We start from the raw sequence: 110338 nt of genomic DNA, 5'->3' as shown, positions 1-110338 counted from the left end.
CCCAGGCCGCACGCATGCCAGGTGAGCGCGCTACCGCTTGAGCCACATCCCCAGCCCAATAGGTAGTAGTTTAAGCAAATATTTCACCACTGCATAATATATGCCATTGTTTTTCCAGTTTGCTATAGTAGTTTCCTTGTTGCTCAAAAAATACTAAAAGTTTAGATTCTTGTTTGGATTAAAACATGAAGCTTATTGGTAAAGCTAAACTGCACTATTCCTAGCACTACCAAAACCCAAATCAAATAACAGCAACAACAAAACAGATTCTTCACTATTTACAAGGTTATTTCTGAGTGGCAAAGTTGTCTCTCCATGTTTTCCCCTTTGTTATATATTTCTCCTGTATTTCCCCCATTCAATCTTCATTACCATAATCAGACCAACAGAAAATGTGAGGACATGTTTTTCTTGCATCTGTAGTGGAACCCTTGGCAATAGGTGGTAACTGCATAAAGCCGTCAAGTAGATACATTCTCACTGTTTTTCAGTCTTTGCCCACCACCTGGTCCCAAAGCCAGTGCTATATATTTTAAACTTCTATTAAAGCAGCAGCCACTTCTAGATGCCAATTTCTATATTGGTTAGGTATTGCTGTGTAACATATCTTTATTAGACTTTGAATACATATATTCCTATACATTGATATCTATATGTATAAATATGTCACTATATCAGATTTGACTGTGTCTCCTAAGAATTCATGTGTTAGACACTTAACCCTTAAATTCATATGTTGATGATATTTGGAGGTAGAGCTTTTGAGAAGTAATCAGAGTTAGATGAGTTCATGAGGGGAAACATGATGGGATTATTGGTTAATTTTGATGCAGCAAGAACACTCTCAGCAGATATCATACCGTGACCTTCCCAGTCACCAGATGTGAGCTGAATAAACTAATGTTTTGTTTTGTTTTGTTTTTAGAAATTATTCAGTCTGAAGTATTCTGTCATAGAAAAAGAAAACAGACTAAGCACTCTAAAACTCAGAGGTTTAAAACAGTAAGCATTTATTATTGCTCACCTTTTGTTTTTTTAAGTCAGGTGGGTGGTTCTGCTGACCTTGGACTTGCTCAAGAATCTGCAGTCAGCTGGTGGAAAGGCCTGCAGCTGCTTGATCTAGAGTGCCCTCATATGCCTTAGAATTGGTAGGTTTTTGCCAGGGGCAAAATAGTGAGCTATTTTTCAGCTAGTTATTTTGGGGATGTTCTTATGGGGCTAGGTAGAGTACCAAGATACAGAAGTTGAGTTATGCAAGGACATTTAGGCTTAGGCTTGGAATTGGCACCCTGTTATTTCTGTCACACTTTGCAGCCAACCTTGTCACAAAGTTGGCTTGAGTTTTCTTCTCTGACCCATGTATTATATAGAAGAGTGCTGTTTAATCTCCACATATTTGGGGTTCTTCCAGTTATTGATTTCTTGTTTAATTCCATTATTGTCTGAAAGTTTGCTTTATGTGATATCTATTACTTTAAATTTGTTAAGGTATATTTTATTGCCTAGTGTCTTTATACATGTCTTTTGATTCATATACATGTATTAGGCATATTTTATGGGAATTTCTGGGTCATAAAGCATGTGTACATTTAGGTCTAGTAGATATCAATAGGCAGTTTTCCAAAGTGGCTGTCACAATTATTCCTCCACCAATAATTCTTGAGTTTCTTAGTTTCTTGCTCCATGTGCTCCACAGCTTTTCCTTCACTTGGTATTGTCAATTTTAAAATTTGTAACCATTTTGGTGGGTGTTAGTAGTACTTTATTGTGTTCACTTGCATTTCCTTGATGAATAAAGAAGTTAAGCATCTTTTCACATACTTACTGGCTATTTAGATTCCTTCTTGGTGAAGTGCTGTATTTTTTTGATTGCTTTTCTTTTTCTCTTTCTCTCTCTCTTTCTTTCTTTCTTTCTTTCTTTCTCCACCCCCCTCCTCCTTGACTGCTTGTCTTTCTTATTGCGTTGTAGAAATTCTTGACATGTTCTGAGTATTAACTCTTTGTTAGATACTATCTATTGAAAATGTTATGAATCTGGAATGTCTCCCAAAGGCTCATGAGTTGAAGACCTGGTACCCACTGCAGCAATAATATCCAGGGTTAGGATTTTGAGGATGTGATAGAATCCTCAGAGACTATCCTTATCAGTGGATTAATCCTGTGATAGCTGAATGGACTACTGGGAGGTGGTAGAAACTGTTGGCAGGTGGGGCATGACTAGAGGAAGTGGGTCATCCAGGATGTGCTCTTAGGGATTATGTCTTGTGTACGCCCCCCCCCCCCCGCCCTTCCTGGCTGCCATGAGCTGAGCAGCTTTCTTCTACCACTCTTCTGCCATGATGTTCTGTCTCACCTCAGGCTCAGAGCTATAGAACTGGCTCACCATGGGGTGAAACTTCTGAAACTAAGCCAAAACAAATATTTCCTCCTTTAAGTTGTTCATATCAGATAGTTTGGTAATAGTGATGAAAAACTAATACAGAAGTATCTCTTATCTATCATTTTCCCACTTTCTAATGGTGTCTTTCATGAAAAGAATTTCTTACTTTTTTTCATTTTGTTTCTGGGGATTGAATCCAGGGTCTTGCATATTCTATGCACATGCCCTACCACCTCCAACCCCTAGAACTCATTACTTTTAATATACTCAATTTTCAATCTTTTGTGCTTGATTTTTCTAGAAGTGGACAGTATTATTAGCTAACCATTTTTGCAGAGAAGTTAATTGAGGTGCTTGGCATGGGAGCTCTGCAGGGTCAGGACTAGGATAAGGCAGACCTAGGACAGTATATCTGGGTCCTGCAGCTGCACCCAAGATTTGCAGTGACTGCCCTCCTAAACAGAAGCAATAACTTCATGGGAACTGAATTACCCCTTTCCATGATCACAAGTCTGGTTGATAAACATTGGGAACTGCAAGTGGAAATTGCCTCTTACACCCACAAGCAATAAGGACTTCTCCAGAGCTACTCCCAGAACCAGAACTGAAATATCAATCAGATCACAGTTGGATCAAGTCGGCTTAATTATGTGTACCCTTTCACCTATTCCAATTCTTCCTGTATTTGAATCTAAAGCTCATTTATCCAAACAAAGGGCTGAAATGCTGGATCTTACTTTGCCTTTCAAATATGGCCATGTTGATTAAAGTTATTTTCCTGCTTTTCACCATCAACCTTTTCTTTATTTCTTTTTTTGGGGGGGGCTGGGGGTGGGGAGGGGGGTTGATTCATTGGAATCCCCCATGTCAGGCTTCTAGCCTAGAGCTCTATTAACAGCTCCAGCCCTCCCCAAAGTCTTAAATAATGTCCTTAGGTTGATCACCACCTGAACTAAGGCAAAATATTTTTAATTGGTTTATCTGGATTGAATTCTCAGTATCAGTTTTCCTTTAGCAGTATTGTAGTCCATGTGGCTGCTATAACAAAATACCTTAGACTGGGTGCCTTATGAGCAACTGAAGTGACGACTTGGAGACTGGGCAGTCCAAGATGGAAGCTCAGGTAGATTTCCTCAGGTGATGGTAGGACCCCCCTGCCATCTCTGTCAGACTCTGCCCTCCTGACCAAATCACATCCCTGATGGTTCCCCTCCCAACACCACTGCACTGGGACACAAACATTTAGTCTACACCAACCAGTAATACCAAACTAAATGATCCTACTAAAGTTCACTCTACCAAACACCAAGGAAACTGATTAAAGGATCTCAGAATTGGATTAGCAAAAAAAAAAAAAAAAAAAAGACTCACAATTTTCCTAAATAGCTAACTTTGAACTTTAGTACTTGTATAGTTTGAGAAGAAGAGTTTCCTGTGACTTAAGAGGGCCTCAGGAGCCTTCCTTTCTAGAAGGCTTTCATGAAGAACTTTCTAAAACTTTCAAGAAGAACTGAGTCCTAGGGCGGATTGCGCTTGGACGCCCCCCGCCCCCCACTCCCCGCTACTCCCCGCCATAAGGCATTAGTGAAAACCTGGATCCAGGATCTCTCATCCTCAACGCAGCCCATTCCGGCAACCTTTCCCGGTCTTCCCCCAGGCCAAGAGGGGGCGCAAACTGAAAGTGAAAAGCCGCCTGCTGTGATCCGTTTAGCTGTCCTCCTACGCTGCGGCGAGGTGAGTGTGGAACTGTGGGTCTTCTCTAGTTTGGGTAATAGCCTGGTGGGGGCAGGGGCTTGATGTAGAGAACAGAAAAGAGACTTTTGTTGCCCTTGGAAACTGGGACGCGCTTGCTGGAGCCACAGTTGAAGAAAATCTCTCTATGCCAAGAAGGGTATGAGTGTTAGGAGACCGAGTTGTGCACTAAAACAGTCTCCGTCTGTTTGAGAACAGAAACCTTGGGCAGATCTTTCCAGAGCCACGGCCTGAGATTTAAGCTGATCCGGCTACTGAGATGGCACAAGTGGGAGGCTGATGACAGGCGGTGGGTATAACCGGGAGCCCAGAGGAGGAGCGCGCGGTTCTGCCGCGCGCTCGCTGCGCCTCTGGCGCCGGGGACCTCGCGTTCCTCCCCTGCCTGCCACCATCTGCTTCCCCTAACTTTGCTTGTGTATTGTGCATTGCTTCAGTGCACTTGGGTCTTCACTGAGAATCACTTGTTGCTAGAATTTCGTGCGGAACTAGCAGCAATCCTGACTTTCCAGCTGTGGAGATTCTTGTGTATATATTACAGAAAATACCTTGGGAGACCCCCCAGACTGCAGGCTTTGGTTTTCCACGTGCAAGCCATTTTGAAAGGTGTTTTTGTACCCAGTTAGCTCCCTTAGAGCTATTTTCTATATTTTATGTAAGACATAGAATACTGCTGTGATTTTAAGACATTTCCTTGAGATCCTTCCACCACCCATACTGGGATTTGAATCCAGGGTTGCTTTACTACTGAGCTACATCCCCTGCCCTTTTTATTTTTATTTTTTATTTTGAGACAGAGTCATGCTAAATTGCCCAAGCAGTCCTCAAACTTGAGATCCTCCTGCCTCAGCCTCCCAAATGGCTGGGATTACAAGCATGCACCACCACACCAGTCTTGGGATCTTTTAATAATTCTTTAATACTTAGGAAATGCTGTGGCAAACTACTGTATTTCTTAACATTGAAGCTCCAACAGGTTACTCCCACTTACTGCCACAGTACCAAGAAATGTTGGGTAGAATATTTTATGCTTGAGGTGACTTGGATTGTTCATTTTATTTGTAGAATACATGCAACTCTGGTTGGGTACAATTTTGAATAAGGATAATCGATCGTCAGGACCTCAATGCCTTCATACATCCTCCCTTCTCTCAAATGAGATCCTCACTTCTGCAGAAGCTTATGACCAGTTGTGGGCTTGTTGGTGATTTCACTCTGCAAACTAGGGCCTTGTTTTCCCACAGTCCACCATGGTCTCCAACAGAGGTCTTTCAGGTGGGGCCTGGCCATCTGCATTGAATAAGCAGTCCAGATATTAGCACACTAAAGTTTCCAAGCCACCAATATAGACAGCATCCTAGCCTCAGTCTTAGAACTTTCTCCTCCTGCCTCTAAGCCAGAGGCAAAATTGTAGCATTAGGTGATCATTAAGGTTTGTGCATATTTTGAAATGGCTACAATAACTCTTCATTTGCTAGCTTTCTGCTAGGTGGCAGTGTGCAACAGTGAATTAAACATCCAGCATCAACTGTTACTGTGTTGCTTATCTTTTATTCTTCAAGGAGGAAAAAAGTAGTGTGTTTTCAAGTTATATCTTACCAACAGATCATTTTTTGAAAAAGAAATTCAACCTGGTTAAATTTAGGAAATAAAAAAAAAGAAAACAGTTTGCATAAACAATGATGTTATTCATGTGTGTATAAATATTGCTCAATATGCAGACATTTCCAACCTATATTTAAATACTTTTTATTTGGAATGTAAAGAGTTGATTTCAGCAAGAAATGCAGTATCTTACTCAACTATCAGCATTCTACAATAAAAATGTTATCATGTTCCTGGACAAGGGTTTTTGAAAAATTAAGCTAGATGTAGTGGTAGTACATGCCTGTAATTTTAGTGATTCAGGAGGCTGAGGCAGGAGGGTTACAAGTTCAAGGCCAGCTTAGCAATTTAGTGAGATCATCAGCAACTTAAAAAAACTCTCTCAATTAAAAAAAAGTTTCTCTTTATTTATAATGTGTTTCAGATACTTTTTTTTTTTTTGAGGATACAATTTTAGTTTTCAAAAGGTAATGTTGAATTACTAAAAAGGAAAATGGGGCTGGGGATGTGTCTCAGTAGTAGAGTGCTTGCTAAGCATGCTTAAGGCCCTGGATTTGATCCTCAGTGCAGGAGAGAGGAAAATTAACAATCCTAAACTTGTTATATACAAATATTTTTTGTTTTATATTTCTTGAAATTCTAGTTTGTGATTATTCAAATTGTCTTGATGATTATCATTTTATTAACTTAAACTTTCTTTTCTGGAGAATTTTTGCACCTGGACACTATTCATGGGAATAGAGAACTTGTTTTTGGCAAGAAACTTCAGAAGATTGCCTGGTACAGCTATTGTTTATAGACATGTGAAATGTTAGCCATATTCTGTGTTATTTAACCAGCTCCTCATTCATGATTATGTAAATTGCTAAAAGTAGATGAGATATTTTTCTTCATATCTGCCAAGTAGGAAAATTGTCACACACACAAAAATCTATAAGTTCTTTTTGAAGAATGAATAGTTACTAAGAAGACCTTATAGGAAAAACAAAGATGAAGAATTCTTGCCTTGGGGGATTGCAAGTTCAAGGCCAGTCTGGTTCACTTTGTGAGACCCTGTCTCAGATAAAATTAAAAAAGGTCTGGGGGTGTAGCTCAGAGGTATGGCTCTGGGGTTCAATCCCTAGAACTGCAAACAAATAAACAGATCAAAGATGATGCCCCCTTGCTTCTTGAGGGGTCACCTTAGTTCTTATTGTGACATAAAAGCTTCAGTCTTGTGCCCCAATCACCCCTTTTAACTGTGATTTTTTTTTTAAACTGGGGCTTTATATCAGTGGAGGCTGTATTATTAACACTGAAGTATGTATCTGGAATCTAAGGGCATGCCCTGACACCTCCCCACCCCTTTAATAGTCCATCTTGATTCACAAGGCTGCCTTTCTAACCCTTCCTAGTCTCTGTTAGTCTTGTCTGAAATGTGTGCTTGGTTGCATAAGATAACCTTCCCAAGTAGAAATCTTTAATCCCCAGCCTTCTTTATATAAAAATAATTGCCTAGCAAGATCAGAAGTCCATTAACAACCATGGAAATAAATGTTGATAAAATTGGGTAAAAGTCAAAATTGGAATCATTACATTGTGGTCATTAGATGCTCTAGGGACAGTGACAAGTATTAAAGAAGTCTTCAAATTAAACAATAGACCATCTGTTTCATGTCACAATTGTTTTTTATGCATCCAGTGAAGCAGCTTTAGAAAGTTTCCTAAAATCCTCCAGCTTCCTGCTTTCTCTCCATTGTTGTGATAGAAATAATGCATAGGATGATATGGATCTATAACCTGACTTGGTCTTGGGAGGGGTATATCCCATTTTAGGTAACCTTGAGAGTCTTGAGGAATGGCTGGAAAAGTGAAGGAAGTTCAGGCACTCTAGAGAGAGCACAGAAGAGGAAGCTCTGCATTCTAGGAATAGCTGGGGCAGAATGTGGGAGGAGGACATCAGGAAAAGAAGCAAGAGGTATAGGGCGGGATGCACATCCTCTAGCTTTTAAGCTTACAGAGTTTGATATTTACCTTGAGATCTTTGGGAAGCCACTGAAGGATGTCAATCAGAGGTGATATACCTAATCTCTTTATAGCTGAATGGAGAATGCATGAAGGTCAGACTAGGAAGAACATTGGTTATTGGGTCTTGGGAGTAACCAGGTAGTAATGAGTGAGGAATGTTAATGAGAGATAGTTGAAAGGAGGTATTGCATGTGCCTGAAGAGTGGTCTAAAGTCCTGTTATGGTTTATATTTAGAACGTACCTCAAAGGCTCATATGTTGAAGGATTGATCTATAGTGTAGCAATGTTCAGACTTGGGGTTTTTGGGAAGTGAATTAGGGCTCTGATCTTATCGATGTAGTAATCCATTAATGCATTCATAATTGAATGGACTATTGAGAGATGATGGAAACTGTAGGAGGTGGGGGCCTAATTGGAGGAAGTAGGTCACTGGAGGCATGTTCTAGAAGGGTATATCTTGCTCCTGCTCCTATCTTTCTATCTCTTACTGCTTCTTGGCTATTATGGGGTGAGCAGCTTTGCTTTACCACACCCTTCTGCCATGGTATTCTGCTTTGCACAGGCCCACAGGAATGGAGCCAATTGACCATGGACCGAAGTCTCTAAAACCATGAGCCAAAATAAATATTTCCTCTTTTAAGATTGTTTTTCTCAGGTATTTTGTCACAGCAATGGAAATCAGACTAATACGGGTCCTTAGACGTTTTCCCATCAGTCTACAGTCTCATCTCTTTCTAAGCCACCATTTAAGGGATGTCCTGGAGATTTATGTTATAGAGTGACAACACCTCCTGGGAGAGTCAAACTTACTGGAGTAATGATACCTTATTAGGAATAATTTAAGTTTGATAATTAGTTGCATAACCTCTGAAAGCCCTTCCTGGTATTATATTTATCTCAGATAAGAGGGTTGTTTATTAAAACAATTGACTTCCAGTTGCTAGATGAGAAAGAACTGAGCAGAGGAGGCTTCCCAGAGCTCCCTGCCTTCTGCCTCACCTCTTTCCTGCCAATAGGGAGAGGGAGCAGAGAGAGACACAGGCTGTCAGGGCTGGAAATCTCATGTATCAAGTGCATCACTAGGCTTGGCTTCTCATTTTTCAGTCTCAGGCACAGGGTAGAATCATTTCTTTGTTCCAATTCTGGCCCTGCACAGCCAGAATTTGGAGCTGGCACTCTCAGACTGCTAATTTTCTTTGTGATACTCAGTCTTTCTTCTGTCTCTCTTAATTCAAAACAAAGTGGGAAATTTGGATCTATTTTAGGATGACAGTGCTGCTGGTTTTGGTGGAATAGCTCTTGTAGGAGCATGAGGCAGTTGCACTTAGCTCCAAACCCCACTCTGGGCAGCAGATGGCCAGCCCCGGGGCAGTACATTACAGAAGCTCAGCTTCTAGGGTCAAGAGAGTTGGTTAGTGAGAGTCCATTTCAGATGTGATGTTCTGTGATTGAACAAACACATTGCTCTGTACCAGAAAAAAAAAATATTTTGGGGCATTCTCTTAGAAGACTCTGAGATTCATTTTTTGGGCAATGCTAGGCAGAAGGGCACTTTGCTCTTGGAGTGCCATGGAGTTGGAGATTGGTGGTCTTCATCATGCTCTCTGCAAAGCCCATCTGTCACATAAGCTGGGAGACTGCTGACTTGATGATGGGCCTTGGGTAATTAATACGATATATTAGATTGATTGTTACTGCTGCAAATGTATCCTGAGACTTGGTTGATGGCTGCATACTATAAATCACAGTACTGGGATCTGTTCTTTAGTGGTGGGTATTTAACCACTGCTTGGTCCCTGAGATCTCACTACTCTAGCTTCAGGAATATAACCTAAGTTGAGATTTTCCAGATGCAAGGGAATTTGTAGCCTTAAATTCTTCCATTGCAGAATTTTCTTTATACAGCCTTATAAAGACCCCACAATTGACCTGAGCTATCTGGTAGCTGTAAAAACATTCCCAAATCTGTCCTCAAGTTCTCTCTCCATTCTTTGTTTTCCTTTGTCCCTGACTTGTTTTGTATTCATGACAAACTTTCATTGTTTTTCCCGTATCTTTCCTTTCCATTGATCTTGGAGTCAAGTGACCTGATTTCTAGACCCACTTCTGCCTTAAAAACAAAAAAACAAAACAAAACAAAACAAAAAAAACAAAAAAAAAAAACCCTATGATCCGGGAAATCACTTAAACTTGCTGAAGATCAGTTTACTTATTTGTTGGAACTGGGAATACAATACCTCCTTGTCTAGCTTAAAAAGTGGTTATAAGATTGAGTGGACTGACAGACCAAAAACTTTTGAGAGTGATATAATTTTATTCCCTTTTAAGCTTATAATATTGTTTTACTTTCTAATCTGGGTGCATTAATTATAATAAATTGCTTTTGCACCTAAGTAGAATTTTTTTTAAGAGAGAGAGAGAGAGAGAAAGAGAGAGAATTTTAATATTTATTTTTTAGTTTTCAGCAGACACAACATCTTTCTTTGTATGTGGTGCTGAGGATCGAACCCGGGCTGCACGCATGCCAGGCGAGCGCGCTACCGCTTGAGCCACATCCCCAGCCCCTAAGTAGAAAATTTGATAATTTTTCTGTTATGCAAAGGAAAGAAACAATGATAATTAACTTTTATTGTTTATTATTAAAAAAACTGGGGCTTAGTAACTTGTCCAAATTATATTATGTATAAGTGATAGAACCAGAATTAGAACCCAAATAGCCAGCTTCACATTTGATGTAGCTAATATCTACTATCATCTACTGAGTAGAAGGTAAGGAGCTTTACAGGTTCCTGGTAGATTTTGTTTTGTTTTCTCTAACATACTAGCCAACAACTATTCTACGTAGTTTTTTTTTTTTTTTGTTTGTTTGTTTATTTGTTTTTTCCCTCCTGTGATTCAGGTAGATAGCTGTAATGTTAGCATTATCTGGTAGGAATTTTATAGTATTAATGGTTAAAAAAAATAGAAAAGAGTCATGTACAGTGGCAAAGGCCTGTAATCCCAGTGACTCAGGAGGCTGAGACAGGAGGATCTCAAGTTTGAGACCAGCCTCAGCAACTTAGGAAGGCCCCATGTGGCTTAGTGAAACACTATCTCAAAATTAAAAAATAAAAAGGGTTGTGGTAAAGTGCCTCTGGGTTGAATCCCCAGTACAAAAAAAAAAAAACAAAAAAAAAAAAACAAAAACAAAAACAAAAACAAAAACAAAACAATACAAAGAAAGAAAAAACAAACAAACAAAAAAACCCCCAAACCACATGAACTCAAAAGCCAGACTCTTCTCTGGTTGTAGTATTTATCAAAGTTATGAAGTTATTGTCTTGAGCAATTTACCTTGCTGCCTTCAAATTTAATATTCTCACCTTCAAAACTAAGGATAGTAGTTGCTACTTCATGAAGTTGTTTTTGGCTTATAAATGCTACATACTTAGGAAAGGCCTTGCCCATAATAGGTTGTTCAATAAACATGAGCAGTCTCCTTTTCATGTTCATATCTCCTTAAGAAGTTCTAGCTGATGAGACAGTGACATTGAGAATTCAGCTTCACTTCCATCTAATAAAAATCATAATAATATTTAAATTTATGGTGCACCTGCATTATGCCAGCTGGGGAGTTGAGATTTGAATCCTTGCAGGCTGACTCTAGAGTCTGTTTTCGTAGTTACTCTATTTTGAGAATTCCCATGGATGAAAGAAGAAAAATGTACTTTCAGTGAGTCTTTGTGTTATTGAGGAAGAAAAGTATCCTGGGCTTAAAAGTAAATCAAGATGAGAGAAGAGCTCACTTTTTTAGACCCAGGTCTTTAACCAGAGTTTCGTATCATTTTTACAGTTCTAGTTATATCTTTAACTCTCTCCTAGAGACCTGTGGCTCTGAGTTAGGGTCAGGCCTTTGGAGCACTGTGAAGCAATACTGCCCATCTTCTGGAAGCTGATCCCTGCACAAGGCCATTTGCTAAGACGTGGAACTCATGGAATCTTGGGAATAAGAGACAATCTTTTGGAACCATGTAGTTCCTTCTTAAAACTTTTCGAAAAGATCATCCATTGAGATAGATGAAACCAGAGTCATGTTGCTCAAACAGCACACTGCTTTATTACACTTGCCATACAAGAATTAACAAAATAAACTGATAATCAGGTTTCTTTATGTTTTCACTGAAGTTGGTTTTCTTGGGGTATACTGGGGCAGTTGATGATTAACCATTATAAATTTTCTTTGTCCAGTGTTGGGGATTAAACCCAGGACCTCTTGCATGCCAGGCAAGCACTTTACCACTGACCAACACCCTAGTCAATTATTATTCATTTTTGATTGAAGCTGACCAATATTTTTTTTTTCTAATTTTTAACCAGAGTGGGTACATAGTCCTGGTACTTTCTTTCCTTTTTTCCCTACTCTGTAGTGGTAGAGAGTGATTGAACTCAGGGCCTCATGTATGCTAGTCAAGTGCTCTACCACTGAGCTATACTCCTAACCTCTTGTCCTGGTACTTTCTGTTCTACTTCTTTATTCCTTTGAAACCTCAATATAAGGAAGTAACTTCACATAAATGGCTTCTGGAATTCGGTCCTCTTATGCCATAGAAAATTAAGTGAAAGAGAATTTTAGATTTGGGATCTGATTGTAGATTTGACATGCTCTTCTAATGGGCTAGGTGACCTTAGGTGAGCCACTTCACTACTCTGGTCTCCATTTCCCTGTCTGTGAATGAGGTATTAGGACTACATGATCTCCAAGATTCCTTTTAGTTTGAAACATTAGTGCTTGTACATGATAAACCTATAAGACTACATTTATTAAATCTTGGGCACTGTGGCTAAAAGATTATCCATTTGTCTGTTACAGAATTGTTTGATGTCTTCTTGTCTGAAGAATCTCCAGCTGCTCTGATGATAGCTTAAGAAGACTGCATGCTGTTTGCTCTCGATGTCAAGCCAGGCTCTCTCAAAACCTCAGATCTCAGTCCTTCATGGAGACCAGGTCCCAGCAGGAATGGCAGTGCAAGAAATTGGCACCCAGATGGTTCCTCCATGTGAAGTTGTCTCGGGCTATGGGCTGCCGCGAGAACACCTGTTAACTGGGCTAGCCCTCTGTCAGTCACCCAGGGCAGGGCAGCATGGTGCGGATTCAGAGGAGGAAGGTTTTGGCATCTTGCCTGTGCATGACAGCTACTGTCTTTCTGCTCGTTACACTCCAGGTACCAGGAATTTGAGCTGTGTAATGTGGATTCATTACTGAGCCTTTGCCATCTCCTCTATATCCCCAGCTCTGTTCTCACAGGATTCCAAGTATGTTACTTTTTGCTTAATCTTTCAGGATCAGGTGATTGCTACTGTCTAAGGCAGGAAAAACACTTTTTTAAAAAAAATTTAATCATGTGGAGTTGAGGTTGAGTGATATGTCAGGCAGAAACAAAATCATGGAGATTGAGATCAGAGTGTGATCTCTTGTATGGTCCTGGTTTTAGGCCAAGTTCAGACTGTCTCATTGGGTCAAAGTTGAATAACTTTCTCAAAGTTTTCTATCTGCTTCTTTTTTTTTTTGTGGTACTAGGGGTTGAACCTAGAGGCTCCCCCATGCTAGAAGTGCTCTACCACTGAGCTATATCCCAGCTCTTTTTATTTTACTTTGAGACAGGCCCTCACTAAATTGCCCAGTTTGGCCTCAAGCTTGTGATCCTCCTGCCCCACATTTTTTGGTAGCTGGGATGATAGGTCCTAATCACTTCTGAAAGATGGCATTCTTGAAGAAGCAAGGACTATTCTATAAAGAGTATATGAAAGATATTCTGTGTCTTAAAGTAAGTGCAGAATACAAACAACTGCATTAATAAATTTCTTGACATATTTGATTTATTTCCTACAGTTATTCTAAACTCTGTTCACTGATTTAAAATTGAAATAAAAAATTGTACAGTGATGGTAAAAATATGGCTATCAGTGTAGATATATTCTGTCCATTTGAGCCTTCAAGAGACTTTTACAGATTATCTGTGGATGTCAGTCTTTCAGGTATGGGACCAATGGAAATAGGTGTTCCTTGGGCTTTTTGACTCTGCGAGATCCTACTTCTCCTAATCAGCATAGAATGAGATAAAGATTTTGAAAGCACTTTGGCAGATACTCTACAGCCAGACTCGGATTCTGGAAAGAGGAAACACTTGCTTGTCTTCTTTGCTTGTCTCTAGGAACTGCTCTGTAGGAGGGGCTGGGTTTTTCTGCTCCTTTCTACAGAAAGTTATAAGAGAGCTTTGATCTTATTGTGGCTCTTTTCTCAGTTATGAGGAGTACCTAAGGTAAGAGTTTTCCTTTTGGTGTCAGAATAAATTGCCACCATATTTTTGATGTTCATGTCTTCTCTCAGTTCCAGAGCATCAGAAATGGTATGAATACTGGAGCTAAACCTTAGTGTGGATCAGTTTGGGTTTTGCCACTAATAGCATGGTTTGGGTTATTCCTCAGTCTTTCCTGACACATGGGATACTTTTATAAAATGCCTCTGTATTCAGAACCATTCCTGTTTTTATTGGTTTGGAGAGTAGGCAGATGAAATAATTTGCTACATGAATAGGGTAAAGGAAGGATAAACAAACACAGTCATGTCATGGACGTCATAATAAAGTACCTTACGATGGTTAGCTTCAACAAGAGAAATTAATTTTCTCACAATTCTGGAGGTTGGGGAATTCAAGTCTAAAGTATTGGTGAGTTGTTTCTTCTTAGTCTGCCACATTGACTTAAAGGAGGGGGTCTTCATTTGTCCTTCCTCTGTGCTTGTCTGTATCCAAATATACTTCTCTATATACAAATATTAGTCATATTCTACGGTACTGAGGCTTAGGACTTCAACATATGAATTGTTGGGTACACAATTCAGCCCATTACAGATATATAAACTATATTATTTAACTAATAATAATCTAAACTCTAAAATGTTAGGTTTACCTATAGTTAAACTAAAACATTGTCATTCTCTGGAGGAAATCATTCATCTTAGACATTGTTATCTATTTTTGTTTAACTATATTTTGTAAATTTTTGAATATTACTTTTTGATGCAACTAAATGAATGCATTTAAAATATTTTAAAGCAAATCTCAGACATAATAGTATTTCACCTAGATATATGTTGGTTTTAATCACTGAAAGATAGGGACTTTTAAAATTTTCACATAACTGCTGGGGATGGTGGCACATGCTTGTAATCACAGCTCAGGAGGCTAAGATAGGAGGATTGCGAGTTCAGAGCCAGCATCAGCAATGGCAAAGTGCTAAGTAACTCAGTGAGATCTTGTCTCTAAATAAAATGCAAAATAGGGCTGGAGACGTGGCTCAGTGGTTGAGTGCCCTTGAGTTCAATCCCTGGAAATAGGTGTTCCTTGGGCTTTTTGACTCTGCGAGATCCTACTTCTCCTAATCAGCATAGAATGAGATAAAGATTTTGAAAGCACTTTGGCAGACACTCTACAGCCAGACTCGGATTCTGGACAGAGGAAACGCTTGACTGCTTCCTTGCTTGTCTTTGAGGAAACACTTGCTTGTCTTCCTTCTTGTCTCCCCCCAAAAAATTCATGTATCCATATTACTGTTCTCTCATTGAATAAAATTAATAATAATTACTTAATATCCTCTGTATCCTAGGCATGTTAAAATTCCCTCCCCCAATTTTTTAAAATTTGTTTAAAAATAATAGATTGTTTTGAATATGGAGTAAATAAATTTCACATATTACATTTGGTTGGTGTATCTCAGGTTTTGTGCTTTGTATTTTTTCTTTTGCAAATTTCTTTTATCCCACATTTTATGCCATGTCACAGGTTTGTTGAAGAAACTGGGTTATCTTTCCTTTTGAGTTCTAGATTATGGATCTGGCTGATTTTTATCCTTATAGCTTTTTAAAATATGTTTTTCTGTCCCCCCATATTTCCTATCACCTGATAATGATATCTGGGCCTGACTATAAACAAATATATATATGTGTGTGTATGTGTGTACATATGTATACATAAATAATAATACAAATAATAATATATAAATATATGTATATATATTTATACACATATACTGGGGATTGAACCCATGTTCTTGCACATGCTAAGTAAGTGCACTAATGCTGAACTACATTTCTAGCCCTATCCCATGGCTTTTTTTTTTTTTTTTTTTAAAGGCTTTTTTTTTTTTAAGAGAGAGTGAGAGAGGAGAGAGAGAGAGAGAGAGAGAGAGAGAGAGAGAGAGAGAGAGAGAGAGAATTTTTTTTTAATATTTATTTTTTTTTAGTTTTTTTCGGCGGACACAACATCTTTGTTGGTATGTGGTGCTGAGGATCGAACCCGGGCCGCACGCATGCGAGGCGAGCGCGCTACCGCTTGAGCCACATCCCCAGCCCTCCCATGGCTTTTTAAAAGCCATGTTTTTTTCTTTTAGGTTACTGGTTGTACATTTGCAAAAGAAAGTTAAATGAAAAGATAGTGTGGAGTTATAAGTCAATTCTGTTCCATCAAGCTGCTGGGGAAGAGCTACATTATTCGATTACAAAATTGCTGAGAAAGCTATTGGCAAGGGTTAGGCTTCAGTTTTCAGGGATCGTTTTGCTGTTTTAATGTGGACTTTGGTATCATATGATTTTTTAAAATAGTTTTAGTTGTATATAGACACAATACCTTTATTTTATTTATTCATTTTTATGTGGTGCTGAGGATTGAACCCAGATCCTCACACCTGCTAGGCAAGCGCTCTACCACTGAGCTACAATTCCATCCCCTCATATGATTTTTTAAAAGCTAATAGAATTCCTTACTCCTTTTGGAGTGCTCGTTGGTTGACTTTCAATTTGTGATTCTTACTTTTAGTTGGCCTTAGATACCTTTGAGAATCTAATGAAATTTATAGGCCCTTTCCAGAGACTTGCGGACTCCATGTCATGCATTAGTGACCAGTGATAGGAGTAACAAGGAAATAAAAAAGAAACCATCCTTGGCTGGTGGGGCCTGATGGCCACACAGGAAATGCCTCTGTGGCTGGCTGTGGAGGAATTAACGTAGTCATCCAATGGTTTCCACAGAAGATTGGTTCCAGGACCCTCTGTGGATACCAAAATTGGCAGATCCCCATATCCCTTATTTAAAATGGTGTGCTATTTGTATATAACTCATACATTTTCTTCTGTATACTTTAGTCACCTCAGATTGTTTATAATACCCAACACAGTGTAAAAATTATGTGAATGGTTGTTATGCTTTATTGTTTATGGAATAATTCAAGGGAAAAAAAGTCTATACATGTTCAGTACAGATGCAAATTTTTCTTTGAATATTTTTGATCCACAGTTGGTTGACTCTATAGATGTGGAACTTGCATATACAGAGGGCTGACTGCAGGAAAAATGTAAATGTGCCTTCTTTTAACTGCTTTATGTGCTTGATAGCCTGATCATTGATGTTTAAATTACTGTAAAATAACCCTTTTGATAATATTTTTGTAGGGCCATATTAGCATTAAATCTTAAAATGTGAAAAAGTTTGGAGAACAATTGGTCCTCAGTTTCAATCTCACCACCTCCAGATTACTGTTTCTGATGGCCTGGCTGTCCAGTGACTCTGACTTAGACTATCTTGATGTAGGTAAAAATGCGGTTTTATGTGGAAGGGAGTGGAGATCCAGTCCTTAATGGTTTACTGTGTTGATAACGCAGATTCCAGGAAGTTTTGTTGTTATACTTCATGGTGTCAGTGCAATAGTAGGTATTATTAAAAATATAACTCTCATGTTATGACTTCTTTAATTGCAATAAAGGTAATCCGCTGGTAGTTTACAACTCTTTTTCCCTGGAATGTCATCGTTAGTGTAGATAGGTAAAAACCCTATTATAGTTTTCAAGGTACTAAATGTGCTAGATGCTATATATGCTGATGAAATAGCAGGGAAATGGGTCTAAGTGTTTAGTAGACTTATTATTTTAGAGGCTCTTTTCATGCCCCATATGCTTGGAACCTGTGAATACGTTACTCACCTGGCAAAAAAGACTTTGCATATGGGATTAATGTGATATACCTTGAGGTATGGAAATGCTTTGGTGTGAATATCTCTCAGAGTTCACACGTTGGGAACTTGGTCCTCAATGCAACAGGATTGAGAGGTGGGAACTTTAAGAGGTGATTAGGTCATGAGGGCAGATGAGTGCCTTATGGTGGAAGTCAGTTGTCCCTGGTGTGGGTTCCCGATCAAAGCATAAGTGTGTCTTCCTTTCCTGCTCAGGGACCCCTTGACTTTGTACTTTCTAGCCTCCAGAACTGTAAGAAATACATCTCAATTCTTTGTAAATTACTCAATCTCAGGTGTTCTGGTAAGGCAGCATGATATCGACTAAAACAGGAGATTATCCTGAATCATCCATGGAGGCCCAGTGTAATCACATGAATCATTAAGAGTACAGTCTTTCCTGGCTCTTGTTAGACGGAGAAATATTGTCAAAAGAGCCACAGTCTTCAGTGCTGCTGGCTTTGAAGAAGCAGGAAGGCGGCCTTGAGTCCAGAACTGTGGGCTGCCTCCAAGAGAGAGAAAAGGCTAGAAACTTATTCTCCCAATCTCCAAAAAAGAATAAAGGCCTACTGGCTCCTTGATTTTAGCCCAGTGAGTCTCATTTCAAATTTCTGACCTTCAGAACTGTGTAATAATAAGTGTGTACTGTTTTGAATTATTAAGTTCATGCAAATTTGTTACAGCAATAATAGAAAACTAGTAGGAGGCTAAATCATCAAGATGAATGAGATATGCTGTTGAAAGTTAAATAATGTGACTCTGGTAATAATTGCCTTCATTCTTAGGTCGTGGTTGAGCTAGGAAAATTTGAAAGGAAGACATTTAAAAATTCCAATTTGCAAGATGGACATAAAAAATTGGAGGAAGAGCCTGAACATCTCAATCCATTCCTTCAGAAAGATGCACTGTCCTTGATTAGGAAGAGAAAACTGGAAATTGACAGCTACCCCATCATGCTCTGGTGGTCCCCACTGACCGGGGAAACTGGACGGCTGGGCCAGTGTGGAGCAGATGCCTGTTTCTTCACCATCAACCGGACTTACTGGCACCATCCCATGACCAAAGCGTTCCTCTTCTATGGTAAGTGGGGCTTCTGTCTTTCTTCCTTTGCCTGCTGCCGCCTCACTCCAAAACTGAGTTACTGCATGTTTCCTGTGGAAGAGGGGGTGGAGTTCCCCTTGAAGACACTTGGGTACCCCTGGTTTCCTCTGTGGAAGGCCTGAGCATTTAGCAAATATAAACATCAAGGAAATCTGATCAGCAAAGAAGTGTTTGTCCAGACTAGTTGGTCTTTATGGAGGAGAAGAGAGATTTTTTTTTCTCACCTTTTCACTGTTAAGTTTTGTGCTTTATTACATTTGTTATCAGGGGATTGGGTATTGCATATACACTGACATGACTTCAGAATGTCACTTGTGATGAAAGCCAGGTTTTGATTTCAGTGACAGATTTTTAATTGTACTTAAGCCAAGAATCGTGTTCTTCATTTATTTGACATCAGATTAATCAGAAATAAAAATAAAAAGATTATTCAGTGTCACCTTTCAAGAGTTCTTGAGGCTGATTATTTGTCATGCTGGGATTGAAGGGCAACCAAACCCCAGTAGATGTAGTTTGCAGGATACCAGCAGAGATGGGAATACAGAGTTTCTTGGTGATGAGAGGTGGGGCCAGGGAGACCAATTGGCTAAATGCATGTGAAGCTAATTGCTTCAGTTACGAAGTCAATGAAAGGAAATCTGTTTTAGAGTGGGTATGAATGTGTATATATATATATATATATATGTGTGTGTGTGTGTGTGTGTGTGTGTGTGTGTGTGTGTCTGCTGCTGGCTCTGGAAAGGTAGAACTGTTATCCTCAGTGTTCTGCCTAACAACAGCTTAAATAAAACAGAAAATGGGTTCATTAGAAACTAGGTGGTAGGTATGCCCCACTAGTTGGTCAGGGCTACAGAGCAGTGTTCTGTTATGGGTAAGCATTCAGGGAATTCCAAATACTTAAAAATCCAGAGAAATTTCAAGTACAGCCTAAGTATCTCTTATCTGAAGTGTTTCAGATTTTGTATTTTCTTGGATTTTGGAATATTTGTATGTACATAATTATTATTTTGGGGATGAAACCCAGATCTAAACACAAAATTTATTTATGTTTGAGATATACCTTAGACACATAGCCTGGAGGTAATTTTATACACCTTTTTCTTTTTGCAATTCTGGGGATGGAACCCAAGGGCATTCTACCACTGAGCTATACTCCTCGCCCTTTTTAGTTATTTTGATTTTTTTATTAGTTCATACAGTTATACATAATATTGATGTTATTTCTGGCATAATTATACAAACATGGAATTTAATTTGTCCAAGTCAGTCCCTAGTACTTCACCTTTCCTTCTCTTCCTCCCTCTGCCTGCTCCCTTTCTAGGATTCTACTGGTCTTACCTCCTGTCTTTTTCCAGCTTCCACATATGAGAAAAACAATTGACCTTTGACTTTCTGTGTCTAGCTTATTTTTTTCACTTTTTGAAAATTTGTTCTTTTCAGATATACATGAGAGTAGAATGTATTTTGACATATTATACATACATGGAGTGCCATGTATTCTAATTAGGATCCCATTCTTGTGGTTGTACATGATGTGGAATTACACTGGTCATTTATTCATATAGGAACATAGGAAAGTTATGTCCAAGTCATTCTGCTGTCTCTCCTATTCCCAATCCCCTCCCTTTCCTTCATTCCCCTTTGCCTAATGCAGTGAACTTCTATTTTTTCCTCCTTACCTCCCCAATTTTTTCTTAGCATCCACATATCAGAGAGAACATTCAGCCTTTGGGTTTGGGGGATTGGCTTATTTCACTTAGCACGATGTTCTCCAGTTTATTTGTTCTTCTTTATGACTGAGTAAAACTCCATTGTGCATATATATACCACATTTTGTTTATCCATTCTTCTGTTGACAGGCATCTAGGCTGGTTTCATAACTTGACTAATGTGAATTGTGCTATTATAAACATTGATGTGGCTGTATCACTGTAGTATGCTGATTTTATATCTTTATGATATATAGCAAGAAGTGGGATAGCTGGGTCATATGGTAGTTCCATTCCTAGTTTTTTTGAAGAATCCCCAGACTGGTTTCTAGGGTGGTTGTACTAATTTGCAGTCCTACCAACAATATATAAGTATAGCTTTTCTCCCACATCCTCACCAGCATGTGTTATTATTTGTATTCTTGATAATTGCCATTCTGATTGGAGTGAGATGAAATCTCAATATACTTTTTTGTTTTGGTGGTACCAAAACAAAATTTTATATATATATAAAATATATAATTTTTTTGAGGTTATTGAGAGTAGGATAGTAGTCACCATTTTAGTCATAAGTTACAAATGTTCCTAACTTGGTGCCATTGTTTATCCACTTTCTATATCCTAAAGTGTCCTTTTATATTTGTCCTGTCAGACTAATCTAGTGACTATCCTTTATTTGTTTGGCAAAGCAGGTGAATAATATAATTTTTGATGTTAAAGATTATTCTCTTGAGGCAAAGATATGGCCCAGATGTACTGCAGAGCCAGTCGTTATATGTACCACAAGAGAAATGTCGACAAATCTTTTGGGGTTTCAGAGGCAGGAGGGAGCACATGATTGGAGGGATTAAGAAACGCTTTCTAAGGTCTCTTTCATAAACTAGGAGAGGGGTTGAGGGTGTATCTCTGTGTAGAGCATGTGCTTAGCATGCATGAGGGCCTGGGTTTAATCCCCAGCATCAAAATAAAAAAAAAAATGATCTATTCTCTCTCTCTCTCTCTCTCTCTCTCTCTCTCTCTCTCTCTCTCTCACACACACACACACACACACACACACACACACACACCTCCATACAGATATGGAGAAATTTGAAATTACCCTGAGAGATAATGGAATTGGGCCATGTTAGGATTGGAAGACATTTCATTACGAAGAACAGCATAAATGGGATATGGAGGAAGGAGTGAAGAGTAGGAGCTGAGGTATAACAAGGAGGTTGGCTTCAGCATAGTTCTATAAAAGGAAAAGATAAGGATTGAAGGATATATTGAAACCAGAGCATGGAGAAACTTGAACACTGGCTTATTATGATTTTGCTTCCAATTAGAGGATAATGTTGGGGAGGAGTGAAAGTTGAACAACCTTTTAGAAATCTTTGAACCATTCTTGACTTTAGATGAAGTCTGTCTTCTCTAAACACCCATAAGGTGTGTATGTCATTGAATTGAACATCTATATGCTGTGCACAATTCCAATCATGGAATAGAGAATCAGGAATGGGGGTGATAAACAAAGTAACTGTGGCATTTGGTTTTGTACTGTATGGGCCTTCTCTTCCCTAATAGACGATGGAGCAACATCGATTTATACTTATACCTCTTCCCACCCTAATTTCAAGCACAGTGCTTTGTGTGGAATAGGGTCTCAGAAAATATTCATAGATACTTACAGCCATAAAGGAATCTAACCTCTTCTCTGTAAAGAAAAGAAGACTGCAGCTCTGGGAGGCTAGGCCATGTGCCAAGATTGCATAGCAGTTGGCAGTAGAGGAACCAACCCAGTTTTCTGTCTGAGGACTCTAAACTTTTTATTAAGTAGGTCACTTAAACTGCAGTGGGACTCTGGTGCAGCAGGATTGAAAAGGAAAAGGCAGAAAGAATGATTATGGTATTAAAAGCTGACCTAATTAAGAGAAAAGGAAACTCCAAGGATTATGTGATCGCAAAGCTTCTGTCAACCAGAACATCTTTTGTTTGTCACCTTTGTAACCTAGTTTGTCTTTCTTCTTCCTTAAGATGATTTATTTACTTAATATAAATATATATCTAGTGGCAATAAAGAACTTAATTGGTGAAATATATCAAGTATTGGGTCTTCTTTGAGCCATTTGAGAAATGCAAAGATTTAGCTGCTTGACAATTGCTTGAAAGAAAAATTAAGTGGTCACAAGTGAATAAATTAGTTTTTTGGGGGGTGGGGCTGGGAATGGGGATATTGGATATAGAAATCAGAGCCTCGTGCATCTAAAGCATGTAATCTGCCTACCACTGAGCTACACCCTCAACCAGAAAGGGCTCGTAGTATTGGGGAAGACTTCTTGAAGGACATGAGTTGTGAGGAAGGGTTTATAAAAGAGGTTGTGGATATAAGAGGGGAGAGTGGATTCAGTCATGAAATATCACCAGCAAATCAACAGAGATCAGCATTAGAGTGACAGATGATAAGGGCGTGTAAGTGAACAAGGTGTTTTGGTTGTAAAGTTCCCCTGAATGGTAGTGTCGTTATCTATACTATATATGCATTTCTAGTTTTTGGAGAGTTATGAGGTTCATTTAGAACAAAAAATAGCAAATGTAGTAGGAGGCTTTCTTTGTTTCAGAGGATTCTTTGGGATTTCTCAGTGTCTTGGTGTAATCATGTATAATTAAAGAGAGGGAGGTAGGAGGAGAGCCCAGCTGTTCATATAGGGCCTCTCAAGGGTCAGTCCTCTGGCAGAATCCTCATCCCTCTATGTCTAGTCAGTTTTTTTTAGTTCACCAAGAATCTATCAGACCTTAATGACCTGAATGCTGTTGATTTTTAAAAAATATTTATTTTTTAGTTGTAGTTGGACATAATACGTGTACTTTATTTATTTATTTTTATGTGGTGCTGAGGATCGCACCCGGGGCCTCACACATGCTAGGTGAGCAAGCTACCACTGAGCTACAACCTCAGCCCCTGAATGGTGTTGATTTAAATAGGAGATTCATGTTTATAAGAAAAGCTGAAAAAAATCAATTAAAAAAAAAAAGCGGATTTGTTGGTCACAGGATTCCTGATGTTCATTGTTCCAGGTATTTATTCCCAATGATCGAGTTAGCTTGAAAATGGAATTAGAATCATTAGGTTGCTTAGCAATCTTGGAATTACAGTCAACAAAGCCTTGAGGGATAGATCATCTATAACATGAGAAAGCCTGCTTAGCTTCCTCTGTCCCTCAGAGTAGTGGGAATCCTCCTCACTGTCATTAATCAGTACGTACTCTGTGCTAGGCATAAAGAAACACTCTCCATGTATTCTCTTATTTAAAATGTCCACAACACAATATGTTACCCTAGGTATGATTACCATTTTAGAGAGAGGTAAGTGATTTACAGAGAATGTCAGTGACTTGCATAAGGTCATATGGATGGTAAATGTCTGAACATGTATCCAAATCTGAACATCTGATTCTATAACTTGCTCTAGCTATTCATATTTTACCACACCATGACAGCACAGGCCCTAAGCATGTGTATCAGAACCAGTGTTGTGGAACTTGTGTCCCCTAAAAGCTCATGTGTTGAAGCCTTTGTCCCTATCCAGTGGTATTATTGGGAGGTAATGGAACCTTTAGAAGGTGGAGTATAGTGGAATTAAGTTAGGTCATTGAAGGGATATCCTTGAAGGGGATATTGGAACTCCAGCTCCTGTTTGCCTCCTGATCAACAAGTGGTGATCAGCTTTACTCCACTACATGTTCCTGCTGTGATGTTCTGTCTTGCCACAGGTCCAAAATGGTGGGCCCAAGTGACTTAGACTGAAACCTATGAAATAAATAAGCCAAACCAAATCTTTCCTCCCTCTAGATTGCTTTATCTCAGGTATTTTATCATAGCTGCAGAGACCTAGCACAACCAGCATCTTTCTCCTTTATAAATGTTAAACAGTGGATTCTGTTGCTATTTATGTCTCTCTCATCTAGGTTTCATGCAAGCATTGACTCTTTAGTTTACTCATGTCCCTTTTAGACATTTTATTTGTTTTTTTTTTCCATGGCCGGTATTATTAGCAAACATGATGCATGCAATAAGATCAACCCACATTCTTTGTGTTTTTAATTTTGTCCCTTTAAAACCTTATTAAGGAAGTTAATTCATCGCTCTAGAATTAATTTTCAACTCTAGCTGATCTCCTGCTTTTGTTTTCCCTCTTAGGAATGACAATATTATGATCACTTTAAATTGCAAGCACAGTTTCAGATTTAGTAAATGTAATATTCAGACCCATGTAGAATCCAAGCTTCAAGCATGCCTCATTGTATCTTCTTGCATTTTCCAGATCAGATCCCTGTCATACTGGAAGCCTGCTGTGGACTTTTTGCTCTGTGTTCACTCCTTGATGCTCTTCTTTCTCCCTCAGCAGCTGCTTGGTGGAGCCAGCCAGAGTTGCAGTGAGGAGAGGTGGGGAGAGTGGGGCCTTTATTACCTGGATAGGTAGCTTCATGTCCTCTAAATCTACCAGGTGGTTAAAGCTGATATCCTCAGGAGGGCCTGGCAGATGATAAGAGTGCACTTTTCCCATTCTGGATCATTTTCCTAGTCCTTGGAGTTTCTTTGTTGGACTTCTAGCTTTTATAGTTTTCCTTTCCAGAAAGCTGCATTTCTGCTCTGGGTAGTCACATGGGAAACCCTCCCTGCTACTGGCATCCTACAGAACACATCCAGCTTTTCTTCTCTGGAGGTCTCCTTGCCTCTCCCAGAACTTATTAGGAGGACCAAGACCCCCGACATGTACCTGTGAGATGTGCTCACCTGTCACCCCCACCAGCTTTAGTGGTTCAGCAGCCCTCCTCCACTCTCCTGAGAAGATGGGCCAAGGGAGCTGGACCTCAGCCTGCAGTATTCCTGAGCTGCCTCAGACATGTAGGCACTCTACCCAGCACAGTTCTCTAGATAGCCCCTTTGAAACCAGGGATTCAGGGCAGAGCAGTAGCACTTTCCATGGAAACCCCCTGGTCTCCCTGCAGACTCTTTTCTCCCACCCTTTCTACATTCTTGACCTCGTTGAGGAATCTGTGAACCATGGAATAGGTTCTCCTTTATCCTTTCTATAAATTCTGTGGGTGGAGGCAAGTTGGAGTTTCTGTCTCATATTGGCCTTGGAACCTTGATATTTGTCTTCTTGGTTCATACTGACATCCAGTTTTCTGTGTCTCTGTTGAGAGTTATCACTTGCCAGGCCCCTCCTATGGAGGAGTTGCATGGAAAATAAGCAGATACAGTACCATAATTCTATTACTGTTGACACAGTACCAACTGTGGTGGATTCCTTATGCTGCCTTCCCTTGTGGGTGTCTCCTAAGAACCATTCTCGAGGTCAGAGATTTCTGCTGATCTCATCCATTGCATACATACACTCATTTGTCTCTCCAGAGGTTAATTTTATCTCAGGCTCTGTGCATTATTAAATGCAGATAGTAGATAATTGTCAATAACATGCTAGATTTATTGTGTCTTATTTGGGAGATGGTAAAGAAATGGGCTTAATTGGAATGTTGGTCAGTAACCAAGCTGAACATGGAAAAGAAGGTCATAAGTGAGTGATAGATTTAATTTATTTGTTATAATCAAACATTTTCTGTTAAACAGATGTTCCATTAAATTTTTTTTGTTGTTGTAGATGGACACAGTAACTTTATTTTATTTATTTTTATGTGGTGCTGAGGATTGAACCTCATACATGCTAGGCAAGCGCTCTACCACTGAGCTACAGCCCCAGCCCTTAGACCTTCCATTTTAACTTACACAAATGATTGTGTATTGTTTTATTTAACATGATTACCTCTACTGGGTCTTGAGATGTTATATAAACTAATGCTCTCATGAAGCTCTGTTTAGACTCCTCCAGTGACACTTCCCATCTCATTAAAATTCCAGGTCTTCCCTGTGGCCTGTGAAACTCAGCTTATTGTCCTCCTTCCCCCCATCCCATTCTTCACATTTCCTCCTAGGTCTTCCTCCTTTGCTCACCCCTCCCTCCACTGCTCTGCTGTGTCTCTCAAACTGTCATTGTCTTCCTGCACCTGGGATGTGCTTCCTAGCTTGTTCCTTTACACTAGCCACTTTCCTCACCTTTTTTCTAGAATAGTACTCTATTTCTTCAGTACTCTCTGATGGCAGAAATGCTTGCCTTGCTTTATTTTTTATTTATTTCACCTCCTGAAGTTCTCTTACTCATTTGCTGACTAATTTGAACAGAGCCTTGGGTCCACTGTAGTAGCTCTATTGCTGAGAACCGTGCCTGGCATGGAGCAGGCTTCAGACAACATTAGTCAATGAGTGAGTGGATAAGTGACCCTGGCCTGATCCTCACATACAGTTGAGGAGGAAATGGGAACATTTCAGATTTTATCTTTGTTGGGTTTTGAGATGTTCCATTACTTATCTGTGTTGTGCCTGTCATTCCTCACACAGGAATTCATCAGACCCTATGACGAAAACTCTGCTTTATTTAAATTATATTTTGCTACGTTCATTCACATATGAAGTTGAGTGTATGTTTGGGAATAAGGCTTATTTCCAGCAAACAGATGAATCTGCCCCCATTTTCCAGTTGCTAGAAGCAATCATTTTCAGTTCTAGTTATTTTCTAAGTAACAAGTTCATGTTGTCATTTTTTGGTAATCTTATGACTTTCTGTTTTAGGCATTGTCTGTCAGCCTCCCAAGAAGGAAGATGAGGATTTTAGTTTGTTGATTATTTAGGACTTACATTATTGTAACTCAATACTTTCATTATTATAACTCAATAATATTATAACACAATATTATAACTCATAAGGCATTACCCCTCTGCCTTATATCAATAGAATGTTCTTTCAAACATTCACACCTCAGCTAGGAAAGGAAGCTTATCATTATATTATTTTTACTATCTTATGTAAGTATTTTGGGGCTGTTCTCTTGGTCTGGTCACATTCTCCAGTGAGAATTCTTTGAATTTTTAACATGGAGAGTAATATGGAGATGCCATCCTTCTGGGAGCTGAGTGAGGAAAGACAACTGAACTTCTCAATATCTCATCTGTAAACTATCACTTAATTCTTTTTTCAGCACTTCTTCCTGAACATGCAGCCCAAGACCTTTTCTTTTGCTGCTTACAGGTCAGGTTGGAGAAGTCAGTGTTGCTTACGTACACAGAATATAGTTGTCTGTTAAGTTAGCATTTACAAATCCTTTGCACTGAGTCTCATCGTCACCTTTACTTTTGGACACAGCTAATGTTTTCAGATTATTGAATGCTGGTTGGGGCTGTTTGGGTAGACTAGGTTGTTTGTTGACCTTCCCCACTGTGTGTTTTAGATTTATCCTTCTTGTATCTGGCAAGTCATGTGTAGTTAGTTACCCTCTTTTGTCTCTCTGGGCTTATTTATTTATTTTTTTAAAAGCACAAAAATCCTCTGTCATTAACTGGGCATGGTTCATGCATGCCTGTAATCCCAGCTACTCTGTAGGCAGGAGCATAGCAAGCTCCAGGCCAGCCTAGGCAACTTGGTGAGACCCTGTCTCAAAATAAGAAATAAAAAGGACTGGGAATGTAGCTCAGTGGTAGAGCGTTTGTCTAGCATTTGAGAAGCCCCGGATTCAATCCCCAGTACTGCAAGAACAAAACAAAATGAAAATATCGGGGCTGGGGATGTGGCTCAAGCGGTAGCGCGCTCGTCTGGCATGCGTGCGGCCCGGGTTCGATCCTCAGCACCACATACCAACAAAGATGTTGTGTCCGCCGAAAACTAAAAAATAATAAATATTAAAAATTCTCTCTCTCTCTCTCTCTCTCTCTCTCTCTTAAAAAAAAAAAGAAAATATCTATCAATCATTTAATGAACAGTCAATCTGACCTCTTTAGCACCAAACCTGTTTATTCATGATTAAGCTGACACAATAAAGACCCAAGAAGATCTGAAAAGACTTGCTGAAGTCTTAGAGGAGGAAAAAGAAAATATACTTTGTCTGCCTTGGGATCTGGATCCACAGCATGGATGCCACACACTTACCTGGCATTGTGCCACAGCAGTTTAGCTTGGCCGCTGTTGGACTGGTATTGCACCCATATTCTATCAGCTGGATATGATCATCATTTTTACTAGGTGAAAATGTGTCATCTAAGAGCAACTCCATGAGGGAAAGGCTGACATGGGAACTGGGGCTTATAATCTTAATGCCCAACACGAACTAGGTGCAAACACAGTACTCATTCAGGTATTAAGATGGGAAGGTAAAGAAATGCAAACAGTGGCCCAGACTTTGGTTCTTGGAATAGTTGTGTTGAGTTTTGTTCCTTGTTCATGTAACATAAAGCATGAGTTATTCCTTGAACTTGTGCCAAATTAATTTCTGTCTCTAGAAAGATTCTGTAGGTGATACTAGAATGGTAGAGAACTGAACCCAAGTCCTCTGTCATTTCAATTTCTAAATCTCAAGAATTTATCAGGGTTCTCATTTCACTGTAAATGAGTGGTTCCCAAACCTAGCTCACCTAGGGGTGTAGTTTTAAAACAAACAGTTGGGTACAGTGGTGCACATCTGTAATCTCAGGGATTCAGGAGGCTGAGGCAGGAGGATCGTAAGTTCAAGACCACCCTCAGTAATTTAATGAGACCTTGTCTCAATATTAAAATAATAAAAAGAAATGGTAATGTAGCTCAGTGGTAAAATGCCCCTGGGTTCAATCCCAGGTGTCAGCTGCCACATAGGAGCTGAGCGCCCCCTAGCTTTGAATGGTGGAAATGTGGAGGCTTCCCCAACCCAGAGGCAGGTGGATCCCCATTTCTGCTCAGCAGAGGAGCACAGCTTTGGGAATGGGCATTACCCAGGGGGAGTGGACTACCCTTTGTAACATTCCCCCCTGCCTTATATGGACAGAATGTTCTTTCGAACAGCCTCCCCCAATAAAACCGAGCTGGAGGTATGCTCCCTCTCTTTCTTACCTGCTTTGACTCCTTTGTAGGAGCTGGGTCAGAGGGGCCGTCACAGAACCCAAAGAAAAGGTATTTCTCTGTCTTTGTGTGATTATTAAATGCCATCCCAGTTCTCCTGGAGTGACCCTGACTGGTTTAGTCAGGTGTCAGGAAACACAGGTAACAAACAAAAACAAAGAAACAACTTAATTTCCTGGGCCCCATTCCAAACTTACTCCTTCAGAATCTCTGCTTTTGAAATTTCATACTGTCAGAAATATGTCAGTTTGTCCATGTGAGAGATTGATTTTTCTCTCTCTCTTTTTTTCTTTTGGTGCCAGAGCTGGAACTAGGACCTCATTCATGCGAAACATGTGCTATATCATTGAGTTACACTGTTAAAATAAATTTTCCAGAAGAAAATGTAATTGTAACGTGCTGGTTTAACTTAGTAGTAAATAGTATTTATACTTTTAATAATGAAAACCCTGGATACAGATTTAATAAAAAATGAATAAAGTGAAGGACAAAAGTGTGGGGCACAGAGTGACATGGGACAGTTAAAACCTACATCTTCCACAACAGCAAGAAAATAGGTGTTACCTAAAACTGAGAGACTAAGAAATAGCATGTTATTCAGATATTTTTGAAGCATAAGTACAGAAGAAACATCTGAAAGAATTAGAGCATCATCTGTCCTATGGAAATGGGGGGTGGAATGTTTTATGTGATCTCCTGATAAAACTATGTGTGGTATTTCACTTAAAAAGCTCTGTGTGGGTCTGGGGCTGAAGCTCAATGGAGAGTGCTTGCCTAGCACGTGTGAGGCACTGGGTTCAATCCTTAACACCACATAAAAATAAATAAAATAAAGTCGTGCTGTCCATCTCCAACTACAAAAAATAAAAAAAAATCCATATTACTTCATTTGAAATAAATAAAACTTAATTAACAAAGACATTTTGTCTTAAGAGGTAGGTAAGCACAAAATATAAAAAATTGTTAATAAACTGTATGACTTCTAGGCTCTTTTGCTTTATATCTTTATGGAAAAGTATTGATTACTTAAAGAAGTTATTATTTCTTATAGCCAATATACTCATTTATTTCCAATAATGAGTATATTGGCTATAATATAACTTTATTTCCAGTCTTTCCAGTTAAAAAAAATAAATCAACAGAGGTTTGCCCCATTTAGTTTGATGTAAGGGCAAAGGCTTTACTGAGCCTCATAATATTTAGTTTTAAGGGTTGTTCAGTAAGAGTAGGGCTTCTCTTGGCCTTTTCCCTGACTTAGCATCTCCCTTCTTTTTTAAACCCTCTCTGTTCTGGCATATGGAAATAAAAGGATGAAAGAAAGAGCAAAAGTGGCTGGAGGTCTGACTGCATTTCTCAGGTTGACATTAAACATTGGAAAGGAAGCAGAGAAGTGATGAGTTCTCATTCAGGCACTTCCCTTCCATCTGGCAGCAGGAGGTAGTGGACAGATTTCAGGACTGCGGTTTCAGCAATTTGGGCCAATGGAAATGCTGGCACTGATCCAGTTCCAGGCAGATTCTCTGATACCCAGAAATCCTCCGAGACAATCTGGCAGCTCCATTCTTCAGACCAGATGACATATCTCATAGACATACAGAATGTAGCTATGCAGCTTTAGTGGATGTGTTTCTCTTTGCTCCTGAAAATTAGAACAAAACAAATTAGACCAAAGAGTAAGGATGGCAGGACTTTGTTCCCATAAATTTTTACATTCACGGTTGATTCACTTATCTAGACTGTTCTATGGCACAGATTTGGGTTGCTTGGCCTTTGCAAGATGGGGATGCTAAGAAGAGTCAACTGCTGTTGGGTGAGATCAGCGAGTTCTGTTTCTCACCTGGCCTGCTTTATATACTTGTTGCATTTGCTGAAACTCCCCTCAAATGTTAAAAACTCTGTTTATTAGTGAAAAAATCATTCCTCTGTTGAAAGTCAACTGCAGTGCTAATAATAGAAATAAGCACAAAGATCTAGTGTCTTAATTAACAGTGGTTATTAGACAGAAGATAGTGCAATGTTCTGATCTTTAATCCATTAAAACAGCTAACTTGATGGTTTGGATTCCGGTGAATTAGTCTACATAATTTTATTTATTTGAGGAAGCAGTATGCTATAATTGTCATTATTTGGGAGAATTTGAGAGTATGTCAGGGTGTATCTGTGGTTCACGTTGAGGTCTCTTCTTTATTTCTTTACACACCTGGTATCTAAGAGACATTTATTGTACGTCTCTCCTTGTGGAGGCACTGGGGTTATAAAACTAAAACCCTCTGCCTTATGGAGTTTATGAAATTCATAAATAGGATGTGACCAGATAGACACAGGCATTTTGACTTTAGGCTGAGCTGCCAGGGAAACCTCTCTGAGGACTAACCCTTGAGGTTTGAGAAGTATAACACACACACATTTTGGTTCTTTTTTTTTTTTTTTTTTTTTGTGTGTGTGTGTGTGTGTGTGTGTGTGGTATTGAGGTTGAACCCAGGGCATTATGATGCCCAGCAAGTGCTCCACTACTGAACTATCCCTCCAGCCCTAAGAAGTTTGATATAAGCTAAGAGCTATGGGAAAATATCAGAAGGTTTTAAGCAGGGGTGGTATGATCTGATTATTATTTTGTTTGGTTCTGATTTATGTTTTTAACACTCCCTCTGGCTTTTCTGGAGAATGGATTGGAATGTAAAAGTGTAAAATAAGTGGAAGTTATGGTGCCCTGGACGAGGGTAGGAGGCAGGGAAGAAAGAAAGAGATGGGTAGATTTGAGATGTGTCCGAAGACAGAATGGGTGTCTTGCTTATGGCTTAACAGTATCTCTATGTATATGTGGGGCCAAAGAGAAAAATTAACTCAGCTTCTTCGTTTAACTCATGGCCTCTCAGACACTTTGTTTGACCTCATCTTATCAACTTACCACAACTATGATGCATAAGAAATATAAATTGAGTTATTCATTTCCTTCCTGACAGGTGAAAAAAATCAGTAAACTATTGATCATTAAATATTTTGCTTTCACAGGCATATAAATATTTAATCCTTAATGTTATTGAGATCTTCATATTTTACTTTCCTGAGTATGGGTACTTTAGTTTTACATCCAAATCATTGGTAGCTACATATTTTAGTTGTATGTGAGGACCAGTGGTTAAAATCTAAATGTGCAGCTGATTTTACTACCCCAAGATTTTAGCATCTAAAAATGTAAATACAAATTCTTTAGACTACTTCATTTACTGATTGGCATTTTAATCAGTACTTCTAGGAGAAAAGCATCCAGAGTCATTTATGCATGTTTTTAAAATTGTTACTTTAATTGTACAAATGTATGTTTTTTCCCTAGTAGTGGGGGTACTACTAAAAATTAAACTCAGAGGCACTTAACCACTGAGACACATCCACAACTCTATTTTTTTATTTTATTTAGAGACAGACTCTATTTTTAAATTTTATTTAGAGACAGGGTCTGTCTCACTGAATTGCTTAGTACTTCACTTTTGCTGAGGCTGGCTTTGAACTTGCAATTCTCCCTACCTCAGCCTCCCTAACCACTGGGATTAAAGGCATGGGCCACTGTGCCCAGCTGTAGGAGTCTTTTTTAAAAAATATTTTTTAGTTGTCAATGGACCTTTACTTTATTTATTTACTTGCAGTGCTGAGAATCGAACCCAGTGCCTCACATATACTAGGCAAGTGCTATACCACTGAGCCACAACCCCAGCCCCAAGTAGGAGTCTTTTGAAAGTGCATAATGTTTGTTTCACTTGCAACTGAATCTCTTGCGTCTGTGACTAATTCTTTAGCCCACTCTTTGTCTTAGTCCTGGTACTCTAGAGCTATAACTTATTGGAGAGACAGTTCCAGGGAGCAAGAGTGAGAGAAAAGGGAGGTGGTGGTTGGAAGGAAGAAAAGGAAGTACAAGATGGTACATTTCACCATAAGACAACTCTGTGAGAAGTCTCTGGAGCAGCCGTGTGAAACATGTGTCTTGGAACTGGGAAGAAGGAAGAACTTATTTGCCTCTTCCTCCCTGTCTGCTTCCTGACTTTCATTGGTCTGAGTTTCTCCAAGGTACTTTGAGTCATGTTATTTGGTCCCTGGGGTAGACTCTGAGTAAGCCAGATATAATGACACCTCTGCACACCAGCCAGCAAGCTAGCCCATGGGTGAGTATGCTGGCTGGTCTTGGCACCTGCCCTGCAGCAGTGGCAGAGAAGTCCCCAGAGAAGGTGAGACCCTGTCAGGTTATGTGTGAGTCCCTCAGAGAGCCAGGAGCAGCTCTGCAGTGGACCTGGGTGATCTTGCAGGATGATTGCCACCATGGAAAGTGGAGATGGATGTCACTGAGTCTTTCTCTAAAGGGGGTCAGAACCTCCTCTCTTGGGCCTAGGATAATGTGCTGATGCCAGATGGCTTCATCAGAAAACCAAGGTCTGGTGTTACCCCGACGGGCTCTTGACAGTTTCTGCAGAAGTGTATGAGTGATGAGGGGAAGGAAAAAAGAGGTAATTAAATAGTATTTTTTGTTTGTTTTGCTAGTGGGAATTGAACCCAGGGGTACTTGACAACTGAGCTACATTGGTGTTGCTCAGGCTGGCCTCGAACTTGCGATCCTTTTACCTCAGCCTCCTGAGTAGCTGGGATTATAGGCATGCACCACTGTGCGTGGCTGAATACCCTTTTTGTTTATTTGGTTTGGTTTGGTTTTAAAGTATCCATGGAGCTGAATTAGACACTATGCCATAATTAGCAGGGTCATTAAAGAAGAATTGGAAGTGGCCTTCTCCACTGGCCTTTCCATCCTTACTTGCCCCAATGCTGCCATATGTGTTTTTTTTTTTTTTCTCTTCAGTGGTTACCCTAGATTGTTCTGGAATGATGGGTGTGGCCAAGGTGCATTGGTCAGGGTGGAGAGAAAAAATAACTAGGAAGAGCAAATACAAGAGGATGAATAAGATCAGGTTCAGGAGACTCCTATAGATAAAATAAAGTGCTTAATGAGCTGCTGCAGGACAACTATGGAAAGAATGTTCAATTAATGATTTTAAATGCATCAATATGCTGTAAGGAAAATTTAAAGCAGTGTCAATTTCTTTTGAAGGACTTAAAGATCTTGGCTATCCTATTTATTATCCTAAAGATCCTTTTATAGTTTTAAAAATACAAATGGAATTAGCCCAAATAATTTAACCTTTATGATAGCTAAATATTACTATTTGGGCAACTTTATAATAAGTGGTACTTTTTAATGTATTCTAATAGTATACTTTTTAGTATTTTGTCCTTTTGAAAAAAACAATATATTCAGCATTTTTGGATAGCAGGAACTGTGGTGTGGAAAGAACATTGATCTGAGAATCAGATCATCTAAGTTTGAAGTCCAACTCTTGACACTAGTCGTGACCAGTCTAGACTAGCAATTCCCAAATCCAAATGCATATCTGAACTACCTGGAAAATGAAAATGACATCATTTTTGTTTTCCATTCCATACCAAATCAGCCTTCTCAGCAATGAGGTTCAGTAATCTGTATTTTCTTTTTCTTTTTTTTTTTTTTTGGTACTGGAGATTGAACGCAAGAATGGCTTTACCTCTGTGCTATCTCTCCAGTCCTTTTTATATGGTATTTTGAGGCCGGGTCTCCCTGCATTCTTGAGGCTGGCCTCAAACTTGTGATTTGCCTGCCGTAGCCTCCTGAGTCACTGGCTCCTGAGTCACTGGCATTACAGGTTCTGCCTCACTGCAACTGGGAAGAACCTGTATCCTTTGTCAAGCTTCCTTGGCCATTGTGGCCAGTCAGTGGTGAGGCACTGGGGACAGTTCCTAGGTGATCTCTAAGGCGGCTTCTATTGCTAATGTTTTATGATTTAATATAAAATGTCCAAGTTTCATTATGGGAACTTGCAGATGTATATTTGGTTTTATCTCCTGTTGTTGTTCTCACATGCTCATTATTTATTTGGTGCTATGATAACAAAATATCCCATTATAGCATTATATTTTCTGAAAAATGAAATTTGCTTGAAGACATTTGCCTTGTGACAAAGTTTCCAAGATTGGTTTGTGTTGAAAACAGAAAAATGTTTCTCGAAATGTGAGTTTTGATAATTCCTTCAAAGGAATTATACAGTGAGGGTATTTTTCTAGCCACACGGGAATAATTTAGTCTTTGAGGAGCACGTCATTGTTGGACATGTACAAAACATGTTAGCTTTTCATCACTGTGACAATGTACCTGAGGTAAGTAACTTATAAGAGGGAATGGCTTATTTTGGCCCATGGTTTCAGAGGTTTCAGTGCATGGTTGCTTGGCCCTATAGTTTTGGCCCTGTAGTGACACAGTGCATTATGGCAGGAGTATGTGGTAGAGGAAACAGCTCTCCCTAAGTCAGAGAGACAGGGAGGGGCTGGGATCCCAATATTATCTTAAAGTGTGTGTCCCCAATGACCAAAGTTCTTTCCACTGGGTGCTTCAGTCACTCCCAATAGCTGCACAGGCTGGAGACTAAACTTTCAACACATGGTCCTTTTGGGGACATTTATTGAAACCATAACACAGAATCTGGTGATTTCTGAAAGTGTTAGACCCAGTGGCCTCTGCTTAGAGGCTGATCTAAAGTATGGATCCAGGAGGGATGAGGTAGAAATCTTCTACCCTCTCTACCTGGAGAACACAGACCCAGAATGCAGTCTCCAATGAGAATTTGCATGATGCCATAAAACCACAAAACTATTGAGGCTTTGCGGGGGTAGGGGACATTTGACTTAGCTTTCTTCTATAGTGCTCAAGTTACTAGTTTCCTTTAAAACAATCTTTATAAATTCCCATATGACCAAGCACTATAAAGCTCCAATTTCCAAAACTCAAGTCTTTGACAAATGATTGACTTCAGCCATCTGTATTCCTTTTATTCTCAAGGCACCTAAATGCTAGTTTTTATTTTCATATATGACATTCAGCAGTTTGCAAGCTGCCTAGTTAAATTGTCCCTTAGTTTGAAGTGAAGTCAAATGATCACATTTTAATTTCCCAAGTTGCCTACTTTTAGCCTATAAATTCAGTTTTTCAAACAGTCCTTGTTTGGAAGTGTTTGGAAAATATGTGGAGAGGGGTTGAAGGTATAAAGATGAAGTGAGATTCTTTCTTTTTCATGGCAATCAAGTTACTTCTGCTTCTGCTCATCCTAGACCTCAGGTCCTCTGGGCCGGTGCTCTGTCTGCAAAGCTAGCATTGATGTTTGGCACCAGTAGACCATTATGAGCATACAAGTAATTGGTTTTCTCAGTGACTATCAGGTGGTTGGTAATGGTGGTAGTGGTATAGATGGTAGTAAATTTTACTACATGGCAGGTTTAAATATGAACCATATTGAACTTTTTTTTTTGTCTGTTTTTTGTTAAGATCAAACTTTTCTCCTTATTGCTTGTACCCATATCTCCTCTGCCTTGTTTACAGAGCAGCATTTTTGGGGGTGTGTCTGCCCTTTCTTCTATTCTCCTCCCCTTTTTCCTCCTTAGTCTCCTCAATTGCTTCAGGCCTTTTTGTCATGAATTATAGAAAGTATACATCTTGTTTGTGAACCTCATTATGCTTTATTTTATGTCACATTATTCTTGGGAAGCAAGAGGCTGATAGTTGTTTCACATTAGCCAAATTGCTATTAAACACTCAGACTGACAGAAAGAGCTTCTTTCATGATGAATGAAGGCCAGTCTAATTTTGGCAGGGAGAGGGGTAAGTGAGGCACATCATAACTAGTCTTTATACTCCAAAATTTCTTGAGAAATTCAGCAGTTTAAGGGAACTATGTGTGGTCTGAGTCGGAAGCACTGGACTGAATTCATCTCACCACTCGTTAAATCTGTAATATTGGCACCACTACTTAATCTCATCACGTATCTTTATTTGTAAAGTAAAGATAGTAAAGCAATTCTTTATGTTTTTGTGATGTGTAAAGATAATTCCTAGAAAATACTCATTATAGCACATGAGGCATGGTAGAGGCTTAATAGATTGTGCCAGAGACTTACCATCATGCTTATGTTCAGATGAACTGCCAAATAAAGTTAAAAAGCAGTGATAATAGGAGTCTATAATATATTTAAAAAGGAAACTCATTGAGTTTTTTTTTTTGGGGGGGAGGGGACCAGAGATTGAACCCAGTGACACTTAACTACCAAGCCACATCTTCAGCCCTTTTTTTGTATTTTATTTAGAGACAGGGTCTCACTGAGTTGCTTAGAGCCTTGCTTTTGCTGAGGCTGGATTTGAACTTGTGATTCTCCTTTCTCAGCATAGCAGACTCAGTAATAGGGTGACTGTGCACTTGCTGGCCCATGACAACTGGGCTTTCACCCACAGTACCTGCATCCAGTTGGTGCTCCGAGTCACTCTTCAAAGGGTCACATGTGTACCATAAGTGATATGGTTGGTTATCCCAGAGAGATATATTCCTAATGGGCATTGAGGGGGCTGAGTTATCAATGGAGTTTCCTCTGGGTCCTGGCAGGATCTCTTGCCAGATCACAAGTGACTAGGTGCTGATTACAGTTGCAAAAGGAGAGGTCCACTGAGGTCAGAACACTAGAGGCAGAAAAAAAACACCATTTGCTGCCCATGGTCCCAACTTCCATCCCTCTCTTAACAACTTCAACCAATCTGAACTCCTTTTAAAGTAAGGAACCCAGGTCATTAGTTTGCATTGAAGATATAAAGGTCACATTAAAAAACAGATCTGTAGGTAGATGTTTTTCTTAAAAAAAAAAAAAGCAACAAGAAACAGCCTCCTATTCATCTTCCTGTTGCCTCCTATCATTCCTCCTTTATAAAAAAAATTCCTCGGGAAGCATACCACAGCCATTTCTATCTTCCCATCTTCTCCTTTACTCCTCAACTCTGCCTGGCTCTGGCCCCATCCCTCCACTGAAATAGCTCTTGCTAAATTATCAGACATCTCTGTTGCCAAATCCATCACATGGTTAAATAAGATGAAGGCATTTCCCAGTACATGTCCTGTTAGACTTCTCAGTGATATTTGACATTGATAACTAAGTCCTCCCTCCTAAAATGCTTTTCTTTGCTTTTCCCACCTAACATTTCTGTTTTTTTTTTTCCCTCTTCATTTTTTTTTCTGCCTTTGCAAGGCTGAATTTCTCTAGCTGGCCATTGAATGTTGAAATTTTTCATGACTCAACCCAAAGCACTCTGTTTCTTACTTAGATTTTCTGGGCTGGTAGTTCATAGTCCCATCAACCTATATGCTCACTCTTTATAAAAATTTGCAGTTAAAAAATACATAAGATCATGTTTGTAATATAAAGGGAAATAAGTTATATTTAATAAATATTTTAATATGTATGTGCTTAGGCATGTAGAAAGCATCGCCAACAAGCCAAATAGTTTGTACCTCTGTGTAGGGATCATCAAGGGTGACTGTGGGCATTTTTACATAGAGTCCACACTGTAGAAGGACAGAGGAATGTTGTACTGATACTCATGTACCATGAGCACAGATGTGGTTTTTCTGAACTGGTGAATAGCTCTAAATAATAAACAAGAGTCCACTTTTCCTTTAATTTAGACGGTTCTCACATTCCTGAAAAATTCAATGTAAATTGAAACTAGTCAAGAAATATAAGCCTGGGTGTTTATGTGTAAGATGAGTTAGAATTCAGGCTCAGATAATTAGAAACAGGTTTTTAAACCTTCATGACATGTGGAACATGGGCTGTTTCTTCTCTGAATTGTGTTGTGATTTGCAAGATGACTGGCATCCCTGGTCCCCTCAGACTGAATGGCAGTAGCAATCCCAAATCACAGTAAGACATCTGCTCTATCTCTTCCACCCTGAAAATTTTCCAGAAGCCTCCTAGATGTCTTGTTCCCTAAAAAGCCCCCAGGGATCTGCTGTGGTTTGACTGTCTCCCCCAAAGTCCATTGTTGGAAATGTAGTCCCCCATGCAACAGTCTTGGGAGGTGGGGCCTAATGAGAGGCGTTTAGGTGTGAAGGCTCTGCCCTTGTGAATGGACTAAAGTCCTTATCTAACAAGGATGGGTTAGCTATTTTGGGAATGAGTTTGGCCCTTTTTGCTCCATCCTCATGCATGCTGTCTCTCCTTATGTGATGCCCTCTGCCATGTAACAACCTAGCAAGAAAGTGGTTACCAGAGGTGGCCCCTCCATCATGGACGTCCTGGCCTGTAGAACATAAGCCAAACAGATTTCTTTATAAATTACCGAGTGTGTGGTATTCTGGTTCAGCAGCACAAAATGGACTAAGACAGGTTCCTATTCAGCGGGAAGATTACTGCCCTAAGAGGCCTCCTCCATGACCCAGCTGGCAGCCTACATGCAGATAACACATGTACGTACACCTTCATTCTGGCTCTCTTCAGCACTCCACATGTGAATATCCTATTGTGTACTCAATTTCCACTTTAAGAATCACTCCAGTCTCAGATCATGGGTATGGTGTCCATCTGTTTATGCACGTCAGAAAACCAAGAATCATCCTCAGAACCCTCCTTTATCTTAGCTTGTATGGGTATCTAATCCGTCAAAAGATTGTTTTAATTCTATAGTGTTTCCTAAAACTGGAAAATAAGTTTTTACATGTTTTTCCTAATCTCTTCTTTCAAGCTCTGCCGTGACATCTCAAACCTAAATTGCCATAGCCTCTTGCTTGGACTCCCGTGGCAACCTCCAGCTCAGCCCTCTTGCAGCCATGCAGCCTTTCCTGCTGCCCCTCTTTCTGCTCTCCCCTTTCCTCTGCCTACACTAACCATTTTGGTCCCTTATAATTAATTAGTATGCTCCTTTCTACCACAGACCTTGTAACACGTGCTGCTTCCACTTCCGGAACATTCCTTCTTCCTTAGTCCTGTTTATTCCACTCACCCTGCAATCTCAGCCTTTGATGCCATCTCCAGAAAGACTTCTTTGACCTTCCTGACAGGGTAAAATCCCCTATCATAGGCTCTCAAAGTATTTTATAACACCTCTGAGTTCTGGTGTTACGTTTATTTATATGATTATTTGATCAATGCAGTGTATGAGAGCAAGATAATTTTCTGATTTTTCTTGCTATTACATCTTTAATACTGAACACAATACCAGGCACACACAGAAGGCTCTCAATAAATGCTGCCCATTGCCAAAACCTGCAAGATTTTTGTGGCAAGAGCAGTCTCACTCATTGACAAGAGGGGGCAGCAGAGAGCTGCCAGAATCGAGGTTTCTGTCTTTGAGGTTAGTAAATCTAGTTTGTCAGGATGTTTAATCAGGAACAGAGGAGGAGAGGGAGAAATGTCAAAGTGGAAACTTGAGAAGCAAAAGCATACTTTATCCAGGAGAAAAATGGAGTGAGTGTGAGGAACTTCTAGCTGGAGTTGGTGAGGGGGCTGGAGGGAATCTCAGCTGTGAGTGAAGCCGCAGTTGGTGGTCAGGCCTTCTGCTTCTCACTAGTCCCTTCTGGGTGGGGGGAGGGGGGGAGGTCTTGTCCCCATATACATGAAAGCTGTAACTATATAGACAGAGGCAGAACAGTAAGGGGAGAGAGCAGTTTTTTCTTGCTGACAACAGCTTTACTTTGGAAGCTTCTTGCACAACAGGTGATAGCAGTTCTATTCCTCCATGGGGTATAGGACTAACAGGTTGGACCTTGGGACAAAAAAAGGAGGGAGAGGACTATAAACTAACATTTCCAAAATTCCCTCTGTGTTACAGGCACATGGTAGGATAAGGTCAATATTTTCTTCATTTGAAAGATGAGCGAGCTGTGGCTCAGAGAGTTATAGCAAGATACTTAAAATCATATTCATGTGGATAAAGTAAAATTTTAAACTCATTCCGTTGGCTGAAAATAACAAATTCTTTCTAATATATTCTGGTGATTTATTAAAGATTTTGTAATGACTGTTTTTTATTTGCCATTGAAGAGAAAAATACCCTTTTCAATTATTTGTCATATTAGTAGGTTCAAAATTTACAATTGAGGGGCTGGGAGCATAGCTTAGTGGTAGAGATTTTGCTCAGCATGCTTGAGGCCCTGGCTTCTATCTCTAATACTGACAAAATAATTTTTACTGGAACTATTATCCCTGTTTATATACTTGTTGGTTTTGGGGAAGTTAAGCAAACCATAGGATATAAAATATTTCATTTTAGGCTAAGAATGGGCAATATCTAATTGCCGAAAAAAGACTCAGGATTTGAAATGTTCAGTTTCTACGTGGTATGCCTGCGGGGGTCAAAATATGTCTGGAATTTTCCTCCTGATTTTATCCTGAAGGATGCAAACATTGTGAATTTTCTTAGTCAAAGTGTTAATCAGGTAGATACCAATGTAGGAAATTTACAAATGTTTACAAATCATGAGTCAAAATCTGAACTACTTTGGAGTGGAAGAATTTCTGACCTTAACTAGGAGCTTTTGTGAGATCTTCCAAGAGAATACGTCTTAGTAGAACACATACCACCTTTACTGTAGGTGTTGACTGTCCCATGCCTTGAGCACCCAGGACCCTTTTCTTCTGAATAAGTGTGGATGAGGGTCCTTCGCTTAGAGTGGAGGAGCATACTTGAAAAACCTAAAACTGGTAAAGTTGGGGGAGACACATGGTCTCTGTTACCTAACAGCAGAGGAAAAAAACTTGGAACTGAACCCGTGTTAAAGTTTTGGCAGGGAGAAATATGTGATTTTTATCAAATAGTAAATAATGCTTAGGAACAAATCACATTCTTCTCATTACAAAGGAAGGAGTGTGGTGAAAAGCTGGTGGTTCTTACTGTCCCCCCCCCCCCCCCACCACCACCACGTCTTCTTTTTTTCAGGGGTGGCTAGGAGGCATTAAGGTGGACCTTTGGTCATTTAATCTCTCCATTTCACCCCCAGGAATGATTTAGACATCATCTGATTTGCCTTGTTCCTCTTAACTAGATAATTTCGTGTAAGCAGTTATTAATGACAACAATATCCATGTCCTATTCAAAAATAACCAAGGTTTCCGACACATAATAAAATGGCTTCTGAAAACCACTTGTTGCCCAGTTTGCTTACTGTTCTTTGAACATCCCCATGTGTCAAACTTTTGCCCAGTACTACATGTGATGCTAGAAGCATCTGTTCTCAAGGAACTGAGGACAAATAGAGGGTTCTTTGCCCCAACCAAGGAAATAGTTGTTTGGAACTCAGAACATATTTCCTGCTTAATTAACCATTATCTAGATTCCAGGACTCTCCATCATAATCTTTTGAGTCCATAATGAAGCCAAGCTATTCAATTATAAAATCAATCCAAGCCTGAATTCTAGGTCGGAGAAATACGGGACTGATCACATGGAGAGAGCAGAGGATCTAAGAAGTGAGAATGCAGCATTTAAAGATTTAAGTAAATGTCTAGTTTACAAAATTCAAGATGTTTTCTCATGAAGTGACACTGGAGGGCAGTGTGTACAGTGAAACCTTGAAGCAAGCTACTGAATTTTATCATTTCCAGTTAAATTTTTTAGAAATATTCAAGTATCACCCCTTAATTCTTCCCATTTCATTACATCAAGGGAAAAAGGCATTGAAGTTATATGCATAATTAAACACATCTTTAGAGGATGAAAGATTTTGTTAAAGTAATACCCTAAAAAATCAAATAATATTAATTTTTTAATTAGAAAAAATCAGTTCCTATTTTACCTACTTCTCTCTCCTGTAGTTTCTTCCAGAATTGATGTTACTATTTTAAATAATATGTACATTTATTTCTTGAAGCAAATGGTTATTTGGTTTATTTGTAAAGAATTACCCTAGACACATACATCTCTGTAGCCCCCAAATCTAATATAATCCAATTATGTTACCTTAGAAATCATAGGCTGTATGTAATACAATTGTTATAATCTTAATTTTTATCATGGAAATTTTTATATGCAAACAAGAGCAGATGGAATGAGAAATGCCCTAAAAATCTTTGTAAACTTCAGCAACTGCTGATTTAATCTTATTTGGATTTGAGTATTCCTCCCTTATCTTGAATAAATCCTAAACATCATACCATTTATCAAGATCATTTAAATTATTATTAACAATGAGAATATTACTAGATATAGAGCCATATTTGTGTATTTTATTTACATAAAACTAAGTATCTCAAAATTAATTAATTAGTTTAACAGGCTTCTTTCAGATATATCAAACACATATTCACATATATAAATTTTAAATAAATGGTCTAATATAATAGGTGATGTACCAATTTTATTAATTTTGCAGCTCCCTCTTTCTTCTTTAAACTAAATTTGTTGTTCTCTAACCTTTATGAATATTCCTGAATATTCTTATCCTGGAGCTATCATGAAAAAAAAGATTTTTTTTCACTTTTGCTGCTTTATAATGGATTGATTTCCTATTTCCTAGGTCTGACATTTTCTGCTTTTTTGATTTACTCCCTTTAAATGGCTGCAGCCACTCTTCTTTTTTTTTTTTTTTTAGAGAGAGTGAGAGAGGAAAGAGAGAGAGAGAGAGAGAGAGAGAGAGAGAGAGAGAGAGAGAGAGAGAGAATTTTTTTTAATATTTATTTTTTAGTTCTCGGCGGACACAACATCTTTGTTGGTATGTGGTGCTGAGGATGGAACCCGGGCCGCACGCACACCAGGCGAGCGCGCTACCGCTTGAGCCACATCCCCAGCCCCCCTGCAGCCACTCTTCTAATCATTTCCTTAAAATGATGAAAGGGAAGTTTGGAATTTGGGACTGAATATCATCTTCCTCAGAACTTTGAAGGCTTTGGTCCATTGTCTTCTAGAAGTCTGATGTCATTCTGGTTCCTTTTCTTTTGTAAGTAAATATGGTGATTAGTAGTTCACACTGGCCAGTTTAATTAAGGGACATTAGATTGTTAATTTAGGGTTGGTAACAATACACAGTTCTGTCTTTGAAGAAAAAGGTGCCATATTTACTGAACAAAGAATACTGGTGTTTGGGATTGGGCTTTTTATCTGGTTATTATTACTCTTTGCATGTGGTGGCATTTCACTTCCCATTTCTTTTTTGTTGTTGTTTTTGTTACCAGGGATTGAACTCAGGGGCACTCAACCACTGAGCCACATCCACAGCCCTATTTTGTATTTTATTTAGAGACAGGATCTCACTTAGTTGCCTACCTCCGCTTTTGCTGAGGTTGGCTTTGAACCTGTGATCCTACTGTCTCAGCCTTCTGAGCTGCTGGGATTACAGGTATGTGTCATGGTGCCTAGCTTCCCATTTCTTTTTCAAACCAGTTTTCTGAAAATTCTTACTGATGTAGCTTAGTGTGGGTTTTTTTTCTGCTATGGAATAGGCACTGAGTAAACCTTTTAGAGCCTGTGTGCTTCAGCTCTGAAAACATGTCTCATTGTATTTTCTTGATCACATCCTCTTCTCTGATCTCTACTTTTGAAACTATGTTAAGTGGGTATCCATTGAAGCTCCTGGATCAATTCTCTTCATTTAGATTTTTTTTAACTATTTTAAAATTAAAATATTTTAATTATTTCATTTCTCTCCTGCATTTCCATTTCTTGTTTATTTGTTTAATTTTCTCTGGTTGGTTTGGGGGAGGCTACTTGAATCTCCTTTCCCCTGGGGGACCATTGAGTATTAGTCATGTGTGGGTCATTTCTCTGGGCTGCTCAGTTTCCAAAAGAAAGTGTTTACAGCGCATAGACATGGCTGCCAACATTCCGGGAGCTGAGGGACTAGGTCCTGGGGCTTTAATTCCCACAATTTCTCTTCAGCCTCCCATTTTTTGATCTTACCTGATCTTGATTATACCTGGTACAACCAAGTCTGGAGATTTTAATTTCAAATTTATGGAGAAAATAACTATCTCTTGGCTGGGAGTGTATTGGTCACAGGCTACATGAAGAGGGAGTGGACCTGGTACTTACTTGTTTCATAATTAATTTTTTAATTATTCTGTCTTTTCACCCCTCACCCCTGCCTTGACAGTACTATCCTTGTCCCTTCCTGCATTGTTCAAGTGTCCCCAGGCCCAGTTGGCCCCCTCTCCCCCACAACACCTTCCTTCTTTGGGTTCACCAGCTCCTCCATTCAAAAAACTCAGATCCCTCATTTGATTCATGATTCCGTCTTTTCTTTTATTCTGTGTTCTTGTAGGTTTGTATTTTTTTCTCTTTGCGGTCATTTTTAGGGGTTTGGAAATGGGGAAAGAGATGAACTTGTGTTTAACTAGGAGACTGAGGGATGCTTAAACTTGTGAGCCAGGCACTGAGTTCAGTTTTTCACTTACCTGGCCTGTGAGTTTAGGTGTCCAACTCCACTTCTGGGGCCATATGTAAATAGAGAAGGAAATAAGACAGTGTGTTGATGGGAATAAAAGAAGGAAGAATTATAATTAAGGGAGACCAGATTGTAATATTTGGGTTGGTAACTGTGGAGCTTTATGCTCTTTGAAGAAAAGATACTACAAAGTTTTGGATCTTAGTAGCCCCCCCAAGGGCCCATGTGTTAAAGGCTTGAGTATTGGGTGGGGTGGAGCCTTTAATAGGTGGGGCTTATTGGGAGGTGTTTAGGTTATTGGGGGATGTGCTGTCAAATGAGATAGAGGGACTCCATCCCCTTTCTCTTTCTTTCTTGAACTTCCTGGTTGTGAGGCAAGAGGTTTTGCTTGTTACATGCTTTTGCCACAGGCAAAAGCAACAGGGTCAACAATCATGAACTGAAATCTCCAAAACTATAATAAAAAGTAAACCTTTTCTTTTCACAAGTTGGTTATCTAAGATATTTGTTATAGCAACGGGAAGCTTACATAGATACTTCATAAATAATAAATAATAAATAGGAAATATGTTCATCTTTATATTAAATTCTAATTAGTGAATTTTCTTTCTTTCTTCTTGCAGTACAGTACTGGAGATTGAACCAAAGCTTTATACATGGTAGGCAAGTACTCTACCACAAAGCTATATCCCCAGCCCTTAATTAGTCCATTTTTGAAAATAAGATGTACTTATGATGTATATACATTCTTTGTAAGTATTAGAATCTGCTTTTTTTTTGATAGAGTATTATGGTAGAGTGCACTAATACCTTTATATAGCATCATTGCCACATGTTCACTTAAACTCTTGCTGACTTGGTGCAATAAAGACATTTACTAGAGGAGAGAAGGACAGGGATGGTGGAAGAATAGAAGAGAGACACTTTGTAGTATTCCAAGATATGAGAATGCCTCAGTCAGTTTGGGCTGCTATAACAAATTACCATAGAACCAGTGGCTTAAACAACAGGTATTTATTTCTCATCGTGTGGAAGCTGGGAAGTCCAAGATCAGGGTGCCTGTAGATCCCATGTCTTAGTAAGGGTTGTCTTTCTGGTTTGCAGATGGCCACCTTCTTGCGGTATCCTCACATGATAGAAAGAGCAAGAGCTCTGGTGTCTCTTCCCCTTTTAAGGACCCTAATCCCATCAAGGGGTGCTACTCTGATGACCTCATTTAAACCTAATTACCTCTTGAAAGAAGTCCAGCCTCCAATATCTTTAAATTATGGTTTCAACATAAGAATTTGTGGGGGGCACAAACATTTAGTCCATAGCATTGTGCCACTATTTTTGTTTTAAGAAATATAGATGAATAAACAAATGAAAGAAATAAACTATCATGATCATATATACTTAGGAAGTGAAATATTCTGTCCTTCATGATTTTCCATTCCCTTCTGCATGGACACATTACTGCATTGCCTTGATGCCCAGGATCTCCTAAGACAGCAATGCAGCGATATCGTGAGCAACTTGAGAGGAGGAGAGAGTCTTTTCTATGGGGTAGCTTCACAGGCTGCATATGGTGGCTCTCCTTAGACCCCGGGCAACACTAATGGCTCAGATCTAAGTAGCCACTGGCACTGTACTATCATAGCAAGGCTGATGCTGTGTTAGTACAGTGGGTGACGGGGCCAGTATTTTCTGATTGTCACCGTTTTGCATGGCTCTGTGGTTGAAGAATGAACTGAAGGGATTAAATTTAAAAATCCATTTGTATAGCCTTTGCTGGGTGTCAGTTTTTGAGGTCTTTTCTAGTATTCATCATGGACTTATTCTTCATTTCCAGTGCTTCACTTTTGTTTTCCTTGGGTCTCTATTTAATATCTTAAATTTTGAGATATTTGGAGGCTTCATAAAAATTAATTTGGTGATGTTGATTTCAAAGGTGCCGAGTTTCACAAATATTGAGGATTTTTCTGTCTTGGTTCTTTAGACTGCAGAACATGAAAGTGTGTATTCAGTAAGGATGGGCTTAAGTATGGTGCCCTGTTATTGAATTGACATTCATATGTTGACTCTGTTGAATATTTGTGTTGCTTAAGTTATGTTCATGAGGGATTTGACTCTTGATGTCCAGTCTGAAAAGGAAAACTTAGGAATTGTCAAATGCTCCTCCTGACCCTGGAGTGGTGAATGCCTGAGCAGGCATAGCCTTTGAGATTCAGAGCTCTTGGCTGCTGCCCAGTGGAACTCAGGGGTGCTTTATTTAGAGCTGTTCTAGGACAGTATTCTAGATTATTCCCTCTAGGATGTCATATTATTTAAAATCTAAAACAAATATTTTTAGAAAGAGGTAGAATCAATTTTCTAATGAATTGTGCTGTGCAATTTCTCTTTTGAGATGGAGTCATTCAGTAAGGTTGAATGGAAACCAACACATCCTCTTTGGCCTATCTGCTAGGGAACAGATGAACAGAATGTCGAAATATGACTCCTTGGTTCCTTTTGGCCTGGTTCCAGCTGTTGTGTAGCTTAAAACAAGTTCAGCATTTCTCTGCTTTCCCTTTCATCCTCATTTCGTGTTATTCTATCTTAATTTTCTTACCTTGGATCAGTGAATGTGGTACTTTTCTCATAACGTCATTTACCAGTTCTAATCCTCTAATTCTTTTCATGCAAGCTCAATGATATCTCTGTGGTACCATTATTTTTCCTGAGTACTAGCTCCAAGTTACTGGGGGAGGATTTATTTTCAAGGTTTGGCATCTGAATGGCCCAGACCATAACACCCAGCATCTATCCACTGCTCATTATTAGACAAAAGGGACCTGACAGTTTGGTAGGAAACCTGAGTGCAGTGGCTGTTAGAGGTAGTCATCAGGCACAGGCATTCTGCCTGAGGATCTGGCCCGGGCTGACAGTGCTGTATTGGGGCCCATGCATGCCAGCTCAGCTCTTGGGTTGCAAAGGATAGAATTGTCTCTGATGTTTTACTGGGCCAGGATTTCTATTATGTACCAAACTTCATTACATACCATTAGACGGAAGAGTCAATCCAATAACTTTCCATTTCCCAACCGGGAAATAATTCTGGAAAGATGTTTGGCTCTTCTGGTACAGTGCAAGGAGTCACTATGCTAGCTAACAGGAACCAGCAGACTCTTGACACATGGTAATGTAGGCACATGCACACACCCATAGGCTCATGAGCCTTATCCTTTGCCAAATATGTATCGAGTGAGAGACTGCTGGCTTTCTCACTTGAGAAATTTTCAGTGAAAGTTCATAGAAGATTCCCTGTGGGCTCTTTAAAGGTTGGGCTGCTTTCTTTTCTCCTGGTTAACTACCAGCAAGCACCTCTGCTCTCCTGTGGGTGCTACACTCTGTCTTGGGGCTGCTTAGCAACATAGTGGATTCCATCAGTTCCAGCCTGTCATGCCAACTATTCATAGTGCACACTGATCCTCTGGGTAGCCTTAGGACCATGAAAAGTGAATCAGAGCAAGCTAATGTTCTAAAAGTCAAACCATCCAAGAACCATTTCCCTGTGGAAGTGTTGTCTGATGCACTGAGGACATACGTGCCATCACCAAAGGTCTTTCTCTCCTTTAGTCATTGAGGTCTATATCTTTGTTTCCCAGTTCCTAGCCAGCTCGCAGACATTTTCATGAAGTAAGCGAATAAGACATCAAAATCAGAACAGAGACCAACTCCTGAACCAAAGCCACTTCACACATTTTTATTAGATTAGGTCCCCACAGCTGAGACAATCTCTGCACTAGAAGCTGTCTGTGTTGGGTTGTTCTATTGGTCTATTCAAAAGTGCTGAAATCTACACCACCTCCCCTTCGACTGTGTGTCTGCTTCTCTAGTCTTTTCGTAAGTTTGTAGATATAACAACAACAAAGCCCACATGAAATGGGGGAATGTTAGCTATGCTTTTCTTAGATATTTCCAGAGAAGGAATCTATACAATTTCCTGTGTTGAAGGCTTGCGTGACTTCTGAGACAATTTCAAATTGAGTGAATTTTGAATTGGTTTTAGAAAAGGGAGAGGAGTAAGGTGCTTGCCCTATTAGAATCTTGCAAGTGTTGAGTTGAAAGTGACCATGGCTCTTTGATCTGCCCAAACCATCTAACTCAGGAATCCTGCCAGTGGCATCCCTGAAAGATCCTGCTCCAGTCTGTCTTGCATCTCTTTGATGATGGAAGAGCCCACTCCTCTTTTTAAAATCAATGCTTATTTTAAAAATAACTTTATATGAAACTGGTATATAAAACATAAAATTATGCATATAAATGAAGTGCCATGTGATGTTCAATGCATGTGTACATTGTGTACTCATGTCTATTACAGTCAGGTTGTTTAAATCAAGTTAATGTGTGTGTGTTTGTTTATTTTTGTTACTGGGGATTGAACCTAGGGGCACTTTACCATAGAACTACATCCCTAACCCTATTTATTTTTTATTTTGAAACAGGATTTTGCATGTTGCTTAGGGTCTCACTAAATTGCCAAGGCTGGCACTGAATTTGCCATCCCCCTGCCTCAGCCTTCTGAGGTATCAGGATTACAGGTGTATGCCACTGTGCTCGGCAGGTTAATATTTATTTATTTATTTATTTATTTATTTTTTTAAAGAGAGAGTAGAGAGGAGAGAGAGAGAGAGAGAGAGAATTTTTTTTTTAATATTTATTTTTTAGTTCTCAGCGGACACAACATCTTTGTTGGTATGTGGTGCTGAGGATCGAACCCGGGCCGCACGCATGCCAGGCGAGCGCTCTACCGCTTGAGCCACATCCCCAGCCCGGCAGGTTAATATTTAAATCAAGTTAAAGATATCTGCTCTCTCTTTTATAAATTTTTTATGGTGAAAGATTTTAAATGTTTTTCTTAAAAAAAGAAGAAATAATTTATTTATTAGTTGTAGTTGGACACAATAACTTTGTTTTATTTATTTATTTTTATGTGGTACTGAGGACTGAACTTAGAGCCTCGCCCATGCTAGGCGAGGCTCTTCTGCTAAGCCACAACCCCAACCCCCTTTTTCTAGTTTTAAAAAACATACAGTACACTGTTATCTGTAGTCACCCCATGGCACAATGGTACATCAGGACTTCTGGCTCCTATTTAAATGTAATTTAGTACCCATGGACAAACATTTCATCATCTCTCCCTCCCCACTATTCTTTCCAGTCTCTATTAACTGCATTCTACTCTCAACTTCTATTAAATCAATCTTTTTTTAGCGTGCACATGTGAGATAAGGGATTTTCAGTGGTAAAACTGGAAAAGTCCGCGGCCAGTTGAGATTAACTGGTCTCCCTATTCCCCTTTAGAAAGTACTGTCAAGCACGAATGGGGGGAGAGAAACGGAGAGAGAAGGGAAAGCATATGGAAATGGTAGGAGACCTTCAAGGATACATAAAATTATAAGAGGCTATGAGGGGCAAGGGGGAGGGAAAAAAAAGGGAGAGAATTGAACAACAGCAGGGGAGATAGAGAGGGAAGATGGGAGGGGAGGGGAGGGGAGGGGGGATAGTAGGGGATAGGAAAGGTAGCAGAATACAACAGTCACTAATATGGCATTATGTAAAAATGTGAATATGTAACAGATGTGATTCTGCAATCTATATTTGGGGTGAAAATGGGAGTTCAAAACACAATTAGAGTCTAATGTATGAAAGATGATATATCATGAGCTATGTAATGCTTTAAATAATCAATAAAAAATTAAAAAAAAAAAAAAGAAAGTACTGTCAAGCACCTGTGGTGTAGGACCTTCTAGCCAATGGAGAAAGGGTAAGAAAAATGGGTATTTTATGCTTCTTTACCTCGAAACCCTCAGTTATAAGGGGCCCCTGCTCTGGGAGAAGCCCTCGAGAAGCTAAATCCAGCTGGAGGGTTTGCTGAGGGATTAGGCATCACATACCTGATTTCTCAACTGTTGAAAATTTTTTCCCCATTTTATAGTTTAGTTTCCTATTTTACTATGGATACATTATGTTTTATTACCCTTTTCCTTCCAGAATACTATCTTAAGAGCTTCAACATTGCCAATATTTGGTTTTTAAATACAATCAAGATTTTGGAATACATATTTAAAAGCGCTAAGCTTGATAAATTTGCAAATGTTATTATTTCAAGATGCTTGGTTTGATGGTCTCTGATTTGCTTATTTTTGTCAAGTTTTAATTTTTAAATTCCAGCCAACCTTAACCTTTAAGCTGAATTATTAGGCACTGTTCTGAAAGGGCCGCTGAGAGAATGTAGGTTCATCTCTAATTCATTAGGTGGATGTTAGCAGAACACATTCACCTGCTGATGTTCAAGTGAACTATAATTTGCCTCTTTCCTTTTTGGGGTAGGTGAAATTCCTGGCAGTTTACTGTGCCATATAATTTTCCACATAAATTCCAAATTATGATACTCTTGTAAAAACAGGCAGGAGTCCAAGGGCAGTATTTCTTAAATATCACAGGGATAATGTGGCAGTTTTAGGAATGTATCTGTGAGTCTTGACGTATTTTACCAAATTTGTGAGAGTTTTTTTTTATTTTTCTCTTCAGAAAGATTCTGTTTTTTTCTTTAATATTTTTGGTTTTCAAAAATAGTTTAAGAAATGAATGAATATATTACTTAGGGCCAAATTAAAACAATAGTCTCCCAGGAAAAACTGAAATTTAGTGTTTATGTTCTTATACCCCATGCCAGTCAGATTAACGGCTATCCTTCTAGAATTTTTAGGCATAATTGAGTTTATCCTGTAGTTTTGCTTGATTTTCTTTTAATGAATTACACAAAAGATACTGATTTCTCCTTGTTTTTCTTTCTTTCTTTCTTTCTTTCTTTCTTTCTTTCTTTCTTTCTTTCTTTCTTTCTTTCCATTTTAACATTTTTTATTGGTGCATATTAATTATATAGAATAGCAGGTTTCATTATGGCATATTCATACATGAATGTAACATAATTTGATGAATTTCTATTTATGTTTCAAAGATTTTTTTCATGTTATATCAACTTTATTATTTTAAAAGCTATGTTCATTCCATAGTATGGATGTATCCAAATTAACCATTCTTGTATAATTGAATTTTAGGTTTGTCCCTCCCTTCTTTCTCTTTCTTTTGTAATATTACTGTGCTCATCAATTTCATTGCTGTGACAAATAACCTGAGCTAACCAAATTAAAAGGAGGAAGGTTTTAGATGTTGTAATTCATGGTTGATTTGCTCTATTGTGTTTGGGCCTGTGGCAAGGCAGTGCTTCATGTTGAGGAGCACATGGAAGAACAGAGCTGTTCACCTCATGATGGCCAGGAAGCAAAAGAGGGATAAGGAGCTTTGGTTCCAATATCCCCTTCAGGAGCATCCTCCTAATGAATAACTTCCTCCCACTAGGCTCCACCTTCTAAAGGTTCCACTACTGTAATGCCATAGGTTGGTGACCAGGCCTTTAACCCATGAGTCTTTGGGAGATACTTTGGAATCAAACTGTAACAGTTACTATGAACATATTGTATATCTATGTTCATGTGCTAGTGTTTTTCTAAATATCTGAATTGCTGTGTGAGTGCATAAATTAAAATTTTTACACATACTGCTAAATTGGAAATTGGCTATACCAATTTCCCCTCCAAGTTTGAATGTTTTTAACACTTGAAAATTTTAAAGCAAAATAAAAGTGTATAATTAAATCTTGCAAGTTCAAATAACAAATTGGAAATATGATCTACTTTTTGTGAAATTTTATTTATTGCTTACTTATATATTTGATTCATATAAAGCTTCTCAGACAAGCTTAAGACATTGACTTGCAGATTTATAACTTCATGGACTTCATATGAGCTCAGAATTAGAGTGAAACTTAGTGTTTCCTCCTGACTGACTGCTAATATGTTTGCATGTAATAAACAATAATGAAATGTGATCAGCATGGAATAATCAAGAAACTACCTCCAAGGAGAAGATCTTCCAAAGTTCAAATTAAATCTTCTGGTTCTTTAGCATTTTTTTAATGTCTCATTTCCATTCTCATGACTCATTAATTCTTTCTCAAAGCACTGACTTTATTATTTTTTTGCCAAGAGTTAATAATTTGCTTATATTTTATTATTATTATTAATGAGTTAGTATCATATACTAGTCTACCATGAAATATTATCATAAGTAATTAGAATAAGACTGTTAAGCTTGTCAGAGTAAATCAGTAAGGATAAAGTTCATGAGACAAGGTAGTCATTTTCTTATCAATTTGTTTCATCAGTTTCTAATTTAATATGTTATTTTTTGTTCAGAGAAACCTGTTGACCTCATTGGGTGGCCATCCAAGTCACAAAATCTAACAAGGAATTTGAATGAAATTCTTTTTTTTTAAATTTAATTTTGTGATGAGACTGATTAAACTTTCAGATGACACCTGTATGGAGGTTGTACCATATTTCAATGCTTACATTTAATTACAGTTGATCTATATTTGAGTGGTGTCCCTTGACATGTACTTGCTGTTAGCATAAAGTTTCTAGTTTTACTTCTTGCTTACTCTATACAGCTTATTGTCAGAAAATGCTAAGGCCTGACTTTTTACAAAATAAGACTTAACTGTGTTTATTATTTCTTGGAATACACACACACACACACACACACACACATACATATACATATATATTTGGGGAGTGCTTGGGGGGAGTACTAGGGATTCAACAAACCAGGGGTGTTTTATCACTGAGATATATCCCCAGTCCTTTGCATTTTTTAAATTTTGAGACAGGGTCTTGCTAAATTGCTGAGGCTGTCCTTGAACTTGGTATCCTCCTGCCTCTGTCTCCCAATCTCTGGGATTACAGGCATATTCTATCAAGCTTGACTATACTTGGAATATCTTTGCAGACCTACTACACTGCTGGAAGTATGCTGGTTCTTAGGCAAAGATGAGCAATGCTTGATTTTTTTTCTTTTTTTATTGTTGGTCGTTCAAAACATTACATAGCTCTTGACATATCATATTTCACAGTTTGATTCAAGTGGGTTATGAACTCCCATTTTTACCCCGTATACAGATTGCTGAATCACATCATTTACACTTCCATTGATTTACACATTGCCATTCTAGTGTCTGTTGTATTCTGCTGCCTTTCCTATCCTCTACTATCCCCCCTCACAATGCTTGATTTTTGAAAGCTTCCCTCACTGGTAGGGAGTTAGATAGATGTACACAGAATTGCAATTGAGAATGATAAATGCTATGTATAGTTCAGGTCCATTACAAAAGCCATGAGATAACTGAATGGGGATCACCAACTTGGAAACCTCTTCTGAAAAAGCATTTGTTTCCTAGAGTCCCTATTAGTAATAGTGATTTGACTTCTTGGAAAAAAAGCCAGGAAGGTCTCATCTCCTACATTGGGTGTTTTTTTTTTTTTTTTTTTTTTTTTTTAGTTGTGGATGGACACAATACATTTTATTTATTTATTTATTTATTTATTTATTTATTTATTTATTTAATGTGGTACTGGGGATTGAACCCAGTGACTGACACGTGCCAGGCAAGCACTCTACCACTGAGCCACAACCCCAGTGTCCTACATTGTTTTTAAACACCCACATACAGACTTCTCATATGTTAGGCCACAGTGTAATGTTTTTTGCCATTCAAATGTAATAGGCTGTAAGTATGAAAAACCTAATCAAAGTGGCTTAGCAATAAAGATATTAATTTACAAAATTAGCCAGAAGTCTAGGGCAGACAGACCTGTTTTGTTCAGTAGTTGAACATGTCATTTGAAGACACCCCTCTACGCTGCCATTTCTCCACATGTGAGTGAGGCCATTTCCACACATTTTGTGATTATAGTAGCTGAAGGACCTCACCTGTGCAGAAAACCCAACATCCCCCAACATTGTGTGATGAGATCCTTCTCTGAGAGCCTTCCTTTCCTCCCCCCTGTCCTGTGCTTCTGCTCCATGTACCTGCTTGCTTCCTGGCTGGCTGTCGTGCTCAGCTGCACACACGTGCTGCATACATACCACATGAGCTAAAGCTTTGGAGATAGGGTAACTGAGCTGGGAAGAAAGAAGCTGTGGCTGTTAAGCTTCCCCTGTCATTGTTAGAGTATATATGGCATTTTTTATTTCTTACTTTGGGGCCCGTTCTGTTTCTTCTTTGACTCATAGTGAAACCAGAGTTTGAGATGGAACTGGATTCTCTGCTTCTGCTGGTGAGTCCAGTCTCCATAAGCTTGAGGCCTCTGCAGCAGAGAAAGCCTGTTGTAGTGTTAGCTAATCAGGGGGGTGTTCCTGCTTGTGTCAGCTCTGAGGGACACAGCCTGTGCCGCCCCCCACTATGATTGAGTGGCCTATTGAAGCTCTTCATGTCATACCATTCCCTCCAGAAGACCCCAGAAACTAACTACCACCTTCTTTCCAGGTTTTTGCTTCATGAATTTGAAGAATAAAATTCACAGATGAGGAAGATTGAGTGCAAAGAAGTAGGACATATTCATGAGGGGAAAAAAGAGACAGAGCTCTTGCAGGGCAAGAGGGACCCAGTAGGGATTGCTGCTTGAATATGGTAGTCTAGGGGTTTATATAGCCATTGGTCAATGCCATTGGTCCCAATGTATGCTAATGAGAGTTTGGAAAAGCACCAACTGCTATTGGTTAGCCCTGCAACCCCATTTAGGTCTGTCCCACTTCCTTTTCTTCACTCCCAAACCTTGTCAGGAAATGGGAGGGAGGTTGAGGTTATCGGACCATGGATGCTTGGGGGTTCCAGGCTATGGTACTGTGTGGAGTGGGCATGTGCATTGGGTTTGGGCTGGCTGCCTCTGCATGACAAGTGGGTGCACTCTGCCTTGCCTCTGCTCTGGCTCACTGCACTTGTATGGTGGGCTCGCTGTGGCTGAGGCCTTTATTCACTGCCTGCGCTCCAGCCTACTCGGACTGCCCCTCTAGTGCTCCATCATTGCTTCATGGCAGAAATTAACAGTCTGGCTGTGTATCTTGGCAGCTGGGGAGCCATATGATTAGTCTCTATAGAATATGGTTTTGGGAACAAATCTTAACTTACTTTACATATAGTAATATAGAATATGCTAATTTTATCATGAATTCTTTTACTGAAGACATATGTCAATAGTTAATGCATTGTTAGGTTGAAATCAGTGTTTTTTCATTTAGCTCTACACCCACTAGCACATCATAACACATTCAGGTACACACATGCTTTCACACACACGCACACATATATGCACACACACGCACATAGTACTCATGCACAAATTCATACTTATGTGGGGGAAAAGCCCCCATTGTTGAATGTTGCTTTTCTTTGTGAAAATGGGTGATACTTTTCTTCTTCTACCCATTTCCTTTTATTTTTTGAGGTCACTAGAATGTCTTGTATTGAACATTATACTATTATTAGAAATTTGATGAAAACATATTAAATAAAAGAAAAAATATTGGAAATGTGTATGTCCTTTGCTTAATGTTTTTATCACTTTGCTTTTTTGGGGGAACTGTCCTAAGAGAGTTGGATCTTATTTGTTTTCAGACTTTCATTAATAGACTTGGGCCTATGAATTACAGTTCATGCATTTTGCATTACTTTGATTCTTTTTGATTGTTTATTTGTTTTTGGTAGTGCTGGGGCTAGAATCCAGGGCCTTGTGCATGCTAGGCAACCACTCTACTAACTGAATTATATACCCAGTTCCTGCATTACTAGTGATACTTAATGTAGACCTGATCCTTGACCATGTTTGTTACTTCACTGATAAAGCATGTACATGAGAAAATCAAGTTGGGAACATCCTAGATATGATTATATTTATTTATTTACTTATTTAATTTGTTATTTTTAGATATACATGACAGTAGAGTGTTTTTTGACATATTATAGATACATGAAGTATAATTTATTCTAATTAGTATCCCTTTCTTGTAGTTGTACATGATGTGGAGTTACATTGTTTGTGTATTCATATACGAACAGAGAAAAGTTATGTCCAATTCATTCTACTGCCTTTCCTATTTCCATTCCCCTGCCTTCCTTTCATTCCTCTTTGTCTAATCCAATGAACTTCTATTCTCCCCCTTATTGTGTGCTAGCATTTGCATATCAGAGAGAACATTCGGCCTTTCAGTTTTTGGGATTGGCTTATTTAACTTAGCATGATAGTCTCCCAATCTATCCATTTACCAATAAAAGTCATAAAGCCATTTTTTATGGCTGAGTAATATTACATTGTATATGTATACCACATTTTTTATCCATTCATCTGTTGAAGGACACCTAGTTTGGTTCCATAGCTTGGCTATGGTGAATTGAGCTGCTATAAACATTGATGTGGCTGTGTCACTTAGTATGCTGATTTTAAGTCCTTTGGGTATAGGTCGTGGAGTGGGCTAGCTGGGTCAAATGGTGGTTCCATTCCCAGTTTTCTGAGGAATCTCCACACTGCTTTCCAGAGTGGTTGCACCAATTTGCAGTCCCACCAGCAATGGATGTAGTGCTTTTCCTCTACATCCTTGCCAACATTTATGGTCACTTGTATTCTTGATAATTGCCATTCTGACTGGAGTGAGGTAAAAATCTAAGTGTAGTTTTTTTTTTTTTTCAATTAGACAACTTTTACTAAATGAGAAAACTACATTTAAAATGTGCTTTAAAACAAAATGGGGGCTGGGGATGTGGCTCAAGCGGTGGCGCGCTCGCCTGGCATGCGTGCGGCCCGGGTTCGATCCTCAGCACCGCATACCAACAGAGATGTTGTGTTCGCCAAGAACTGGAAAATAAATATTAAAAATTCTCTCTCTCTCTCTCTCTCTCTCTCTCTCTCTCTCTCTCTCTCCTCTCTCACTCTCTCTAAAAAAAAAAAAACAAAAAAAAACCAAAATGGAATTAGGAAAAAAAGACATATGCATTTTAAAGAACTTTTGCACTGTGCTGAAAATCAAATATTTCTTGCAGTAATACAATGCGCCAATCCATAAAATGTAAGTTAACAGAATTCTCAATTTAACATTTTCAAAGACAATATTAAGGTCAAGAATTTCACGTCTATGGTAGCACATATAGAAGGGTATTATAAATATGATGTCCATCCCTGCGAAGCTTACAAATTTGACAATGCTCAATAAAAGATTTTAGAATCACATCCAATGAATCACAAACCTGTGTCCTATAAGTTCTCCTTCTAAAATCTTTATGTTGACTTTTCTACTCCTTGCCATTTGTTAATTCTAACTCTTAAAACAAGACAAAACAAAACAAAAACAAGAAAAGAAATGCTGCAATAAACTCTTGATCATGTACAGAAATTATTGCTACTATAGTTCACTACAAAGCATATGTATACAATATCATATGACCTTTGATTATGAAAAACCAGAATTAAAATCTTTTTTTTTTTTATTCTCAGGTGTTTATTTGCCATCCTTGTATCATCTTTGGCAAAACATTTACTCAAATATTCCACCCCCTACCTTGTTCTACTAGGTGATCTGTCTTATCATTTTTTTTGTAATTGTTTTTTTTATTATTAGTTGTTCAAAACATTACAAAGCAGAATTAAAATCTTTAGTGACACAGCCTTACATTCGTATACAACATTCACATGGCAATATTAGACAGTGAAGCACCCAATACCCATAGTTGACAATATGTCCCACTGACCAGCATCCATTTTAAATACATCCTTCATACAGAGGGAGGAAAATAATGTCAGCTTTCCAAGGCTTGTCAAAATAGGATTCTCATGTTCTGTGGATCTAAAAACAAACAAACAACAACAACAACAACAACAAAAAAAAACCCAAAACAAAACTGATGCAAGTGAGGGTATTATCAGGAAGTAGGCATGCCAAAAGGTGTTTCGTGCGAATTAAAACCTAAAGCCAAGGTACCACATAATCACATAACCAACTAGTTGGGTGATACTATATGAGCCTTATCTTAAAATTAAATGAAATGCTACTGCACAATAGAGCATCAATAAGTTAAAAATTAGAGTGCACAAATCCAAATCAGTGGCAATTTCTGTAAAAAGCAAAATATTCACTATCAGCTGTAGGTATGCCCAAACTGTTTGATTAAGAATTATTGGATTGGATAGTTTGCATATTTTTAAAACTATCAATCTCTAAAATTCCTTTTACTGTAATGAGGCATGTTTTCTTAGTAAGAGCAAATAGATAAGTAAAGGAAAATAATAGTAGATGAATGTCTTTAAAGCTCTTCCCATGTTTCACTTTTAAAAATGTTTCAGAAAAAAATTAAAAATAGTTGCCATTATTCTAGCAAAAACAAACAAACAAAACAAGCCCAAAATAATTAAACAACCAAGCAACACTAAAACCACATTACACAGATGGATCATCATACTTTCATCTGATTTAACTATCACATCTAGTTTAACTGGGATGCTTTTCAACTTTAAAAATTGTGATACATGAAGATGTAACTTTAATGGATAATTTTGAATTTGGATTTAACTTCTTTTGTTGAATATTTTATTACAGAGTATACTTATTACAATACAGTGTAGCACATCTTTCTATTAGAAAAAAATTTAATATCCTTTACCCATCTCCTTAAGTTAAAGGTGTGACATCATAAAGGGTGTCAAATGGCTGGATGGTTTTACAGTGCACACTTATATATTATGAAGTATGTCCTTAACAAATCTGATGGTTTCTTTATAGAATTCCTTTCTTCACCTTTTCTTCGGAGGATTAGCTGTTTGAGGTGGAGTGACAGGACATCCAGAGTTCAGTCCACCATACTGGTACTTAGCTTTCTTTTCAGATGGTTTCAATATCTGAAATGAACACATCAAAGTTTCATCCACACTCATCATTCCACCAGCATTGTCAAACTTGCCACAGTAATTTGGGGCTGAAAGTAGGGTTACCAATTGTCGTTTAGCAAAAAATTCATATCCATCTTCCACCACCTGATGAGCTCGACAAATCAAGTCTAAATCATGACAATTCAGAAATTCACTGACTACATCAGCTCCAAAAGTAAAGGAAACACCACGATCATTTTCTCCCAAGCCTTGCACATCCTTATCTGGGTCAGACCACAGCAAATCGCAGAATAAACCTGCATCAGGGACATCAGTGGGTCTCATAATTCTCCAAATCTGCTCCATAGATTGCAAGTCTGGTGATAGTCCTCCGTGACAACAGAAGATCTTCTCATCCACAATGGCAGCTATAGGCAGACAGTTAAAACAATCAGTGAAGGTCTTCCACAGTTTAATATTAAACCTTCGTTTGCATTCATCATAGAATCCATAAATGCGATTGATGCTAGCACATTCATGATTTCCTCTTAAGAGAAAGAAGTTCTCTGGATATTTGATTTTATAAGCCAATAGCAAACAAATGGTTTCCAAAGACTGCCTTCCTCTGTCCACATAATCTCCTAAAAAAAGATAGTTGGCTTCTGGTGGGAAACCTCCATATTCAAATAATCTCAGTAAATCTGGATACTGTCCATGAATATCTCCACAAATTTTCAGTGGTGCTTCCAATTCCAAAAGAATAGGCTGGCTGAGGAAGATTTCATGAGACTTGATACATAAGCCCCGGACTTCTGCTTCAGTCATCTGCACAATCTTTCCTGGATGACATCCTGGTACCACCAGCAGGTGGGTTGATGTGGACACCAGACTCTCCTTCCCAGCAGCCGGAACAAGAGCTTCTCCGCCTGCTGAGGCTCCAGCGACTGGCTTGGTGTGCTCTCACCTACAAATCCTGGGGCATTTCGACCCTGGCTCCAACTCCCCCTGTTCCTGGGCCCTCCCCCGACCCCCTCAGCAGCAAGAGTGTACGCACACTGGGAGGCATCCACACTCAGTGTAGTTTTAATTTGCATTTCTCTAACTGCTAAAGATGTTGAACATTTTTTTCATATATTTGTTGACTTATCATATTTCTTGTTCTGTGAAGTGCCTGTTCAGTTCCTGTGCCCATTTATTGAGTTATTTGTTTTTCTGGTGTTAAGTTTTTTGAATTCTTTATATATCCTGGAGATTAGTGCTCTATCTGAGGTGCAGGTGGTAAAGATTTTCTTCCATTCTGTCGGCTCTCTCTTGATATTCTTGATGGTTTCCTGTGTTGTGAAGAATCCTTTTATTTTGATACCATCCCATTCATTGCTTCTTGATTTTATTTCTTGTGCTTTATAAATCTTATTGAGGAACTCAGTTCCTAAGCCGGCATGCTGGAGAATTGGGTCTACTTTTTCTTCTAGTAGGTGCAAGGTCTCTCATCTAATGCCTAGGTCCTTGATCAACTTTTGAATTTTTTGCAGGGTAAGAGATAGGGGTTTAATTTTATTTTTCTACACATGGATTTCCATTTTTCCCAGCACCATTCCAGTGTGTGTTTATGGAACCTTTGTCTACCATGAGATAACTGTATTTAGACATGATTAATTTTAGAGGAAAGTGCTTTATTTTACGCTTTTGCTCCCCCGAGTAGAGAGATTCTAAGATGTTTAAATGGAGTGGAAAACTGCCGGTTTGGGGAGTAAGGGAGTTTATTCTCCAAATCCTAGCTTCCAACTAGGTCAAAAGTGTAGTAAATGATTTGCAGTTTGGTGGATAAGCTTGCTTTAAGAGCACAGTTGGTGTCTTGTTAATAATTTCAGAGGATTAATCTTTGATTTAATAAGCTTGGAATCTGACTATTGTATGCATCATTGACTTCTGAAAAAGTCCCTCCCTTATTGTGCGCCAAGAGCTTAAGACAGACACATTGACAGTGTACACTGAGATATTAGTTGCTATTGAAGATATCAGCCAGTATTGAGTGTCTTAGGATACAACGTAACTTGTAAAATTTGCTGTTTCTTGACCCAACTTTTATTATATAGATTTAACCTCACCAAGTTAGGCGAATATTGAAGAGACTACGTACACATGCGTAATATCATGTGATCAATAAAGAGAACAGGGTACTCTTATGCACTGGATGGAGTACTTCTGTGGTAATTTTATGGATTATGCCAAGTTTATAGCTATGTCTATGTTTTTATTTATTAGAAAAAAATTTCCTTAATTCTAGGAAGTTTTTATCTCCGTTTCAAATTTCAGCATCTTTGAAATCAGCATGTCTTGTCATACATGCATGTATGACAGGTCAACAGCATAATAGCTGTTATGGTTTTGACCTGATATGCTCCCCAAAGGCTCATGTGTATACAGGTGGGGCTTTTAAGCAGTGATTGGATGATGAGGGCTCTTAAGAGTGGATGAATGTGGATTAATCCATAGATAGCTGAATGGACTGCTAGATGGTGGGACCTAATAAGTTACAAGGGGCATGTCCTGGAAAACTTATCTTCTCCCTTTCTCACTTCCTCACCTTCCCTCCCTCTCTTTCTTTTTCTCTATTTCTTGGCTGCCATGAGATGAGCATTTTTCCTGTGCTCTGCTCTTCTGCCATGAAAACTGTCCCTCACCTCAGCCCAGAGCAATGGAGCTGGCCATCCATGGACTGAATCTTCTGAAACTGTGATCCAAAATAAACCTTCCGTCCTCTAAGTTGTTCTTGTTAGGTATTTAGTCACAGTGGTGCAAAACTATCCCAGTCGTCTCCTGTCTGTCTTTGTCAGCTGGGTGACAGCAGTGCTGTTGTTGCGCAATCCTTAATGGACACCAACTGGGTTCCCCCATCTAGTGTGATGGGACAGAGACAGCCTTTGGGGGTTTCTCTGAGCAAAGCATTTAAGGACTAGTTAAGGAAGGTCCAGCTGGTGTGTGGAAACTTTCTTTGACAACTTCTGGTGACATAAAGAAAGCATCAACATTAAAATTTGGGGCTGGGTATCAGTGGCTTGGAAGAAAATTTCAGAGATGTTAGCCCAGCACTCTTTGAAGGAAGGCTGTGATGCCAGTGGTTTTAGGTACAGAGCAAAATATCACATAGGAAAACAGATGTCAAAGATTTAAGAAGTGATTCAGAAGAGTTAGACTCTGAAAAGATTTTGATTTATTAACAAATTTAATTTTTCCAAGTATTCACAAAAGTGATCAATGGTAAAAAAAAATTTATAAGTAAATTTAAAAGAAGTCTTTTAATAAGTATAAATACAAAAAAATGTAGGTATAGGAAATCATTATATTATAGATCTCTCTCTCCCTGTCTCCTTTCCTCCCTTCCTTTTTCAACCTTTCTATCCAATTTTTTTTTTTTTAAACTATAGAACATACAAGAAACTGTCACCTGTGTGGCTGAGGTATGGGAAAGAAGACTTATTTTCCATGTAATATTTTGTTCACTTTATTTTTTATCAGAGCTATACAAACTCCAGGTTTAGATAGTGAATGGTTTTTTTTCCCATTGGATTTTTAAAGTGAGTACTAACATATTAATTGTACATATTGGACAAATTCACTGTGATATTTCCATACATGCATACATTGTGCAGTGATTACGTCCATCTACCCCACCCTGGCAAGTCCAGGGGTAATCTCTCTGGGGCAAGTCCATAGTAATCTCTCTTCTACTTTTCTACTTTCAGATATTCTTTTTTTTAAGTGTCCACATTTGAGAGAGAACATAAAAATAATTGTCTTTGTTTCTGGCTTAGTTTGTTTAACATGATGTCCTCCAATTCCATCCATTTTTCTGCAAATGATAGAATTTCATTCTTTTTTTATCTTGTGCATCACAGTTGTACATAATGGTGAGATTTGTTGTTACATATTTATGCAATATAACACTATGATTTTGGCCAAAATTATTCCCCAGTATTTCCCCTAATTTCATTCTTCTTTATGGGTGAATAATCTCCCCTCTCTATATGTGATATTATCGTATCCATTTATCTGTTGGTGGAACCCTACGCCGATTTCATATCTTAGTGATTACGAATAGGGCTGCAATAAACATGGGTGTTTATCTCTTTTGTATACTGACTTCCTTTGGGTTTACACCTACTAGTGTGATAGCTGGATCATATGATAGTTCTATTTTTAGTTTTCTGAGGAGCTTCCATAGGGTTTTCCTTAGGGGCTGTACTAATTTACATTCCCACCAACCGTGTATAAAGGTTCCTTTATCTATACATTCTCACCAGCATTTGTTTTTTGTTTTTGTTTTTGGTAATAGGTATTCTAACTGGAGTGAGATGGTATCTCATTGTAGTTTTGATTTGCATTTCCCTTATGGCATATTAAACATTTTAAAAATCTGTTTATTGGTCATTTTTTTTTCTTTTGAGAAGTATCTATTCAGATCATTGCCCAGTTTTTAATGGGATTACTTGGTTTTGTTTTGTTTTGTAGATGGACAGCATGTCTTTATTTTTTTATGTGATGCTAAGGATCGAACCCAGTGCCTCACACATGGTAGGCAAGCACTCTGCCACTGAGCTACAGCCCCAGCCCTTAGTTTTTTTTTTTGTTGTTGTTGTTAAAAGTTTTATGATTTTTTTCTGTATAATCTGAATATTAACCCTCTGTCAGATGAATAACTGGCAAGTGTTTTCTCCCATTCTGTGGGTTTTTTACACTCTGTTCTTTCCTTTGCTGTGCAGAAGCTCTTTGATTTGATGTAATCCACTTTGTCAATTTTTGTTTTCATTTTCTGTGCTTTTGGAACCCTCTCCAGAAAATCATCACTTGTACCAGTATTTTGAAGTGTTTTCCCTGTTTCCCAGTAGCTGTTTCAGGTCTTACATTAAGATCTTGGATCCATTTAGAGTTGATTTTTGTACAGGGTGAGAGATAGGGGTCAATTTTCAATCTTATGCATCTGACTATCCGTTTTTCCCATCAGAGAATGGTTATCACCTTTCAAGTCTTTTATCTGACTTTTTTTTTTTTTTTCAGTGCTGAGGATGAACCTAGGACCTTGCCCGTGCTAGGCTAGAGCTCTAGCACTGAGCTGTATCCGTAGCCCAGCAATCTGTTTTGGTTACTATCACTGGACCTCTAAGTAACATGTTGAAATTACTAGTATTAAGCATTATCTATTGGTTCTGTGTTGGATTATGATCATTCACTCATTTACCCTGTCTTTTCAACATGCACATTCAACCTTCCTGTATTCTGCCCTCCTTTTATATTATGGTGTTTGAAAGATCAATATCCACTCCTGACATTATGATGACTATGCAAATGATACTCATAGATGAACCAGATAATACAGTGATTATCTTCTTGTTTGTCTTTTGTTAAAAATTAAGCCTTCTTTTTTTGATTGCTAGGTTTTCTATGTACTTTTCTATGTACTTCTATGAATTACTAATTCACAAACTCTACCTAGTCAAAAATAATTACTCCTTTCTTTTTTCTGCCATACTACATGCGTGCATGTTATTTTAGTTCGAGTTCGAGCTAATGGTTTAACATTTACATTCATAATCATAAAATCCCTTGGGGCTTATTTTGCTCATCTTTGAAGCTTCAGAGTTTCCAGCTTAATGTTTTTCAAATAGTAGGATCAGTACCATTATGCTTTTTAGTAATGGCTGAGCATCTCTTAATTAGTAGTATGGTCTCTTGTCTCCAGATATATTGACTGCAATCAAGAAACCAGAATGTGATATGTAGAATCATGCATGTGGCTTTTAATTATTAGAAATAATTTTTTCACGTGCTTTGAGAGATACTCCCCAATCCTCATCAGGGTTAAGCAGTTTTGTCCCGAGGTTTCTTGTTGGTGTTGAGTGGAACTCTCTGTACGGGCTTTGCCAGCCTCTTACTGCCATCTCAGCTGCTATTTTTCTTTGTGGAGGGCAGTGCCTCAGGCTGCACCGCAAGCTGTCACCCCCTGCTCTGTTTTGAACTTTTTTTTTGTCTTCTTCACAACACCTATTCTCACTTTTTATAATTGTTGAAAGAGAGTGAATTGGTTTTGTGCTTGGATTTAGAACCTGTCAGAAGTAATTTGCTTTCAGCTTACTGTGGACAGCGGTTACAGGGAGGTAGCACTTTTAATAGTTATCTCAAACACTAGAAGTTTTTCGAGCTTTGTGAAACAAATGGTTTAATTCAAGGCAGGAAATGAGAAAAACTCAGAGAGTCACTTCGAATTTAGTTTAACTGAGGGAACTTAAACTAGGTGTAATTTATGAGCTATCGCTGTCTCCTACAATAGTCATATTTTGGAAATTGTTTAACAAGCTTTAATATCTTATGGCCATGGAAATTTTCATTTTCTATGGCTTAAAACTTTTGTAATAAAATCTTTTACGAACAAAAATGTCCTCATCTCTTTTTGACATTGTCAAGAAACAATGGAGAGGATTTGTAATTTGTGATAAAATGTGGGATGTGCTTAAGCCCTGGAGACCTCCTCCACCTGATTATTAATTGTAGCTACCCGGGTCTTAATATTCTGTATATTTTATATCATAGCTCAGAGGAGGAGTTTGTGATACCATACCTGAATGAAGAATGTGTTTTTGTTTTCAAGTAGTTTGATAGTTCCTTTCTTAAAAGGAGTCTAGTTTTCTGATTTTATATTTTTTCATTCTTAAACAGAAAGATTTCATTATTCTATTTCCATGTTCTCACCAGATGGACTAAGAGACATAAACAGAAAGGTGATTCTCTGAGAAGAAAACAGAAACCTGGGATGGTAATAACAAGGGGACAGAATCATAAACAAAACAACAAAACAGAATTTTTAGAAAAAAATCAAAGATCCAGAGAAGAAGAAAAGTTGGACTCATTAGTTGCCATCAGAAGTCTCAAGCTTTTGCAATGGGTCTCTGTATTATACATGTTCTGATAGGAAAACAGAAATAATTCTAGATATTTCAAACAGGAGGTTTTTTTTTTTTTTAATGGGATCTGGTTGAAGGGCTGGTGGAACAAAAGAAGGAAAGAAGGTAGGAGAATGTTAGGCAAATGTAGGGATACAAGAAAACCCTAGCGCTCCTGGGCTAAAGAAGCACAGGGTAAAGGAACTTCTCCAGGTGTGCAGTCTGGCTGGGTCTCAGAGGTCTGTGTTGAAATTCCTTCTCTCTTCCGCCCGCCTCCCAGTCTCCCTACTGTGTTCCCATTGGCAGAACCTAATTACGACTCAGTTGTCCCGGGAGCCCGAGAAATGAAGTTTTCTGGTTCTTGGGCCCCTAAAATACAGAGTATAGCGCAGAAGGGTAGAAATGGAGCTGAGCAACTGAAAAGCTAATGGCTAGTACAGACTCCTGTTAGAAAAAAAGATCAGAGGTCACTTTGTAGTCTTTTGTGAACCTAGGTTTACCTGATAGTGCTATAATCTTAGGCAAAAACCATTGTAATACTAGGCCTAGTGTTTGAAATCCTGAAACAAAGTGTGTTGGAGGACATAGTTATACTTGGGAAGAATTATTCTCCACCACCAGAAAGACGGTCTCTGCTTTAAATTCTTTGCTTTAGTGATGTATTTTTATAAAATCTTGATCTATTGATCCATTTTGGCAGAAGAATTCTTTTTTTTTTCTTTTCTTTTTTTTTTTTTTTTTTGAGTACCAGGAATTGACTCAAAGGTACTTAACCACTGAGCTACATCCCTAACCCCTTTTTTTACATTTCATTTTGAGACAAATTGTTGCTAAGTTGCTTAGGGCCTTGCTAAATTGCTGAGGCTGGCTTTGAATTTGTAATCCTCCTGCCTCACCCTCCCAAGCAGCTGGGATTACAGATGTGTGACACGCTGTGCCCAGTGAGACTTTTTTAAAAAGAGAAAATTCTTTCATGTACATGATGTTTTATCCCTCATAGGAATTTATAATTGTTATATTTCAAGTCATTGAAAAATATGAATTTAAGAAACAAGTTTGACTGCATGTAGTGTTGTTCCAGTATGTAAAGGTTTAAGGGATTACTCAGATCTCTGGGGCATGGTCTCTAAATGGCAACTCCTAAATTATGTTCTGGGGTAATGTGTTGGTGGTAAGAAGAGGTACATTGGCAAGAGTTTATATAGATTTATACTTGCTTTGTTAAAGGATAATTCTGTGCAATTGAGGTATGTTTTCGTTGGGGGAAAACGAAGGAAGAGAGATGCTCAGAGGAGGAGCACCCAGTTTATTCTAAGAGGTCCAAATCATCTTTGGTGATTTGACAAGGGAGAAAAAGAAAACAGAGAAAGGCCACATTTGGGAGAAAGATGACAGGTTTAGTCATGGTAATTATTTACGCTTGTCTATGGAATATACAAGGGGACATTTCTAGTAGCCTTGTAGGTGTCTGATTGAAACTCTAGGTAATTTTCCAAATAAAGGATTTAGTTAAAACAGAGTACTTTAGAATAGAATAAATAAATTTTAGTTCACTGAAAAGAACTAATTTGGGAAAATGCACTAAAAGCAGATCATTGTCCTTGCTGCCCCTTTCTCTGTCCGATCATATTGCATGTAGTTGCTGAGAGATTTTAAAGCAAAATTTGTGCTCATGATTTAAGGAATCACTAATGTACATCAGCCCTGTATAGTTCAGTGCATGAATTACAGCTGTGCTTGGGAAAGATGACTGACAACTAATATGAGACAATGGAACCTATAAACTTGGCCAGGAGTGTCTAGTCCGGCTTCCTTCAGTTGTGCCCCTTCACACAGGACAAGGTGTCCATGAGCCAAAGTTCTATGTCCTCTTGTAGACAGACAGCCTATACCCCATCCTCAGGAGAGGATATCACATGCAAACACCAGGACCCCAAAATTCCCTTCTGCAAAGACCTGGAGTCTACTTCCAGAACTTGCAGGGGCCTTTTGCCTAGTTTATTCTCTCAAGAGAAAACTGGGCTGCTAGTATACACCCTGGGGCCTGATGGTTGGCCAAGGGTGACAGCAAAGGTGTGGACTATAAGAGAAAAGTTTTGCACCAGATACTTGTTAAAAACAGAAATTGTATTTGTGCTACTGCAGTAGGGGAGAGAAACTTCAATATAACTCTGAATACAACAGAGACAGTTGTGAATTTATGGTCAAGCAGCAGAGTGAGGGAGGCGAGGAGTGTATGGTAAATGGCTAAAGGCAGGCCAAGGGCTTAGACATGCTGTATAGGGAATGAGGACCTTGATCAGATATCAAAGGTGGAGATTCTTTGCTAAAGCTGAGCTCAGCAGGCCAAGGTCAAAGAGGCTTCAGAGGAGTCTGACTATACTCGGGTCAAGGAGGGAGTCTTGCTGGGATGGAACTTGGACTTGGAGGTTGGAGTATCCATATTTCTACGCAGAGACTCACCCCTCATAGTGTGGGCCACGGCTTGGGTGCAAGGAGAAGGAGGCCAGGCATCATCATATTCTGGCTTAGAACTCTGAGAGGTCTGAGAGCTTTAGATTTGTATCTGGTTTTCTAGCTGTAGGTTCCTTTGAGGAACTTGAAAGACAGTTGACAGCAGGGATGGGACAGAGGTTATCTGTGGGAATTCTTTCAACAGAGGAGAAACCTCAGAGGCTACATACTCATGAAGTTCCTCAGGCATCTGGACAGTGAGGGGAGTTTGAATTGTAGTGACCCTGAGTGAAAGGAAGAGAAGATTCGAGGGATCAGGTCAAGGTGAGTCAGCAAGGAAGAACCCTTTCCCTTTTCATCTCTTCACTTCAAGCCAAGCCCCAAAGACAACCATCATCTTTGGCAAAAATGTTGTAAAATTTTTATGTTATTACTGCCCTATAGTTATACATATATATTAGTGGGGTTCATTTTGACATATTCATAAATGCATATAACATAATTTTCTCCACTTTAATCCCCAGCCCTTTCCCTTTCCCTTCCTCCTTCCCTCCAGTTAAAAAAATAAAAACAGAAGGAAGATCATTAGAGGAGAGGTAGGAGATCAGAGGGATGCTAATTTTTAATGTATGTTATGCACAATTATTCATTGTGGGCTGCAGCTTTACACACATTCACACTCACATGTACACATAATACTTTCACCATGAAGGTGTATGTGCAGTGGTGGAAGGATAAAACAAATATTTTATTTTTAGCAGCTTGTTAGATTGATTTATGGCTTTTAAGTATTTAGGCATATTTTACACAGGACTCTATTTATATTCTTGCTTCAGGCTCTGCATATGTTAGGAAGGGGGCTGCAAATTTATTGACTGGCCTGTAGCACAGACTCCATAAGGGGGCTAAAGAAATTTCCACGCCCAGAAGTAGAACCTACCTGTCTAATGAACAAGTGAAATTGAGGGAGGGTTGAATGATATAGAATTGATTAAGGGGAAGGCAAGAGGACTCTCAGAGAGAAACAAAGGGAGAAGAGGGAGGAACATGGGCTTAGAAATTAGTGTGAGAGCTCTTTGAATCAAGTGGCCTGTCAAAATCCTTCCGAGTTGGCTGGAGCCAGGAAATCTGCAGAAGTCTAGTAATAGGAACTATCTTTTTTTTTTTTTTTTTTTTTTTTACCAATATCATTCTTTCAGATTTTTAGTTAACACTTAGAACCTTGCAGAAAATAAATAATTCGATGGAGTTGTGTGGATAAGTCAAGAAAATTCATGCTGAAGACTTTAAAAATAGCAGTGAACTCTGCAATTGCTAGATAATACACAAGGCCGCCCTTTTCTCTGCATTACTTTTTCTCAAAAGTTTTCTTATTGGAATTTTTGATGGGACCACACTTTATAGGATGTATGACTGTAAAACTTTATGATGAGGATTCTTTTCTAAAATAAATTACTGTGAGGACAGTTTATGAGACCACTTCTCTGTTCCATGTTAAGACATGCCATCTTCTAGAACAGAATGTGATTTCCACATTTTTAGTATGCTAAAAGCTGGTGGTGGGTATTTTGGGGGCATACTTGAGAGTGCCAGAGTCAGTCATTCATTCACAGAATGAATATCACAGCAGGACCACTGACCCCTGGGGTCCTTTGCTATTGGCCAGTCTGAAATTTTGGCCCCACCTGGGATTTGTAGCACTGGATAAGTGATTCACACTCTGTTAATAAGTGGGGTGAATCATATGTGTTGCCTTCTGTTTTTCCCAGTCTGTGTGGGGATAATGAAAGAATCAAGCGTGCCCCTACAGAAGGAGAGGGGCACATAAACACATCCTGTAATGTATGTTACTCCTCTGCTTATTGCTATTTTAAATTCAGCCTTCATAGTCAGCAATCTGGCATCATTTCCTAGCCTTAATTTCATTCCATTTGTATTCTAAGTTGTAATTCCCTTTCCAGTGCACTTTAGTGCTTAAGTTCTATTTGTCAGCTGTTGTTTAAAGGAACAAATAAATTTGTCAGTATTCAATAAACACAGAATAACCCAGAAAAATAAAAGTCTAAATCTAAAGTTTTTAAATGTTAAGAGGCAGCAAAGATGACTGTCTAAACTAGTGATCCAGTTACATGTAACTTAGTCATATTTTCTGGATTTACATAGGTGGGTGGCTTTCCATTTCTTTAAACACCTGAGTTCCAATTCTTGTTATAGTTGGTATTCCTCTGGAGGTAAGGAGATTTGAATGACTTAGTTGTTTCCTGAGCCGCATCTAACACCTTTTAGAAATTGCCCAACATTGACACTCATTTTGTAGGCCAGTGCAGTAAGTTAGGTTTGTTGTGGTTATAATTTTGGTATCAAGAGATAAGTTTACAGTGCAAAATGACATATCTTCCCCCAGAAAATTTTAGTTTGAAACAATCTGACACAAACCCATTTTCAATGTGATAGTATATGTGCAATGGGCAGGGGGTAGATTGTTTTGTGTGTGTTATCTCAGGGAATGATCTTTAAAAATAAAAACCTGGAAAATATTCCTGGAAAGATAGACCCCTTTAACTATTAAAGAGACATCCCCCACTATTGAAGATATCACCAACTTGCAAACTCAACAGGATTCAGAGTTGAGTTGACTATGAGATGGGTATGAGAACTTCACACTTTAATTTTTAAGGTGTGTTGCTTCTTAATACGTGTATATAAATATTTCCTGCTTAGATTCTGCAGTATGTTTTGCTACTCTAGATTGCATGTGGGGGGACCCCATTCTCTTCTCTCCTTTCTTCCAATGTCAAGATTCTAATAGCTGCTTGGCTAGAGGCATAATGGACCTATAAACCTGCAGTTACCATGAGTGACAGCCTCATTATAACTGTGCAGCTTTCAAGTCCCATAAGTCCCATCACCTGCACAACCTGAGAAGACCTACACAGTGCCCACAAAAGAGTCTTGACATGGCCATTTTTAGTTCCTGCACTTTGCTGATGTAGATGGAACAGAGATGGAACTCAGGCCAGCTCCATTTTCTCTGAAGCACTGGAGTATGGATTGTCTCTCTGCTTCCCTGCTCAGAGAATAGGAGAATAGGATAGACAGCAGAATACATCAGACACTAGAATGGCAATATGTAAATCAATGGAAGTGTAACTGATGTGATACAGCAATCTGTATACGGGGTAAAAATGGGAGTTCATAACCCACTTGAATCAAACTGTGAAATATGATATATTAAGAACTATGTAATGTTTTGAACGACCAACAATAAAAAAAAAAAAAAAACCTGTGACTGATTCGCCTGCTTAATGCTGGATCTGTTTTAATTGTATCCCCTTTAGCCTCTAAGCTTATAGCTTTAATTCCTGCCTCTGATTCCTATGAATTGCACTTTGTACTTTCTCTGCTGGTAAATGACCTTGGTTTCTGTTGTGCTGTAGGTGGAAACTTTATGTTCTAACTCAATTTTATGGGTTCCGGTTCCCATCATTGACCACTGACCAGCCTAGACCCTTTCTGAGCAGCAGCTACTTCAGTGCAATGAATTGCGTTTTGTCTCAAATTCTCTTTCATGTCTTCCTGTTTCTCTGCCCTAATGATTATTAACTTTTGCCAGCTATCCAATTCTGTATGCCATTACATTTTCGAGGTGTGGATGAGTATTCTTTTTGATGCTGAAAGTCAAATATAGCAAATGCCAAATAAACACATATATACCCATGTTTACATGTCACTCATTACTGATGACAGAGGCATTTTTAAAAGCAATTTCCCAGAGATCAGTGCGCTTCCTCTGCCATAATCTTATCTAACCTTTAATTTTTTAAAAGCCTTTCTTGATAATTGATTTCTTATTGGATGTGTTTTTGTCACCAAAGAGTTTATATTTATTTGAGGCAGTGTGCACTGACCGGCATTAAATAAATGATTTTTGTGAGTTTTACCAGAGAATTTTTTTTCTGCTGTATTTATTTATTTGCTGATCTTCCCCTCCTACCCTCCACTGCAGGTGCTGGAAGACAGATTTTTTTTTTTTCCATTTCCTTACATTTATTTTTAAAATTTCAAATCAGAACCCACAAAATCATGTGTCAGGATCATTCAGAAATTCCACATTACCTATTGTGATAATGTCTTAATTCTTCCTCCTTAGTCATAGAAATAAGTTCTTCCTGAGTGGATCTCCGCCCACACAGTCAGGAAACAATTGCTTCCCACATCCATCACTTCTGCCTCCACATTATCATGTTTCAAAGGTTTTCCAATTAATCCTGTGGAAGCTAGAATCATTCCTAATTATAATCCTGTTAGGCCTCTTTATTTCTTGATGTGCTTGTTAATTCATGTCCACCCGCAACAGTCTGTAACATAGTGCTATTATCAGCTCTTTTGTCTTTAAAAGCCTCTGTCTACCATTTTGACTAAGATTGATTTAACTGCACTTTGTTGAAATCGATCATTTTGGATTAAAAAAAATCTATCCTGTATATTTCTTCTGGCTACTTTTGCATGATTTCACTGCCTCCCCCACCCCTACACCCACCCCAATTAATCAATCAGCCATTCTGGTTGCTTTTTCCTTTTAGGCTCCCTTTCTCTTGCTTTTTCTTTTTAAAGAACTGTCTATCTTGATCGCCTTCTTTCTTCTGCCCTCCCATGGACAACACCGCTCCAATGGAAACCCAATTGGAGGAGGCAGTGGAATAAATTCTCCTTTAGCATCTGGCCAGACATTACTCTCAGAATGAGTAGGATATTCCTTCAACTTGACAATCCTGTCCTTACGCAGTTTTGGGGGTGAGGTTCTTGATGATTGACTGCCAGGCACTTTACAGTGACAGTGTAACATACTCCTTATTTATAGCCTCAGACTCTGAATTCTCCTCTTAACCATAGATACCAAGATTCTTTGGGGCATACTAGTTAACATTTTCTTTTCTTTTCCTAGGTACTGACTTTAACATAGAGAGCTTACCTCTGCCTCGGAAAGCCCATCACGACTGGGCCCTTTTTCATGAAGAGTCCCCGAAAAACAATTATAAGCTCTTTCATAAACCAGTTATCACCTTGTTCAATTACACTGCCACCTTCAGCCGGCATTCCCACTTGCCACTGACTACCCAATACCTGGAGGGTGTGGAAGTCCTCAAGTCACTCCGATACCTGGTTCCTTTGCAGTCCAAAAACAACCTAAGGAAACGACTTGCTCCACTGGTGTACGTACAGTCAGACTGTGACCCACCGTCAGACAGGGACAGCTATGTTCGTGAGCTGATGACCTACATTGAGGTCGATTCCTATGGTGAGTGTCTACGAAACAAAGATCTCCCTCAGCAGCTGAAAAATCCAGCCTCCATGGATGCCGATGGCTTTTATAGGATTATTGCACAGTATAAGTTTATCCTTGCTTTTGAGAATGCAGTTTGTGATGACTACATCACCGAGAAGTTCTGGAGACCACTGAAACTGGGGGTTGTCCCTGTCTATTATGGATCCCCCAGCATTGCAGACTGGCTTCCAAGTAACAGAAGTGCTATTCTTGTATCAGAATTTTCTCACCCCAGAGAACTGGCGAGTTACATCAGACAACTGGATTACGATGACAGATTGTATGAGGCCTACGTAGAATGGAAGCTGAAGGGTGAGATCTCTAATCAGCGGCTTCTGGCCACTCTCAGTGAACGGAAGTGGGGAGTGCAAGACATAAATCAGGACAATTACATCGATGCATTTGAGTGTATGGTGTGCAGCAAAGTGTGGGATAACATTAGGCTACAGGAAAAGGTAAGTGCATCAAGATCTGGCAAAGGGGTGCTAGGCTGGTCATTTCTAGGATCTCTGTCATTTCTCAATGTGCTGCCCTTCTTTCTGTGGCTGCTGCCCATCACTATTCTTCATTCCTAGCAGGAGGCTGAGATCTTCAAAAAGATCTTCATTAATATCTTTGGGACTGGTATGAAGTTTACAAGTCATGTCCTTAGAAACCAAACTCAAATGAAGCAAAACAAAATGAAACAAAAACAAACAAGTCATGTCTTTTTTCCTGAAGTCCTTCAATTTTCTTCTGGAAGTCCCCTGTACTGCAGATGCAGGGGCATCCAGAAGGAGGGAAGAAGCCTTAAAAAAAATGGCAAGTACAGTGTCACACACCTGTAATCCCAGTGACTTGGGAAGTGAGGCAGGAGAATTACAAGTTTGAGGCCAGCCTCAGCAACTTAGAGAGACCTTTTCTCATACTAAAAAAGAGGTGAGGATTTAGCTCAGTGGTAAAGTATCCCTGGGTTTAATTCCAGTGCAAAAATGAAAAAATAAGTTCTGCATATCAGCCACATATTGATCCTTTTACCTTTTCATTGATACTATGACGAAGGAGTATGGTGATTTCTGCCAGACCCTTTAATTCACGGCCCCCATTCTGCCATCCTGAAACTCATTTTCATTTCCTGAACTCAGTTACCCACTACCAACAACCCCATTCTTGATTTTTTTTTTTCTTTTGGGCACACATATATGCTTCTTAACACAGATTGAGTATCTTTTATCTGAAGTGCTTGGGACCAGAAGTATTTCAGATTTTGGAGTTTTTCAGGTTTTAAAATGTTTACATAGACTTTACCTGTTGAACATCTTTAATCTAAAAATCCAAAATCTGAATACTCCAAAATATGAAAAGTTGTGAACATTGTGTTGGTGTAAAAAAAAAAAACAACTTTAGATTTGGAGTATTTCAGATTTTAGATTTTTGGGTTAGGGATGCTTAACCCGTATGTAGAGAGACTATTCAAATAGTGATGGAGATAATTCTTGAAAGACTTTGTTTTTTTAAAATTATTGTAAAGTTCTTAGTAATGTATTTAAGTTTCTAGATTTCTCTTGCCATTTGTTTACTTATTTACAATGTGAATGGTTATATATAACTGTATTTGTTAAAATGAAGTTTATTGAAAGAAACAGAAGGATGAGATTTAACTTCTCATGAAACTTCAGAGAAATGAGATGGCTCACACATACCAGTTGCTCATCATCCATCATCCCCTTGCCTGACTCCCATCTATACATAATGTCTTATCTAAATTCTCTGAAGGCAAACAATTTTTGTTAAATATTTAAATGTTTATTTTGACCGTCATATTAATTTCAAGTGAGACAAAACCTAAACAGTATGTAAGATTATTTTTCTGTATTGTGTGTATACTATACAGGGCTTTTCACATACTAAATCTGTGTATTGTTTTTTTTTTTTTTTTTGTGTGTGTGTGTGATAAAACACACATTCTTTTGTCTAGTCTTATAAAATACATTTTAACTCATAAAATAATTTATTTTATGTTATGTATCTTGGTCAGTAACAGGAACTAAGAATTACATCATTCTTAGAATGTATCCTGCTTTCTGATGATTTCCTTTATGTGTAATTTATAGGGTTACAGCACAGGAAAAAATAAGATACACCACACACACACACACACACACACACACACACAGAGCTACATAAATACACCATAGTAGTCACACATTAATTGTCCCATGCTATACCAATTATGTAATTCTCAAAATATATAAAGTCAGAAAATGAAATTTCGGAAGGTGAAGATTTGCTTAGACTATCTTGTGGATTACATTGACAGAAAACTACAAGAACTGTGCAAATCCTGACTGCTTCCCTACCTCACAGAAGCCCTCTAGGAATGATTATTGGGCACCAGGAGAGGGGATATGATGATACTGGTAAATAAAAAGTTATAGGAGATTACATACATTCGTGTCTTTCTAACAGAAAAACAGCTGATTGTGGTATTTCAGATTGCCCAAGGTGACACAATTGAATATCCTTTGCTTTGGACTTACTGAGGATGAACAGAAGAGATAGCTCTTATTCCAGAGAGGTGGTCAGCAAAGGTGCTTAGAAGCCTTTGCTTGCATTTCAGTGAATTAGTTACAGTCCTAAAAAGCAATTATCCTCATTAGTGAAAAGCAGAACAAGCTTGCCATTAAAGTACATTAAAGGATACTAGACGAGTTGTTTTCCTTTGCATTTATTTTATAATTTTTGTTATAGCCTACATGTGGCATGACTCAAACTACTTAAGTGTAAGTTTCTTCATTTTTTTTTTGTCTTTCAGCCAAAGAAGAGCTAAAAGACAGTTTGATTTCCTTTCTTGATGATTTTTATCTTGCAGTAGATAATAGTTTGAATTGTTATGTTTGGAGGTAGAAAGTACTGTTACAATATCATATGCATTTCCCATTCCTCTACTTTGCTTCTCCTCTTCTTTACCTCTCAATATACAGAATCTTGTAGTATAACAAACCTTGTGGTGTAAAACAACATATGTCATCTCAGTTTCTGTGGATCAGGTCATGGCATAGCTGGTTCTGTACAAGGCTCCAATCCAGGTGTCATTCAGGGATGTATTCTCATCTGGGTATTTGTTTCTGAACTTGTGCCTTTTAGCAAATTCAGTTTCTTTTTTTTCTTTTTAAAGTTTAAAAATTTTTTCTTTTTTCTGGCACTGGGGATTGAACTCAAGGGCACTTGACCACTGTGCCATATCCCCAGCCCTATTTTGTATTTTATTTAGAGACGGGGTCTCACTGGGATGCTTAGCACCTCAAAGTTGCTGAGGCTAGCTTTGAACTCACGGTTCTCCTGTCTCAGCCTCCCAAGCCACTGGGATTACAGGTATGTGCCATTGCACCTGGCAGCAGATTCAGTTCCTTGAGACTTAGTTTGAGACCTTGGTTTCTTGCTGATAGAAAGTTGGAGGCTGCTCTCAGCTCCTAGAGGCCACCCACAGTTCCTTGCCATGTGAGCTTCTGCAACATGGCTGCTTATTCCTCAAAGCCAGCAAGGAAGCCAGAGACTCCAGAAAGACCAGTGTACTCTCATGTACATAATCATATATTTGTAATAACATTACCTTTGCTACATTTTATAGAGTAGAAGCAAGTAAGAAGGAATCACTTAAGATGCTATATGTTGCGTGTTCATATCTACCCCAAATTCATATATTGAGACCCTGACCCTCAAAATGTGATTTCATTTGTAGGTGGGGCCTTCAGGAAATAATTAGAGCATAAATGTGGAGCCCTCATGAGTGGGTCTCTTGCCTTGAAGGATAAAGCAATGATATACAGATGTCCATCTGTGAACCAACAGGAAGGCCCATCCTGCCGCAGTCTGGCTGGGCACAAAATCACGAGCCACTCAAACAGGAACAAACTTTATTTTGAAACTCCCGCCAATGCCCTGTATGCTCCCGGGAAATATGCCGACACACACACACACACACACACACACACACACACACACGTGCGCGCGTGCGTTCTCCCAGGCCACATTCCAACAGGAAAAACCTCCTCCGGAATTCCCTCCTACCGCACTTCCCCAACCAATGGGAACTCTTCAGGAGTCCCGTAGCAGGCCTAGGTGGACAGCAGGGGTCTAATATCCATATGAATGCAGATCTTAACATAATCATATCATCTCAATGGCTAGCTGGCGTCACCTTTCAACCAAAAATGCCATGCATCATTACTACTTGGCTATGGCTCTTAGCACCATCCTAGACAACAAAATTTCTGGTGCCTTGGTCTTTTGCTTCCCAGCCACCCAGTTTTGTTACAGCAGCTAAATAGAGTAAGAGCTAAGAATAGGGGATTACACAGGTGTTAATACTGGGACACAGGGATCATGGGGGACCATACTCAATTTCTGAAGTAAGGAGATACCAACATTTACTTATTTGTTTACCTGTTGGTAGACATTTGAGTTGTTTTCAGTTTTTTGCTGTATAAATAAAAGTGCTATGAACATTTTTGCAAAGTCTGTTGTACAAGCCTGAATGTTTAAGACATATGTTTTCAGTTCTCTTCTGTAAATATCTAGGACTATAATGGCTAGGCTGTATGGTAGATGTATATTTAACATTTCAAGAAACTACCAGGAAAGTAATATATATATAGTTTTTATTTTTAGAGACTCTGTTTCTAGAGGCACACTGATAAAAAGTGTCAGTCCTTCTCTCTTCTCTCGTGTCAGTCATTCTTCCCATACTGAAGTTGTAAAGTGTCCTCTTGGGCTCTCAGTGTCCTTTGGGTTGGTTCTCAGTCTTACGTACGTAGTAAATCCATCCTAACTTTTCCAGCTCCTGAGTTTTCTTACCATCTTCCTGATATTATGCCGAGCAAGCTTTGCCATTTCTGTCTCATTTACAGTACACCCTCATCATGTCCCAGTTTCAAGGAGACATTCAACAAATCATTAGGACCAGCTTCAGGTCCTACTTCTTGCCAGAGTATTGTATTTCATATCATAAGTGTGTCTCTCTAGGACCATAAAGTTTTTCCTATTTATCCTCATATTTCTCTCACTCTGATCCAAATGCCTCAAAATATACCCTCATATGCTTCCCCAGTTCTTGGCAGTGTGTTCTAGCCAGAGCTTCCAGGGGCTTTTTGGGTTGATGAGTTATTTCTCCTGAGAGCAGGCCCTGCATTTTTCACTCATGTGCAAAGTGAAAGGTGATATCCTTATTGGTTTTAGTGGTTATTTACCACCAGTAGTGGGGCTTTTATTGTCATCAGTTGAATAATACCTTTTAAGGCCACTCCTAGCCTGGGTTCCACAAAAGACAGAAGGGAGAAATGAATTACAGTAGATGGGGTAGAGAGAGAAGATGGGAGGGGAGGGGAGGGGGGATAGTAGGGGATAGGAAAGGTAGCAGAATACAACAATTACTAATAGGGCATTATGTAAAATTGTGGATGTGTAACCGACGTGATTCTGCAATCTGCATTTAGGGTAAAATTGGGGGTTCATAACCCACTTCAATCTAATGTACGAAATATGATATGTCAAGAGCTTTGTAATGTTGTGAACAACCAATAAAAAAAAAAAGAAAAAAAAAGACAGAAGGGAAGCAGTGGTATACGTGCTGTGACTACATTTTGAAGTATAATCCTGTAGAAATGGAGAGAGGAAGAGGTGAGTGAAGCAGTGAAGGAGGAGAGGCAAATATAAGGATGTGACTGAGCAGAGTGCTTTTAAATGGGACGAATGGTTAATTTTTTCAACCCTTCCAATGAAAAGCATATAGAGCATCTCAGGATCAGGGTAAGGGAGGGGGGTGAATTTATCCATTGACTCTAATCTTCTGTAAGTAAAAATTTTTCCAACTGGACTTAAATCCCACTTACTTTTGGCTTGCACATGGGTGATAAGTTGCTGAGAAGAGTTTATAGTGACATCCGCAGTTAAATCTTAGGGCAGGAAAGGAGTCACATGGAAGAAGCTGAGGTGTGCAATTGTCCAGGGCCATGAATAGCCAAAACTGTTCTGGCTGAGATGGTTCAGGCACCTAAGAGGTGTCTGCTAGAGTAGAGTGCCCTCACCTTCAACTATGCCCACTCTCCCTAAACCTAACAACCCACCATACAAGATTCTTTGAAAGAGACACCTGACTTGCTGGGGTAGGGGAGCATCAGTTTCTCGTTTGTGCAGAGTGATCTGTGACTTCTGTTGCATCTTGACAAAACAAATACCTTTTCTGTTTTAGCCCCTGCTTTTTACTCACTTCCAGAGTTTTCTTATGTCATCAAATTCTAGAATGTCTTGGGCCCATTGTAGTGTTCAGAGTTGCTTTTCTGCTTCTTGGAACTTAGAACTTTCTCCAGTCAACTAAGTCATTGTCACCCACCTATTGACTTTGCCATTTCCAAAATTTTGTTACTGTTTCTCCACCATTTTGTCTTTCCTTGTGAGATTATGTCATATTAGAAAACTTCTTAGTCTCATTATTAAAATGTATGTTTAGTCAATCAAAAAAAAATTTTTGTTAAATCTGGAAGTCTCCACTCATTTACTGAATAGACTATTGAGAAACATTTTCATTGAGGATATGCTCTGTTTCTGACATTATTTGGGTAGACAATAAAATACATGGTCCCTGTCATAGATAGGACTTACAATTTAGACAGATATTATTAAATAGCCATAGAAATGATCTTTGATGGTAGGGAAAGGTTCTCTGATGGGTGATCTGAACACTTCTTTCTGGTAAAGATTCTACAAGAATCTACCAAAGGACCATCCTCATCACTGTCAGCCGGTTGTTAGTTGTTAGTCCTATGGGCCCAGTGCTCCGACTCTGCAGTAACAGCGATTCTGTTAACTCCTGACCAAAGATGATGAACCCTAGAAACAAAAGATGCATTTAGTTGTATTCTCATTTTAAAGCTTTTAGCATCATGTGTCCCTAGTACTAAATCACCACCAGGAGTAACAACCTTAAGTGGACACTTGCCAGGAGAGAATGAGCTTCTTTACATTTTCTTTTCTTTGAGCATACTTTTATCCAATATCTACTCACAGAGTAAAAATTTATGCTTATATCACAGATGCCATTAAAAGTCATCCAATAAACTCCTTGGGTCAAAACTTTTCTTCTTAAGTATTAATGTTTTAAGTAGATGGGATGATTTTGTGAAGTTAGAAGGATAAATGAGGTATGAAATGGGGAGGATTTCTAGGAAAAGTGGATTTAGTGTGACATGACTCTAAAAGATGGATAATTTAGAGGTTTCCTATTTATATTTAGACAGAATAAAGCAGAAAATCTCTCTTAGAGTTAACAGAACTTACTTTCTAACTGGAGTTTCCTGAAGTAATTTTTCATTGCTTTTTATTTATTTATTTATTTATTTTATTTTTATTGATTGTTCAAAACATTACAGAGCTCATGATATATCATCTTTCATACATTTGACTCAATTGGGTTTTGAACTCCCATTTTTACCCCAAATACAGATTGCAGAATCACAACTGATACATACTCACATTATTACATAATGGCATATTAGTGACTGTTGTATTCTGCTACCTTTCCTATCCCCTACTATCCCCCCTCCCCTCCCCTCCCCTCCCATCTTCCCTCTCTACCTCCCCTGCTGTTGTTCAATTCTCTCCCCTTTTTCCCCCCCTCCCCCTTGCCCCTCATAACCTCTTATAATTTTGTGTATCATTGAAGGTCTCCTACCATTTCCATATGCTTTCCCTTCTCTCTCCCTTTCTCTCCCCCCATTCGTCTTTGTTTACTGTTAGTCTTTTCCTCATGCTCTTCCTTCCTGTTCTGTTCTTAGTTGCTCTCTTTATATCAAAGAAGACATTTGGCATTTGTTTTTTAGGACTTGGCTAGCTTCACTTAGCATAATCTGCTCTAATGCCATCCATTTCCCTGCAAATTCTATGATTTTGTCATTTCTTAGTGCTGCATAATACTCCATTGTGTATAGATGCCACATTTTTTTTATCCATTCATCTATTGAAGGGCATCTAGGTTGGTTCCACAGTCTAGCTATTGTGAATTGTGCTGCTATAATCATTGATGTGGCCGTATCCCTATAGTGCGCTCTTTTAAGGTCCTCAGGAAATAGTCCGAGAAGGGCGATAGCTGGGTCGAATGGTGGATCCATTCCCAGCTTTCCCAGGAATCTCCATACTGCTTTCCAAATTGGCCTCACCATTTTGCAGTCCCACCAGCAGTGTACAAGTGTACCCTTTTCCCCACATCCCCGCCAACACTTATTGTTGTTTGACTTCATAATGGCTGCCGATCTTTCTGGAGTGAGATGGTATCTTAGGGTGGTTTTGATTTGCATTTCTCTGACCGCTAGAGATGGTGAGCATTTTTTCATGTACTTGTTGATTGATTGTATGTCCTCCTCTGAGAAGTGTCTGTTCAGGTCCTTGGCCCATTTGTTGATTGGGTTGTTTGTTATCTTATTGTTTAATTTTTTGAGTTCTTTGTACATTCTAGATATTAGGGCTCTATCTGAAGTGTGAGGAGTAAAAATTTGTTCCCAGGATGTAGGCTCTCTATTTACCTCTTTTAATGTTTCTCTTGCTGAGAAAAAACTTTTTGTTTAAGTAAGTCCCATTTGTTTATTCTTGTGATTAACTCTTGTGCTATGGGTGTCCTATTAAGGAATTTGGAGCCTGACCCCACTATAGGTAGATCGGAGCCAACTTTTTCTTCTATCAGACACAGAGTCTCTGATTTGATATCTAGCTCCTTGATCCATTTTGAGTTAACTTTTGTGAATGGCGAGAGAAAGGGATTCAATTTCATTTTGTTGCATATGGATTTCCAATTTTCCCAGCACCATTTGTTGAAGATGCTATCCTTCCTCCATTGCATGTTTTTAGCTCCTTTATCATTTTTTATTGGTTGTTCACAACATTACAAAGCTCTTGACATATCATATTTCATACATTAGAATCAAGTGGGTTATGAACTCCCATTTTTACCCCAAATACAGATTGCAGAATCACATCGGTTACACATCACATTTTTACATACTGCCATATTAGTGACTGTTGTATTCTGCTACCTTTCCTATCCTCTACTATCCCCCCTCCCCTCCCCTCCCATCTTCTGTCTCTACCCCATCTACTGTAATTTCCCTCCATGTTTGTTATCCCATTCCCCTCATAACCTCTTATATGTAATTTTGTATAACAATGAGGGTCTCCCTCCATTTCCATGCAATTTCCCTTTTTTTCTCCCTTTCCCTCCCACCTCATGTCTCTGTTTAATGTTAATCTTTTCTTCCTGCTCTTCCTCCCTGTTCTGTTCTTAGTTGCTCTCATTATATCAAAGAAGACATTTGGTATTTGTTTCTTAGGGATTGGCTAGCTTCACTAAGCATAATCTGCTCTAGTGCCATCCATTTCCCTGCAAATTCCGTGATTTTGTCATTTTTTAGTGCTGCGTAATACTCCATGGTGTATAAATGCCACATTTTTTTTTATCCATTCATCTATTGAAGGGCATCTGGGTTGATTCCACAGTCTAGCAATTGTGAATTGTGCTGCTATGAACATCGATGTGGCAGTATCCCTGTAGTGTGCTCTTTTAAGGTCTTCAGGAAATAGTCCGAGAAGGGCAATAGCTGGGTCAAATGGTGGTTCCATTCCCAGCTTTCCCAGGAATCTCCATACTGCTTTCCAAATTGGCCGCACCATTTTGCAGTCCCACCAGCAGTGTACAAGAGTACCCTTTTCCCCACATCCTCGCCAGCACTCATTGTTGTTTGACTTCATTATGGCTGCCAATCTTACTGGGGTGAGGTGGTATCTTAGGGTGGTTTTGATTTGCATTTCCTTTACTGTTTAGCTCCTTTATCAAATATAAGATAGTTGTAACTTTGTGAATTAGTCTCTGTGTCCTCTATTCTGTACCATTGGTCCACCTGCCTGTTTTGGTACCAGTACCATGCTGTTTTTGTTACTATTGCTCTGTAGTATAGTTTGAAATCTGGTATCGCTATACTGCCTGATTCACACTTCCTGCTTAGAATTGCTTTTGCTATTCTGGGTCTTTTGTTTTTCCATATGAATTTCATGATTGCTTTATCTATTTCTAGTTCCCAGCCTTTTACCTTCAGCCTGTGTATGTCTTTTCCTATCATATGAGTCTCCTGAAGGCAGCATATTGTTGGATTTGTTTTTTTGATCCAGGTTACTAGCCTATGTCTCTTGATTGGTGAGTTTAGGCCATTAACATTTAAGGTTACAATTGAGATATGATTTGTACTTCCAGTCATGCTTCTTTATTTATTTATTTTAGTTTGGCTGGTTTTACTTTTTGGTTATTTTCCTCCCCCTTTATTGAGATACCTCCTGCTGTTAGTTTGGGGCACTATTTTTCAATTCCTCTTCTTGTAGTATTTTGCTCAAAATGCTTTGCAGAGCTGGTTTTCTTGCTGTGAATTCTTTTAGCTTTTGTTTATCGTGAAAGATTTTAATTTCATTGTCAAATCTGAAGCTTAATTTTGCTGGATACAGTATTCTTGGTTGGAATCCATTATTTTTCAGTGTTTGAAATACATTGTTCCAGGATCTTCTCGCTTTCAAAGTCTGTGATGAGAAATCAGTCGTTAACCCAATTGGTTTACCCCTGAATGTAATCTGCCTCCTTTCTCTCGTAGCTTTTAATATTCTCTCCTTGTTCTGTACGTTGGCTATCTTCATAATTATATGTCTTGGAGTTGGTCTATTATGGTTTTGAATGTTTGGGGTCCTGTAGGCTTCCAGGATTTGGCAATCCATTCCATCTTTCATCTCTGGGAAGTTTTCTAGAATTATTTCATTTAATATGCTGTCCATTCCTTTGGTTTGAGTTTCTGTGCCTTCTTCTATCCCGATGACCCTCAAATTTGGTTTTTTTATGACATCCCATATCTCTTGAATAGATTGCTCGTGGGATATAAGCATCTTTTCTGTGTTGACTATATTCTTTTCAAGTTGATAAACCTTGTCTTCATTATCTGATGTTCTGACTTCTACTTGATCAAGTCTGTTTGTAATATTCTCGTTTGAGTTTTTAATTTGGTTTATATTTTCCTGCAATTCTAGGATTATTGTTTGATTTTTTTTTTAAGATCTCTATCTCCTGGTAGAGCTCGTTCTTTGCCATTTGAATTTGTTTGTTTAATTCGTTTTCAAAATATACTTTTATTTCTTGGACTTGCTGTCTCATGTCTTCCCTAATATTCCTTTCCATTCGAGTTAGGTATGCCTTGAGTTCTTTCCCTATCCCTGTTTCTGCAGTTTCTATGTCCTCCTGTAGAATTAAGTTGTCCTGCATTGTTTGTACTCCTTTTTTCCCTTGTTTTCTCATGTTGTTCATGTTACTTTCCAGCTCTATTTGATTGCCATGTTTCTGCTCTCTTCTATAGATTTGTTTTGGTTCTGTATTACTCTGTTGTTTCTTCTTTGTGTTGTTAAACTGTGCCTGCTAACGTGGATTCTGCTGGGAAGGAATTCCGACGGCCAAGCTCTAGTGACGTCACTACTCTGCTATGACGGGCCCCAGGCTCCTTGCTGGGGTGTCCTAATGGGGGTGTGTGACTGGACTGTCTCTGTTTGGTTTCAGCTCCCAGTCGAGGCAGGCGGGCAGTCTCCAGCCGCCCACTATCTCAGGCAGCGGGCGGGTGATCGGTCGCCGGTGGGGGAGTGGACTTCAGCCGCCCAGTGGCGCGGGCAGGGGGCCAGCTGTCGCCGGTGGGTGGGCGATCTCTAGGCACCCTGTCCTGCGGTCGGTAGCCGGTGGGCGGGCGTTCTCCTACCGCCCAGTTACGCGGGCAGTGGGTGAACTGTCGCCGGCGGGCCTGCAGTTTCCAGCCTCCCAGTCGCGAGGGCCTGGCCTCTGGTCCCCTGGTTTCTCCTGCTAGTCTTGGTTTCTCCTGCTAGACCAGATTTCCCCTGAGTGATGGCTCTCGGCAGTTCAAACTGTACTCTGGACCTGCCGTTTGTTGGGTGTGGAGGGTGTCTATTGGGGACCCCGGCACTCTATTGTTTTGTTCCCGTTGTGGGGGATAGAGCTGTACCGCTTCCTTCCCCCTCTGAAATCCCGTACTCAGCCCGGGGGTCAGTGCGGGCTCATCCAGCAGGATTCCACAGAATCGCAGCCACTTTTCTCTCTGCTTGCTAATTAATTACTTCTCTGCGGCGCCCCGCCTTCTGTAGCCGTGGGGAAGGCCGGGCAAATCAGTCAGCCCGGATCCCCGGGGTCGCACAATTGGCTATTGGGATCCCTGGCACTCTATCGTTTTGATTTTTTCTGCTTGCCCCTCCCCCAGCGCTGGCTAGACAGGTTTCGTTTTGGCTGCTGATGGGAGGGGGAGTTGAAGGTCAGGTGTCTCTAGTTTTCCCCTAGTCTTTATGCGGGCTCGCTCTGATACTCCCTCCCCCGGAAAGCCTAGGAGAGCCTAGGAGACACAGACCTGTTTTATTGTTGCAGTCTGTCGGAGAGTGGCAGTGGATACTTCAGCTCTCCAAGATGGTGGCCGCTGATTGCCTTGGAGGAGTTTCCGTTGTGGGGGACGGGACTGTACCGCTTCCTTCCCCGTCTGAAATCCCGTACTCAGCCCGGGGGTCAGTGCGGGCTTGGCCGGCGGGGTTCCACCGAATGGCAGCCACTTTCCTCCCTGCTTGCTAATTAATCGCTTCTCTGCGGCGTCCCGCCTTCTGTAGCCGCGGGGCAGGCCGGGCGAATCAGTCCTGCTTTTTATATTTTAGACGAAATATGTGAAGGAACAGTTCCAAGTAGGAAACTGTCAATTTCATCATGTTTTCTACATATTAACAAACCAGTTCCTTATTTTTGTTATTCTTAGATATACATGACAGTAGAGTGCATTTTGACACATTCTACAAATACAGAGTATAACTTACTCTAATTAGGATCCCATTCTTGTTGTTGTACATGATGTGGAGTTTCACTGGTGGTGAAATAGGGAAGTTATGTCTGATTTCTTTCCTATTCTCATCACCCCCCTTCACTTCATTCCTGTTTGTCTAACCAATGAACTTCTTTTCTTCCCTCCCCACCTTATTGTGTGTTAGCATCCACGTATCAGAACATTCACCCTTTGATTTTTTTAGGATTGGCTCATTTCACTTAGCATGACGGTCTGCAACTCCATCCATTTACTGGCAAAAGTCATAAAGCCATTTTTTATGGCTGAATAATATTCCATTGTGTATATATACCATATTTTCTTTATCCATTCATCTGTTGAAGGGCATCTAGGTTGGTTGGTTCCAGTAGCTTAGCTATTGTGAATTGAGCTCTACAAACACTGATGTGGCTGTGTCACCATAGTATGCTGATTTTAAGTCCTTTGGGTATATGCTGAGGGGTGGGATAACTTTTCTTTGGGAGAATATTGCTTCCATTCCCAGTTTTCTCAGGAATCTCCATACTGCTTTCCATAGTGGTAGCACCAATTTGCAGTTCTACCAGCAATGTGAGTGTACCTTTTCCCCACATCCTCACTAAAAGTTATCATTACTTGTATTCTTGATAATTACCATTTTGACTGGAGTGAGATGGAATCTCAGTGTGGTTTTAATTTGTATATCTCTAATTGCTAGAGATGTTGAACAGTCTTTTCTTATATTTATTGACCATTCTATTTCTTTTTCTGTGAAGTGGCTGTTCAGTTACTTTGTTCATTTATTGATTGGGTTATTATTGGGCACAAAATCACGAGCCACTCACAGCTTTGTAGATTCAAACAGCAATTCTTTATTCCCGAACTCACACCGGCACTCTACACACGTTCTGGGGAAATTCACGTTCTGGGTCAAATCCACGTATTCCACCAGGCTCCGAATCCAAAATAATTTTTGAATCCCACTCAAGGGGAACTCAAGGAACGGGCGTGCCTGAGGCAGCAGGATACGCCCTATTCCCAGCAGGGTACACCTTAAACCTGGAACCGCCCTAAACCCAAGGATCGGGATACTCCCTAAAACCTGATCCGCCCTAAACCCGGATCCGCCCTGGTCCTTGAGCAAGGTCACCTTACTCAAGCATACATGAAATGTCACTGCAGATGTCCAAGGCAAGTCCATTTCCACGAGTCCTTCCTCTAAGTAACATGGGGTATGCTGGCAAGGAAATTGTCATACCTACTTGGCTAATGGCTGTCAGCATTTGGTGTTAAGTTTTCTGAGTTTTTTTAATATATCCTGGAGATTAATGCTCTGAGGTGCAGGTGGCAAAGATTTTCTCCTTTTCTGTATGCTCTTTCTTCATATCCTTGTTTGTTTCCTTTGCTGTGAATGCCGCAGTCTTGGCTGGGCACAGAATCACGAGCCACCACGCAGCTTTGTAGATTCAAACAGCAATTCTTTATTCCTGAACTCACACCGGCCTCCACACACGTTCTGGGACAATCCCAGTTCTGCTGCCACCCAATTCACCTACTCTACGAGGCTTTCCTCCCAAAATTACTCTCTGAATCTCACGAGAGCTCAGCGGGGAGCTCAGGTAGCAGGAACGCCCTATTTCCAGCAGCAATAATCCTCAACATCGAACTTCCCTAAAACCCAAGGTCTTAAACTGGGAACGCCCTAAACCCAAGGAGCGGGATACTTCCTCAAACTGCAGGATACACCCTAATCCTGGATCCACCCTGGTCATTGAGCAGGGTCATCTTTCTCAAACACACATGCAAGGTCACAGCAAATTTAACATGGGGTACGCTGGCAAGGAAATCGATGCGTCATTCCTACTTGGTAATGGCCCTCAGCATGTGAAGAAGCTTTTTTGTTTGGTATTATTCTGTTTATTGATTCTTGATTTTACTTCTTGCACTTTAGGAGTCTTGTTGAGGAAGTCAGTTTCTAAGCCAACATGATGAGAAAGTTGGGCTTACTTTTTCTTTTGGTAGGTGCAACATCTCTGGTCTAATGCCTAGGTCCTTGATCTACTTTGAGTTTTGTGCAGGGTAAGAGATCAGGGATTCAATTTCATTCGGCTACATGTGGATTTCCAATTTTCCCAGCACCATTTGTTGAGGAGGCTATCTTTCCTCTATTTTATGTTTACGGCACCTTTGTCTAGTATGAGATATTTGCATTTGTGTGGGTTTTTTCTGTGTCTTCTCTTCTGTTCCATTGGTCTTCATGTCTGTTTTGGTGCCAATACCATGCTGTTTTTCTTACAGTAGCTCTGTAGTATAATTTAAGGTCTGGTATTGTGAGGTCTCCTGATTTGCTTTTCTTGCTAAGGATTGCTTTGGCTATTCTGGGTCTCTTATTTTTCCAAATGAATTTCATGACTGTGTTTTCTATTTCTATGAATAGTTGTCATTGAAATTTTAATAGGAATTGCATTAAATCTGTGTAGCACTTTTGGTAGTGTGGCCATTTGACAATGTTAATTCTGCCTATCCAAGAACATGGGAGATTTTGTCATTTTCTAAGGTCTTCTTCAATTTCTTTCTTTAGTGTTCTGTAGAGATCTTTCACCTCTTTTGTTATATTGACTCTCAAAAATAATTTTTTTGAGGCTATGGTGAATGGAATAATTTTCCTAATTACTCTTTCAGTTGATGTATCACTGATATATAGGAGTGCAATTGATTTATGGATGTTAATTTTGTATCCTGCTACTTTGCTGAATTAATTTATGAGTTCTAGAAGTTTTCTGGTGGAGTTTTTTGGGTCTTCTAAATATAGAATCATGTCATCAGCAAATGGGGATAGTTTTAGCTCTTCTTTTTTTATTTGTATCCCTTTAATTTCTTTCTTTTTCCTAATTTCTCTGGTTAGAGTTTCAATGACTACATTGAACAGAAGTGGTAACAGAGGGCATCCCTGTCTTTTTACAGTTTTTAGAGGGAATGTTTTTGGTTTTTCTTCATTTAGAATTATATTGGCCTTGGGTTTAGCATGTGTAGCTCTTACAATGTTGAGGTATGTTCCTACTATCCCTAAGTTTTCTAGTATTTTGAACTTGAGTGGATGCTGGGTTTTGTCAGATGTTTTTTCAGCTTCTATTAATAATCATGTGATTCTTGTCTTTAAGTCTATTGATGTGATGAATTACATTTATTGATTTTCATATATTCAGCCAACCTTGCATCACTGGGATGAACCTCATTTGATCATGGTGCACTATGTTTTTAGCATATTTTTGTATGTGATTTGCTAGTATTTTATTAAGAATTTTTGCATCTCTATTTTTTTTTTTTATTATTCATCTAGCTTTATTGGCATATAATTGACAGAAATTGTACATACAGTGTATAGCACAATGTTTTGATATACATCTACACTGTAAAATGCATATCAGTTATCACAATCAAGTAATTAATACATCAGCTACTTTACATCACATTTTTTTTTTTTTGGTGGTAAGAACATTTAAGATTTAATAATGGGCTGGGGCTGTAGCTCAGTGGTAGAGTGCTGGCTTAGCACATGTGAGGCACTGGGTTTGATCCTCAGCACCACATAAAAATAAATAAAGGTATTATGTCCATCTACAACTAAAAAAATTATAAAAAGATTTAATAAAATGTTTTCAAAAATTAAATGACAATAATATTTTGCTGATTCATTTAGGAAATTCTTAAATTAAAACTATGTTTTTGTTATTGTAGTGATCTGTTATAGTGGTGAAGAATACAATGTGTTCTAGTACAATTTGGGCAAACACCTTGATTTGTGCTAAAGAATAAGCAGTTTTTACTCGTCATTATTTTGGACCATCAGTGCACACAGTCAGCACAGTAAAAAAGTCAAATAATATTTTAGTATTACTATGAAAATATTTTTACCCGTGAGCTCCCTGTAAAGATAAAGGGTTATTCCAGATCTGTGGCTCATGTCTTAGTTTAGAACTTAGGCTAACAAAAGATAGTTTCTCTAGAAGAGTTTTTTTTTTTTTTTTTTTTTTTTTTTTTTTTTTTTTAATACTGGGAATTAAACCCAAGGCCTTACACATGGTTGGTAAGCGCTCTACTATGGAACTACATCCCCGGGTCTTTTTACTTTTTCATTTTCAGACAGGGGGGTGTCACCAAGTTTCCTGGACTGGACTTGAATTTGTGATTCTGTTGCCTCAGCCTCCTGAGTAGCTGGAATCACAGATATAAGCTATTGCTGCTCATGGATGCCGTACATGTCTTTCCCCCATACCATCCTCATATTAAATTCTGTTCTTTCATTTCAGGTGGATAGAGGTTGTTTTTTTTTTTTTTTTTTTTTTTTTTACATTTTTTTTTATTGGTTGTTCACAACATTACAAAGCTCTTGACATATTATATTTCATACATTAGATTGACATGGGTTATGAACTCCCAATTTTACCCTTCTCTCTCTACCCCATCTACTATTGCATCTCTATTTTTAAGAATTTTTTTTTAGAGAGAGAATTTTAATATTTATTTATTTATTTACTTTTTAGTTTTTGGCAGACACAACATCTTTGTTTGTATGCGGTGCTGAGGATCGAACCTGGGCCGCACACATGCCAGGCGAGCGCGCTACCTCTTGAGCCATATCCCCAGCCCAGCATCTCTATTAATCAGGCATATTGGTCTGAAGTTTTCTTTCCTTGATGTATTTTTGTCTGGTTTTGGTATCAGGGTGATACTAGCTTCTTAGAATGGGTTTGGAAGGATTTCCTCCTTTTCCAATTCATGGAATGATTTGAGGAGGATTGGTGTTAGTTCTTCCTTGAAAGTCTGATAGAACTTGGCTGAGAATCTGGTCCTGGCCTTTTCTTTCTTGGTAGGCTTTTGATGGCATCTTTTATTGCTTGAAATTGATCTGTTTAAATTTTGTATGTCCTCCTAATTGAATTTGGTCAGTTCCTTATTTTTATTTTTTTCTCTTATCTTTTTAACATGATGAACTCAGAATATTTGAGTTGAAAGTAGCTTAGCGGTCACCTAATATAACATCTCTTCGACTGCTGAAACCCGGCATTTCCATTTGATCCTTGCATTGTATTACATCTCTTGACTGATTTAACTCTTAAGTTCATACATGTTTTTTTCACCTTCTCCATTATATTTTTTATTCATTTATTCATTTATTTGTATACGATGCTGAGAATCAAACCCAGTGCCTCACATATGTGAGGTAAATGCTCTACCACTGAATCATCACCCCAGCCCCTCCACTATAATTTTTAACAGTAGATATTTTTAAAGTTCCTGCCTGATAGTACCATTATCTGAGTCTGTTGATTGTTTTAGCTCTTGACCATTTTTTAAAAAAATGTGTCTTCTTTTTTTTAATGGATTGCTCAATATCATGCACATGAATGTAGAGACTGAGGTAAATAGCATTTGTGTGTAGAAATGGGCAGGTTTTCTTTTCTGTCAGGCTGTTAGTGGGTAAGGAAGTTGAGCTAGATTTGGGATTTGTGTTATTACCTTTAGTACTCCACAGGCTTCAAATTTGTTCAGTGATAACATTTATCTAGTAACTAAGCCTTGCTATCACCCATGCTTAGAGTGAGGTCTGAAGTGCTAAAGAGTTTTTTTTTCTCAGTGTTTATCCTCCACTTTCAACTTTTATTGATTCCTGCATCGCTCCTGTTACTTCATGGTAGGCTCATGTTGGCAGTATGGCAGGTTTTTGTTGGCAGCCCCAGGTCTAGGCAGGCCCTCAATCCCTAGGTCTCAGTGGTGGAGCTTTCTAGTGTTCCAGCCTCTCCTTCCCAAGGCAGCTAAACAGTGCCTTGTGGTTTTGGTTGGATTGGGTGTCCCTCACCAGTGGAGGTCACCTCTGGTATCACTGTAGGATCCCAGGCCCAACATAGTTTTGAACTTTTTCCCAACTAGGAGAGAGGAGTTTTGCTTTGACCCGCCCCCCGCCCATTCCCTGCAAATAATAGATTTTTCTCTTGTATCTTGGGGCAGAAGGATTTCTTACTACTCCTTCAGTGGCATAAGGCTTTTTTTACTTTATCAAAGAAGGGTCTGGGGGAGGTTGGGAAGGCTTATTGAATGTTTCCAAGCAGAAGTTGATTTCCTCCTGCCACTGCACTGTGCCAAGGTTTTCTCCCCACCCTCACCTTCCTTCTTGGCATTGAATGAGAGGCATGGCAAAGGGCTCTTGAGTGAGTTAGAACTTTCCTTTTGCAACTGGACCTCCCAGCTATGCCAAACTGACAGGGTAGCCGATACTTCACACTTAAGGAAGTGTTAGAATTTTACCTGATTTCTTATTACCTGTTTGTATGGTGACCACATCTTTCTCCTGTGTTCTGCCAAAGGTGAAGCAGATCATGTATCCACCTCTCCATGGAAGGGTTTCTCACTCTGGGATTCAGTTCTCCAGTAGACTCAATAAAAGTTCAGAATTTGAGGATTATCTGATTTCTTTCCTCATTGTTGAAGAAGGAGCCATATTCTTTTTGGAAGGAAAATCTTTTAAAATCATATTTTAGAAATAGCTTGTTTCTCTTCCCAAGATCTCAGCTAGAAAGGAATACCAAAACTTAGTTATTTCTAAAAGTGCCATAATGATTTCATCAAACACACTTCCTTCAGGTCATACTGTGAAATGTTTTTGGCAGAATGTTGGAGTGAAAGAGTCCATTTTATAGGATTCTTTCCTCTGTAATGTCACCTTCAGATGGAACCTTATCCTGTACTGTTGAGTGGAGTCTTCTCAAGTGGCTGGCAATGAAATAGACTGTCATTTCCAATGGTCTCATGTAAACAGTTATACAGGGTCCGTATTGAGAAGGCCATTGAAGTTTATGTGATGAGTACAGCTGCCTGCTAACTGATGATTCAAATATTGTGGACAAGTTGTGCCCTAATTTGTGCTAGAAAATTTCTGGTGCTGATGATTTTATTATTATTATTATTATTATTATTATTATTATTTTGGGGATACTGGTTATTGAACTAGGGGACACTCGACCACTGAGCCACATCCCCAGCCCTATTTTGTATTTTATGTAGAGACGGTCTCACTGCTTAGCGCCTTTTGTTGAGGCTGGCTTTGAACTCACTATCCTCCTGCCTCAGCTGCTGGAGCCACTGGGAGTATAGGCATGCACCACCTTGTGATTCCATTATTTTTAAGACAGCTTATTTTATCCTTTGCCAGCTTGGACAGTTACATGGTTCTTTATATTGAACCCCAGCTTCCCCTTTCATAGTTCTTAGCTGCTTGCACCTGATTCTTCAGTTCAGCAGGATACTGCCTGGCTGCCTCTGTACTCACCAGTCAATAAAGATGAACAATGTCTTCTCAAAGTTGTTTTTGGTAACCACCTTGGGACCTCCTTACTCAATTCTGTTCTGCTCTACTAGCTTCCTCTGAAGAGATATTTGAGAGAGTATATAAAAATGTCTTCATTCCACTGTAACATTTAAGCAATAATTTGAGCGTAAACTATGAAAATAGACATAAATTTTCTAAGAATTTTGAAGGCATTTTGCAGTGCCTTTCAAAAGCTTTTTTTTTTAAAAATAATTTGTTTACAGAAGAGTTAAAAAGAAAGCTCAGAGTTCTGCGCACACTTCACCTGGCTTCTAATGTCAATGTTTTACATAATCATGGTACATTTTTCAACAATAATTAATTTTGGTTAAGCTATAAACATTAGTCATTTTTCATCATATTTTCCTAATAGACTTTGTCTCTTCCAGGACTGTATCCCGGTTCTAGGTTGTATTTAGCCATCATCTGTCCTTAGTCTCCTTCAATCTGTGATCTCTACATTCCTTATTTTTAATGACTTTTGAACAGTGTTGGTCATAATTCTATAAAATAGCCCTTCATGTGGTTTGTCTAATGTTTTCTCTCTCAAGTTCACACTTGGGTTATAGATTTGGGGAAATAATGCTAAAGAAGAGAAAACAGCCTCATTGTGTCTGATCTCAGGGGGTGCATGATAGCCACATGCCATTACTGGTAGTATTAACTTCATTAAGGCTGGTGTCTACTGGGTTTTTCCATTATGAAGTTATTGACTTTCATTTTTTTACTTAATGAATCACCAGGTCCAGCCCAGATTCAAAGGGAGTGGAATTAAACTTTATCTCCTTAAGAGAGAAATACTAAATAATTAATGGACATGTGTAAAAAGTACCAGACCACCAGAGTAATTAAAATTACTTTTGGTGAAATATTTTGAAGATATGCAGCTATCTTTTTTCTCCATAGTTTTAGTTTTATTCACTAAACTTTACATTCTTCAGTGAATCTCACCATTGATTCTTAACTTCCTGTATTGCTATCAGGAAACCCAAAACCATCCTAACTTCTGATCCTTGTATTAGCCTCCCTACCAGGGAGGTTGTAGTGTATTGGCACCCCTTTTCTCCACAAAAAAAGTCTTAACTGAGCTTCTCCAGAAATCTTCACCATGGCTGATTTTAGGACTGTCAGCAAAAGAGTTCAATGTAGATCAACTTCCTATTTTTGTGTTTCCCTGTTTTACTTGGCCACTGGCCGGGAAGAAATCAGCACTCCAGGTGCTGGACACCCCCTTACTAGTTTTTCACAAATGTATCCAGTATAGTAGTTTGTAGAAATGTGTAAACAAGGCCTCTGGCCTTGAGCTGGGCTTCACAGAGATGTCTACATTCCTAAGAGAAGTTACCGATTAGGCTCCATGGTAACAGCTGGCAGAGGGAGGAAAGAAAGGGGACAAGAAGCTCTCCCCTTCTCAGGTGTTGTCCTTGAAGGGTTAACTTGCCCAGAACAGTGAAAGAAAAAACTGCTTTTATGTGAACTTCTGCAGACTGTGAACTTCTGAGCCCCCCCCCCCCCCCCGCCCGCCCTACATGCTGGGTATAAAATTCCAAAACTACCTGAACTCCGAATTCAGGGGATTGATTGATTACAGCAAAAACTGTGCCCTCTGAACCTGGCTGCAGTCAAATAAAACTGTTTCCTGCTATCTTGAGTGCCTTGCCTGGTCTATCCCTACAACAATAGAATCTTTTTCTTTTGAAATTTCATAAAAATGCACTTTGGTGAGAGATTCTTGTGTTTGTCATGCTGGGCCCTCACTGGGACTTTTATATCTGGAAGCAAGGATTTCCACCTTTGGGAAATTTCTTTGAATTATTTCCTTGGGCATTTCTTCCCTTTCCTCTCTCTTTGCTGGAACTTTTAATATTTGCATAGTGGATCTCATGGATTGGTGGTCTGGTGTTAAACTGACCCTAGAGGTCCAATCTTCAAATACTTTTTCTTCTAGTTTTTGAATATTTTTCAGCTTTGTCTTTCAAACCTTTATCAGACTTTCTATTAATTCTTTTAAATTTGTTGCCCCTCTTCCACTTCCAGGGGTATCTATTGCCTCTTATTCTTCGGGGTTCTGCAGTGTAAAATAGGCTGCTTTGCATCTCACACTTCTGCTGCTGCACTCTTTACTGCTGTCCCACCTGTTTATTCTAGTGCCCAACATTTTACTACAATTCTGCCATCTTCTCTTCTCTCAATTCTTACAGGTTCATAACTTCCAAAGACAATCATTTTACTCCTATTTTAATGGTGTTTAATAAGCAAATGAAATTAGGTGTGTACGTTCAGGCTGAGATTCTGGAGTTTCTCTCACTTTCTTCTTCTCCTTCTCCCTTCTTCCTTCTTTCTCCCTCCTCCTTTCTCCTTCCTCTTCCTCCTCTTTCTCCTCCTCCTCCTCCTTCTTTTTTCTTTCTCTCTTTCTCCTTTCCTTCTTTTCTCTTTTAAAATTATTAAAGAACCAAATCTTAAATTTGTAGGTCATCAAAAAACTTGGTCTTAAACTTGGAATGCAAACAGCTGCTGAGTATAGGCTGGCAGTGAATCAAGGAAAATGAGGATCACTAGTCAGGAGACCATGGAAATAAACCAGGAAAGGGCACGGACCAAGCTCATAGCAGCAGGGAGGATCATAGTGGCAGTGACATTCAGATAAAGGGAACTAAATACATAACTGAGGCAACAAATAATAACAAAAGCAAGGAGAATTCTTTAGAATCTAGAGAGAACTAGGTTACATTTTAGTTATATCAAGATTTTTGGGGGGACAGTTTTTACAACTCTTGGAACCCTAGTTCCTACCTCTCTAAAATAAGGTAGTAGTACTTCTTTAATTTGTTTGTCATAAGAATTAAATGAGACAATATATGCAGCTGTCTTGCAGTGTGTGTGGTACACAGAGTAGTCTCCATAAGGATTATATGCTTTCTTTCCCCTTCAACTGTTGAGAGTATAACTATTGAGACATTATTAGGGAAGATATTTGCTTTAGGGAAAGTATGTGTTGTGTTCTATTATTATGAGATGGAAACATGGAAATTGGGCTTCCTTATCCTGTCTTAAGTTCTTTTTCTCTTGTCTCTTGCAGGGTTTACCCCCCAAAAAATGGAAGGCTGAAGTTACACACCTGAGTTGCCCAGAACCTACCACGTTTGCTTTCTCATCTCCAGTTCCTCTGGCTCCGAGTAGGAACTCCCTGCGAGAGATGTGGATACCAAGCTTCCAGCAGTCCAAGAAAGAAGCCCAGGCACTGAGGTGGCTGGTGGATAGGAATCAAAATTTTTCAACTCAAGAGTTTTGGGGTCTAGTGTTTAAGGAGTAATTTCCAAAAGTATCAGAATAACACAGACTAAAGCCTTTATGAGGTTTATTTTCTAGGTTGCCTTAATGTCTGACTATAATAGCTATTCTGTTGACTATCCTTTAGGATAAACATTAATTGCTACAGTTCTCATAATGAGCCCTATCAAGTAACAGATATGAATTATTACCCTTAGGGGTTTGCTTCTGTATTTTTTATAGTGAAAAAGTAAATATTTTTTTATGGACATTGACCATCTTCAGTTTACATGTTTGAACCCACATACTTGCTGCTTTTTGTAAAAATTCACCTAAATAGAGTGTTTTCCTTGCTGCAGGGGTGCCAGAGTATCTAGCTGTGGACTTTTGATAGTCACTCCTCCATGTATATCTTAAACGATCAGCAACTTACTGACTTTTGGCAAGCCCAATGTTTCTATGCTGAGTATGAACATGAAATGCATTAGAATTTGGCAATAAGAGATTCCATCTGTTTGTTTCCAGGCATGCAAGGGAGTAGGAAAAACTGTGTCAAACTAATGCACTATCTGCTTTTTATGTCAAAAGATTCTATCTATCTATCTATCTATCTATCTATCTATCTATCTATCTATCTATTCTTATACAATTGTCTGTGTGCATACCATCATGACACACCTTTATTTATATGGCTCCATTCTCTGTGATGTCAGCTGCCTCTCTGACCTTTCTTATGTTCACCTTGCCCCAGGCTGCCTCCTGTCTTCCCTCCCAAGTGGAATGTCTCATAAAGGAGTAATTTCTTCCTGTGTATTTTGATCAGGGAGATTAACCAGTTGTTCCTTATACTTCTGAGCAGAATAATAAGATTTGTCTGGTTTGCCTGGACAGCCTATCTGTTTTGATCAACGGGAGAGTAGAACTGAATGCCCCCGGCCCTCCAGTTGTGTTGAAGCTGATTTGTCTTTAGGATGATATACAGCCTGTCATGGTGGGCAGCCACAGGCGTTCAGTTCATGAGCATTTCCTGGTTTCGGATCCTGGTAAGGGTCAGCTGTCTTATCTGGGGGGTCTCCTGTAATTCCATGAGAGACAAGGAGAACAACACTGACTTTTATTCCGTGAGTCGGTGCCCTTGATGTGCCCACCAGTGAGCTGGGTCATTCTTATACAGTGTTCTCTCGGCTCGTGGTACCAGAGGTGAAGGTCACTTTGCTGGGTGGGAGAAGGTGTCTATGACTGATTTCTTCCCAGACCCAGGTCTGCCATGATTAAATGTGATCTTGTACAAATCTCGTAACTTACCTGAGCCTCCGGGGTATTTTTGTTGTTTGGTTTTGGTACTGGAGATTACATTCAGTACCAGGGGCTCTTTACCACTGAACTGTATCCCTAGTACTTTTTATTATTATTTTTTTTTTTTTTTTAGTTTTGAGGCAGGGTCTCACTAAGTTGTTTAGGGTCTCATTAAGTTGCCTTGAACTTGAAATCCTCTTGCCTTAACCCCTGAACTGCTGTTTTTTTTTTTTTTAACTTATTTTTTTAAATGACGCTGGGGATGGCCTTGTATCTGCTAGTTAAGCACTCTACCACTGAGCTATACCCCCAGCATAGTAGGACCTTAGTTTTTGCATCTACAAAGAAGTGATGGGGTTAGTCTTTGAAATTTTTTTGTGTGTAATATTCTTTAATTTACTAAAATTTAAGAAGTTTACTTTAGTAGGTGCTTTTACTAAGTCAGTAGGTCAGAGTGACTGTCAAAGGAAGTGTGCCCTTGTTTTGCAGGAAGGAGCATACTTCTTGGGTGGTATTGGGAATAGGGAAGCTTTATTTCTCTTTTTATCTGATGATATCAAAGTAGCATACATTGGAAAGGAAGAATTTGTTAAAAGATCAGGTTTTAAATTATCTACTGAATGAAGTAATGTTCTTTTTGAAAGAGAAGACTGAGAGTTGACTTATGCCTCCAGCAAGATATTATGATAGCTTATGTTCTCTCCACAAATGCCTTAACAAATATCCAGTGCTTATATGTAGCATGTCTGAAGCCTCAGTAATCCATGTACTCTTGTCGTATCCTAGTTCTTTATGAAGAGTTCCTAGATGAAATCCTCCCTAAAGTTTTCTGAATTATGTATCTCCAAACAAATTTAGGGAAATGAAATTGTGCAATGCAGTCTAAAGATTTTGTCAGGGAAAAGGATGGTGAAGAGAGAAATCCACAGGCTTGAAAAGAGGATGTATTTCAAAGAAAATAACTCAGGGGTTCTTTGAGACTCTTGAGTCCCTACCCACAGATTTGAGACTTTCTTTTTTTGCTTAGCATGTGCTGCTTCAACAGGGTTTTCATTCATGAGACAACATTGTCTTGTCTGATAATCACAGTTAGGGAGTGAGGAGTGGTCCCCATGGTAACAGGATTCTTATCTTACACAATTCTTATACAATTGTCTGTGTGAATTCCATCATGCCACACCTTTCTCTTCACCTGTCTTCATTTGTGAAACACGATTAAGAAAGGGGTCTGACTTATAGCACTGTTGTGAGGAATGCCTCATGGCTCTGAAAACTTTGTACCACACAGCATTCTGTTTAGTGTTTCATTATATTTCACTTGGATTGTTCTCAAGGACAAATTTTCAAAGTGATATGACAAGGTGGACAGAAACCTTTCCAGAAATGTTGGGGAATACAGATGTGACCTAGTGTGGCAGTGATCCCTAACACTAGTTAATAGCCTTCTGGTCTCCACCTGAAAATGGAGGCAACTCTGACCTTCAATCATGTACAGATATTTCAGACCCCAAAGGCTGTGACTGGCTTATTTGTTGCTATTAAGGACTAGTTTATAGTAACTAGAAGGACTAATTTATAGTATCTAGAATATTAGTTGGGGTCATTAGCATTATGGTAATAGATTGAACACATAAGTATGCTATGCACTCTTCAGAAATAAAAGACACAAGAAAAAAACGAGTATCATTTTTTCAGTCACACACTGAATGTTACATATAGGAGAGCCAGCTCAGAATCCAGAGAGCACTGTGTGAATCCAAGCACAATACAAACCTGAACTTGAAATGCCTGGGGTAATATTACACATTTTTAAAAAAAGCCATTGGTGGAGCATAATTCCTGCTAAAGATGACAGTTCATTAGCATAATTTATTTATTTTAGTCTGTCTAGGCTGCTCATAATAGAACACCATGAACTGGGGTGCTTATAAACTTTTTTTTCTTACGGTTCAGGAGGCTGAGAAGCCTGAGATCAAGGTGCCAGCACATTTGGTGTCTGGTGAAGGTCCTCTTTCTCTTTCACATATGGCCGCCATCTTGCTTTGACCTTTCACATGATGGAAGGGGTGAGGGAGCTCTCTGGCTCTCTGTCTTATAAAGGCCCATTCATGGTGGCTCCCCCCTTGAAAGCCTTCACCTCCTAAAATCATTACCTTAGAGGCTAAGATTTCAACTATGGATTTGGGAGAAACACAGACATTCAGTTTATAGCATTTTGCCCCTGAGCCCCCCAAATTGTCCTTCTCTCATATAAAACATATTCATAGATCCAGATAGCCTTAAAAGTCTTGATGTATTTCAGCATCAACTCAAATGTCTTCAGATCCAAAGTCTCATCTAAATATCATCTAAATCAAAGGAGTGAGACTAAGATAAATGAACTACGTTGGTGACCATAGACGAAGATATATTTTTATCCTGAAATGAATCGCTCTTTCGCTGTGAAGCCAAATAAATTCTGTGAATCCAAAATATAAGGGTGAGGATGGACATTACCATTCCAAAGGGGAGAGATGGGGGAAACAGTGTCCCAGGTAAGTACAAAACCTAATGGGGAGATTCCATTAGACATTAAGGCTTGAAAATCAAAGTTTTTGACTCTCAGAGTTCTTCCCTCCAGGACCCCTGGGGTGGAAAGGTCACCCTCAGTGCTGGTGAGCAGCCCCACAGCGGCTTTCTCTAGCAGTCCTTCCCCGGCTGCTGCAGTTTTCCCAGGCCAGAGCTGTGCTATACCGTCTTGGCTCCATGTACCTCTGTCCTTTGAAACCCAGGTGGAGGCAGCTTTTCTAGGCTCTCCCACAGCCTCTGCATTCTGTGGGTCAGTGCGGACTACACTGTATGGATTCCATAAAAGCTAGTTTATCTGGGTGGCCCATACTTATAATCCCAGCGACTCAGGAGGCTGAGGCAGGAGGATCACAAGTTTGAGACCAGCCTTGACAACTTAGTGAGACTCTGTCTCAAAAAACAATCAAAACGGGGCTGGGGATGTGGCTCAAGCGGTAGTGCGCTCGCTGGCATGCGTGCGGCCCGGGTTCGATCCTCAGCACCACATACCAACAAAGATGTTGTGTCCGCCGAGAACTAAAAAATAATAAATATTAAAAAATTCTCTCTCTCTCTCTCTCTCTCTCTAAAAAAAAAAAAAAATCAAAACCTGGGGGTGTAGCTCAGTGATAAGGAGCCCCTGGGGTTTGAAAAGAAAAGAGATAGAGAGATTGATTGCTGCCTGCTCCCTCTGGAGGTGTGCTGCTACTTAGGCCTGCAGGGCTCCAGGGCCACTGGAGCTGCATCTGGGTGGCTGAGGAATGGTGCCAGAGTGCAACAGCAAGGCTGTGATATCCAGCGCAGGCCCAAGGCCCTCAGGTGCCACGGTGGCTTTGAAACTGCTCCTCTCACTCTCACTCTCGGTGGCTTTGAAACTGCTCCTCTCACTCTCACTCTCGCTTGCTTGTGCCTTAAGTCATTGATAGGAGTAGCAGCTCGATCATTCTTCCATTGTTTTGGAAAATAGGTCCTGGCTTCTGTTGAGATATCTGATCCAAACTAATCTCCTTATAAAGTGGTCATTGGACACACCCTTCGTGTTCTTATTTTTATTTATTTATTTATTTTTTGATATAGGATAGACTGAGAACTTCCTCAATCTTTAAGTCGTTGTTTTTGCTTAACAATTCTGTCTTTAAGTCACGTCTTTGTTTTCACATCTCATTGCAAGTATTCAGAGGAGCCGTGTTACACCTCTAACATTTTGCTTAGAGATAACTTCAGCTAGGATCTAATTTCATCAGTCACAAGTTCTCCCTTCCATAAAACTCTGGAACACAAACATGACTTAGCTAAGTCCTTTGTCACTTCATAACAAGGATCACCCTTTCTCCACTTTCCAGTAATATATTCCTCATTGTCACATAAGGCTTTATCAGAATGGCTTTTTTAAAAAAAAAAAAAAAAAGAACAGAGAGAGAGAATTTTTAATATTTATTTTTTAGTTTTCAGGACACAACATCTTTGTTGGTATGTGGTGCTGAGGATCAAACCGGGGCCGCCCGCATACCAGGCGAGCACGCTACCGCTTGAGCCACATCCCCAGCCCTATCAGAAGGGCTTTATCGACCATATTCCAAACAACTTTCTGTTCAGGATTGTTGAGGTGTTCGCTAAGAAAACTGAAGCTCTTTCTACGGTTGTTCTTTCTTTCTGGACCCTCACCAGAATCACTTCCACCATTCATAACAATGCAGGCTTTTTTTCCAGCATGCACCTCGAAACTCTTCCAGCCTCCACACTATACCTAGTTCCAAAGCCACTTTCACATTTTTAGGTACAATAGCACCCCTCTCGTGATATCCATTTCTGTCTTCGTCCCTCTGGGTTGCTGTGATAGAATACCATACACTTGATGACTTACAAACACCAACAATTTATTTCTTACAATTCTGGATGCTGGGAAGCACAACAAGATCAAAGTAGTGGCAGATTTGGAGTCTGGTAAGAGGCCTACTTTGTAGTTCATAGATGGCTGTTTTCTCGCTTTGTCTTCTCATGGCAGAATGAGTGAGTGAGGTCTCTCAGGTCTCGTACAAAGCCACTGATCCCATCTATGAGGGCTTCACTCTCATGATCTACTTAACTCCCATGGGCCCCACTTGCTAATGCTGTCACATCGTGATTAGAATTTCAACATAGTAGTTTTAGGGGGACACAAAAGTTCAGTCTGTAGCATTGGTGTAGAGTTAATTTTTAGTGAACAATGTTGACTACCTTAAAGCAAGATAGGTACACTCTGCGTGTCATATATCTTTATTTCTTTTTTGGGGGGGTGGTGGGTACTGGGGATTGAACTCAGGGTCACTCGGCCAGTGAGCCACATCCCCAACCCTATTTTGTATTTTATTTAGAGACAGGGTCTCACTGAGCTGCTAAGCATCTTGCTGTAGCTGACAAAGGCTTTGAACTCGCGATTCTCCTTTCTCAGCCTCCTGAGCCACTTGGATTACAGGCATGTGCCACCGCACTCGGCTCATGTATCTTTCTTAAAAGCTTCAAAGTATATAGTATGAAAGTTCACAGACCAAGAATAGTGCTGATTATGTTTTGATTAAGTTTTTAATCTTGAATATTTTATTAGAAACTTCCTCATCCTTCTTTAGGAAATTTAAAAAATTTTCTTCTCAGTACCGATAATATTGTCCCTGCATAATTCTATTATCAATGTAGATGTTGAGTTCTTCTGATGACAGAAAGTTAAAAATGCTTGAAAACCTCAAAGTAGAATTATAAACTATGACTCTGGGGTAAGAAAGACCTAGTCTTAGTTGCCACTCTGTATTGTATTGTCCGTTATTTTGATCAAGTTATTTGGCTTTTCTAAGCTTCACTTTGCTCTTTTGTAAAATGAGTTTCTAGCATCTACTATGACATCCAGCCTCCCTGTGAGGTCGTTGTGAGGATTAAATAAGCTAATGTTCAAACACAGCTAACCAAATGCTGGCTGTATTGGTTATAGCTATCTGTAGCCATGACTTTTTTCCCCTTAATTTTTATTTTCTCTTCTTCAAACAACCTTTTGTTTTTGAAGATTTCTATTGAGATTTGTCCAGAAAAATGATATAATTAGTGATACTTTTTTTGTTCTTTATTTTGTTATTTGATACATATTTATTGAGTGTTATGAAATAGGCATTCTGCTAGACACCAGAGCTGATGTGAATAAGATGTGCAGGGCTCTGGGTAGGGTTTTGTGATCTTATGATGGTATTAAAGCTAGGGACTGAAGAATGCCCAGGTTATTCTTTGACTCTCTCCCTTCTCCATGGGATCTTTGATGGAGTTTTATACACATCTCCCAACAGGTAATGACACCAAAACAGCCTCCTTATATTAGCTGTGTAAATCTGAGCAATCCCTTTGCAGAACTCTCTGGTAAAAGCTTGATTTAGACCGGAAGCCTAAATAGACTCTTTTGTGATCTTTCCATTTCTCAGTCTGAGTCTTGGGACCAGCCAGTTTATTATGCTAGTACCAAGAAAAAGGAGAGAAAAATGACCAGGTCTGTAGGTCTTGACCCAGTTCACTCATTAATGGAAAATCAAAGGTGGAAAGAAGAGAAACCTTATTTGGCCTTCTCAGGGGAGATGGACCTTCTTTTGCTCTCCATAAGGGATGGATACCAGACTATGGAGTACAATGCATAGAGCCTTACTTTTAATTTGTAGGGACCTTCCTGATTCTAAAATGTGGCCCTGCTAATTTCCTAGACCCAATGGTGTTGGTGGTAGGGTTTGTTAAGAAGATTGGCAAGGGGCAGAGGTGTAGGGAGGCGCAGAGTGACTCCAGGATGTTTGTCCCCTAAACTCATTGGGTGTAACAGTCAAACCTCTGGTCAGTCAGAGGTGTAGCTGTATCCCACAGGGTATCTGGCCATTTGTGAGAACTGAGACCTCCTGTTGTCTTCCTGAGAGTTCTTTCCTGACATCTATCCTTGCCCCTTTGTGTTCCCCTGGGATAGTGACATATGCAGTTTAGTTATTACCTCTGAACCTTTTGAATTGAGTCTGAACTAGACATTGATCCATGCTTCCAAGGACATTTCGAGCATTAGGCCAAAAATTTATTCGTTATATTATTTACCATGCACAATGTGACCGTCATCAAACCTAGCTCACCAGAGATTATACAACCAGCCCCAATAGGCCATTATGAATATTCAAAATTTTACTATCAGGAACTTAATAATTTTTAAAAAACACTGATTATGAAGATAAGGAAATTTAAAGACTGTGTAGATAGGAACTGGTAGTATATTTTGATGCAGGGGCATTAATTATCCCAGGAGTCCTTGGAATGAATCTAACATTCTCTATTTAGAGGAAACTCATTTCATGAGTCTATTCCAGGGGGGAGAAAATGCCAGTTTTATGTAAGAACATCCTTGAAGAAACAATAAAAATAATTTTATTAAATCCCAACCTTTGAGTACATGTCTTTTTTGTGTGACAAAATTGAGAGTATACATTAAACATCTGTGCTACACACCGAAGTATAGCAGGAGTCTTAAGGAAAGCCTCATGTGACTGAGTCAGGAGATGAACTAGCCTTGTTTGCCATGGATTTCAAAAGAATATCTGACAAATGATGCTTATTCAGTCCTGGGGTTTTGTCAGTCTTTTTCATGAAAACAAAGTGAGCCTGTTTAAGAGACTAATAGAGTTTGCTGCCAGTGATAAAAATCTGAGCTTTCAAGTAAAAATTAAAATTTTAGAAAACTAGTATCTAACACTTTGAAGCTGACAACTTCCCATATTAAAAGATTTTCTTGATGATATTGGTGGTAATATGAATCAATATTGCTTTTGACACATGTAATGGTGTTCTTTCCTTTTTATTTTTATAATTCTAAGGAAGGAAGAAAAAGTGTTATATCCTATCGAGAATATTCTTGAAAACACACACACACACACACACACACACACACACACACACACATTAGTTAAAGAGGTCCATATGTGAAGAGATTTTTCCCCTTTTTATTGGTACAGTGGGATATACTGTCACATAGTCATATAACAGTATACTTTGGTCAATTTCATTACCCAGTAACCCTCCTCTTCTCTCTCCCTGCTCCCCTGGTCTCCTTCCTATATTGGTCTCCCTTTTACATTTATGAGACACCCCCACCTCGCCCTGCACCTCAGGTTTTAAACAATATTGGTTATTTGACAGTTGTGATAAGAGAAGTGATAATCAGAGCTATCAATGAAGAAAAAAATTCTTGGTTTTTAAAATGGGAAACAAGAAAAAGATGAATCAAGGATAAGAAAAATGTTATAAAAATATACATATTTATTAAATGTATCAAGGAAGTCATTGTTTTGGGGTCAAGCAGCCTAGGACTTATTAGTGTATTTTATCCATTTTTATTGAACATTTACTATACGCCAGGAATTATTCAGGGCTATGGGGTTATTGTACTGAATGGAACTGACAAAGCCCAGTTACCATAGTTTCTAATTCTATTAGGGAATGAAAATTAAAATACTTTAGCAAAATATGAAGCACTTCAAGGAAGCTTTTCTTTATTTTCTAAGATCCCTGTGGGATGGAATTTACCTCTGAGTTCCTACCACTCCCATCTGTAACATGAAATGTGATATAAATGGATTATATTTATAGACTGTATTAAATGGGCTATGTTAGTCATGTGTTAGAAGTACTAAAAGTTCAAATCCAAAGTGAGTTGGCAAGTCTAGAAGCATATCCTTTCTCGGTTCATTTCATTCTTTGATCCATGTTTATTCCTGTGGCCCGGGAGAAGGGGCATTTTGTCTGTCAACATGCAGTGATTGCTGACTAGAATTCCGACTTGGGGTGTGGAAATGACAGTGGGGAGCCCACCTGGGCAAGCAGTTTTGCTCTATCCCATCTACATCTGTTCACCTCAAGTACAGAGGCTGGGGTGAGTCAATAGTTACGTACCACGGTGTCTCAAAAGGGTAAGCGTTACCTTTGCAGCAGCCTTCAGTCAGTCGATGGACCTTACATGCCATTATTAAGAAGACTCATTTCACCACTGAAATAGTCTGCGGGTCTCAGAGAATGTGGGCCACTTGGATAAACATCTTCAAATATCCAAGTTTAGTCACCGATATTGTCTTCATCCTGTTTTTGTGGTCTGAAATTTCAACTCCAGCGTGCAGTTGGCCTGGAAGCAGAAACAGTGAAAATGAATCACACCTGTGTGCCACACCCCCTTCCCCATTTGTGTATTTATTGTTACAGTAGCTCGAGGGATGCTCTTGAAACACGTTTTTGGTGACCATTATTCAGAAAGACCAGCACAGCTGTTTGTGCCCTTAGCAGGACTTTTTCTGGAAGGAATGACAATAGGTAGGGTGGTCTTATCATTTATCATCAAATTGGACCATTTTGAGTGTTGGGGGGGTGCTCTTGATGAAGCCAGCACAATAGACTTAGCCTGGGAATAACACACTCCACGCGTGAGGACGCACTGGGGAGCACGTGGTGTTTTAGAACACTGTTGAGCATCAGTCCCTGAGGACACAGGGCTCAGATAAGGAAAGGTGACTGATGTTTCATAAGGGTGTCATGTGCTGGGCACTGGGCTAGATGCTGTCGTGTATAATGACAATTGTTATTATAACATTTGGTTTTCCCTGAATTTATAATACAAAATAAAACCATGCTGGGATAAATTTTTGACTTAATTTTTCACTTGAGAAGCTACTGTGATAAGAGTTACCAGCAACTTCTTTTTCTAGTGGTAGTGTTCCCCAAGGACCCAGGGTGGAGGTGATCTTGATCCAGCAAGAATTTCTTGAGCAGTTCTTTTACCAGGGTGATGTAGGTGCTCAGGTTCCCTTTGTTCTGGAGGAAGAATTTTTTTTTTTTTTTTGGTACTTGGAAATGATAGCTCACCTCTACCAAATACCTTAGTTATGGAAAAGTTGTATTAGTTCATTTTCTGTTGCTAGAAATACACAACACCACAAACTGGGTTGGTTTAAGAAAAACAAAAAGATTTATTTTGGCTTGTGATTCTGGTCCAAGGTGAGGGGCCACATTTGATAATAGCCTTCTTCTTCTTTTTTTTTTTTCCAAGTTGATGAGAATTTTTTTTAATTTTTAATTTTTAAAAAATGCTTTTATTTTTTTAAATACATGACAGTGGAATGCATCACAATTTTTATTACACATATAGAACACAATTTTTCGTATCTGTGTATAAAATATGTTCACACCAATTCATGTCTTCATACATGTACTTTGGATAATGATGTCCATCACATTCCTCCATCATTGCTACCCCCTCTGCCCACTCCCTTCCCCTCCAACCCCTCTGCCCCATCTAGAGTTCATCAATTCCTCCCATGCTCCCATGCTCCCTGATAATAGCCTTCTTGCTAGAAAAAACTCTAAGTTATATGCAAGAGACAGAAAGTGTGTGTGTGTCCTCTGGTTTCTCCCTCTTCTTATAAATCTTTGAATATGCAATCTTGGGCTTCCACCCTGATGACCATAATCTAACCCTAATCATCCCCAAAAGGTCTAGCTCTAAATACCGTCGTTTAAGTTTCCACTCTTAGATCTCACAATAGGGATTTAATTTTGAAATGTTTTCTGAGGAGACAAGCCATATTCAAACCATAGCAAAAGTCAAAAGCCATTTATAGGGAAGTAT

General features: G+C 39.1%; 2 protein-coding genes across 2 annotated transcripts; one reads left to right on the top strand and one right to left on the bottom strand.

Moving 5' to 3' along the window:
• The first annotated feature begins 12723 nt into the window (after window positions 1-12723).
• On the top strand, window positions 12724-103548 carry FUT10 (fucosyltransferase 10). The gene is made up of 5 exons (XM_081269193.1): window positions 12724-12943; window positions 18569-18863; window positions 74932-75767; window positions 98651-103127; window positions 103307-103548. Exons 1-4 carry the CDS (start codon window positions 12863-12865, stop codon window positions 98882-98884), a joined length of 1446 nt encoding a protein of 481 aa, XP_081125319.1. The 5' UTR covers window positions 12724-12862; the 3' UTR covers window positions 98885-103127; window positions 103307-103548.
• LOC308635366 (serine/threonine-protein phosphatase PP1-beta catalytic subunit-like) lies at window positions 59677-61461 on the bottom strand. The gene has a single exon (XM_081269717.1). The coding sequence runs from the start codon at window positions 61417-61419 to the stop codon at window positions 60520-60522; it is 900 nt and encodes a 299-aa protein (XP_081125843.1). The 5' UTR covers window positions 61420-61461; the 3' UTR covers window positions 59677-60519.
• Window positions 103549-110338: the final 6790 nt, after the last annotated feature.

This window comes from Spermophilus citellus (assembly GCF_964194105.1).
Source record: "Spermophilus citellus genome assembly, chromosome: 16".
In the NCBI taxonomy this organism is placed as follows: Eukaryota; Metazoa; Chordata; class Mammalia; order Rodentia; family Sciuridae; genus Spermophilus; species Spermophilus citellus.
The sequence above is the reverse complement of the archived record's forward strand: the minus strand, read 5'-3'. Positions and strand labels throughout refer to the sequence as shown.

Coding starts and splice junctions, on each gene's coding strand:
- FUT10 (XM_081269193.1), top strand. CDS start 12,863: ATGGTGCGGATTCAGAGGAGGAAGGTTTTGGCATCTTGCCTGTGCATG. Junction 18,864..74,931: donor CAAAGCGTTCCTCTTCTATG/GTAAGTGGGGCT, acceptor TTCTTTTCCTAG/GTACTGACTTTAACATAGAG. Junction 75,768..98,650: donor ACATTAGGCTACAGGAAAAG/GTAAGTGCATCA, acceptor TGTCTCTTGCAG/GGTTTACCCCCCAAAAAATG.
- LOC308635366 (XM_081269717.1), bottom strand. CDS start 61,419: ATGACTGAAGCAGAAGTCCGGGGCTTATGTATCAAGTCTCATGAAATC.